This window comes from Bicyclus anynana, chromosome 2, assembly GCF_947172395.1.
Source record: "Bicyclus anynana chromosome 2, ilBicAnyn1.1, whole genome shotgun sequence".
NCBI classification, from domain to species: Eukaryota; Metazoa; Arthropoda; class Insecta; order Lepidoptera; family Nymphalidae; genus Bicyclus; species Bicyclus anynana.
Genome location: NC_069084.1, coordinates 11,012,821 through 11,156,999, shown reverse-complemented (window position 1 = coordinate 11,156,999; position 144,179 = coordinate 11,012,821). Strand labels below are relative to the sequence as shown.

Genomic DNA, 144,179 nt, shown 5'->3' with positions numbered 1-144,179 from the left:
ATATCCTTTATCTACTACTACTACTAATATTTTATAGAGAAAGGATTTGATCGTTTGTTTGTTTGTTTGCATTGAATTAATCTGAAACTACTCCCGAAGTTCACATCGGTACCGGGAAGCAAGGCCGGTGAATGTAGGTTTTAGTCCGTAAGGCATAGTGTATCGGTCGGAGTTCTGGGTTCGATCCCAGGCTAGGCCGTTTGACGTTTTCTTAATTAGTCCAAGTTTAGCTGGTGGATAGTTACCATCCTATCGGCAATGATGTTCCGCCAAGCGATTTAAGCCGGATTTATATTTGTCTGACGTGTCGTGTTGTGACATATCAGAAGAGAATCGGTTTCATACATTTTGTAGGCGACACATGAGTGTAAACGTTTTGCCATACAAAATATATGATACCGATTCGTTTCTGATGCGTCACGTCACGTCAGACAAATGTAAATCCGGCTTTAGCGTTCCAGTACGATGTCGTGTAGAAACCGAAAGGGGAGTGAATTTTCATTCTCCTTCTAACAAGTTAGCCCACTTCCATCTTAGATTGCATCATCACTTACCATCAGGTGAGATTGTAGTCAAGGGCTAACTTGTAAAAAATAAAATAACTAGTATGTTAATGTTTGACCATGTAACGATCATTTCATCACCCTACGGATTTTTTCAAAACTAACAAAATTAGTTTTAGATAATTAGGTTGTGTATCTCCCACTTCCGTTTTATTCATTAGTTACGGGACATAGTGTATAAGTTTGTTTTACTAATTAGAATTGTTTTATAGTAAAAGTATTATTTTTATAGTATGTCTGTGATAGACAAATTCTCACTAAATAAACGACAGATCCTAAACCGTGCACCGCGCCGCGTCTCTGCGTTGTCATAAAAAAATCACAGTTGAGGCCAACGACCCCAATCCCGAAACACTGCAAGGCCAACGCACTCTATGCACTACAATCACCCGTGGCTTGATAACATTTTTATGGTAAAATAGTTATATCAGTTATCGCTTTAGGCGGAAGCTATAAAAATGAGAGGAGTTTAATTTGTAAAGGAAAATTTAAATAGGTAGAGTTAAGTCTAGAAAACACCTCTAGGTATAAATTTGGATCCAATTACAACAGTTTTTAACCGACTTCCAAAAAGGAGGAGGTTCTACGTTCAGCTGTATGTATGTTTTAATTATTATTATTATAATATAATAAATAACAGGAAAATTCGTACATTTTCAAGGCAGCAAATTAATTTATATGATCCGCATGAAATTTTACTATATTTTTAGTTAAGGTTTATCTGCTAATTAAAAGACTTTTAACAAAAACCCGTTTAATTTGCCTCTGAAAACTCTTATGAAAATCAGTTTTGTAATTTCTGTAATAATTTAAATGAACTTGATTATAAGTACACAATACGTAAGTATTTATTATTTAAAACAGATTAAAAATATGTTAATGAACAAGAGATAAATTAAAATATATAAAATCAAATGTTTTATTAAATTAAGTAAAATAGATAATAAGAATGACATGAGCATTTGAAAGCTTTAATAAATAAAATGGTTTAAATTAGGGTAAACACCTGAATGAAAATAATGAATGTCAACGTTAACAAACAAACAAAAACTAGTGTTGTACCTATTAAACACAAACAAAACAACACTATAGCGGTCAAACTAACGTGTTACACATGTGACGTAACGAATCTTAAATGTGGGTTAAATTAATAAAAAAAAACATGGCCACGCCCGCGCACGCACACTAGCATGCAGTGAAAGTGCCTTCAATGATGTTATTGTCATTCAATGCTTGTCTGCCGGAACGAGCGGACGGGTGAAACGTGTAGAGAGCATGATACATGTTCAAAGATAATGCCGATTTATTAACCTAAGATGACCCGAGCGAGCTACGCACGGGTGGTTTCTTATTAGCTTTTGTCACGACGCGTCTTTATGGTCTATGGACGCCATTAACGGTCAACGTGTTTGACAAACTTACTTTTTTATTAAGCAAAGTTTGACAACCGCTTCAAACAGAACAGCCGACGACCAAATTGTTTGTCAAACGCATAGAGGAGTTAGAAAATGGAGATGCATAGCACTCAAATTCACGAACAGAATTGTCTGTCGTTTTTTGAGGTCCTGTTATTTAAATGGTCTAAGGACAAACGCGTTTGATTTGACGAAAAGTTTGTTCGTATACGAGGTCCCTAACTTCTATGTTTGTAACTGAACGCCACTACATATGGCACGGAGGATCATATCAATTTAGCGTTCGGCTTGTCTAGTCTATATATTACAGTTTTGAATCAATGGGGTTTTCAAGTCTGTTGAAACCTGCTTAAAAGCATCACCCACACTTAATTATTAACCTATTCTAAATGACCCATTTTAAGGTCAGGGCATATATCCAAATTAGTTACTCATCAGTTATTTTTCTACTATTCGCTTCGAAAACTAAGTATGAGATTGACATGCCTGATAGAAAGGTTGATCACGTGACATATCGATAACGAATGTCATCTTAGTTTTCGCGCGTTAAGTGTTTGCAGAAAGAGAATGGATGTGTAATTTGGTTTCAGGCCCAGGCATCTCTCGATAAGAAGGCTTAAACCCACAAAGCTGCATTAATACTAGTTGCCTGGTATAGGCTGCTTATGTTTGACAATATATCAAACACTATTAGTAATTATTATAATGAACGGGATCAACTTAATATGCTCTCCGAGGCACGGAAGCATAACACCACCAACTTCCAACTCCAGGCTGCTACTGATAGAAAAGCTCAATATTACAAAGCCTGATCCGAACTTTAGACCTCATGAGCCAAACCATAGGCAAAGCTGGACCACCAATGCAGTATGCTACTTCAAAAAATTCAAAATTCATTAATTTCAAGTAGGCTCAGTTTACAAGCACTCTTTATACGTCAGTTGACTATTTGTAAAGATTCTACCACCGGTTCCGAAGAAACCGGCAAGAAACTCAACAGTTGCTCTTTTAAAAAAATCATATTATAATTTACAATTGATGACAACATTACAACTTCTTACAGTTTTACTTACTGTGTGAAGGTGGAAGCTGATCCAACGACCTCCAAGTATCTTTATCATTAAGGAACTCATCAATGGTGTAGTAATCTCGACTAGGTAAATGTTTTTAACACATTGCTTAAAGCTATGCATTGGCATGTCCATCATAAAACTTAAACTTAAAGTAAGTATTCGTATAAAACCTGCAAAAACGTTACATAAGACATATTTTCTATCAGCTACGAAACGTAGCATTTTCGTAGTACAAAGTAAGCAACTATATCAACATTTATTTTAAATACTTATTTTAATGTTTTGAGCGCATAGGAAATCGTGGTGAGGTTTAATACCCTGTTTGTCTTTATTACTTGATCCGAAGCCCAAACAGACAGATCATGAGGATCTAAATGCTTTAAAGGTTACAGACAAATTGCTGTTTTTAATGTAATATTGTCTGTGACACTTTCAATATATTTTTTTCATTCTTCTTTCTTTGTAAAAGCCAACCTAATCAATCGATCAACTAGACAGTTTGAAGACATTACAATTTAAAAAATGTGATATACATGTCTTTAAATATAACCAAGTTTTCTCCTTTTCCTGCTAACAAAACGATAAGTATAACCTAGGAATGGGTATGACAATAGCAGGCAAGGATTGAACCATGTTTTTCAGGAGGAAAAAAATCCTTGTGCACATCTTGAACCGGCTAAAAAGCCCCTCCTGATCCCAACGCGTTGGTATTCCTGTCAATTCGGCCTTACACCGTTGGCTATGTATCACTGTGCTCTGTTTTTTCTCTTTGCACTTTATTATTCCATCCAAAAGTTATCTTATCTTAGGAATCGAACCTAAGACCTGAGATTTGACCAGAGAGCTATTGAGCCTAAAATATGCTGTATGGTTTTCCCACAACGCCTCGCGGTTTAGAAATCGCTTATCTCGGCTGCATTATCTCGAGTGTCGAGAAAATTATCTATTTTACAAAACACGTAATTTTTAACATAATATTCATGGTAAACTCTACAAATCCCTTCAAATTACGATTTAACTATGATAAAAAGTAGTAAAACAGTTGCACAATTACAAACGAATTGATAAGTTTATCTGCACTATCTACGAGACGTCTTGTATAATGCGTAATTTATAAATTAACTTGGCGTATTTAGGACACTAGGAGTGTTATTTAAACTTAATAATTGGTTATTTCATTCTATTAAATATCAGACAAAAGAAAATTCATTGTTTAACAAGCTCTTATCCAATTGATTGTTTTCAGAGCTGTTTAGTAGTTTTAAACAGACTATATTAACTTCTGTAATGGTTAAGTTAGATTGTTTGAGCCTATTTTACTCCGGCCATTTTTTTTTATTCTTCACAAGTTAGCCCTTGATTACAATCTCACCTGATGGTAAGTGATGATGCAATCTAAGATGGAAGCGGGCTAACTTGTTAGGAGGAGGATAAAAATCTTTCGGTTTCTACAAGACATCATACCGGACCGCTAAATCGCTTGGCGGTACGTCTTTATCGGTAGGGTGGTAACTAGCCACGGCCATAGCCTCCCACGAGCCAAGAAAGCCATTATAACGAATCGGTTGACACATTTCGTTCATAATAATCGGTATACATACATAAAAAAAAAAATACCGACCGAATTGAGAACCTCCTCCTTTTTGAAGTCGGTTAAAAATGGAATAATTATTTCAGGGGCTACAGACGGTTCATACCAAAGCATGATCGTACCTACATAGTAATTGATTATGAAGCACGGCTAAAACTCAACATATATCACATATGGTCGGAGTAAACTAAAAAGCGAAAAATAACATCATACTAAGTTCTAAATATCATATTATGTTCTAACTGATGATCAGTTTTAAGACTGTGCTGAACCGGTGTTGAGTTGATTTAAGCCGTTTCTGAAAGAACACTGTCTGAAAAACCTAAATCTTTATGATACCATCTTATCTTACATGGCATGAATTAATACATCATCGGGCTAGCACCGTTTTCAAACTGATCATCAGTTAGAATAAAATAAATAATATAATATATAGAACTTAATAAGATGTTATTTTTCGCTTTTTAGTTTAGTCAGTATGTCTTATGTTTTTGAAGTCGGTTGATTTTTTTTATTAAATATTTTTTAAAGTTATGAATTCCCGTTCCTCTCCAAAAAACGTATGTTAGGGGTGGGTATGACAGTATGTCCAACGTGTGGGGATCGAACTAATGTCCTGCTGAAGTTGAGTCCGCACTCTTACCGTGAAGCTACTGAACCCTCAGACTTGTTTTCTAGAACAATAAAAGCTGATGTAAGCAAGTAACACCAGGGAACCGTCTCGATGAGCTATCAATATATCAGGTATGTTTGTTTGTTTGTCAGATAACGCATTATGTGTGTCACTGCTATCGGCGTGCCCTAAATAGTGCCCACTCGACATTGTAGTTTTTAACTATTTACTAGTTGTAGTTAAAATAGTTGGATTACTATGCTTTTTTGCGCAATGCTTTTGATGTATGTCAGATAATTACTATTATTTTGATCTATCATATGTGTATCGTCGTTATCAACCCATATACGGCTCACTGCTGAGCTCGAGTCTCCTCTCAGAATGAGAGGGGTTAGGCCAATAGTCCACCACGATGGCCCAATGCGGATTGGCAGACTTCACACACGCAGGGAATTAAGAAATTCTCTGGCGTGCGTGTATATACGTGATAGCCCACAGGATACGACCTCTGCCTTCTATTCCGGAGGGTGTAGGTTCGAATCCGGTCCGGGGCATGCACCTCCAACTTTTCAGTTGTGGGCATTTTAAGAAATGAAATATCACATGTCTCAAACGGTGAAGGAAAACATAGCGAGGAAACATATTTGTGTAAATCGATTATGGTTCAGTAGTATTGATGATCGTTAAAACCACTAACTTCAGAACAATTTAAATATGTGCGGATTAACTTGACACCAGGCTCGCATGATGTACGCATGATACTATGTTGGTATGGATTGTGTTTGGTAGCCAGAAGTTAATGCGCATGACTTATAAAATATTGTCTACAATTTAGTTTTTTTATTATTACTCTTTACAAGTAAGCCCTTGACTACAATCTTACCTGATGGTAAGTCACCTCTTAAGTTATTTTTAATTTGACGGTAGATAAAATCCGTTCGATGCGGATCAGTGGACGCACTTGTATGACTATCTATACACAGAATACTAAAATCCTTTTAATGCGATGCGTCCGATACGTGCGGTGCGAGTCTGTGGTTGAGGTTATTTAATTTAGGTCTTTTTCTTTACAGGTACGAGATATTTATTCCCCTTTACAATCCTTATTTCTCTTAAAACAATGAAAGTTTAAAAATGTAAACATATTTATTATTTAAATTAAATTATTCCTTTGTTTCCTCCTAAATAGCTGGTAATGGCCTTGGCTTCGTGCAATTATAAAAGTTTTTCATAAAAGAAATGGGATTTTTTTATTAAAAATTAAAAATTCGTTTCGTAAAATTCAAACAATCGCCATACTGTATACAACGTGATCTGAAATTTCGCAACAAAGGAAAAGTTGGGAAATGTTACGCGAAGTACCGTCCGAGGAAACTCAAGAAATGCAGTAGTGATATTTTTCACGTCTCGTAATTTCGTAAACGGAAACAACTTTGGTTAAATTGTTTTTGTATGGTATTTTTTTTGTGAAAAACGACTTTTTGTAATAAAAGTTATTGTAAAGTAAGTTGTTTTGTTTAGTGTTGTGTTCTTTTAATTTATTTGCTATATTTTTTTTAATGAAATATTCTCATTCCTATAATTAGTCGTAAAGAGTGTTTATGTCAGCCACTGATGATCAAGTAGTCCCACATGCCTGCAGCGCTACCGGCTTGATGGCCTATAAAACGGATCGTGTGTTGGTTGCGATCGGCATGATGTCATTCACATCTAGTAGTGCAGGCATGTAAGATTACTTGATCGTCAGTGGCTGACATTAAAGGTTGGTTCAGTAATCCAGCGGGCGGTGTCGTCGGAACCGAAAATCCTAGAGCTATTGATCTACTATGGCTTACAAAGACCTACCAAAATAAAGGGTCTTGACAGACAGACAACAACTATAGTAGTAGATAAGTGACCTTACAAAGGTTCCGTTATTTTTCTTCTGAAATACTGAACCCTAAAAACATCAGAAATCAAACACAGATCTCAACAGGCATCAAACAATAAATTCCGAAACTTAACTCAATTAAAACATATGAACCATTATTCCAAGATCTTGTGACCTTTTGTATCATAAAAAAAACAAACTTTTGTTACTAATTACCATTAAAAAGTTCTTAAGTCTCAAAAAGTTTTAGCCTCGAATTAGCGAAATTACTTTTAGCAAAGTCAATTGTCTGCATGTAAAAACCTCTCGACAAACAATCGGATTAACATCTGTGAGGTGACTTTTTTTAGGAAAAACTTTTTTTAGAAAATTTTGATGGAAAAACTCATAGCAACACGGTAATTATCGCCAATTAAATTCACCGCTTTATTGAGGTGCGGTGCCGAGATCAACGTGGCTCAAATTTATGTTTTTGTAACGTGATTATGTTAACAATTATTTTTCCTGTTTTTCGTGACATTACCTACCGCAGAAGCCATAAAAATGAGCAGTGAATTTTTTGAAAAGATTTTAACAATTTGTTAAAAGTTTTTTACTCTTAATTAGCTGTAACTTCGCTTTTTCTCTCCTTGTGTATCGAAGTTACGAAAGGGTCGTCGTTATCAACCCATATACGGCTCACTGCTGAGCTCGAGTCTCCTCTCAGAATGAGAGGGGTTAGGCCAATAGTCCACCACGCTGGCCCAATGCGGATTGGCAGACTTCACACACGCAGAGAATTAAGAAATTCTCTGGTATGCAGGTGATATTTAATTTCTTAAAATGCACACAACTGAAAAGTTGGAGGTGCATGCCCCGGACCGGATTCGAACCCACACCCTCCGAAATCGGAGGCAGAGGTCATATCCACTGGGCTATCACGGCTCTTTTACGAAAGGGTATTGCAGTGAAAATCTCTCCAGTGAAAATTTTGCTTAATGGGTTCGAATCTGCGAAGATTTTAAATATTAGTGAGATAAGTCGAATAAAGATCTCTGCCTACTTTAAGAAAGTGTGCATTCCCGATAACACACAAATCGAGTGAGATCGCAATCAATGGTTTAGTTTTGGGTGAACAAAAAATAATTTAAACTTTAACATAAAAATGGAACCGTTTCATTTTAATTTCAGTTATTTTGTGTTTAACACAAAATTATTAGACTCATTTTCTAGAAAATTTTATAAAATTATATATACTCTTTCAAACAAAAAAATAATTTTCAAAATTGGTAAATAAATGACGAAGTAATGAGGTAACAAACATTAAAAACAAACATACGCGTCGAATTGAAAACAGCCTTTTTTTTGAAGTCGGTTAAAAATTCATTAAAAACAATGTTGTTTTCTTATTATTGAGTATTATTTAAGTGAATTCATATAAGGATGAGAAAAGTAGTAGTATACTACAAAACTATACACATTTTTAAACTCTTTACATCTAGCTCCAAACAGCATCGATACAGGATCGTATCCTTGAAGTCTCTATAGGTGCCGGTTAAATTACAAGCACAAGACGAACCGCGTAAGTAAGTGTAGTACTTTTTAACCCCCGACGCAAAAAGAATGGTGTTATAAGTTTGACGTGTCTGTCTGTGGTTCTATAGCTTCCGAATGGATGAAGCGATTGCAATTTAGTTTCTTTTTGTATGAAAAGTGACTTATGTGCGAGTGTTCTTAAACATGTTTGATGAAAATCGGTTGAGCCGTTTAAAATGGGGGAAAGTGGGGAAGAACTATAATGTCTATAATGCAAATATACTCGAGTGGGAGCATACTGAAAGAGAATATTGATGACTTGATCGAGAGTGTAATTAATAATTTTATAATTTTATATAGAAAATTTTTAAAAGCCCTCGAACTTCATAAAATTATTAATTACACTCTCGATAAAGTCTAGCTAACACCGCGCGGTTTCACTCGCGTGGTTCCCGTTCTTGTAGGAATACGGAGATAATATATAGCCTATAGCCTTCCTCGATAAATGAGCTATCTAACACTGAAAGAATTTTTGAAATCGGACCAGTGGTTCCTGAGATTAGCGCGTTCAATCAAACAAACAAACAAACTCTTCAGCTTTATAATATTAGTATAGATCAATACATATAAATAAGAATGAAGTGTCTGTCTGTGATTTCAAAATAACTGTATTTTCTCAAGTTTTATTTACATGATACTAAAATACAATCAAGCTTGTTTAAAAATTTTGTATATCTGTTTGTCCGGGCTGGAACGACTGAACGGTATGAAACGGGACTTTCATTGGTAGATAGAGGAGCTTATTGAGCTAGAGCAACACCAACAGCATAAGCTATACCAGAAAAATCCATGGCTTCCGCGAAAACTGAAAACTGGATAACGAAGTTGCGGGCGTCTGCTAGTGCGAAATAAATGACTCCTAAATGGGCGACCGGTCGTCCATTAAGGAGTCAAATGGTTATGGTGGTTGGTATCGTATCCGTTACGTGACATGTAAAAAAATATAAAGTAAACTAAGGGTAATAGGCGAGCACAGTATCATGCTCCGCGCGATAGAGGAATATAAAGATTTTTTAAATGGCTCACAACGGTAGATCAAAACCGCATTCCCTGACTGACGGCTTCTTAAACGCAGACGGGCTTTTCTCGCGGGCAGCGAATGGTTAAATGCAACTAGTAGTTTTCAATTACATAAATTATAGTGACTATCATGGACCTTATTTCTCAATCCAATCATTCTTGCTACATAATCGAGATCAGTCAATTATCAGTTGCATTTGATACCTCTTTTTGTTAGCACCGCGTTGTCTATGGGAATGTTGTCAATGTAGGCTCACACAGCGAGTGTTCAGACTCCACGTGACAGTTTTTTTATCAACCCATATTTGGCTCACTGCTGAGCTCGAGTCTCCTCTCAGAATGTGAGGGGTTAGCCCAATAGTCCATCACGCTGGCTCAATTGACACGTGATATTTAATTTCTTAAACTTACAAGTAATTCAGGTTCTTATATCAAATACGTATGTGATCCAGAGAAATCAGTGTTAACCGTGTGCCTAGTGGGAGTTTTCAATATTTTCATACTGTTACTATCCCGTTAACGTAAACGCGATTTTATATTGAAACAGTTGTGCAGTAGTGCCACTAGATGACGCTGTTTTAATTCCTTAGCAATTCGCGTTTACGTTAACGCGATAACAGTATCAAACTGCCACTATACCCTCTGATAGTGTGTTGGTCGCGATCGGAATGATGTCATGCACATCGCGACAAACACACGATCAGTTTTAAAGCTCTCAAGCCGTTGACGCTGCAGACCATGTGAGCTTACTTGATCGTCAGTGAACTTTATACACCCTTAGACCTGTTGTATCCAAATGCTCTGTAACCTACTCATCAATACCTTGTGGCGTATTTTCGATAGCTTCCTGGTACAACATATTATGTAAAGAGGGACGCTCTTTACATAATATGTTGTACCAGGACATTTATTTAATTCCGCCGCTTGAATCACAACTGATAAGGGCAGGAAGGGCTGATATTAACGCCACTGATGAGAACTATTTTACAACTGTAACACACTAAAATTGTACATTGTATAATCTTATCGTGATTTAATTGACCGAGAACTAAAACAAACTCATTATAATTGGCAGATATACTGTAATATGATACGCTTCATGATTGGTTGTAACGCTTGATGGTTAAAGGTCATAGCTCATTAATGCCAACCGACGCTTGATCAGCACCACCTCGCCCCGAGCGTATGCTTTTTAAGGAGTAAGAGTATACGCTCACTACGTCAACTCAAACAGCATGCCCACACCGGGTGCCGAATGGGTCGCGCGCTGTCTACGAGTTATTTCCGCGTGAGGATGATGCATCGATGCGATTTTTACTGGTTTACTGGTCCACTCGTGGATCACCTGATGTTCACTGGTTGACACGCAGCGTCCTCTGACAGACCACCTTTCGAAGTATGATAAACACCACCTCGGTGTCCAGTGGTAAGTGGAGTCCGAGGTGCTTGAACCGAGTTAGTCTGTATTTTCCAATAATTTCCCTCAACTGGTTTATGAAAACATTCCTTTACGCATCCATTTTCTCGTATCTTAAGACCAAGATCAAAAGTTTTAATATTCAAAACTAAAGGCAATACTTTATGAATTCAATTAATTGAAGTGTGATTTTGTAAACACATCTAGGAAACAATCTCAAGGAAATCCGTGTACATACGACAAAACTGAGTAACTCCTCCTTCAAATTAAATGTAAAAAGAATCCAAAAATAAATCTATAATATCTTTATTCAAAACAATGTTTCGGAAAAGTGTAGCATATTTATTATTACACGCAAGTTAGTGTAATCAACAAAAACAAAACAAAGCACTGCCTGACCGTTTCTCAACTTAAACTTGAAATTTAAATATAAAAGTTAAATTATGAAAATGTTCACAACAACCCTTACAAAGTGGAGAAACAAGGCGAAAGTTTAAAAAAAAACAGATGTACAGATAAAAGGTCGCAAGTTTTACAAAAGACAAGCAATACATAACGGATTTCTCCGATTTCCCTCCCAAAACGTCCAAATTCAACATTATGCAATAGTGCGCCTGATTTATCCTGATCTATCCAGCGATGATCACGGAAATGAAATACTTTTTAATAATAAATACTATTAGCCTAACTTTAGACAACGGAACTATCACTTAAATAATAAAAGGGCACATAAAATAAATACATTCATAAAAAATAAAGAGTATTTATTTCGTTTCCATAAATAAATGCTAGTATATTTTTTTCTCTTTTCTGTATTCTTATTACGTTTTAAAAGTAGCTGTTAATTGCAGTTATCCGCTTGTTATCTAAACTAAATAACTTAAAGCTAAATAGTTTGTTTGTTTGGTTGGTTGACCGCGCTAATCTCAGGAACTATTTTGAATTGAAAAAATATTTTGGTGTCAGATAGTGGGTACATTTATACAAAAAAAACTTTAGAGGGAGGCATACTACATTATGCTTCGACCAATAGGAAAGAAGCAAATGAAACATGTGGTAAAAACGAGAAAAAATATTTTTTTAAGATCTTTCGTTACGTGAGGAGCATACACCGTTAAAGTTACGCAAATATCATGTAGATATAATGACGGAGTTGTACTCCTTCAAAAGTTTTAAACAGGTACATAATAAAAACAATAATAAAGTCTGCTCAGACGTCTGACACACATCGCATTCATTCATGAAAATGCAAATTTAAATATGGTATGTGGAAATTTTTTAATATCTACAATATAATCTAAAAGAAAGACAATAGTTTTATCAAATCCACTCCATTACAGTGCATTATAGCATCAAAAGGAGTTCGAATTCCAAAATATATTAAGATAGCGTCTTATTTTAATCGTAGATGCTACTGAAATAATTATTATGTGTATGAACTATAATATAACGAAAATTCTCCAACGTATTTCCGTAAGTCCTAGTTGCATCTAATTCCGTCCAGTGACTTTTCATCCAAGCGTTCGTCGTTTGATTTTTTAGCTTAGCTTGATAGAAATAAGGCCGCTCATTGTGTATTTTTATATTTTTTGTATATTTTGCATCTTTTCTGTGTATTAGTGTGCAATACTATTTAAGTATTTTTTTTGTAAAAAAAATCCCATAATACCGGTCGTGCGGTAACAAGCTTTGCTGTAATTTTTTTTTTTAGTCTCTCACCGCGAGTGAACTCAAAACTAGTACCGCTATAGATTACGCATTGGTTACGCATACGGCACAAAAATATTACATAAATGCTTCTTAATTTAATATAAAACATAAAAGCTTAATTTTATGGGCAACATAAAATGAGGCTTTTAAAAGCGAAACGTTTTTGGATATCAGAAAAAATATTTTTTCATGAATATTCCTCGACTACGTAATTTTTTTTTTTTTTTATTTATTTATTATTCAACAAACAACACATTGAAATTAAGCCTAACCATAGTGCAACACAAACCACAGTTAGTTTTACTGTGCACTGGTTATTATTGCATAATATGTTTAAGTTATATGGATTTTACATCGAATTTACATAGAAAATAAAAATATATGTAGATATATGAGGAGAGAAAATTGCTTTCACAAATTCTGAAACACACAATTATTAAGATACACACACGTTCGTTCAGATACTACTCGTATTGTTTGTAATTCAAACAGCGTACAGTGACTTAACTATATCTCTCCCGCATAATGCCGTTCAAAAACACAAAAGGCATATATAAACGAAAAAAAGTGAAAGCTGGCACTCACCCACACGCACGCACACACACGCACGCACACATACGCAATAGCTTCGCCGCCACGTGTATACACATCCCCATGAGGACTTCTGAAGTCTGGGCACATTATGGGACTTAAGTTTACCATATTTTCCAAAAAGTCCAAGGTTGTTTGTTTGTTTTTGAAGGAAAACATATTTACGCATGTTTGACTTGTAAGCTGGTGAATACGTTACGAAAATTGTAATCGGGCGAGCGGACGTTGAGAAAGACAGCTAATATATAGAGTACTTTCGTTACAATTTGATCAATAAGTGTTGCAATATTCCCCTTTGAATGGGGAAAAGCCCAAGTTACGAGTAAGAATCTAAGCTATAGCTTGGCACATTCGTTCGTAACACTCCCAATGGTCCGCGCGGGCCGGGAGGGGGGTAGCGATGTCCCGCGCGCTCGACTTCACACCCGCGCAATTCTTCCCTTGCCCCGCGCCCACGACTTCACACCCCCGCAGTCCTTTCTCCCCGTCGCCCGCATATCATGGGAGTGTCATCAACGAACTTGCCAAGCTATAAGTTAGGATTGGGTAGACTGGACTTCAAAGACATAAGATCAGCTAAGATCACATAAGAATTACCTCAGCTCGTTGTCTTTAGTAAAATTCAAATTTCTTATCATGGAGTTTCAATTAACAACGATTGTTAAGTTTCTTCAATAAAAAAAAGAATACCTACATCCCACAGTAATCCTCTTACCTAATTGATAAAATAACCAAATCTGAAATAAATTCTTCAGTTTAATTGAGGTTTGACGTAGGAAAAAAATATCCATAAAATATGAGTTATCTAAGGACAAAGGCATGTTTAGTGAATGCATTCATCTAGATTTTTTAACGCAAGGCTACGAAGGAATTTTATATTTCTGAACAGAAATGACTGAACATATTTTTTTACAATTACTCAATGAACAAAAATTTTAACAAGATTAATTTATTTTCATTTATTGTAATTTTTTTTCGTATATCGATAAATAAGTAAATAGAAAATAAAATTATTTCAATTAAATAAGTCTTATCAATTTGATAGCCGCGTGGCGCAGTGGGTAGTGACCCTGCTTTCTGCATCCACGGCCGTGGGTTCGATTCCCACAACTGGAAAGTATTTGTGTGATGGGTGTTTTCCAGTGTCTGTGTGTATTTATACATTATATAAGTATTTATATGTAGTATATAATTGTATATTAATATTATAATATCAACTATCTTAGCACCCATAACACAAGCTACTCTGTATGCTTACTTTGGGGCTAGATAGTGATGTGTATAGTTTAAGTATATTTATTTATATTTATCAATATGTCCATTCTCACACTTAAATTTTCATCTTCCTAATGAACCGTGTTTATCTTTTTAATTCATTTTTAATTCAATCCCATGTTAATGAATAAATAGTCTGTCCGAATATGGGGCGAATTAGAATTTTTATTACACTGGACTTACTGGTTTTGGTTATCTTTTAAATGCCCATCGTTCTGTTAGGACTTTCTCTTTTAGGCTTATATGTATATCGGATTAGTTCATAGCATCATATACATATAATGCACATAATATATACTAGCTTGTAACATCCGTATCCAATCCGGATTCAACCTCAGCTTTTGAATGGTTGTCGATTATTTGTTTATTTAATTATATACTTTATTTATACCCTACATTTATAGTAGGATACAAAAAGACGGCCTTATCCCTCTAAAGCGATCTCTTTCAGGCAACCTTGAGCTTAGCAAAATATGTGTTTGAAATATTTCATAGGTATAAAAGAATTTAAAAGAAGATATAGTCACTAAAATCGAGAAAGATATGCTTAAATGGTTTGGGCACGTAGAGAGGATGAATGAAAGGAGTCTAACAAAAGGGATTTATAAGGCGAGAGTGAATGGAAATATTGAAAGGGGAAAGCCAATGCAAACTTACCTGGATCAAATTCAGGACTTTCTCAATAAAGACCTGGTCAAGAGTACCCTAAACTGACAAACTTGTATAAAATGATTTATGAAGATAAGAAGCAAGGGGGATATACAAGGATCGTAGGAAGAGCAAGGACGTGGCTTTGCCTACCCCTACTTATTACTTACCTGTCTTGTGTTCAAGAGATGACATAATTTCAGTAAGATCTGAAATCACACGACCTATCTGATATTCTATAAATTTTGTAGATATAAACCCTGCGGTTACATCCGCGTAGTTCCTGTTTTCATGGAAATCCGGGAATAAAATATAAGTTAAGCTTATATCAGTAAATATTTATGTGTAGCTTTCCATTTAATTTTTAAAATCAGTCTAGTAGTTTTGGAGTACGTAATAAACCAAGTAAAAATCAAATCTTACCTCTTTAAAATAATACTTTAGAATTTTAGATTGTTTTAACAGTTGCCATTCCTACGAGCAGATGTCAATTATTCCTATAATGTGACCCTGTGTCACAGTGATCTAGTTTAACAATTCCTGCTTTATATTCCTGGATCTCGAAGGACGAAAGAAAGAGACAGTCATGAAAACCTTATGTTATTGTTCCGTAAGCAAACGTAAAATAGTTAAAATCAACAATTCAATCGAAAGGTTGTAAGTAGGACATGAGGCGAAATTTCGTATCATAACTAGCGAAATAAAACCTTAATCATAGGCCGTTAAAGTTGATGTTTAAATGGTAAGTACTGAAGCGAAAATGAAAGTTATGAACCACGTTTTGCACAAACGATTTAAATACAAGTTCTCGATTCCGTTCGCGTTCTTTTTTCAAATATTGGTGTAGGTCCGTTTCGTAGCACGCTTATTTGCAATATTTTTCTCTCGTGAATTCTGATTAGTGCATTTTTAAATTGATGACAGATGGTTTAGTAACTTAAAATGTATAATTTTACATTAAAAAGTTGCGTAGATTAACAAAATTTGTTTTATTTGATCTTGAATGGATTAGCATGTTTCCCTAGAGAGATAGTCTTCAAAACTGGCTTACTAACTAGTTTTTAGGAAGAAAGAAAATATCTATAATATGTAGATCGACCCAGGACTTGAACTTAGGACATTTTTAGTCAGAGTCAAAGAAAGAATTTAGCGGATATTGAAGTTCTTTGGCCAATTAATTGAGCCGTCGGTGTTGCAGGACTAGGTCGAAGAGAAAAGATCCAGAGAGATCTCCAACCCGTTTGGACGATTTAGTCAAGGCAGCAATACAAGCATCCATTATGGAGAGTTCATAATGCAACCAAACGCCAAAAGAGGATCATTGCATATAAGGCGTTGCACATCGTAACCACGACCGATCTACCAAGAGTCAAGTATAAACGAATATTTGAAGTTAGCCTCAACAGGTGGTAAATAAAAGGCATATTAGCAACCCTTTACTTAAACGTTATTGAGAAAACAAATATTGTTTCATCAAGTTTTGATTTTGAAGCCCTTCAGACTAATATCCTCCAATTGTCCTAGAGTTCGAGTTTAAGGCCAGATACATTTTTAAGAATAAACACATTTCTCCCCTCATAGCTACAAATACTTTACTGACTATATTAAGATATGAATTCTACTGCCAAGGTTACGTTGTATTTGCAGTTACAACTCTTAAGATACAAAGGCTGACGTCCAAGTTTTCAGTTGTTATGTTTATATATAAGTCGTCCAAGTATTCAGTAGATAAGTTAATTTATAAATTTACTTCTAAAAAGAATTAAGTTCCTCTATGTTTCTATCTTCATCGATATCCTCGTCAATTGTGATTTAATATTCTTTTGTTGTTTGGAATCTTTTTGTGTTTGGAGATTGGCATCGCCTTTAAACGGATCAGTCACATCAGCAAATAGGTTATTTTTAATAGATTATTCAATATGTTATTTTTCACATAATGTAGTGAAGTACATCTTTGTGTTTAACATATTATCAGTTAGTTTTTTTTTGAGGTTAAAGTTCATTCCATGGCCTTGCTAAACTGCTCACATCCTATAAAATGTAGCAAATTTTATCAACGTTGATTGTGATTGGCAACTATGTTTCGATGATTTAATTTGTGACGTAATTCAATACGATAGTTAAACTGGAGTGCTGACCTTCCTGGTTGCAGCATCAGGTCAAGGTCATGATATTAAGGTGTTGTCAATAATGCTACGGACTAATGACATCCAAAGGTACTAGTATAAGAAATGCTGTTCCTGATTGCCTTTAGATGAAGTTCATGACACTATAGTAACATTAGGTCATCATCATCATCATCATCATTTTCATCATCATCAACATTATCCGTAGTACCAGGCTTCCCTCCTCATAGGAGAAGGGATAACCCAATCCTATCAAAGATCAAGCTGTTCCTATGCGGGTTGTAGGGTTATGTGTGAAGGGAGGCATATGTGTGAAGTCTTAAGCGCCTGAAATCCCACCAACAACCACGACCAATGACAGTAATGCTGTCAGCATAGCAGTTCTGTTACAAAAAACTCTAAAAACGTCTGTCGAATCCCCTACTTTAAACAGTAACAGCATATTTAATACAAAATGTTTAATAGGCTGAGTAACAGTGCAAGTTGTTTAATATTATTAACACGTGATTCTGAAACGTGATTAGAAGAAATATAACAATTGAAAAAAATAAAGGGCACATATGCAAGACTTGATGTAATATTGGAGGTAACGCATTTTCCAAGAACGAAACCTGATTCTAACATACTTGTAGATCTCTGTCTATTACACATTATCTTTGTTATTCCCTTCAGGTTCAGTTATGTTTCGTTGTTTTGTCGTGGTGTTTCGGTTGTTAGGTTCGAGTCCCGTGTCAGCAAATAAATTGACACAGATAAAATCAGTGTAGGTACTATTACAACCCGCAAAATCCAGGATACAGGACCCGCAATACATGCCTCATCCTCAAGCTCAACTCCATCTAAGCCTCAAAAGCTCAACGGTAAGGAGGCCCGACTTACACCAAGAGGTCATGGGTTCGATTCCCGCTCATTTGACTAATGTCGTACCCACTCCTAACCAGTCTTAGCGTCTAATAACGGGAACGAACGAGAATATTTGTCAGTTTTTTCCTCAGACCAATTATAGAAGGACCTGTATCGCACTCATTGCCACGAACAAAATTATCTGTCATTTTCTGAGGAAAACGGGCTTAGGTTTGGTATATATCTCATACTAAAGTAGAAGTTTTTGCCCGTTTTTTACACAATTCCACAAAAAGGTATTTTTACGGAGCTCTTTAACCGACGAACACGATTACAACTATTTTACGTCGATTCTATAGAGACAGTTTCTATAATCGCATTAGATCGTTGATCATATACTTTGACAGAAAAGTAACGTCTAGCGAGTCAGGTCCTATACAATAATTGGTCTGAGGTTTTTTCTATGAAAAGCATGTGATATATGTGCTGCATGAACGCGGTTGACTCTACAGGTAGATAACATTAAAACAATACTACTTTTTGCGCAGCGTAATCGGTCAGTGATAGCATTAGTCACCGAAGATGCAATTATGCAAACTATCCTTCTTTATGAGAAATACGTATTAATAATTAAATGTGCAGTCATTATTAATAGGTTGCAATTTATTAATAAGGTAATTAAGTTCATATACTATTAAATTTCTGGAACCATCATTATTATAAATGTATTATTTCCAGTAATTAATACCTAGGTATAATCACTTTTTCAAAAAATCTAATAAGACATTTTGTAGACAATAGATATCCACACCAACCCATATTCAGATTTTTTTCTTTATTACACTTGTGCTGGACTGCGATTCTAACAGCATTATACTGGGGTCAAGGAGTACTTCGTGTCCCCCAAAATTTTTCAGGATCAGAAAAAAGATCTGGGATCACTATCCATAAGCCTTTCGTAATGAATGTATTATGGGTATTAATTTCAATTGATAAATAAAGTGGTTAACTTGTAACTTTCCTTAAAATTAGGCTTGAACTAATTTAAAAGTCATATACCTAGGTCACTAGATGGAAATTGAACTAAAGACTTTTCGACTTTTCATAAAGCAACGCCATAACTGCACCAGAGCGGAGATTTAAAACAATCATGAAATTTAATGTGTTTTTATAATAATAATATTTTATTATCTACCTAATTTAATTTTAATAAAGTAATAAACCAATTTTTAGTTCAATATGTTGTCTCTATCCCATTACCTGTTCGTAAACAAAACACATAATAATAAAAGTGGTAACTTGCTTTTCCAACAAATATACAAGTGCAACAAAACAATTTAAAACGTCACATTCAATAAACACATTGCATAACGCACCATAAAAATAAAACCCTTTTCCATGCTTTATGACTTTCACACACATGCGTCCCACAAACACAGCCGCGCGTACACACACATGTGTCGATACACACACTTACCTACGGTCAAAGCGAATGATCCGGCCCATGAGGAGCTCCCAGTTGCAACATTGACCGGCACAGCTCCGTGATCTCCGGATGATTCAGATTAATAAGATGAACATACATCTGCTTATGTAAACTCAACTCCCCAGTCACAGCTTCGAGCCTCTTCAGCAAAGCCTCTTTCTCTCTTATCAAAGACTTCACTTTTTCCTCCACTTCCCTGGAACGCACTTTGGCCTTTTCGCGGGATTTTCGAACGGCTATATTATTGCGTTCCCGCCTCCTTCTATATTCGTCTGTGCCTTTATCTATTGCCTTTCCAGAGGATCGCCTCGATGGCGGCTGTTTGTGTTTAAGAAGTGGAGGTAACAGAGGAGCCCCCAGAGGAGGCAATGGAGTAAAACCGCCCCCGTAAGGACCGCTAACACCTACTGGGGGGTGCGGGTTATATTGACCTGTATATTGAGCACATGTCACCGCTCGACGAAAATCATGAGGCTCGGGAGGCTCTTCTTTGATAGGTGGAGCTTGTTCGTGAGAATTCGCCGGGACAGGCGCGACATAGGACGCCCCTGAATGCACCGGCTGTGGCATGTACGCGAGGGTAGTTCTCGCAAACGGCCTCTGTTGCGGAGACCGCCCGCCCGGCAATATTTCCTGGAACAACGCCATCGTCTCCTCGCCTCGGAACTGGTCCTCGATGAGGTGCTGTAAATCCAAACTGATTTCCTGTCCATTGAGCTCGTCCAAGTCCGGCGGTGGGAACGGGGTTCTTTTATCATCTCCGGCCTTCTTCAGGTCCGGCTGCGGCGGCGGTGGCGGAGCCGCGGTAGCGTCGTACATCTGAGGGGATTCCATGCCGCCAGGGCCGATCGGCCCAGCGGTCGCACTGCGAGTCTCCACTTCAGGGCACTAAGGGTCACTAGAGCACATGCACGGCGCGCGGCGGCACTCGCGAGGGACGCACACGTATTGTCACTCCGACGACCGGGCGCGGACTGGCGGAGCGCGCGCGCAAGGCTGTCCGGAAGGAAGCTGCACTGAAAGTTCGCGAGTAAAAGTTTAAAGGTGCGCGCACAATGATTAGCTCGCTTGTTAGCTTGAGCGGCCGCTATTTTTCGTTCGATTGTGTGAACAATATTTTTTGTTGAATTCGATTAAATAACTATTTTAGGTGGATACCTTTTTTGTCCACGACTCAATATGTATTGTATGTTCTGTTTGTTTATTTTTATTTCATTACTTGTGTGTGGACAAATAAAGAGATTCTACTCTACTCTATTTTACCGCACTAATACACTTTATGATCTTAAATTGTTATTATTAATCTATAATTATTTTAAATGGAGTAACTTTAAACTTTTATTTTAATTTTACGTTAGTTTAAAAAATAACTACTTCCGGTTAAAAATTAACTAATTAAGTAAGTATTTTAAAAGTTTGACAATATTAATAAATTCATTAATAAAGTATTTTTATTCTGTATAGTATTACTTTCGCAAATAAAAAAAACTGCAATATAACATATTTAACATTAAAAAGTAATAATAAAAAATACAAAAAATTAAATATTGAAATAAATTAAAATGAATAAAAAATAGCGTTATCAGACATTAAAACAAGTTTTAACATAAACAGAAACTCGATAGCTTATCGGAAGATATCTCGATTGCTATCGTCACGGAGGATCTACTACTATCGATATCGATTACAAATACCAAGATGTGGCACGACCCTACGTGGCTATCGATTACTGACAAAACTTACTATGATCACTATCAAAAACGAAAAATCATTCGATCTTATAATAATAACACCGAAAATAGGCTGCTACATTTTTTTTCTATGTTTTTAACATGTCTTCGTCACACACGTCATTATTTTACGAAGTTTTACCAAAATATTTATATTTATATTTTCATAGAATGTTACTATCAAAGCGTAAATTTACTATCAATATGCCGAAACTATTTCAACAATATTTAAATTAAATATTCACACACATCAATAATTATTCATCTTTATCAAATCATCTTTATGACAATCGTTATCATTATCATAATCGTAAACAACATCAACAACATTTTTCTTAAGGCCTGTAAGGCACAATCCTTATTGATTTTTGGAACTTGGGCTATAAGACATACTAACATCGGAGCATTAAGACTGCCCCAAAGCGGATTGTGGAAAGGTGATAATGTCTTTTTACCCGACTACGGCGAAGCCAAAAGGAAGGGATTTTGGCAGTCTATGTATGTATGTATGTTTGTTCCACCGTAGCGCCTAAACTACTGAACCGATTTTAATAAATGAGATGTCAAAAGATTCCTAATAATTCAATTTGAGACATAGGCTATATAAATTTTATAATAAAATTACATGACGGAATTTACCACGGATGAACCACGGCTCTACCGTGACCATTTTTGTTCCTATGCATTTCTCTATTTCAATCTGAAATATTTTCTTGTGTCGTTCTTTTTAGAATTTTAGACCCCTTTTTACGTAGTCGAGTTATAGTTTTTAAACTTTATTATTTATTCTATCATTAAGATTATATTAATGATTAAAAAAACCACCACTTTCCCAACTCTAGACTGAAAATGAAACTAAACTCTTGAAAGGAAGAAAACCCTTTATTTTCATTTGAAACCTCACTCATCTGTTTGACGTAGTTAGAAAGTCCTGAAGTAAACATGTGTCCTGAATACCTAATTGTTATTTTCCCTAATTTAATATGTTACGTTATTTATATTGAAACACGTGTTAATGACCTAATCTAATGCTTATGATGCGAATTTACACGAATCGCCAATTAAAATTTGCTTACGCAGCGTCATCCGATACTTCGTTAAAAGGTATTATATTTTTCTGTTTACATATTTCCAACAAACGACATATCGCTCGCTAAGGTTTCTTTAATACAACGAAAAGTTGAAGTGCATTTTGTCTTGATGATTATATTAAATAGTATATATACCTTATAAATATATTATATATCCTATTTAATATGATTATATTAAATAGGATATATAATATAATTCGATTTTGTTGTGGGCTCTTCTCGGACCAAGGCGCATTTGGAACCCTCGTAACTTTAATTTCAAATTTCGACTATTATTATCACCATTAGATTAAATTAAATTATGACATAATCCTGATTAAAGTCAAAAATTAAAATCAAAAGTGATTGAAAGTAACTAAGTAACTTAGCTTAATTGAAATAAATGAATTTTGAATTTTGATACTAACACATACATAGATATATGTATATATCTTGACTCTGACACTAATCTAATATTATAAAGAGGTAAAGTTTGTGGTGTTTCGATTTTGTTGTGGGCTCTTCTCGGACCAAGGCGCATTTGGAACCCTCGTAACTTTAATTTCAAATTTCGACTATTATTATCACCATTAGATTAAATTAAATTATGACATAATCCTGATTAAAGTCAAAAATTAAAATCAAAAGTGATTGTAAGTAACTAAGTAACTTAGCTTAATTGAAATAAATGAATTTTGATACTAACACATACATAGATATATGTATACAGGAAGAAATTTTTTTTAGTGCGGATATTTTTATATTTTGTACATAAACAAAATTTAATGATCACGTATTTTTTCTTTTTTTTTTTAACTCAAAAATAACAAAATTATCGTTAGCTAAAGTTATTTACTTTTGAACAGAATTTTAGGGTCACCCTATTGTGCGTTTATTTTATTTTCGTTTGATACCTAAAGGACGTCACCAGATCACTTTTAAGCTGAATATATCTTGTTTAGTAATAATATGTACATTATTTTGTTATTTTAGAGACATAAATTAAAAAAAAAAATTACATAAAATGTATCGAACTGTTTGTAGATTTATATTCTATTAATGATACAGAACCACGAAAAAAAATATCCGCACTAGAGACCGAATCACCCTGTATATCTTGACTCTGACACTAATCTAATATTATAAAGAGGTAAAGTTTGTGGTGTTGTAGGGGGTAATCTCTGGATCTACTAAACCGATTTTGAAAATTATTTTACAACTAGTAAGTGTCGATATTTGTTTGTGTCAGTTTGGCTACACATTATCCCTGTATTCTTAAAGGGGTGAAACCGCGGGACGTCAACTAATTCTAAAAATGCTGCGAAAACCTTTTAAAGTATTCAATCCATTACCCATAATGTTGTAAAAGTGAGATCTTATTTGAACGCTATTATTGTTATTGTTCAAACAATATTATGAAAAATTACGATACTTTTAATAAGGGAAAATACCCCTTACTTGGTTTTTCATTATAAAGATGAATAATAAGAGCACTCTATGGATTCATCACCTAACATAGTTCTATTTTTTTGGTGATTTGCTACAAATAATGTAAAAGTGCTTGTAAACAAAGTTTTGGAATAATTTTGAATATTTATTATTAGAATTCACAAAAATATCAAACCTCTCTAATGTAACTGACTCGTCACGTAATCATAAATTTTCCCAAAATTTTATTCAACCTCATGAATTTATAGATTATTGTTTTTTTATTACTAATTATTTAACCAAGTAATTATAATCTATACTAATATTATAAAGATGAAATATTTGATTTAACGGGAACTAATGAAAAACTAAAGAAATGGCGTTCTGTTATATGTATTATTTTGGTACTTCGCATATTATAGCGTTAAGGAATTAGAGATATTTGTAGCTTAGCTTAGTAGCTTGTAAATCGAGACAGAAATCATCGTGTAAACATTGTTACCTCCTCGTAAGACTATATTATGTACTAGTAGTTTCTTATTTTAAGAAATTAAATATCTCAAACGGTGAAGGCAAAACATCGTGAGGAAACCTGCATACCAGAGGATTTTCTTAATTCTCTGCGTGTGTGAAGTCTGCCAATCCGCATTGGGCCGGCGTGGCCTAAGCCCTCTCATTCTAAGAGGAGACTCGAACTCAGCAGTGAGCCGAATATGGGTTGAAATGATGATTTTTTTATATATTTTGAGTTTCTTTTGTTTTAATTTTAAGAAATTAAATATCACGTGTCTCAATCGGTGAAGGAAAACATCGTGAGGAAACCTGCATACCAGAGAATTACCTTAATTCTCTGCGTGTGTGAAGTCTGCCAATCCAGCGTGGTGGACTATTGGCCTAACCCCTCTCATTCTGAGAGGAGACTCGAGCTCAGCAGTGAGCCGAATATGGGTTGGTGACGAAATGGTTAGTCTCGAGAGAAGAATAGCTGCTGTGGACAGAATGGGGTCGGGAGGGCATTATTATTGCTATTTTGATGAACTTACTGCTGTATGTTTAATTGAAATAGTAGTACAATCAGTGTAGTGGTGGTACGGAGCACTGGCCCACTGGTGGGGCGCGGTGAGCGGCGTGTGATGCAACCGCGCCGGCGCAATGTACTGCGGCGACATAATGTTGGCCGTTGAGAGCTATATACAACTTATAGTGAAGTTTTGTATGTTTATTTTCAGCTACGGGTTTAATTTTTTTTGGAATATACTAGTAAAATAATGCCTTTGTTACTTACAGATAATGTAATTTTCTTTTGCTAGGATTTTTAAAATCAGTCCTATTCGTAAAAACAAACAAATAAAAATAATCTAATGGGCTAGTCTTAATAAAATGTCAGTCCCGCATTTTCCACAAGGCTGCTTGAGTCATTTTATATTATTAAGGTCGCCGAACTAGTATCATATTTTTTACAAGCTGAGGCCACGCGGTTTCACCCGCGTGGTTCCCGTTCCCGTAAGAATACGGGTATAATATATAGCCTTCCTCGATTAATGGGCTATCTAACACTGAAAGAATTTTTCAAATCGGACCAGTAGTTCCTGAGATAAGCGCGTTCAAATAAACAAACTCTTCAGCTTTATAATATTAGTATAGATACAATAAGGAAAGCTTTCTTAAAGGCTCAATTCATATTATATTTACCTAGTCCTTCTCCACGAATGACAGGAAAACTGAAATACACTGAAGAAGTTATATCGTAATTGGAAAATTAATATAAAGCAATTAATATAAAAAAATATGACGTTACATTAAAAACGCATTTGCACTGAATAAAACCGTACATTATATAGTCAATATTCCTTTATTTAAATTAGGCTTAGTTTACAAGCACTTTCGAAACGTCAGGCATTATTATTACAGGATAATGGTGATAATAATTAGTCGAAAACTTAAAATTAAATTAACGAAGGTTCCAAATGCGCCTAGCTTTCTAGAGTGCATATTATTATCTACCAAGTTAGCAGTGATAAGAAGGGAAATGCCCAGCCTAAACTGTACCTACTATCTTTTTGTTTCACACAATAGTTATTTGTGTCATATAATGATGGCCATTGCAGCACTAGTAATATCGCACAACATTTCGAGTACAACAATGGCTAATTACGTGCAGTGGCTTACTATATTTACAATTTTTCTACGACCATAATTAAGGAATTAACAAAACTAAATACTCATAGTACATAATCGGCATGGCTATGGGCCATGGCCTCCTAAATTTTTTTTCTTAAAAAGAAATGTTTCTAAATTTTTCTAGCCAATGCCATGGAACTATTTAAAATTAAAAAAAAACATTTTTCCATGTACATGTACATTGTTAGGATTACCATCTAGTAATGAATACTAATTATTACTAAACGACTTGTAGGAAAGAATAGCTTAGTGATCAGGTGAGTGATCATTATTAATCCTGAAAAATCCTTAAAAAAAACATAAATGACTTTTCATTTATTGTGCTTGATGATTTTCCAAGAATGATGAATGCGTTGATTTGAAACGCTCATTTGAACTCTTATGAGAATTACATGATTTTTTATATATATATAGCTATATAAATTATTGACGTTCCATAACTAATAGAATAAAGAATTTTAACATAACTAGTAGAATATGTTAAAATTAACTTTGATATATAATCAAACTTAAATTACATGTCGTGGATATAGGCTTAAGTAAATACTATATGTATTTTACTATTTTCAGATATAATTAAATCACACTAATAATAGAAAGGTGAAAATTTGTATGTATGTGTGTGTGTGTAAGTATGTTTGTTTGTTAACTCCTTTACGCTACGGCTGCTGAAGCGATTTGGCTGAAATTTGGATTGGAAATAGATTTTACTCTGGATTAACACATCGTCTACTTTTCATCACAGAAAAATCCATGGTTCCCGCAGGATTTGTGGAAAAAATGAATTCCACGCGGACTAAGTCGCAGGCGTCCGCTAGTACATAATAAATGTAAGAATAATATTAATATGGACTTTAAATAATTAAATTAAAATAACTAAAACTATGGCTTGCTAAAATATTTAATTATATGGTCCAAAATTGTATGGAGTCCAGGATCAGTCATTGTATCCTAGCGGAAATAAAGAAAATATTTTTTTACCTATTTTTGATTAAACAAATCTACGAATTTACTTTAATTCTTTCCAAATAATATTCATTATCTCCCAAGAAATGCAACACTACTAAGAGTAATAATGGCGGATTGATGACGGTTTCAATGCATTAATCGATTTGACGTTTGCTGTCAATTGTCATGTCATAGTTGCTTTATGGGCGCCATCTTGATATCAAAAACTTGGGTTTAAATTTTATTTATTTCTTTTTATTTAGTTACATTTATTCACTTTAATCAATTTTTATAAAATCCTTGTATTTTTAAAATTTTAATGATACGGGGTACAAGAGTGGACCTGAAATGGACCGTCTCCTTTATTTACAAGACATATACGACATTTTATATTATTATTTTTTATGTGTCCCTAATGTTGGTACTAAATAAATACTTATAAAAAAAATATTTAGCTTGTTATTTATTAAAACGGCCAATACACAGCAGCGTGAGGTCTCAGTGAGTGGGTAAGTAGGCGAGCGACAGCAGAAAGTGGTTGCCGGCGTGACGCAACCGCGCCGGTAACCCAGTGCCGTGCGACGGTTCGCGAGCTCCAGCGAGACGTGCTGGACTCTCGGTACACTCTCGCTTTGCCACCAATCATCATCATCTTCATAAACATCATGATCATAATCAACACCTTGATGGACGTGATGACTTACCTCAGACCAATAGGGATGAAGACAGTTTTTTAAATTGTATATAAATTAAGAGTATGCTAATAGTAAAGCAATTTTGTAAAAAGAACAGAGTATCTGCGATCATTACTTTCGGAGCTACAGGGATTTAAAGAGTCAGATTTGCGGCGCTGCCGCAGATCCCTGAAAAACGCCCCATACAAAATGGCAATGTAATGATCGTTAGATTTGTATGCGCGTTCAAACAAATTTACTAATATCTTTGTTATTTGTGGGTTTATGCTTATAGTTCATTTATTAAAAAATGTTAGATTTAATGTAAGGAAGCTAAAAGTGTATGAATTTTCATCTAATTACGATAAAATATTTTTAATAGGTTTTGAAATTTTATAATTTCATTTATTTTGCAAATATCCAGACAATCTTTGCTTTTTATGTATAAATTAGTTAACATTGATCTTATTTACCCGAATGTATCATAAAAATCAATATATTCAAACCTTGTCATCATCCCCATTATAGAAGGACCTGTATCGCACTCACAGTCACGAACAAAATTGTCTGTAATTTTCTGAAGAAAATGAGCTCAGATTTGGTATATCTTATACTAAACTAGAAGTTTTTGCCCGTTTTTTACACAATTCAATTACACGAAAAGGTAGTTTTACGAAGGTCTTTAATCGACGAACACGATTACAATTATTTAACATCGATTCTATAGAGACAGTTTTTAAAATCGCATTAGATCTTTGATCATATACTTTGACAGAAAAGTAACGTCTAGCGAGGCAGGTCCTCTACAATAATTGGTCTGAGTGACTTACGGATCTGAGACCTCAGTCACTCAGCGGACGATGGAGCGAGCTATGCTTTGAGTTTCTCTGCGTGATCGAATCCGCATAAGAACCAAAGTCACTGATATAGCTCAGTGAGTCGCAAAGTTGAAGTGGCAATGGGCAGGTCACGTTCGAAGAGATGATGGACGTTCGGGTTCCAAAGTGCTGGAATGGCAGCGCAGTGTTGGTCTCGCTCGGAACTTGTACTTGAAAATTCCATGCAAGAGGCCTTTGTCCAGCAGTGGACGTCCATCGGCTGGTAATGATGATCTATATAAATACAGTACGTACAGTTTAGTCGGGAGGTCTACGATAGTAAACCTACATGGAGCTGATTATTTGAGGTGTTCAGCTTTTTACTCGTCATTATCGTGATCATGATCAAAATCATTATCATTATCAAGATTTTTGTCATCAATATCACTATAATATCAGCCGAAGGATGTCCATATCAGGGCATAGGTAGGTCTTTTAGGGACTTTCAGTAGGAAGTCTCTATAGAACTACGGCCTCCGTGGCGCAGTGGTATGCGCGGTGGATTTACAAAATGAAAGTCCTGGGTTCGATCCCCGGCTGGGCCAATTGAGATTATCTTAATTGGTCCAGGTCTGGCCGCCGTGGCTAGTTACCACACTACCGGCAAAGACGCACCGCCAAGCGATTTAGCGTTCCGGTACGATGTCGTGTAGAAACCAAAAGGGGTGTGGATTTTCATCCTCCTCCTAACAAGTTAGCCCGCTTTCATCTTAGATTGCATCATCACTTACCATCAGGTGAGATTGTAGTCAATGGCTAACTTGTAAAGAATAAAAAAAAAAAGTTTGGCGACAAAACAAGTCGAAAGGAACAAAAGACTAACTTAGGTTTTTCTGACATTATTATCCTCAAGCGGTAGAATTACTTCAACCGACTTACACAAAATCTTGACAAATTATGTGTCTAAGCCCTCAAACTTTATCTATTGGTGAAAACAGCACGAAAATTCGTTCAATAGTTTTTAGTTATTCGTGAACAGAAAGACAGACATATGCAGCGGATGACTTTGTTTTATAAGAAGACGATATTTACATAAATAAATTCCATTATTAATCTTTTACATTGATTAATTATATATCAAACGTATCAGAATGCACAAAGGCCTTCAAAAGTCATCTGCTTCGTTAAATCCAGAAATTTATTAACACTTTATTTAGTCACAAAATATGACAGAAATGCATTTGTTCGTAAACATGAATTTATAGGTTGTAAGCTTTAGAGCGTTACCCCATTAGTGCGTTGCGCTGAGTTGCAACGACGCACTGTCGACGCTCCGTCGTTTTGCGTCGGTTTCACCCGCGTAGTTCTCGTGAATAAAATATAGCTTATGACTCTCACAAATAACTTGGCTTTCTAGTGGTAAAATAATTTCTAAAATCGGTTTGGTTAGTCCAGAGATTATCCTCTACTGTTGTAGGTGGTAATCTTTGAATCAACAAGCTTTACCTGTTTAAAATATTATCATAGATTATGACATGTAAAACGTTACAACAAAGCTCTGTTGCTACTATGCAGTGTTTCGCTTCTTTCGATCCATAGTTGACCGAGTTCGTGCGTCGTCCTTAAATACTGCGACATGGCAACGCCTTAAATAATGCGACGTCGTGCGACATCGCAACGCAGATGTGGCATACAATGCATTGTATCGTGTTACCGTGCGTTGCGTTGCGACGACGCACTAATGAGGCATCTCCTTTATACTTGCCGAATACCGCATCCCTACTACACAGCCGTGTGGGCTACGTGACACACTTTCGCTGGGCCGGTACGCTGTAGTACCATTTGAATACCTACCTTAAAGAAATTATATCAGTTTCATCGCAAGGATTTGCTGTTTGCATAGGCAAATAACTGTCTTGTATTTCTGCATTATATATCTGATAGATAGGCCTTTGTGTTCTAGATAGATCTAGAATAATATTTTAAATGCGACTGTTTGTTTGTTCGTTTAATTATACTTTCACACCTAAACTTCTCAAGTTATTTTAAAAATTCTTTCACCAATAGAAAGATGCTTTAATAGCAAGTAACATCACTCACATTTTATTCCTGTATTCTTGCTGGGACAGAAACTACGCGGAAGTAATCGCGTTTTTTAAAACTGCCAACCTTTTGTAACTGTTTTTTTAAATATTTATTTAGCAAAAATGTCCTACAATCACAATAGTAAAGTCAATGGCAAGTTATAAATATCGTTAAATCCTAAAATATGACAGAAATGCATTGAAATTCATTAAAAATGGGTTGTTCATTGTCGTTGTTGTATCGTAAAGACAGAAGATTTTTTAATCTGTCTTGTCTGTGTAATACCAAAAATTTTGTTAGGTTAGTAGATAGATTTTTAAATTACTGAATTCCAAAATTTTAAATGTTGTTTAAATTTTTTAAGAAAATGTCTTCCGTTTTTTCGTTAATTTCATTAAAAAATAACCGATTTTCAATTTCAATTTTGATATTTTTTTTATATTTCTTAATTTAAAATCATAATAGGTGAAGAGGAGGGTGAGTACTTAATCTAAAAAGCTTTATTAATTAAATTATTGATAGTTTTAATAAAAGTATTAGGATAACACACGTCCAGCGAAGTATAAAAGATGGCATTAGACCGCAAAGACCTCATTCGCGAAAGTGAGAGTGCTGTGTTGCGTAACTTGCACTAAGTCATGACGCCCTGGTACCGCGACCTCACGTTCCAGTATGCAAAATTGTATCGTATTACCTTAACAAAAAGGTTTATATTTACTTGTTTAAAGTGTAGCGGCTACATTATAATGTAGTATTAGTGATTCTGCTTGGTTAGGGTTATGTTTTTATGGTACCATCGCGTAGGACTTCGATGACTCGATGGTCCGTGGGTGGTATGAAGGTTTAACGACATTTAGGTGTTATAAACATCAATATTCCGTTAAACCCAATAGAATTATGGTCGAATCAATATTTCTTAGAAGATAATAACCAACAATGTGTTGAAATTTAATTTTGATAATTTAATACACAAGAAACCTCAATTATAAAATAACTGTCGTATAGTCTTAGTAGAATAATTCTATCAAACATAAACAGAATATTTAACATAGCAAACGTAGTGCAGGTACATAGGTATCTTCAAGAATGTGATTTAAATCACACCATGTCAACCATATAGGTACCATTAGCATTCTTAGACACCAATTCATGTTTTTTCAAGACTTGTTTGACAATTAATTCACGTTTCTTCAAGTTTGTTATCTCATATCGATTTGAAACCTTATAATATTAGGAATGTCTAATTAAAGATTGTTAATGATCTTTAAGCGCTTATGGTTACACCTGTTCTCCTGATACTCAGCAGCCAATAGAATTAAAAGAAGAAGAATAGAATTAAAAAGGAACGTATTTTCTCCATAATCTGTTCAGACTTGAGCTAAAACCTGAAATAGACAGAAGTAGTAGTAGCTATAGTATCAAAGAACGAACCCGAAAGGTTATTTATATCAAAATATGCTAGCAAGGCATGCGCCGGAAAGAATAAAGTCTTCATCTTCAGCTAAATTCATTTAGGTCTGTAATGCATAAAAAAGATGAAGAAGTAGCAATCCTTCTTGCACTCTTTACCAGTTTTAGTATTAAGAAAAAAACTAAACAAGCCCTTTGTCTGAGGATAGATAGATAGATATACTTTATTTGCACACCACAAAGACAAATACAAGTGAAATAAAAACATATTAAGAAGAGATCAGCATACAAAAGGCGGCCTTATCGCTAAGTAGTGATTTCTTCCAGGCAACCTTCGGTTTAGGAAAACTTAAGGACATCAGCAGGTGGCGTAAAACAAAAATAACCATAGTATTAGTAATACACATACATACAAATAATTTACATCCTAATACATAAACAATATCACACAAATACCTACAATAATGAATGAGGATAACGTAGGATAGAGAACAAGAGTAGAGCATATTTCTGGAAAATGTGCTTTATGACTTCAAGTTTTGTTAAAGACGAAGGCCTAAAACCTTGGTCTTTAGCAGACGTATTAAGAGCTCTTGCCTTGTACTTGTACCATTAAGTAGTTCCATCAACTACTATAAATGATCTTTTATCCTAGGACATTGGACACTAGACACACAATCCCACAGGATTGAGCTGCATAGGTTACCAACTCACCAACTCACCAGGAGTACATAACAGAGATGACAACGTTTAGTCACTGCGACTTAGCGATGAGACAGTGATTACCATACAATCATTATGGTAATACAAATTAGTTGGCCAATACAAGAACTAGTAACCTATGAACCGTATTGTGAGTAACCTTGGTGCTATTTGGGCTGTTGTCCTAGAATAAGGTAAAGCAGACACCTATTTTTTCTAAATCCAATCAAATTATAATACGATTACCTGATGGCTAATGAATTTAACTCAAAAATATAGTCATAGAATCGCTATAACGCTTCAACAATACAAACCTATTTATTAATAACTAGCGGACGCCCGCGACTTCGTCCGCGTAAATTTCGATGTCAACTTTACTACTACCCCTACCCTACCCTACCCCTACCCTACCCTACCCCTCCCCTACCCCTACCCTACCCTACCCCTACCCCCACCCTACCCTACCCCAAACCTACCTCTACCCTACCCCTACCTTACCTACACCCTAACCCCATCCTACCCCTACTCTCCCCGTACTCTATCCCTTTCCTAGCGTCAGGCGTCATATAGCGGAATTTCTGCGTCTTTTAAAAATTTTGTATTATCTCTGAAACTATTTAAGTAATTAACATACTGTAAAGGGCAAATCTTATCTCCATAATATCCTTGTGATTATTAAATAATTTATTTTAATAAGGATTAAAGTTTAGTTGTTTAAATAATGACGTAAACCTAAGTATATAAAATTAATAATTTTTAAAACACAAAAGGTACTATATCTGCTAATATATAGAAGATAGATATATGGCGTCGCGGACTTTTTTGTAGAACGTTTAAAGATACATAAAGCCTCCATACATTAATTTCAATTTTACACAATAGTTAAGGCAGCGCATGCGAATAAGTCTGTTTAAGAGGAGTTCAGTCCGACCTGTATGACAAAAACTGTGATAACTCGGCTAATATATATGATACCAATATAAAATATAGCCTATAGCACTCCCCGATAGTGTGGCATTCTACTGGTGAAAGAATTTTTAAAATCGGACCAGTAGTTCCGAAGATTACCCCATTTAAAAAATGTGACAAACTTACAAACTTACAAACTTTACCTCTTTATAATATTAGTATAGATTACAGATTTCCACGCGGCAAACTGCCTTAGAAGAATATATAGGTACATAAATTTTGAGGACATTAAAACTTGACATAACCTGTATTGACATGGACAGAGTTTCATTCTGTAACACATTAAGAAGAGAACTTAGGAAATTTCAATTTATGGGAATGCAGATGGAAGGTTTTACTTTGTAATAAAGACCGTTATTTGAAGTAATGTATGAAATAAAATATAATAAATGTATTTACTTACTATAACATTACAAATAACATTACAGAAAACATTTTCTTAAATGTACGTATTTCGGATACATTAGCAAAGAGCAGCAGCTAGTTAATGAAAATACAAAACAATCGCATAATAATTATTACATAAAACCATAATGAAGTTATCAAATAGCACGCACACATGAAAACTGTGACCCAAAACCGTAACTAAAAAGATGCAAACAATCTTCGAAGTTTGAAAACAGGGCCGCACTGATGGCTCACATGTCAATATATTATATAATATGGCAGACAGGTGTTTACTGACATAAGAGTTTAATTGAAACTATAAAAAAACAGGGGCTATAGAAATTAAATTATATAATTAAAGTTAAGTTTGTTTTAAACGTAACATTCGATTTTTTTCCTCTATTTAATCAATGAACTAAACATACTCGTATGCGCAGAAATATTCAGGAGCGTGTACATGTTATATAGCGTGCATATATTATATATTAGAGATGGGCCGAGTACTCGGTTGATACTCGGTACTCGGCATACTCGGCAGATTTTTTGATACTCGTACTCGGCCGAATAACTCGGTCGGTGAATGCCGAGTATACCTTGTTTAAGAAAAGCATTATTTAGGTACATATAATTAAAACAACAGCGTTAATCAAAAAGTATTTATTAGTAATTTAGGAAATCTTTGAAAATCTCAATTAAATTTAAATAAAATTAAAATGAAAGATTTAAAAGAGCAACTGTTGAGTTTTCCGTCGCTCTTCTCAACAGGAGACTGCGCCTTCTGAGCTGGTGGTAGAGTCACTACAAATAGTCAAACTTGACGTTTCAAAAGTGCTTGTAAACTAAGCCTACTTGAAAAAACAATTTTGGATTGAATTAATACTTGTTTACGCGCGCGAAATGGGAATTTGATTGAACCGAGTTACTCGGCCGAGTACTCGGTTGAAAAAAAATTGAACCGAGTAAAACTCGGTACTCGTTACTCGGCAAAAGTGTTACTCGGCGCATCTCTATTATATATTATATTTCGTATATAGGTATCGAAAACAAGCAAAATTAATTTTAGTAAGTATGTCTTATTCGTAGACACTTTACAAGCCTAGTGTGTAATATTGTTGCTATGTTAAACTAACTTAGGTACACTTTCTGTTTAGATATGAGGTTAGCTTTACGAAAGGACTTTAAAAATTGAAAACATCCTACTATTTTAACCACAGAAATCAGTTTCAGTGATCAAATTAATTTGACTGAAAGTTCAAGTTATATTCGTGCATAGCATTCAAACAGATCGAAAGTAAAAAGAAAACCCTTAATCATCGGCATAACACATATTTTATTATTTATTAATGATTTCTAAGAGACCTAGCAAGTGTAAAGCTAATGAATTGCATCTAACTCTCCATCTAACGCTAATATTCTATCAAAATCTGTTTGGAAAAATTAAGTCTGAAAAGAAAATTATATAACAAAAAAAGAAACTAAGCCTTTAAAAAACGAAAATAAATCATTTATCTCCTAAATAAAATATGCGCATACAAATAATGATTAGGTATAACAAATACATTTAAATTTTAAAAATATTTAAATTTATATAGATTACATCAGGCGCCGGCCCTTTCTATTTCTATTAGTAGCAGGGCCTGCCCTATTTTAGGGATTGCAACATACGGGCACACACTTGCCGTGGCGTATATATTATGTGGTACGTTCGTATGTGTGCGTAGATAATATTAGAGCGATGGGCTAGAACGTTTTTTATTGACTGTGCGGATCGGTAGACAAATTGTTAACAATAAAAAAATAATGCAGATTTCAGCTAATCAATTTTGACTGCCTCTGTGGAATAATTGAGGTTCCGATTTTGAGACCTGGCTTTAAAATATTGGGCATATTTTTGGAACATTTTTTTAGGTTTATAAGGAGCATAGCTTGCTCCGGACAGCACGTTAAACCGTCGGTCCCAGAATTTTTAACAAGCTCACTCGTATATTGAGCTTCACTTGTAACTATGTAAGAAAATTTTGGAATCTTAATTTGACCCACTTCCCGATCTTCGATTAGGATGAAATTTTGCACACGCTCTGAGTTCTGATGACAATACATGGCTAGCTGAAAACGTCATTACAAATCCAAGATGGCGTAGAACAATATTTGTACAACTGATTACTATCAAGTAAATTTTTCGTGAGTACCATGAGTGCATCTCGATGAGACGATCAACTTTTTTATTTAGGAAAATTCTCGATTCTGGTAGCTAAATGGAAAGTTACCAGGAAGCCTGCTGAAGCGACTCACGAAAAATTAACTTGATAGTGATCAGTTGAACAAATATTGTTCTACAGATCCCTGACCAATACTTTTACCTCTTCCAAGAAAGCGCATCGTCAGCGATCTCACCTGTCAAGGGCTAACTTGACAAAAAGTATATTTTGTATTTAACAGACGTATTTCTATAGATTTAATAAATCCCTTGGGAGTGTATGCAGTTTTTTACTTGTAAAGTAGTAGTATTCAAGAAAAACACTGAATAGAGCAATATAATCCGCTAACATGTCGGTAACAAGCTCGTGAGAAAATATCATTACAGAGTATAATCCCACCAGTGCGTGGCCCTTTTACATACCGACTACAATACTTTACACGTTAGCTGATATTATTAACAATACTTAATGTAAATAACGTAATTAATTATAAATAAACTATTGTTTTGAATTGTTGAGTTTGCTGGCGTCGAGAATACAAGTAATTGTGCGTATTTGTAATATTATTAAACCGAGAGAATGTTCTACGGATCCTGGACTAAATACCTACCTATTGAAAATTTTGAAAAACCCGCGGATGTCATGAAATTATTAATTACACTCTCGAAAAGTCTCTCTCAGTGCGCTTTCATTTGAGATTATTCTTCCCCACTTTCACCCCCACAACTTTTAAACAGCTCAACCGATTTTCAGCAAACATGTCTAAGAACACTCGCGCATAAGTACCTATCATACAAAAAAAAATCGCTTCATCCGTTCGGGAGTTATGGTGACCGACTGACAAACACACAAGTCAAACTTATAACACCTCTCATTCATTTCGAATCCGGTCCGGGGCATGCACCTCCAACTTTTTAGTTATGTACGTTTTAAGAAATTTAATACCACATCTCAAACGGTGAAGAAAAAACATCGTGAGGAAACTTGCATACCTGAGAATTTCCTTAATTCTCTACGTGTGTGAAGTCTGAATTTTTATTGGGCCAGCGTGGGCAGCGTGGTGGACTATTGGCCTAACTCCTCTGATTCTAAGAGGAGACTCTTGCTCAACAGTGAGCCGAAAAGTGATGAGTTGCAAAAAAGTTTCTTGTACATTGTATTCAGTTTGTAGGATATAAATAGGTATAGCTCAGGCTTTTGTTACGCTATATGGAAAATCGCCACTCTGCAATTACTGTCTACCTGCTTATGTGCGTATTTTATACATAATCTTGTATTATGTGACATAAAGTGCATATTATCAAACATTACTCGAGTGCTCTGCTCGCCTGGTGGTCTTGTTACACAATAATAATAACAATTTGTAATTATAATTGGTTTTTTTTTCCATAGTAACTAGAGTGGTGCTTTAACTAACTGATTAATGTAATTACACCGATTTAACGCAATTTATTAGTATAGACATGGCATCACATGCCTATTATAATAATAGAGACATACAACAAATTAGAGCCTTTAAGTGCATTTATTATAGAAGGAGGTGGTAGAACTGAATTTCTTAGAACTTTGCACTGTCCCTCAATTACTTAATTAGTACACATTAAACAGTTAAAAATCTCCATTTTTATTTTCTAAATAATAAATAAATAGATCTAAAAAAAATAAACATTTGCCCCCTTTAGCAAATCTCCAATCTGAAAATACCTATAGTACCTACTTAATAAGTCAAACTTACAAATTCTGTGCTAGCGCCATCTAGCTGTAAGTAGCAGAATTAAATGTACTTAGTCATGTTTAGAATTTATTTTATTATTTCTGATTGTGTAAGTGCCACAGGCTTATTAATGGGACCTCAGTGGCATCATCCGAGGGTTTGGGCAGAAGCATCGTTATTTATTACTTACTTATGTAAAGCGCCCTCTTGTAAAGAATAGGTTTTTTGTTTGTTTTATCGTGTTATGTTGGACGAGGAGAAAAGCTTGTTTCGAAGTAGTTACAGAAAATAATTATAGATGGCGCTATTACAACATAATTACAATCGTTTGAAAAATGATGGTAAAATGCGTGAGCATGCAACAGCAGCTGCTGTCGAGTAATGTGTTAGTAACATTTTTATTTTTTTCAGTAAGTCAGTTTAATTTTCAGAAAGTAAGGAAAATTAAAAGAAATAAAATAGTACTAATGCGCTTTTTGATTAACTTAAACTACACAGTAACTAACTCCTTGGAAGTCTCAGGTCTAGATAATTAGGTATTTACCAAAAATAATATATTGTAGTTTAATTAGAAGATGTGTGAGAAAAAAATATCAACAACTGAAATTAAAGAAATAAAGTAGAAAAAAAAGGTATGTTTCCGCCCGGGATCGAACCGGGGGCCTTCTGCGTGTTAGGCAGATGTGATAACCGCTACACCACGGAAACGATGGCAATAAGTGTGAAAATATTTATTACTACTTACATTTGTTTTATTGATGTTGTCCATGGATAAAAAATATAAAAATAGGGGGATTGCTGCTAACCTGTCATCTTTTAGGCCTAGTTCGGGCTACTTCAGTATTTTAGTCGAGTACGAAAAGTTTTTGGACCGCCCAAAAATTGTTCGTACTCGACTAAAATACTAAAGTAGTCTGTACGGCCTATTAGAGCAGACCCTTTGAGGTGTTGAGTGTGCATATTATCTGGACCGCATTATGTTAACAGTTTTGAACTCAAAAAAGCATGAAGAAACAAAAAGATATTAAAAAGGTTTTTTTTATATACACCACCACTGCATGAATAATTCAAATAGGTACTACCTACACAATGAGAGGCACGGTTTGAGTTCATTATACGAAAAATAACACAAATATCTATAATGAGTAATAAAATTAAAAATATTGTAGGAAAAGTAAAGTAGTCTGAGACGGATATGACGTCGCTCGACCTTGAGTTTCCGTAACAGTGGGAGTTAGACAGGGGGAGCGATCGGCGATATAAGGCACTCGCCCTACGATAGGCTTCAGCGGTCTCGTGGCGTTCGAGCCATCCTATACTCTTGATGTGTAATCCTTCATGGGTTATTTGGGAAAGGTTACTTGGGATAGCCGGGGAGAATAGCTTGAGCAGTGAAGGTGAGTGTAGGCTAGTCCTTTTAAGTCCCCTCCTTGTCTCAAACCTGCACCTGGAGTCACAAGCCGCTGGGCTTGATCAAGGTATTTTCTGCTATTCTAGGGTTCTGTTTTACATAGTGATTTGATTTGTTGTCCTGACAAAATATTGTAAATCATAACCTTTTTTCAACATTGGTTTTCTTATACTTAAAATCCACTTCTGAGTTGTTGCTAACTATATTTTATTAGGTACCTAGGTATCTATCTCTTATTTAACTGCAAAGCGGCCTCAAAAGAGGAATCAGGCGCGCATTACATGCCCTTCCTTCTCCTCACCTGGATACTCCTCTAGACTACTTCTCTTTGTGTGTGGCGATGTTTGTGAACCGCATCGATGCATTTGTGGCTCAGCCGTTGAGGCCAATAGTCATCATGCCTTATGTTGCGTTCGTTGTTCGGGGAGATTCCCACGTCACCACGCCCTGAATGACGTTATTCGCTAGGCCCTTATCTCCGCTAACGTCCCCTGCGTTGTGCCACCGGATGGAAGGCGCCCGGATGGGATTACCCTTGTTCTGTGGCGAGAGAGCAAATGCCTTTTATGGGACGCGACATGCGTAAGCACGTTTGCTCCTAGCCATCTTACCCGGACATCCCCCGAAGCAGGGGCTGCTGCGGATTTTTCCGATGCCAGGAAAAAAATCAAATACGCCCTACTATTGGACCGGTACCTCTTCGTGCCCGTATCGGTGGAGACTTCCGGTTGCTGGGGCAGGGACACGAGAGAGTTCTTGGTGGACATAGGTCGGCGCCTAAGGGACAGGGGCCAATATACGCGTGCTGGCGAGTACCTACCTGGCTCAAATGTCAATACCTACAAAGAGACAACGCCGCCAGCCTAATGGGCACCTTCGGGCCAGGTGCTTTTAGAGGCGGGCTTTTTGACGAGGCGAAAGCTGGTCTTTGACTCTGAATATTATATATTTAGCGATTTCATTAGAAATATTATATTAATTAACGGAATATTGCAATCTAGTATCGACCTATTATTAATAATGAAAATAATGAGAAAAACGTATCATTGATAAGTGTTTATTTTTAAAATAATATTACAAAAATAATACTGATTTTACCTATACATTTTGTTAAACAATTAACAAACATTATAATATCCACAATTATTTACCTAATTAAAAGAAAGTTTCCTATTCAACTACTATAGAAATTACTCACTCAAAAATCCATAAGTTCTCAATAACTCATATCACTAATTAAGTTTTGATAAAACCTTTCATACCCGCAAAATATGCACATCAAAATTTAATTAATTAATTTAGTGATAATGTAACCTTACTTTATCTAAAATAACGTTCAAATATCTTAATTTTTAGATGTATGTATTTTTAGATGAAAACTTAAGTATAGCGCCGAGTTTTTAATAAATGCCACATAATGATATTTATCTCATTACACATAAGCTTAATCCTTTGTCCTTTCTACACAGCTTAACAATTTGAAATTTCTTCCGAAAACCTCCCCGTCTTCGAGAGTTTGTGGTAACGGCTGGTTCAGGGTTTCGGGTAAGAAGAGTGACGTCACTCCTGACATCACGCTTAGCACTCCCATGATTATGAGAGGAAGATATTTAGATATGGATGCCTGGAAGTAACAAAAAAATAAGGTATAATTTAGCAGATAAAGAGTGGTTAGATCACTTAAAGAAGTTGTCAAGTTTGAGATGTACTTGTTGTTGGTTATTTTCTTCCTACGTCGCAAATAAAAACTTACGTTTTGTTTCAGTATTTTAAATAAATTTAATTTTCTATTTCAGTAGCTAGAAACTATGCCTTACCTACTTACATGTTTAAGCTTAATTTGAAGAAAAGTTATTAATATCACATTTAATGCTTACTTTCTGTAACATCTACTGACTCATCATCCATTTCAAATCGTTGTTTAAGTTACAAAATAACATCATCATCATCATCATCATCATCATCATCATCATCATCATCATCATCATCATCATCATCATCATCATCATCATTATCATCATCATCATCATCATCATCATCATATCAGCCGATGGACGTCCACTGCAGGACATAGGCCTTTTGTAGGACTTCCAAACATCACGATCCTGGGCCGCTTGCATCTAGCGAATCCCTGCAACTCGCTTGATGTTGTCAGTCCATCTGATGAGGAGTCGACCAACACTGCGCTTTCTAGTGCGGGGTCGCCATTCCAGCACCTTGGGACCCTAACCTCCATCAGCTCTTCGAACTATGTGCCCTACTCTGTGCACTTCAGCTTCTCGACTCGTATATACACAAAATAGCATAGTCAATGCTATTGATTCACAATGAAGAACTGTGTCAACTTACCAATGCTACTATATATGGCACAGTTAGCAAACCAATACCAGCTATGACGGAAGAAGCACCCATTGCTTGTGCTCTCACCACTGTTGGAAGCAATTCACCGATCTGTACGTAGAACACTGCAAAAGAGGCCGCAGCGCATAATCTTCCTAGCATAGCTAAGGAAACTACTACCCAAGGCCATGCTGAAATCAAAATACATTTTCCTTTAGATGTAACTGTAATAAAATATTGTATAGAGATTGGATTAGAAAATATAAAGTGAAATACGAAGATTACCTTCAGGGACTAATGCACAGCAAAGACACGCTAATCCTCCAATGTTCATGAATATACACAACACCCAACGTCTGCCATACCGTTCCATGCACTGCCATGCTATGAAATATGATGGAATTTCCACTGCACCACCTAAGGTTAAAATTGCATTTTTACTGACGACAAAGTACATGTATTTGAAGACCTGTCTATTATGTAGATAAATTATAAATCTTACCAATAAAGAAGGCTAAGAAATCATCAACTCCTAAATTCGGCGAATTATAACTTAAACTATTATAGACTACTCCTAATGCTACCCAGTTAAAGGTAAGTATAAAAAACTTCTTTCTTATATTTGGATATCTGAACATCTCGAATGGCGATGCTCTACAATCTTCTTCTGAGTTTTGATCATCTAATTTCCTTTCTTCTAGAATACCTTCGTTTTCTTTTAAACTCTTAATTTTATTGACTAATTGGATAGACTTTCTTTTAAGCGATTTCGGAAAGGAACATTCTGTTTGTGATTTTTTTGAATCTTTTTGATTTAATCTAATAACTTCCTCTTTGAGACTTTCTACATCTCCTGGGGATCTAGATTTTTTAACTAAATCCCCTATTTCTAACGCTCTTGGTTCAAAATTTTCTTTATTTTCAATATCATTTTCAGTATTTTGTCGTGATTCAGGTTTCGAGAAAGACGTATTATTAGGTATTATATCCACAACATCTTCTCTTTCTTGAAATGGTACTTGTCCGTTTTCTGCTGGCATTATTGCAAACTCCGCCTCAGCTTCTTCGTCTTTGATTTTTTTCTGTAAAATAATTTTGATTAATTATTATTAAGAATTCGAAAGTCATTCTTCTTCTTTGTCGTTACAGTCTTGACAGAGTGGTCGTGGTCGTTATTTGATTGTGGTGGCAAGCCTTCTCTATCCGTCGTTATTCTTCCCGTATCTCCTACCACATTTGTGGAGCGAGTCATGGAGAGCGGATTTTACTTGGTCAGTCCAGCGCATTGGCGACCACGCCCTCCTGTGCCTTCCATCTTTCCTTGGACCACAAGTAGCTCTATGGACATGTCATCTCGTGTGATATTTCCATAGCTTTAGAAATAACATTTTCTAATATGGATACTTACATGCAATTCTAAAAGAAATCCATGAGTTAAAATAATGCCGTTTTTCTTAGCGAGGTTCCGAAGAACTTTTTCAGCATCCGCTATATGTCCTCTTCCGACCAACCATCGAGGGGATTCTGGGATAAGCCAGTAATATCTGTAATGGTAAGCTTTTTATTTTATCAGAATACTAGCGGACCCGGTCAAGCTTCGTTTTGACTTTTGTGCACTTCTTCCCTATAGGGATAGGGAAGAAGTACCCTACCCCTATTCATAACCTTCCCCTATCCTACCCTACCCCTATTCGTACCCTACCCCTACCCTACCCGACCAATACTACCCTACCCCTACCTACCCCTACCCTACTCCTAACCTACCCCTAACCTACCCCTACCCTCACCCTACCCTCACCCTACCCTTACCCTACACCTACCCTACCCCTGAAATCATTTTTCTTTTTTTTTAAGATATATTATGCTATTCGGGGCGGAAACAAATCCATCGAATCAAAAACCATGAAATCGGTCCAGCAGATCTCGAGTTATAAGTGTTGTAACAAACCCGACTTTCTTTTATATATATAGATAATACATTCTTAGTAATAATTAAAAATTGTGAACCCAAAATGCACTGTTTGATATGTATACATACCCAAATAATGCAACAAAAGGAATACTGATAGCCATTGATAAGTAGACCCAGTCACGTATCAGGAAAGCTAGAAGGGCTAGCAAGCACATACCGCTTGCAAACAACATGCCCACGACGATACCTGCAATCAATGATGATTTCAATAAACTTCTCAAAATTGTGTTGAATTGTCAGTACAAATTCATACAAATCTAACCTAACCATAACCTCTGAATAGCTATTGTTCATGTTTACTTCTAGAGATTTTCATTTTAATATTCAACAATCACAAATAGGTTTACTTAATTACTCTTTTTGTTTTTATAATTCTCAAACCTAAAGCTTTACTCAATTTACTAGCTCTGAATAGGCAGGTACTGGTAGCATATACGTACAGGAAACATTTTAAAACAAATAATGTAGAAAGTTTAAAACACGTAACATGCACTTAGAATTTTGCTTAGAATTTGTAAACTATTAAATTATCATAATTACCTGTATGCGTTCTCGTAGCTGGGGGCATTAATTCTAACGCCAGTATAAAAGGCTGTTGGTAAAGTGCTGGGAAGAATAGCCCTCCCAAAATCCTCAAAGTAATGTAGCCCCAATAGTTTCCAGGGAATGATGCGAGAATACATAATGGTACCTCGAGAAAGATCATGAGCAATATAGTAGGCCGTCGACCATATCTGAAATTAAAACAAACAACATTGAATAATCGTACATTGTAATAAAGCTTGGATAACTACAATTAAATAAAACGATAGTAGCTTAATGATTAAACTATTAAAAAGTATTTAAAATACATCAACAGACACGAAACTCGACATTTAACATCATCGTCATCATCATATCAGCCGATGGACGTCCACTGCAGGACATAGGCCTTTTGTAGAGAGATCCAAACATCACGATACTGAGCCATCTGCATCCAACGAATCCCTGTGACTCGCTTGATGTCGTCAGTCCACCTGGTGGGGGTCGACCAACACTGCGCTTACTAGTGCGGGGTCGCTATTCCAGCACTTTGGGACCCCAACGTACACCGGCGCTTCGAACTATGTGCCCCGCTCAATGGTTTTGCCACTTCAGCTTCGCAACTCGTTGAGCTATGTCGGTGACTTTGCTTGACTTTGCAATGAAACACACAGAAGCATTAAATTTAAAATTCTCATACTGACCTGTCAGATATCCATCCAAAGAATAGATTACCAACGAGCGAGCCCACCCAGAAGAGAGTAGTGCCAGTTCTTGGCAACCACTCGTTATCACAAACCAAGGAGAACTGAAAGATGGCTGAAATTATTATATTAAAACTTTTTCCAGGATCACCAGTAATTAAATTTGATGACTAGTTTCAAATTATCATGGAATTTTTACATATAAAAAAAAATTAGACAGGTACGATAAACAAAAATAGCCTTTGTCTACAAAATACCATGACGAAAAAATAAGCATGTGGAAATATTAAAAATAATAGTTTTTAATAAATTTTTATCCTTCTTCTGTCATCATCATTGTGAACACACAAGGTTTCACCTGAAAACCAGCGTCACAGCTCGCTGTGACATCGTGCTGAGGTGGATACTTTTTATCCAGATTTTTGTATGTTCTGTTTGTTTATTTTATTTTATTACTTTTGTGTGTGGACAAATAAAGATATTCTATTCTATTTTATCATAATCATCATCATTAACAACCCATATACGGCTCACTATTGAGGACGAGTCTCCTCTCAGAATGAGAGGGGCCTTTGTCCACCACGCTAGCCCAATGCGGATTGCCAGACTCACACATAGAGACTTACTTCTGTAACCAAAGTACTTTTATAATGCTCCGTGCTAAATATCCAGTTTGTGCAAGCGGTAGGTTCTTGTCTGGCTGTCACAACTGCATCTTGAACTCGTTGTATCTGGAATTGTTTAAACATATAAATATCTTCGAACCATCAAAACATTTTGGTTAGCTAAAGTTTTTTACAGAACATTAACCTCTAATAATGGTTTTGAACATAGTGATGCAAACGATTCGATCTACCTAATATTTAAAAAAATCAGGTATATTTTAAAATAATAATGCTATTCAAACACAAATAATGCCATCCAAAACATACCTTTTCATATCTGCTCTCTGCATCGCTCGATAAGATTACGTCTTTAATTTTTAAAAATAACAGCGTACCATTATCCGCATTTGTAAAATTTCTGAAAATTATAAAAATTTCATTTATAACACGTTTGCTTGTTAAGTATCGCTTATTTTACCAATTTTAATATCGTAATGTATCTCATTACGCACATGTGTCGTAATGTAATATAAAACCTTCATCATCTGTCTAATAACGAACGGTACTTTTTTAAATCTTGGCAAAAAGTTTCTATGTTAGAAAAGTGCTCAACATTTCATGAATAAAAATAACAAATAAAATAAAATATAATAAAAAAAACATTTAATTCTTTAATTTTAATAATTTTGACAATAAATGACAACCATAAATGGTTGTCATTTATTTGACAATGACAACCATAAATGGTTGTCATTTATCAGAAACACAAAATATTAATTTACTTTATTAGTAATGCTGGCTGTTTTTGGTGCATTTGTCTAAAAAAACAAACGCTGGTGTACGCACTTCGTTAAGTGCAAAAATTACAAGCGTATCAAAATGTTATCATAAGGAAAACAGGCAAAGATGCAAATTTTTGCAAAGTTTCCTCGCAAATGTATTATAAAACGTCGTATGACATACGTGCGCTTTGATAATTACAGCCTCTGCCTTTTTACTATAACTCTCGCCAAGGCTCGAGCTGCGATATCGTCTCGGCTGTAGTTTTCAACTTACCGGACTTATATCATAAAGTACTATAATATTATTATCTTTAAACCACCTTAATCATTAACTAAATTAGATAAAATGATTGCAGTGGGAAATGTAAACGCAAACGGCCACAGGGAAGATCTCAAATCCAATGGTCGGATCTACATAAAGAAACAGATGCCTGCACCATCTACCGTGCCGTCCAAATGGGCAGGTACCGTACACTATGGAGGAGCATTGTACGTAAAAAGATTACTCAGCATCACTATCACGGTAATGACAATCCTCAGTCATAAGGAACCGACTAAGAAGAGAGAGAATCATTAACAAAAACACTTTCAAATGCTAAACTAAACGAAGCGAAAAATAATGGTTTTGTGTTAGTGTAGGTGTTATTGTATGAATTTGACTTGCGCGAACTTGGCATGTGAAATGTAATTTATTAACGGCATGGCATATTGAAATTCCATTTTCCGAGATCAACAATTTGCACAAAATCATCCTTAATGACTGTGTAACAAAGGCTTATAGCATAGCATTCGTTTGTATTCCATCAAACACCATTAAGTGTGAAGTGCTCTGGCCGTCCGCCAACACGATCGTGACTGTACAAAATCAAAATTCTAAAAGCACGTTCTTGACGGCTTAGTAAACATGTACCGTTCACAATTCTAATTTCGTCCTTGTTCAATTTGGGGCCACTTGAACAATAGATTAGTATTACGCTTCATTAAACGAAATAATAATATTCACATTTTTAAATTTCATTTGGTACTATTAATAACGACTAATAGAGCTAGTCTAGCAGATCTTCTTTTCATTGCTTTAGTTCTATCACTAAACTATTATTCATCATCATTATCATCATATATCAGCCGATGGACGTCCACTGCTGGACATAGGCCTCTTGCATGGACTTTCAAGCAGTCTTCCAACGATCTCGAGCTGACAGCATCCAGGAGGCTCCCTGCAACCTACTTTATGTGCTCGGTCCACTTAGTCAAGGTCCACCAACACTGCGCTTTCCGCTTCGGGGTCGCCATTTCAGCACCTTGGGACCAAAACGTCCATCGCCATTTCAGCTTCGTCACTATTATGCTCACTTAATGCTAAAATATGTATTAATACCAAAACTCTACAATTGCATGGTCGATACATCCATCAACGATTGAATAAACATGATCGAGGAACCATGCAGATAAGATACTTACTTAATACCAAAAAACTCTTTAAGATCAGCTCGCAACACTTGCATGTCTATAGAGTAACTTTTGCACTTTTCAAAGATACCATTTTCTTGTGGCACAGTCTAGTAAGTCTAGCAGATCTCCTTTTCATTGCTTTAGTTCTATCACTAAGCTATTATTCATCATCACCATCATCATCATCATCATCATCATCATCATCATCATCATTGTCAGCCGATGGACGTCCACTGCTGGACATAGGCCTCTTGCATGGACTTCCAAGCGGTCTTCCAACGGTCTCGAGCCGCCAGCATCCAGGAGGCTCCCTGCAACCTGCTTTATGTGCGCGGTCCACCTAGTCGAGGTCCACCAACACTGCGTTTTCCGCTTCGGGGTCGCCATTTCAGCACCTTGGGACCCCAACGTCCATTTGCCATTTCAGCTTAGCCACTCGCTGAGTCATTATTATGCTCACTTAATGCTAAAATATGCATTAATACCAAAACTCTACAATTGCAGGGTCGAGATCGATCAACGATTGAATAAACATGATCGAGGAACCATGCAGATAAGATACTTACTTAATAGCAAAAAACTCTTTAAGATCAGCTCGCAACACTTGCATGTCTAAAGAGTAACTTTTGCACTTTTCAAAGATACCATTATCTTGTGGCACAGTCATATTACGAAGCATGTCATCTGGAAAAGCTAGGCTTTCAAGTTCTATGGGAGGTGCACACCAATGGTCAGGCGTGGCGTTTGTGAAAACCTGGAATCATTGCAAACAAAGCCTTGAATACAAGAAATTATAAATAGACAAGTTTATTGGGTATTTCATCATCAACAACCCATATTCGGCATGAGCATGAGACTCCTCTTAGAATGAGAGGGGGCAGATTTCACACGCAAATAATTAAGAAAATTATCAGTTCCTCACGATGATATTCCTTCACCGTTGGAGACATGTGATATTTAATTTCTTTAAAATGTACATAACTGAAAAATTGGAGATGCATGCCTTAACCGGATTCGAACATATGCCCTCCAAATCGAAGGCAGAGGTCATATCCACTGGGCTGTCACAGCTCATTGGGTATTTATCTACATACAATTAAACAAATCATCGGGCTGAGAATTTTAATTGAAAATTTACTAAGAAGAAATAGAAGAGTAGGTACTCCATGAGCCCGACCCAGGATTCGAACCCAGGATCTCGTAATCTAAAGCCACATATCCACTGGACCAACGAGGGAGTTAAAAACTATATCATCACATATTCTAAAATGAATGGATACTCATAGTTAAATTGAAGCTTCAAGATGACACTCATAAAACGCTAAAGCAATTTCTACATCAAAAGTTCTTTCCGAATATCTTCCTAAGCTGTAACTAGTAAAGTATGAAAGAACCGATAATTTATCAATTCTACGTTTTTTAGTCATAAAATAATTGATCTCACTAAGTTCTGTTTATGAGTCCTGTCACTCGGTAGCATTCGTTTCTAATAATTTTAGCATTGATTAATCACTTAAATTAGTGTTATAATATCGTGGTGTTATCATTTTAATCCCAGCTTCGCTTACGCCTAAAATTTATTTATTCCTCTGGCAAGATTAAGAGATGTAAAGTTACAAACAAAGTACAAGTATTGCTACTTTGCTTATAGTTTGCAAACTCACATTAGTATTTATAACATTTAGATTTAGTATTAGAAAAAATATGATATTGTATTGCGATAAGAATAAACCAATACAACATCATGCGTACTAGCACCGTCAGTTCTTTTGAGTGTTTGTATAAAACCTGTTTGACTACTTTTTTGATAAAGTACTCATTTCGGTGCTCAACTAAATATTCAAACTCTTTATTTATAAGTGTCTTTATGAGCATGTACTTCTTCTAATATATGTATATGCTCCTTGCAAAAACCTCAGTAGGTACCCATCGTATTCATTATCTCATCATCATCATCAGCCGATGGACACTGTTGAACATAGACTTCTTGCGAGGTCTTCCTAATACTACTGTCTCGAGCCGCATGCAACAACTGATTCCTTGTTACTCGATTGATGTCACCTGTCCATCTAGTGAGGGGTCAAACAATATTGCGCTTTCCGTTACAGGTTTAGCATTCTAGCACCTTGTAACTCTATTTTTCATCGGCTCTTCAAACTATGTGCGGTTACTCTTTGCTTTTTATATAACCTTATCATAAGATCTGTTAATGTTTACATCAAATACTTGGGTATTTTATAAATTGTAGGTAAGTATTGATAATTACTATTATGTACTATTATTATGAATTCTATTATTATGCGCTATTACTAAAATAGCTCCGTGACGTTTCAAATGGTAATTTTCTGCATAAGTAGGTCGGAATAAATCGCGTTTGCGTCGGTTAAATAACTACTGTGAAATAATCCACTGTGCTATTACTTATTATGGTTAAAGTTATGCATGTCTAATCCACTAAGTAAGACGTTTCAGTGACTAATGACTGCTTAAGCAAATTGCTACATGACTGCAAACGTCTCGTTCGGAATGTAAAGGGAAATTTGAATCACAATCAGGTAGAGCCATCATTTAACATAACAATAGTTTGGGATTCAATGACAATGACAAATAAACGTGTTTTCCTGTTTATTCTGAAATATTTTTGAAAAATAATGTGGTCGCACAGCCAAGGCACATTGACGACGTCACTCAATGATAACCCCAATTATTAAGTAGCTTTAAATAGATGCTGCGTAAATATACCAAAGCATCGACAATAACAAAAGGCATTGGACAAGTTAATTTAAGTTTTTATATTGATGTTAGTCTGTAATCTAGTACTGATAACTTTCTTTCTCGTATTATTTAAACCTCAAGCAAGCAATTTGTTTTATTAGGAGTAAAAACAATAGCTGGAACTGTTTCATTTAGTTGAGCATTTGCTGACTGCAAGAAAGCTACACAGGGGTGAATAGGACTTAAAAATTTTCACGACCCTCAAGGTTTGATGACATCGAGCGAGTCGCAGGGATTTGCTGGATGCAGGCGGCTCATATTCGTGATGTTTGAAAGTCCCTACAAAAGGAATATGTCCTGCTGTGAACGTCCATCGGCTGATATGATGATGATGATGATTCAGCTTCATACATACGAGTATATACCGTTAATTATTTTGAATTGTAATTTTTATCAATATAGTTTTGAGGAGCATTAACATTTTTAATATTTAACTCCGATGTACCAAAATTTATTTAACGTTTCTTTCTATTCTGTGTATATAAATGTATCTGTGTCTGTAGAATCGTGGCTTCGATGGATATACTTAAAAGTCGTTATTTTAGATGACTTTTGGGGATTATTCAGTAATTTTAACTTGTTATATTGTCTTACCTGTGAGAATACTAAGAATGATGTCGGTATAGCTGCAAGACCACACAGTAGATAAAACAAAAGGATGTGCCAGCAGCCTTTCTTAGTAGCCAGGACGGCTGCCTCGTCCAGTTCTTTGGTCCAAGTCATCCTCACGCTTAGCCTCACCTCTGGGTTTCAATTGACATAGTCCACAAGAGCACAGACATTTCCGTACGTGTATTTTTTTTTAATTTTACGAGTTCATATTCATATTATAAACCACTTGATGAAATGATATTACTGTTCGTTATAGAGTTTTATATGTTAAACATTAATATTATTACTAAAGCACTTGTAGAATCCTTTTGCCATTCCATTCCATTTTTTGAACGATGTTATAACTTTTGTTTTCCTATTCAATAGTACCTACTTCTATAATATATAAGACGATTTAGGTATAGCTATTACTTTGTACAATCGAACAAAATACTCTACGTATGTGAAAAGTTTTCTTTAGGTATGCATCAAACCTTTTATTATTTTTTTCTTTTGAAGAAATATATTTTTACTTGACAGCTTTTTTAAAGCCTTATTCCTTGTTCTGCGCCATTCTTTTCGACACGGTTTTTACAGATCACTGATTCTAAAACGGCGTATTTCTCACTACATCTTAACTAAATGTTTAAACATTATTTATTTACGATTTTGGAGTAGTCGAGTTTAGGAGCAGTAGAGTAGTAATCTATTTGTCCGTCACTACACATTACAATTATCTATCGTCCTTTAACACTTTTACTTACTAACACCAATGCTAAACTAGAATTAATGTTCTGTGCTAAACTCAGATCTATATTTTTGCAGTTTGAACTATTGATACAGTTTTATCAAAATTTTAGCGTTATTTTCACTGTATCATCAATTGATCTACAAGTATTTCAAGCTTGTTGTTGATGGTATAATTATATTTTCCACTATTGTTTACGCGACGAACGTGTTACGGCTTGAAACTTTTCATCGTAAACACGGGCATCTGGTAGTATTTACCGCGTAGTACTAATTCGACCGGCGCAGGCGCGGCGTGTAGAAATAAATCGTGATTTGACGATCAATCTGTAGATAACACAAATGGATAGTGTGGGTTTCCTTACGTAATATGATATATGTTAATATTTATTACTGGGCCTTCATTGTCTTTCTTTGAAACGGCAACTGCATGAAAAGTTTTTGGTGACGTAGACGTTTTTGCAATTATTTCGTATATTTTAGTAGTATTAGAGCTTTTTGTGACAGATCTCGTCCAAATACCGCTGTTTAAATAGCATTGCTATGTTCCGGTTTAAAATACATGGTTGTTGGTGTAATTAAAGGCACATGCAGCTTAACACATGAGGTTGATGGACACAGTGCATTACTTTTTAGGATATGTTCCTTGTAAATTTTGCGAAGTTTTGCACTGCTTATAGAAGATGTTTTTCTTTGCTCGGTCATATGCTTGATCCATCAATTATTACCGTCAACAAAACTGTATATCTATTATAATATTAATACTGAGAACAATCAATTTGTCTAAACCTACAAATTACTCTAAGCCATATAATATTAATCATATTATGAGATTTAATGAGGAAACACTCCATGCCATTTATCTATGCTACAATTTCTGGCGACTTTCTCTGTAAGTAATTTTATTTTTATTTTGTAACTATATTTTTCCCTACGTCAGGTTTTCATTTAAAACATATATAATACAGGATAAAATAAATATACAACTTTATCGTATCATCTATACTTATAATAAATCTGTAGAGAGGTCAATTCTGTACATGAAATATATTTTCAAAATAACTATCAAGGGTTGATTAGTGATCGATACTGATGCCAAAAATGCAATTAGTAAATTTTTTGTCTGTCTGTATGTTCTTTATAGAAACAAAAACTGCTCGACGGATTTTAACAAAGCTTGGTACAATTGTTCTTCATACTCCTGGGCAGGTTATAGTATACTTTTTATCACGCCACGATCAAAAGGAGCAGAGCAGTGAAAAGCAGTTACTCTATTTCAAGTAATCATTTATGACGGGTAGGGGTAGGATAGGGTTAGGGTAGGGTAGGGGTAGGGTAAAACGGGAGAAGTTACTCCATTTTTACAGCGATACTTCTGTAAGGGCTGGATTAAAGAGGTCTAAGGGCGGACGAAGTCGCGGGCGTCCGCTAGTTAATAATATATCGGTCACTAATAGAAATAGGTGTTTCCAAACTTCTCAGAACATTACTACTCTATATAATAGAATAGAATAGAATATCTTTATTTCTCTAGCACCCTTTATGTTTACAGTCGTCTGTTCGTCGATGGGTAATTCAACTAAGACCCGAGTTCACCGACTTTCATATAAACGGCGTTTGCAGAACCGGCCCGTCAAATATTAAACGTAGTTTGAACAACGAGCGTTTTTTTCCTGTTCACCAGACTCTTTTTGACTCTGGTTTGTAAACCGAGCGGTGGAGAACTACGAGTGAACGATTTATGAACAATTTATTTATTATCTATAACAGCATTGCCAACTTGCGAGGAATTCCCCAAATAGCGGGAATTTTATGAGAAATTGCGGTATGTTATTTTCCAAATTTGGGGAGTTTCTGCTTCGATTTGTAGGCATTTAGAAAAATACGTATTGGCAACATCGATTTATTATGTACCATATCAAATTGACAAATGTTTGTCATTTTGTTATATTTTTTTGTTTGGAAAACGAAGCTGGCAGCATCCAGTGGTATAAAACCTCAAAGCTAGGAAGTGATTTATTTATGAGAGAAAATGAATTATTTCTGAAATGATAAATAAACTCTTTTATAATTTTACGGGTCCTTTGCATTTTGGTAGTTGAGAAAGTAATCTTCGCGAAACTTGCGAGCGTTACAAAAACATAACCTGCACTTATGTCTGTCAAAGACGTCTTAACCGGGGTATCCACGCTCGGTTAAGATAAACGCCCGATTTACGTCCTTAACCGGCATATGGGCTGTGGTGAACAGGAAATTTGGACTTAACGGCGTTTTGATTATTTAAACGGTTGATTATGTTTAAACGAATGTCGGTGATCTCGAACCTAAATCTATTAATTAATGTATCTAAATGTCAATAAGGTAAAAAAATAATTCCACAAAATGATAAACATTATCTAATCCATTCTATAAGTACTCTTAACAAAACTTGGATTTTTAATGAGTTCCTACCGAGCCTATTTATTACATTTAGGCATGATATAAGGATTGATATTATCGATACTAAATACATCCTACTAATATTATAAACGCGAAAGTTTGTATGGATGTTTGTTTGGATGTTTGTTATTCTTTAACGCCGCAACTACTGGACCGATTTGAATAAAATTTAAAACGTAGATAGATAATACCCTGACTAAACAAATATGTATATACCATACTCGGAAAAATCCATGGTTCCCGTAGGATTTGTGAAAAACCAAATTCCGCGGACCAAGTCACGGGCGTTCGCTAGTATTTACATTTATAATTAAAATTTAAGTGTCGGTCTGTGATTTAAGTATACACAATACAATCAAGCTTTTTAAAACTTTTGTCTATCTGTTTCTCCGGGCTAATCTCTGGAACTGCTGAACTGATTTAAACGGGACTTTCAATGGTAGATAGAGAAGCAACAAATGGGCTGCTTTTTATCCCGGAGAAATTCATGGTTCCCGTGGGTTTTATGAAAAACTCTAACAAACTTGCGGGCGTCTGCTAGTCTTTATTAATTGTCTTTGGTATCTATTTATTTGATAATTATGTACAAATTAAAAAAAACAAAATGATTTATCGGATGTACTTTTGATAAAGTATTGCACGAAATAAGTTACCCAGTATCGAATTCTCTTGTAGAGTCAGATTGTAGTGTAAAAAATAGTATCATATTCATGTAAGATGTTTAATCAAGCCCGCTCATCAGCTAAAACAGAAGGTCGAAGAACAGTAAAATTATTATTATTTGTCAAAAGACCTTCGACCTTAACAAGTTCGCTGCGGTACGAGGTCAATTGACCTCGTGCATCTAGCTTCATCAAAAGTTACGAGGTCGATGGACCTCGTACCGCACCACATAAAGTTTTAGTATGAGGTCAAAAAAACGTGCTGCAGCGATCGGGATAAGCTTATGTGAGTCTTGTGTAGAAATAGGTGATTATGTTGCTAATCAGTGGATGACACTAAAATTTGAAAAACAGCGTTGATTGGCAGTAGTACCTAATTCGTTAGGTGAGTTTCACGATAATTTATCATTTTATATGAAGGCAGTGGCTAGTTACCACCCTACAAAGAAGCTTCGCCAAAAGCCAGCTGAATGCCGGTTCGAAACCGTCAGACGTATGGGTGAAATATTGTACCTTTTCCAGCTAGCTTTCTTCAGACCTCATCGTCACTTAACATCAGGTCAACTCGCAGTCAAGAGCGTAACTTGTCATCAAATAATAATAAAAAAATATAAAACATCTTAGAACATCTTAATTTTGACTATTATTCCTCACTTTATCGATGCTGTGATAGAGCTTCAGAATCACAGCAGAGATTTGCAAGCATTGAGATCAACAATAACGTCTGCTTGATATTATGTCCCTCCAATATTATTTACTACTTGATAAGATTTCAATATTATTTATAAAATTATCTACTGACCGATATAGAACCGTTATCACGTCGAGTGAATCACTATTTGAGACGTTGTTTACTTTAAACTTCGATATTACTTACCTCTTTAATTTTTTATTTGTGTAACAGTATTATATCTTCATCAACAAGTGATAGCTTCCATTACCTCACACATGCAAATTATATTGTTATATGAGTCTATTGGCTTACTGTTTGTAGCAATTTCAGAAAATTCTAACTGCCTAAATCTAAATTAATACACGTCACAGTACAACAGTATCTCGCCCATAGACTTATTTTGGATTTTTTCAGATGTGATTGGCTTCTTTGCTCGTTTTAAAGAGAGAGACACGTTGAGACTGAAATCGAACGTCACGTCATCTTTTAGTGAATTAGAAATTGTTGACCATTTTTCATGCCATTGAACTACTTACTACACAAACCGGAATGATTAGGGAGTTTTTTCATTCGACGAAAACTATTACAACAATGAAACATCGATACAATCGAACAATCTAACGCGTTTGTAAGTTTTTATACACGCGTTTGATCGTTGATTGATTGACAGAGAGGTAACGTCTTGCGAGGCAGTTCCTTCTATAATTAGTCCGAGATAATTAATTAATTGTATGTGAATCCGGGCTCAAAACCCAGCCAACCCAGCGGCTAGAACCCAGAGCCGTAAAGCTTATTATTAAAAATAAAATGTACGTGAATCGAAACGAAAAGTGTCGCCTAAAAGAACCTTTTTGAGAAGTGATATTGTTGTGTAAAAAGCCTAAACTTGTGGACTATATAATAGGTAACATTCTCAATTAGTGACATCAATCCGGCCTGGCATTTTAATTAAGTAGATCCGTAAGTGATTTATTAAATACCGACGGGTATTAATATTGTAATTCGTTTACTGGTAATTATTTTCAATTGCATTCCGTCTTCATCGATCATGAATCATATTCACCGTAACAAATACCTATAATTTATATTCAGAAGCACATGTGTAAATGAGCCGTGATAGCCCAGTGGATATGACCACTGCCTCCGATTCCGGAGGGTGTGGGTTCGAATCCGGTCTGGGGCATGCACCTCCAACTTCTTTCAGTTGTGATGTGTGAATTTTAAGAAATTAAATATCACGTGTCTCCAATAGTGTAGGATGTTTTTCCTTGAGGAAACCTGCATACCAGAGAATGTTCTAAATTCTCTGCGTGTGTACAGTCTGCCAGTCCGTATTGGGCCAGTGTGGTGGACTATTGGACTAACCTCTCTCATTCTAAGAGGAGACTCGAGCTCAACAGACCGAATATGGGGTGATAATGATAAAAATGATGACATAAATACGAAAATAGAAATGTACATGAATAAAGCGTAAGTATTTTGATCTCATTTGATTTGATTCAGTATCTAGGACTTTAGGGAGAGGGTCCAGACACCTCAATTGTCTAGACAATAAATTATATCTAGACATCCGGATCCGTCTGATCCATTACATGCCAGGACGTCGTATGTCATTCACTTTAGTAACGTAACGCGGCTGTCTTTTCATTTTTGCTGGGCTCAACCAACCTTATCAACGTCCCTTTGCTTAACACATTTTGTGTTATAGATACCTCATATCCTCTTTTATAAACACTGAAAGTTCGTTAGACAATGCTCCTACCATAGATTAGTACGGTAGGTAGTCAATTGAGGAGTTTGGACTGTGGTGACTTTGGAATGTAGCAGGTTTCCAGGGTTCAGATTTCCAGAACTTTCTGTCATAAAATGCGGTATGAACTCATATTCGGCTCATTATTGAGCACGATTCTTCTCTCAAAATGAGAGGGGTTAGGCCGTAGTCCAACGCGTTGGCCAAATGCGAATTGGCAGACTATTCTCAGGTATGTAGGTTTAAATGGTTCTTAATATATCCTTCTTATAAATTTAACAATCTCGTTTGCTGTTTAATATAATTTTAATAGGACTCCTACTATCAATTAATTGCGGTAAATAATTCATCAGGATTAAAAATAAAGTATAGCACCTACGTATACCTATATACCTACTTGGTTTCTTAAATGCCATATTTAAATATTATCTAATTTTTGCCTTAAATTTTACAGCTCACACAGATGATTATATGTAATACTAGCGGCCGCCCGTAACTTCGTCTGCGTGGAATTAATATTTTCACAAATCCCGCGGGAACCATGGATTTTTCCGGGATGAAAAGTAGCCTATGTCTTAATCCAGAGTAAAATCTATTTTCATTCCAAATGACAACAAAATTCACAAAGTTTCATACAAACTTTCATCCCCTGTTTTATCCCCTTGGGGGTAGAGTTGATCAAAATCCTTTCTTAGCGGATGCCTACGTCATTATATTTACCAGCATGCCAAATTTCAGCCCGATCCGTCCAGTGGTTGGGGATGTGCGTCGATAGATCACTATGTCAGTCAGTCACCTTAGAGTTTTATATATTTAGACGGTTCAGCATTTTCACTAACACTCAACTAGGATATAAAAATATCCTAGTTGAGTGTTGAGTGTTAAAAATATCCAAAACATCTTTATCCTTGAGGATATTTTTACAAAACATTATCCATAGAGATATTTTTACAAAAGGAAGCTACTGGCGGTAGCAATTAATAGCAATCTAGATCTATTAGTTAATAAAAAGAGACGCGGAACAATTGTGACATCAAGTGGTGGACTTGAGGGGACAATGAAATGACAACAAATATTACTTACCGCCGCTCATTCGTTCAGTTTTTTATAAATCCCACGGGAACCATGAATGTTTCCGGGAAAAAATCTAAATCTATATATATAAAAATGAATTGCTGTTCGTTAGTCTCGCTAAAACTCCAGAACGGCTGAGCGGATTTATCTTATCTTGGTCTTGAAATGTTCGTGGAGGTATAGAGAAGGTCTAAAAGGTGAGAAAAACTAGAATAATTGCCGGGAAAACCATAAAAACAACCGTTTTCTATTTCTCATACAAATGTTTAAGAGTCAAGCAGAAGAAGTAGAGGTAGGGAGGGGTAGGGTAGGGTTAGAGTAGGGATAGGGAAGAAGTGCACATAAGTCAAAGCGAAGCTTGACCGGGTCCGCTAGTATTATATATAACCCAAAGGTGACTGACTGACAGAGATCTTTCAACGCACAGTCCAAACCACTGGACGAATCGGGCTGAAATTTGGCATACAGGTAGATGTTATGACGTAGGAAATATTTTGATCAATTCTATCCCCAAGGTGATAAGATAGGTAATGAAAGTTTGTATGAAACTTTGTCAATTTTGCGGCAATTTGGCTGAAATTTGGAATGAAAATAGATTTTACTCGAGATTAATACATTGGCGACCTTTCATCCCGGAAAAATCCATGTCTCCCGCGGGATTTATAAAAAACTGAATTCCATGTGGACAAAGTCGCGGACGCGGACGCCGCTGAAGTCCCATTAAATAGCTAGTCAAGGGCTAAATAAAAAACAAAAGATGTCAGGTTTCGGCTGGTGGGAAGCTTCGGCGTTGGCTAGTTTCCACTCTACCGGAAAAGATGTACCGCCAAGCGATTTAGTGTTCCGGTACGATATCGTGTAGAAACCGAAAGGGGTGCGGATTTTCATCCTCCTTCTAACAAGTTAGCCCGCTTCCATCTTAGATTGCATCATCACTTACCATCAGGTGAGATTGTAGTCAAGGGCTTACATGTAAAGAATAAAAAAAAGTTGATAGATGACTTGTATGCTTATATATTACTACTAGTAGACGCCGCACGGTTTCACCCGCGTGGCTCCCGTTTCTGTAGAAATACGGGGATAAAATATAACCTATAGCCTTCCTCGATAAATGGGCTACCTAACACTGAAATAATTTTTCAAATCGGACTAGTAGTCCTCGAGATTAGCGCGTTCAAACAAACTCTTCAGCTTTATAATATTAGTATAGATGAATTCTGAAATAATCTTGTAACAATATCCTCAATAATACGTTGTAACTCAGATGCTATCGATTCTACAGACGTCACGCAGCTCTTTAATTACCTTGTAACAACTACCGCACAACCACACTATGTGTGTGACCGTGACAGAATGTCCACAACAGACCTATAAATGCATTCAATAAAATAGAACTGTTTCTTCAATATTGCAGTCAATCTGCAATGTAATACGATCTGACCATGGTATTGACGAGTGTTCACTTACTGTACACTTGGTTATAGCACCGTTTTACAAAAGGACTTGATTGTGTAAAAATAAATCACCTATGTAGCAATGAGCATAAATAGTTCTTCTTCTTCTCAATCCCGGTCTTTTTCTTCACCAAAAGATCTGCAATGTTACCTTTCCCTATATAAGCTAATTATCTTATTATTGGTCCTTAACAACTACTTCTCTTTGGTTAATTAGTTTATTTATTGGATACGCCAAAAACTCTTCGAACTTCTTCGAATTAGATAGAACTAGAGATAAAGATAGAGCTCTATTGTGGAAGGACTACCGAGCTTATGCTCACCAAGCAGTATTACTTAATTTTGGTGTAGAAACTACTATTGCTGATAAAATTTTCTGAGACTTAATACTTATCTATGCTTCAAATAGACGTGCGGTAAGCAACGCATTGTAAGACACGTTCCTTTTTATCCTCTGCAAAGAGTTATTCTATTGTTTTTATTTTACAGCAAATGGACCATCTGTTTAATTCCTATCAACCACCTATTTCTGTTTTTCATAATAATACAAACATAATAAAAACATTCTTCTCTGTTATATATTTTGAAAAATGGATCATAAAAAAGAAAATAACATTTGCAAATGAATTTTATGTCCCAACTGTTTAATGAAAAGCAAACTGCAAAAGAACTACAATATAAACTGCCCATTGATCGAAAAACTTCAGAGGTAACGTTGCATCGATAGTTAGAACACCACAAGCAGTCATCTTACTGAACTTGGCTCGTTTGATTCTTATCACATTCTTGTATAACTTCTTTAATTCTGAAACCAATAAAAAAAAAAAGCTAGTTCAAATCAAAGTCGAAATTCATATTTTATTACAAGTAGGCTTACTTTATAAAGGCACTTTTGAAACATCCAGGTTGACTAGTTGTAATTCTACCAAAGGTTCGGAAGGTAAGTCCAGCTGAGAAGCACCAGCAAGAAACTCAACAGTTGCTCTCAGTAAAAATTTATTACAATTTCAAATTAGATAGATTTTTTCCAAAGTATGTGGTGATTCTGATTGCAATATGACTAAGAGCCCATTGGATCTAACCGAAATTTAAACTAACGATTTTGTTTTTTTTTCTCTCTAATGTAAAGTACCAATTTGGTACTTCATAAAATTACGATCTAGTCTACTTATGTGACTAATTAGAGATTTAACTTTAAGCTAAACTTATAATATATTATTATTATACTAAGATAATGTCCAATAACTTAATCTTAGTCTTTCACTATTATTTCTTTAGGTCACTTTGTTCACGTGACCTTCCATGTAGCACTTAACACTACTAACGATTTTGTAAGTTAAATAAATAAAAAAAACAAACCAGGAAACTTATAAGTTTCTAAATACATAGCACACATTTTTTCAGCTTCTATCAGGTGTATATAAAATTCTTCACAACCCTTGATACAGACACTGATAATTACAATGTTCTTTATTAGCCAGCAAAAAACAAAGGATTGCGCAATAATACCGGAGATCTGAAACGATAACAGAAATTCTAGTAAAATAATAATACTCTTAAAATTATTCGAATTAACTGACTGACTTTTCAAAGGGCGAAGAGAAAATTTAAATATCATTTCAATGTTAATTTTATCAGTTTAACAAATATGTAGGTAAGTGAGACGCACACATTTTCATTACTGAGTCATACTTGAACAAATTAACAGATGAAAAATGAGATCTGCACCATGTATATTTCACACTACATTTTAAAAACAAATATGCAAATTGTTCTCATTTACTATGAATTTATTTATCTCTATTAATGTTAGTCATATAAATATATAAAGTTTGTGGTTCTTTAACCTCTGGATTCATTGACCTGTTTTTTAATAATATTTTACTACTAGAAAGCCCTGTTATTTTTTTTTATTCTTTACATGTTAGCCCTTGACTACAAATCTCACCTGATGGTAAGTGATTATGTAATCTAAGATGGAAACGGGCTAACTTGTCAGGAGGAGGCTCAACATCTACACCCCTTTCGGTTTTTGCACGACATCGTACCGCAACGCAAAATCGCTTGGCGGTACGTGTTTGCCGATAGGGCCAGATCTGGACCATTTAAGAAAACCTCAATCGGCCTCAGTCGGGGACCGAAACCAGGACCTCAGTCTTGTAATTCCACCGCGCATACCACTGCGCCGCGGAAGCCGTCAATTCGTGAGTGTCATAGACTATATTTAATCCCCCTATTCTAAAGGGATTGAGAATTATGCGAGTGAAGCCGCGGGGCTAGAAGATATATAAATGCACAAATTTTACTTACTGCTGTGTTAACTAAAAGGTTAAATTTTCCCATTTCTATGAAAAGCTGCGCATAAATGAGCCCATGGAGAAAAGTATCAATTATTTGTAACAAAATCTGAAACAAGCAACACATAACCATTTAAAAAGTATAATCTTATAGCATTAAAACATTATTTTTTTTAGAAAAATATGAATCAAAAAAGTTACCGGTAATTGAGAAATGTTTTTAATCATATCAAATGAGTTTAAAATGTCTGAGTATGCGTTTAAAAGTCCATTAATGTAATATTTATTTATTTTTTTGCTTTCATTATCATCAATTTGATATCTTTTAGAATAGATTCGAACGTTTGCAATCCACAAAGTGAGACAGTCTTCACACAATTTCACATACCGAAAAGCGCAAATTATGTTAACGTCATAATACAGAAAGATAAAAACATAAGCAAAGCAGGATAAAATGGAATAAAACGTAGCACGAATAATAATTATATACAACAAGCCGATAATGAAATAGATGAAGTAGATTCCCCCTACGTAGATCCAGTTGCCACGTTTCCAAACTTTGAAGTTATTTTTGGAGACGAATCTAAAAGTATTAATAGTTTTCTGGATTTTCAACACAAACTCTACAGCATACTTACTGCTGTAGATGTGACTGACATACAACAAGATGCCATCGCAGGAATAGGATACGAAATTGAAAACCATTGCAAAATATATCGTATTAAAGTACATAGAACTTTCGAATAGCCAATCGAGCTTTGTATGCGCGAAATGAGCGTATATCAATATGCAAACAAAACAAAATGACATAGAAAAGTAAATGTATCCCTTAGGATGAATGAAATTATTCCGAATGGTAAACTTAGAAAGAAATGATATGTATTGCAGAAGATTTAACGGTAGCAGAGCAGTTTGAAAAGTTTTATCAACGTAATTATTTCCAAGATACGTGTTTGGAGTCATTTTTCTATGAGTATTGAAGTATTCTCAAATTCAGACTGACACCAATAACAGACGTTTTTCATTAACGAATGAAGGATGTATGTAATTGATATTAGTTGATTGTTCCATTAGTGAACTTTTATTAATGATATTTGTGAAACATGTGTAGATGTGTGTGTGATGGAGTGTTAGATCCATTATTTTTTCAAGTATGTTTTTATATTTTCTTTGGAATATAAAATGTACTTTTGACGTGAATAGGTCTTTAAAATTGCGTCAATAGTGGGGTGTCATTCCAAAAAAAACAAATATATCAAAATCGAGGGATACATTTTGCTGTTGCAGCAACGTAACTCTCATATTTATCCACAAGGTAGATGCACCATTTGATAGCTGAAGGAATCAAAGAAAAACTCTGATAAGTTACATACAGTGGAGAGGGAATCGCTGCTAATTGGAGGTAATTGTGTCAGTTTTCGAAATTTCCAGTTAGTATAACTTTTGATTAAGTGAAGCTACAACTATGATGTAGGTTTTTATCATTAGCTCGTTTTAAAATCTATCGATTGTATGTACAAAACATTACTGTACAATATATATATATATATATATATATATATATATATATATATATATATATATACTAGAAATTACGTAAAAGTAAAAAAAATATCGAAAAAATCCAAAATCGACCTAAATGCGTCAAAATGCCAAGCTCAAATGGCAGGCTCAAAGGGCAGCCTCATGTATAGTGTATAACATATCGTTAGAACTGCCCATCTAAGCAATAGTTAGTACAGTAGCCTCTGAAAAATCATATTATTAAAGAAGGTGTTTTCATTTAGGACAGCACGATAGGATTTCCGTGATGACAGATTGTTAAGATAATCATTTGATCGGTGAGCACGACAGACGTAAATCAGTAGAAATCGTATGCCTTTATTGCAAGTATCTGTCTTCAGGATACAATGGGAACAGCATGATACGATAATAGTTTAACGATAAAACATATCGAAAATGCCCCTAGGGCCTAGATGATGATAACAAATAATAATGGAAACAGATAGATAGAGGCGGCAGTCATCCAAAATAAATTAACCGTTACAAATTTCTTTTTGAGCTACGAAAGCCAAAAAGAAAAGCAAAATAAAGGAAAATCACTTACCGGACCAATTTAAGTTTTGAAATACACAAAAGGTTAAAAAAGGTACACAAAAATAAGTAATTCCGGTAAACTTAAATAAATGAGAATTATTAATATATTACTTTACTTAAACAATCATTGTGATTACAAATAGAAGAATAGTGTTGATTTTTAATTTCGAATGATCGAAGTTATCCAATTACGGTTCGTCAGTATAAACAATTCAGAGTGCATGCACTTTATTTAATTGATTGATTCGGATGCCACTCCTAAATACGACACAACGTAGCAACCACAAAATATTGTAACCAACAAACAAATATGCTTCAAGTTACTTTCCTGCGTATTGTTAAGCCCATTTATGTTATAAGTGTTCTTTTTTGCATGAGGAAATACAAACTGGATGGTAATAACATATCAAAAATTTCAAAAAGAGATATTCTCTTCGCAGTACTAGGAAATTTGGTTATGTACACATTATTTTACCTTACATTGGTGTCATTTCTAGACAGTTACGCAGACTCTATACTCTACATTTATGTTACAGTTTATGTATTATACGCAATAAATCATACAATTCACAGTGTTTCAAATATTGTCCGAAGCCAATTTTACGCAAATATTCTTCTGCAGCTTCAGGAAATAGACATTGTTTTATATGACGAAAATGACACCAAAGTCTTGAAAAAATTTGTTCGTCATTTCTTAATTGCAATTTCGGTTTTGTATGCTGCGTTATTGACTATGAAATTATGCGTAGATCCCCTATGGCTTTGGTCACGAGGAGCATTTTTATTTTTAACATTAATTTTCGACCTCGAGTTGTTTTATATTGCACTTATTATATATTTTTTGGCGAGGAAAATTGATAAGTGGATTAAGAAAATCGAAAACAAAGAAGGAAATATTTTTATAAGAAGAATGATAAGGGAAAATAATCATGAAGAGAAAGACATAAACACAGTTTTTGAATCTATTATAGATTCTTTAGCAAAATTGGATAAAACTTCACAATTAACGGTAAATTCATTTTCTAATCGATTTTATTACTTGGAAACAAATAGCAAAACTACTTCAACGTGATTTGTTAAAAACGCGCAGGCAATCTTAACACCTATAGTCCTACACTGTATACGATGTAATCAAAAGCGTTTCCTCTAATATGGCAATACGCCGAATACATACTTGTTAAGTCCTTATCCCATTTAAAACCGACCAGATATGTGATCTTTTTCCATTGTCCAATTCATCACAAACTCTATTTACATAGTCTTCTTAAGCACTCTCCAACTATCTCTTCTTTGTTCTCACCCTGTATCCTTCCACTTGTAGTTTCAAAATTTTTGTAATGTGTCTTTCACCCTTCCACATCTAACCATGCTAACCATTTTACAACAATTACTCTTTAACTTTTGTGTCACTAGCGCCGCTTTAGACTTCATATTATGTAGGTCCTCATTCTTAATTTTATCCATTCTTGTCACACCATACATCCGTCTCAATACACGCATTTCATTCGCATGCATCCTTCTACTATCCAACCCTTTTACTGCGCAACTTTGTGATCCAGTATTGCAAACATAAGCAAAATCACTTACGTACGTGTAATGTTAATGTTTCTTTTCAGATAATATCTCACTGGGTCATGCAATTCCTACAGTCAATGGGCTTTGTCCAGGTTTGGATAGAATGGTCTCGAAGCACGAATGTAATTTATTTATAAAATGTATTTTTAATTAGAATATATTTTAGTTCATTATGCAGTTAAAGTATGTAGTCAGCAGCACAGAACAGACAACGCTAAAAGCTAACGCTTTTAGCAATAGAAGTAGCAAGAGGACGTGGCCCGCGTACACCCGGATGTGCGGAACAACGCAAGCGTGTCAGCGCATGTACTAGCTGTCTTGTTTTGTTCTGTGACAAAAGGAATATATAATATTCAACTCTAAAGTAAGGGTGACATATTTAATTTTTCACTAAATATTAAACATCCATTTGGGCCACGCCCCTGGGTTCAATACAAAGAATTGGCACTTTATAAATCTAGTTACCTCTTATATCTGTGGTCAGCAGCTTGTCTATGTCTCAATTCATTAACATGTGAAAGTTGAATAATCTGTTCAATATTTTAAAATTTCTGTAAATACTGAAGAAACAAGATGATGGTCCACCAAAATACGCGTATAACTTACAGAATAGAATATCAAGTGATGCAGAGGGCTGGGAAATCCTCGAATATTACATATTCGTGCATCTCAAATTAGTTGTTAGGCCTCCTGTGCCCATCATTTTACATACATAACATAGCACTTAGAAGAAACAGCAAAGCTGCTTGGCAGTAGCAATAAGCATGATAGTCTATTAGATTACTTTATGAATAAAATATTTAACATTTTTATAACCATTTTTCAGCGGGACATAATTATATTTTCTTCTCACACAATCGGTATATTTGTTTGGATGTCTAAGAGTTTGTTTATAGAAATTATACTGTGCATCTGTTGCCAAACCTTGTACAGTAAAATAACGAAAGGGAAAATGGCGCTCATCTTGTATTTAAATAATCCATGTTCAAGTAAGTGTTCTTAATTTGAAAGTACTTTTTCTTTCGATCTTTGACATCTTTGACGTATGCTAGTTGACATAAATGAAATTGAGATTATATGTAACAAATGTTATCCGGTGCCTATTGGTGGATATCATACAGTAGGTAGATGACATTTCTCACTTGATTTGATGTTTATTTTAATAGGTTGATATTAAAAACCAAAATAGTGAATAGGTCAGCTGATGTTATGTGATGATGCAGTCTAAGATTGAAGTGGGCTTATTTAGAAGAGGTACAAGTTTATTCTTCCTGTACCTCCACGGTACACATCGTACCGGAACGCTAAATTGCTTGGCGGTACGTCTTTGCCGAAGAGCCGATGCACGTTGGGCAACCTCGCACTACAAAGCGCAGTGTTGGTAGACCTCCCAACTGGACTGACGACATCAAGCGACTCGCAGGGATTCGCTGGATGCAGGTGGCTCAGTATCGTGATGTTTGGTAGTCCCTACAAAAGGCCTATGTCCTGCAGTGGACGTCCATCGGCTGATATGATGACGATGATGATCGATCACTAATCTCCCCCTGATAGTTATTTTGGAAATATATTACATGTATATTATAGGACTCAAAGGTGATTACAAATATAAGAAAACTAATGTCGAACAAAGGTTATGATTCACAACACTTGTTAGGACAACTTAATTAACAAATCAAACTGTAACCAAAATAAGACCCTAGAATGGCAGAGAATGACCTTGAGTGGAGTCACGTACTTGCGAACGATGTGTGTAGGGTTAAAGGCGCCTTTTACTGATATCAAACACTCCCCTTTTCCACTCAAGTCACTCTCTCCGCCTATTAGAAGTAACCCATAAAGAATTACACAACAATAGATGTGGACGGCTCGAACGCCACGAGCACACTGAAGCCAACACGAGATTGAGCGGCGTCATATCCGTCACAGACTACTATTTCCAACACTAAACGGCGATAACATTCGGCCATCCTGGTGGCGCATCCGTCCCTGGATCGCGTTCGTGTCTGGTGCAGTTGCGTTTACACTGACAACTTGAGCGTGTACAAACCACTATTGAAGGTCGTGTATGACTCATTTTTAATCGAATGAGTGTGTATGGGCCTTGTGTATCTAGGGTTATGTATAGTCCAAGTCACCAAGGTATATGCAAGGTCATGTACGACTTATTTTTATCGAAAAATGGCAAGGGTTACTTAATCCGGTAATCAAAATTCACAAATTTCAAACAGTTATAAGTTGAATTATTAACACAAAATGTATACGGCAACATTTCGCGTCTTGTCATAATATTAAAACGCGAAATTCTATCGAGAACACCGTGAAACATAATTTCTAAATAATTTCTGTCTATACCGTCAATACTAAATTTATACCGTCAATACTTAAAACTTGAAATCACGATTTACACAATATTTACATTCGAATTTAACAATACCGTAATATAAAACTCATCAGTGTACTATACTAAATTAATTTGTTACCCTCTTTTTATAAAAAATGCTTTCATACCATATTAACAAAGAAATGGAAAACGATTGGCCTGATTTAGGGTAGTTTTAAATTACGTCGTTATCTTTATTCATTATGTGGGCACAAGTTCTTTATCCCACTTCTGATATTATAGGACTCAAAGGTGATTACAAATATAAGAAAACTAATGTCGAACAAAGGTTATGATTCACAACACTTGTTAGGACAACTTAATTAACAAATCAAACTGTAACCAAAATAAGACCCTAGAATGGCAGAGAATGACCTTGAGTGGAGTCACGTACTTGCGAACGATGTGTGTAGGGTTAAAGGCGCCTTTTACTGATATCAAACACTCCCCTTTTCCACTCAAGTCACTCTCTCCGCCTATTAGAAGTAACCCATAAAGAATTACACAACAATAGATGTGGACGGCTCGAACGCCACGAGCACACTGAAGCCAACACGAGATCGAGCGGCGTCATATCCGTCACAGACTACTATTTCCAACACTAAACGGCGATAACATTTACAGATTTATTATAAGTATAGATATATACTTAGAAAAGAAAGATATGTCGTATTCCGGATCTTGAACAATTCCATTATGTTATTGAATAATTGTTAATTATTTCAGATAAAGATCGAAGGATTGCAAAGAATATCGTTCGTGTAATCAAGGTTCACTTCAAAAGGTTTAGTGGTTACGGGTTATTCAACGTCGATGCCGTTTTGCCTTTGCACTTTGCAGCTCTGTTAGCGAATTATACAGTTGTCCTTTTACAATTTGCGTTTTAGATAATAGTAAATCTTTTTATGCACTACCTAGATTCTCGTAAAAAAATCAAACACAGGACCTCTCTGTTGAGACTACAACTGCGCCGAAGAGATTGTCAAATGAATATGTTATGAGAAATTCATATTTTCTGGTCTAAGATCCGGCATTAGAAATATATACCCTCATCTGTTATTTATTAGTGACTAGCGGACTCTGTTAGCGAATTATACAGTTGTCCTTTTACAATTACGTTTTAGATACTACCCTATAATGATTATTCTTGGTATTTTTTCTCTTTTGTTTGTTAATTATTTTTATTCTTAAATATTGTATTATGTAATAATAACCAGTGCACAGTTAAACCAACTGTGGTTTGTGTTGCACTGAGGTTAGGCTTAATTGAAATGTGTTTTTTGTTGAATAATAAATAAAAAAAAAAGATAATAGTAAATCTTTTTAAGCACTACCTAGATTCTCGTAACATTGACGTAACTACTAGGTACAAATATTGTAATTTTTTTATTGTTTAATAAATCATTTTTAATATTCAAAGAATTATTATTCATCACTGTTATTTTTATTGAAATTTTGAAGTTTTTATATTAGGTATCGTTCACCCCGACCAGTATTTGTTCTCTTTCTTCTCTAATTTTTATAAACCTATATATTTCATCTATACATATATATAAAGTTGAAGAGTTTGTTTGTTTGTTTGATTGAACACGCTAATCTCAGGAACTACTGGTCCGATTTGAAAAATTCTTTCAGTGTTAGATAGCCCATTTGTCGAGGAAGGCTATTGGCTATATATTATCCCTATACTCTAGCGGGAACGGGAACCATGCTGGTGTAATCGCGCGGCGTCAGCTAGTTTGTTTAATAAATTCCGTTTCTCGTAAACGACGCATTCTAAGAAAGATCATAAAGCTGAAGGGCCTGGAAGGCTTTAAAATGTTTATTTGAACCATTTAAAGAGGTTCCTACATGATTATGATTTGAGATTAGAATCTACGTCGAAAGGTAATAGTAACAAGTCGATAAAAATAAATTTAGGACTTTTTTGCCATAATAGATAAATTTCACTTTATTATTGCTTAATTATTCTACTAGTCAAATTAACGTAAATTACGAGACCATCATTTTTAATTAAAAAAACCAAATAAGTAATAAATTTAAAATAATTTAAATATTCAGTCATATGAATTGTTAATGTTATAATTAAAATAAACTATACATTTTATATTTACTTCAAACTTATTACATAATGATTTTAAACAGAAGTCCACCAGATTATTTTAGTAATATCACGAATTAAAACCCCTTAATAACACGATGTCTTTATAAAACTTTGGGAATTCTGTTTAATTCTCAATGCATGGTTGAATTGTGCAGTTTTTTTCTGATTTTGCTTAAGTCCTGTCCACTGTGGACTATCTTGATTTAGGTTCAGATTACCTAAGAATTTACAAATATATGAATCTTATATAAAACGTAATATAACAAATAGGTCCATTGACATCTTCATCATTATTTTACATCAAACTAAATATATTTTACAGAGGTACACTTAAATTACAAATCAGGGTACATTAGTCGTAGATGTGTGTTTCTCGATTTTCCTCTTCCCCTTTTTACTCTGCAGGTCGTCATAAATTTCCTCTAGCTTCCTGTTTTTGGTCTCTGGTACAATCAATAAAACGTACAAAGACGTCGCTAAGCACATCGCTCCGAAAAAGTAAAACGCCACGTATACTCCAATAGATTTTGCTAATGGCTTGAAAAACAGCAGTTGAAAGAAATCCGCGAATGAAGATATTGCCATCGTTGTAGCCAACACCGTTCCTCGGTACTAAAAACAAAAAGTTTATCATATCAACAAAGGGAATTCATAGACGTTGTGGGGGTGCTCCCAGGGGATCGTTTACCCACTGAGTGTCGAATTTAAGCTCCATGCGTTTGAGAATTCGACACTCAACGGGAGGTGCCACTGCAACGTATGTCAATTCCTCTGTTAATGTATCACTTAGGTATAGGTTCTTAGTTAGAAATATGGAAATACGTAATATAAAAATATTTATGGCTTATTAATAGAGTTCAATTTAGACATCTGTTTCGTAACAAAATCAATACTTTAAATCAAATTAGTGAAGTTCTCTTTTGTTTAAGCTTTAATTGTACTACTATCAACATAATCTAATAAGCTTGAATTTCTGTTTCGTTCTGTTATAAAGGTAAAAGACCTATTTTCTGTTGTAAAGTAAGCGGAATTGAAGTAAAATGAATTTTGAATTTGACTTTGACTTTACTGTAATAATATTTAATGTAATACATTATGATATAAGTGCGAGTGTGAAATTACAGCGTAGGCGATATTGCAGCTCGAGCCGAAGGCGAGAGCTATAGTAAGGAAGCAGAGGCTGTAATTATAAGAGCGCACGTATGTCATACGACGTTTTATAACACATTTGCGAGGAAACACACTTTGAACACACTTTCTGAAATGTGCGAAATGAGATACATTACAATATTGAAATTGGTGAGATAAGCGATACTTTACGAGCAAATGTGTTATAAAAATTATTACTATCTTACTATTAGTAACTTGTACGAGTAACTAGTTTCAATACCTTATAAGAGAACGTTTCGCCAGTGATGACAATGGAAATGGGCATCAGTCCTGAAGCATCACAGAAGATGCAAACGCACAACGTGACCACTGGCACCCACCCGGGAGGACTGACATTAAACTCGTAGAGTAGGAACCAAGTCGCCAATATGCACATACTGAGGCCAGAAGCTACGCACGTTAAAATCAGAAGTGGCTGAAAATAAATGTAAAAAAAGACATTATATATGCAATACGAGTATATGTATGAACAATTTTATAAAGACTATGAGGTAGATACCTACTTGTTGTCTAGTTAAAATCGGTTGTCTGTAAAGTCGGTTTACTGACGATAGTTGAACGTGACAACGTCAGACAATACTGATGGAATGGTTGCATTTTTCAAAAGAAAAAGCACGAGATATGCTTTATTACTTGTAAAAAAAGTTGGCAACCCTAGAGCGAGGGAACGACGCAATACGTCATCTTTTTTCGAGGTTGCATCTGTCAAAAAATTTCAATATGTCTGACTAATTGGTCCATGCATCAGGTGGCCCAAGAGCTGGCGCTTATTTGGCCCAAAGGTAAAGCCTTGCTATCCAGAGGGGTAATAGCGTATTGGGTACCTTGCCTCTGGGTGAACAATTAGATGGTGTGTATTTCTTATAATTATTTTATTTATTTTTTATTTAAATTTAATATACTGTTAATTCTTTGTTTTAATTTATTTTAATTAATATGTTGTTCTGTTCCCTAAAAAAAAAAGGTGGAAATCTATTTTTGCTTGTTTACAGAGACTTATAAAGAACCTCTACATCTTTATTTAAATGATTAATATGTTGTTCTGTTGAAGATATATTGTGCTTAAGCTTAAGCTTTATAGTTATAGTTAAACAGGTACACTCTAACTTAAAGCTATGAACAGAGTTTGTTTTCCATTTTGATTTGATGGATAATAAAAAAGTTTTATTTTCTAGGCAAGCACGTCCCACTCCTAACCTCAATATTTTCATTGCTTTCCATCTGCACGATTGTAGTGAAGTATAGTAATACTTTGAATCTATTCATTTATTAATACACAATAACACGAAGAATATATTTTCAAACTAACGAAAATTAGCTTTGATACCATAGAGTATTCTTAATTTTCTGTGTGAAGTCAGCCAGTTAGGCCAGCGTGGTGGAATATTAGCCTTACCGTTCTCATTCTGAGAAGAGACTCCAGCCTCAACAGTGAGCTGAATGTTGATAATGATGTTTTTTAGCAGACTTAGATGTGATTACAAAAATAAGAAAACTAATGTCGAATAAAGGTTATGATTCACAACATTTGTCAGAACAACTTTATTAACAAATCAAACTGTAACAAAATTGAGACCCTAGAATGGCAGAGAATGACCTTGAGTGAAGTCACGCACTTGTGAACGTTGTGTGTAGGGTTAAAAGATCCTTTGACTGTTAACAAACACTCCCCTTTTCCACTCAAGTCACTCTCCTCGCCTATCTCAAGTAACCCATAAAGAATTACACAACAAGAGATGTGGACGGCTCGAACGCCAGCACACTGAACCCGTCCGTACCGCAAGTCGTTGCAACGCGGCGATAACATGTTAGATACTAACCCGTCTACCACATCTCTCGACGATACCCGATGCCATGATCGCCCCACACAACTGTACGGACCCGAGCACCATGGCCTGCTGGTTGGGACTGAGCACCAAACCTGTGACCCCTGACGCGAGCCGGAATATATCCGCAGCGAAGTTCAATACTGGCACTGCACCACATAATTCCCGGGCCAAAGCTGCTACAAGAGCTATTTGGAAAGCCCGAAAGAGGATCTTATCTGTCACTGAAAAAAATAATCTTTATAACACACTAGCTGACGCCGCGCGGTTTTACCCGCGTAGTTCCCGTTCCCGTAAGAAAACAAGGATAATATATAACCTATAGATTTCCTCGATAAATGGGCTATCTAACACTGAAAGAATTTTTCAAATCGGTCCAGTAGTTCCTAAGATAAGCGCGTTCAATCAAACAAACAAACTCTTCTGCTTTATATTTAGTATAGAGTATAGATTTGCTCGTAAGATATCTCTTATTTCACCAATTTCAATATTGTAATGTATTTATCTATTTGGTTCAGTAGTCGTGGCGTGAAAGAGTAACAAACATTCATACCATCAAAATCATCATGATTTCGCAAATCTCGGGAATCCATGGATTTTTTCGGGATAAAAAGTAGCCTATGTGTTAATTCAGAATAAAATCTATTTCCATTCCAAATTTAAGCCAAATCCCTTTAGAGTAACAAACATCCAAACAGACATACATCCATACAAACTTTCGCGTTTATAATATTTCCTACTAATCTAAACGAATCTAAATATTATTTAAGATTATTACTAACTGGCCTCTTGGAGAGAGCTATCCCTATACTATAATTACAATTTTGTTGAAATCCTTGGATTAATAATTGATAAATGTTTATTTATATTTATAATTTAAGGGTAAGTAGTAATATTTAAGGACAAACCAAGTTAAAACGAACAAACCACCTTAAAAACGGAGTTTTTCTAATGCAACACGCATAAATAATTTCACCTATTGTATATCTAGAACGGCTGAACGAAACTGTATATTTAGAAAGGGGTCTGGCTACTATTTATTATGGTTGATTTAATAATTAAGTAATATTCCGTGGGGAATGGTATCTACGCGAATGTACAGGTTTTATCTAGTAACAATGAATAATCGATTGATTAATGATTACCTATACAATTCTTTAAGTAATTAACAATTATAACTAGATTAAAAACAGGTTTAAACCAATTACCTAGTGCTTAATTTATGTATTAAAACAAACAAAATGTCTTTAATCTTGTTATTGGTAGTTCAAAATTACATTTTGCCCAAACTCGAATTTTAATAATAAATTTCCACAATTTAATGAAGATATAGATGTTGTGCTAATTAGGAAAAAACGTACATTACATAATTTTAACTATTATCCTATCCTACTCATATTATACTGTTTGTATGGATGTTTGTTACTCTTTAACACCTCAACAATTGAACCGATTTGGCTGAAATTTTAAACGAAGATGGATAATATCCAGGATTAACACGAGATTATCTAGAGAAAATCTATGGTTTTTGCAAAATTTGCGAAAAACTTAATTCCACGCGGACGAAGTCGCGGGCGTCCGCTAGTTTTTTAATATTTTATTTCTTACCTAACTCATTATCATAGATCATTTTTAATTTTTTTTTATTTTTTTTTTTTTATAATATTATTTCATTATTTACTTACAAATAGTTTTCATTAAATTTTTCCCTTTCAGTTCGTCATTCCTTTGTTCTCTTTTCATAAAGTCAATTTCTCGTTGTATAGTCAGATCATATTGCCTTCTACAACGAAGCCAAACTAAAGCCTTCACTGCTTCCTGTAATTACTAATTTTACATTGTCTATTTTTATTTACTTAAATATTTTTCTTCTAATACTAAAAAAAATTACATAGAGCCGTGATATCCCGATGGATATGACCTCTGATTCCAATTCCAGAGGGTGTGGGTTCGAATCCGGTCTGGGGCATGCACCTCCAACGAATCAGTTGTGTGCATTAAAAAAAATTAAATATCACGTATCTCAAACGGTGAAGGAAAAACATCGTAATGAAACCTGCACACCAGAGAATTTTCTTAATTCTCTGCGTGTGTGAAGTCTGCCAATTTGCATTAGGCCAGCGTGGTGGAATATTGGCCTAACCCCTCTCATTCTTAGAGGAGACTCGAGCTCAGTGAGCCGAATATGGTTTATGATAATGATGATGATGACTAAAAAAATTAAAAAATCACATTACCTCCTCTTTTCCATACTTGATAAGGTATGAAGGTGATTCAGGCATCATAAGGAATACTAGAATGTTTATAATTGGTATAGCCAAGAACACCATGAGAATAGTTTGGTAACTCAATATATCTCCAACTATATACGCGAACAGACTCCCGGTGGTGAAAAACAGAGCTCCCTAGAAATCAATGTTAATTATTATTTTTAAAACCCACATTTTTTAAGTATAAGCAAACTAGAATCGTGTTTGAGTTACATTGTTCGATCAAATTGTAAAAAAAAAATCTCCTAATTCTAAATACCATCACTTCTACAGACAATGAAGAACATCACTCAGACCCCGAGGGAGGGTGGGGGGGCATTGCCCAGAGCGGGAAAAATGAAGTTTGGTAAAATTTATTTAATTGGTCCAGTAGAATCGGAGAAAAGGAGAAAATTAACTGTGACAGACAGACATTTGAGAGATCTTACAAGGGTTTCGTTTTTATACGTACATATACCTACGTTTGAAACCCTAAACATAAGTATGGAAAGGGCGGCAAAATTTATCTTTGCCCGTAGAGCCGAAATTGTTGGATCAGGCCCTGACATCACTGGCTTTCATGACTTTATGCAGCATTTTGGTACAATGATTTTTTGCTCATGCCGTAATAGGTACCTACTTCTGAGGACTTTTTAGCCAAGAGGTCCTTCGTACGTCAAGTTATCGGTTAACATGTGACCAACGAGATAATCTCGTCAAGAGATATTATAGACAAAATTTAACCAACGGCCGTGCAACCGGAAATACATCCTCCTTCTAATAAGTTAACCTGCTTCCATCTTGGATCACATCATCACTTACCATCAGGGCTAAAATGTAAGAAATCGAAAAAAAATACAAAAAACCACTGGCAGACAACCGGAAATACATCCTCCTGTTAACAAGTTAACCTGCTTCCATCTTAGATCGCATCATCACTTACCATCAGGGCTAACATGTAAGGAATCGAACAAAAAAACACTGGCAGACATGCACTTCAAACCGGAACTCAGCTCTTTGGTTTTAATAAGCATGAAGGAAAGTTACCAAAAAATTTAACCGTGGATAAGTATTTCTCAATTTCATAAATCTCTCAAAATCAATTTTGCAGGTAATACTTACCCAACATCCTAAAGCGCCTCTGATATTATCTTCGCAAATCTCTTTGATGTATGTCGGATAAGTAACGCAGCTGCCTGCCATCACTACGCCGGCTAAAATACGAGCGACGATGAACACCCAAATGTTCATAGATGAAAGTTTCAGTATCCAGATTGTCTATAAAACATAACTCAGCTTTAATTGTAACCAACCTTCAAGGTTTTTGACCAAATGGAACGTGTGCGAACCTTGAAGGTTGGATACAATTAATTTAGTATCGTGGAACCCTAGGGTATTCTTGTTATATAACTCAGCATAACAAAGTCACAAAAAAGTAGTTATACAGGGTGCTCGGGAGTATTTCCCATAACTTCAAGGTGACAAGTCCACTTATAGGACCCAAACTGCATTGCTAATTGTTTTTAACCTAAAAATAACTTTTTATGTTTTCCATTTACCATTATACCAAGTAATTCAAATAGTTCCGACTTAAAAGGATAGTCACCTTTATCTATCCTTGCATTTTAAAATACGTAATCGTAGTGGTAAGACTGTCGAAATCGACGATATATTGCAACTGGCACTCCGCAATTCACTAGTAAGCTACTTCATGATATCAATGAATAAGTTTGGCCAGGTATATAAGGATGCGATATAAGGGACACCATTTAAGATCTATTTTCAAAATAATTATGTTTTACTCCGAAAATATTCATTTTAACATACACACAGGAACACATGTTCCTTGGAAATTTTTAATTATTTTTCCGTAAAGAATAAAACCCAAGAGTTATGGGAAATACTCCCAAGCACCCTGTATAGAAGTTGATGATTGAATTGCTAAAAGACAAAACAACCAAAAATAAAAGTCATGCAATAAAGTTGCTAGACGTGTTGATAAATCTGTAAACGTAATCTGATATCATTTCTTTGAAAAATAAGTTATATGAATCATAAATACAGATATCAAAAGAGCTGTTTAATGTTTGTCTTTTTTCAAGCTGCACATATAAAGCAATAGGCTGATTTCTTTGATTTTAAGATAATTTTAATGCAAAATCTAAATTCCACCCGGCGTCGTAAGTATTTTACTTTTTGAATATTTCTGTTAAGATTTGATATAACTTATTTAGTCAAAGAGTAAAATAATATATAGAACTGTAATTTATAGTGACACTTACAGCACTGACAGCCGACATGAAGAGCAGAGCAAACTTCCGTCCGAACCTATCCCCCAGTGTTGCTACGAGGTATGTCGCCGGCACACATATTAGATATGGCAGCGAAGCCATCCATGATATCTGTCGGATATTAGGCTAATCTTAGAATCAAGTATGTATAAAATAAGCATAATATAAGCAATCTTGCTGAATTTTGCGGTTAAAATGCGATTTAATATATATTTTTTCTATTAACTTGGAAATATTTTGAGTAATTAGTGCGCAATATAGAGATATTTGTGAATCTTGGCTCACTATCCATTTTAATACTTAAGCTTACGTCATTTCGCTAATTTTTTTTTTTTTAATTTCATAATAGACTTGTGCTTGATCACAATCATGCCTGGTGGAAAGCAATGATGAGGTCTAGGTTGGAGCGCGCTTGCCTAGAAAATGCTTATTCACTCTTGTCTTGAAGGTGTTGTTTACATTTTTAAAATGTTAACTATTTGTTAACAACCAAAGTTGTTAATAAAACAAAGGCAATTCAGACTAAAGATTCAAAAAGTATATCAGCAAATATATATAAAAATCAAAAAGTGTAACCTCAACATCCGTAAGAGGAATGCTCGTAGGAGAGTTTTTCGACTGCAATAGGATAGTCATCGGGGACATCCATCCTATACAATTTCCGTAGGCGAACATTGGCATAGAAACTAGAATAAATAAAGAATACGAATGTATTACTTACATAATATGAACTCGTAAATTACATTCACTTTTACAAAACTTTTACAAGACTTAGTAACAAAAGCTGAAAAAGGACTTGCTGATTTATTTTCGAATTGAATCGAATTTCAACTTTGATGCACTTTCAGTGCCAAAAAATTTTACCGAATCATTTCACCGCGGCTAGTTGCCTCGACTGGTGACAGAAAGGCTGGCTCATTTTTTGCGCAAAGGATCAGCCTGGCTGTCCAACGCAGAAATGCAGCCAGTATTCTTGCCACCATTTCACGTGGGCATGATTTGTATAGTTATTAGGATAAGTTAGCTTAAGTTCCTTATTGTATTATTTCTCAATAAAAAAAAAAACTTTTATCGATAATAATAATAAAAACATTGATACTTACTCAAAACCGCACATAATATCTGATTCACTTGGCTCCCTTCGGAAATTATAGATAATGGCTTCATATCTGAAAGCAAACAATTCAAACAACTTGCGATTTCCCGAGCTCTGTAACAACTAAATTTTATAACAAATTCATGTTACACGTGTTTCACGAAGCATAAAAATGTTTGTGTTTAATTTTAATTTTTTACAATAATTATTATAATGGCGGACTGTTATTACATTAACACTGCGGTATCAAATTTTCAAGATTCGTAAAATGATACTCTTCTTACTTTACGTACTTTTCTAATCATAAAAGTTGATTCGTCCTATTTTAAATAGTGGGAATGTTGCAGTATAAAAAATAATATGTTATGTAAAAAGAAAACTAAATGTTATAAACGCGGGAGTCAAATCAGGAAAGCGTTATCAAATTTAGTATATTAAAATTGTCTATTGTGTACTGTAACTGCTATTTAATTATGTCATTAAAATCAAATAATAGATATAACGATTTAGAGAATAGTCAGTAGTGTATTGAATCTACGAGTAATAGAAAATTTGGAAGACGTTAAGGAGGACCAACTGCAAAAATAATAAACAAAAGTTTTTAAATTATTCACGGGAATAAATTATAAATTACAGGATCTAGGTTTTCATTCTATAAAACCACATTTTTTTAATTAAATTAAAATTTTACGAAACTTGTAGTAATACGAAAAGTGTTGGAATACATATGCTCTTCTGAACACAATAATATGCAGAGTTTACTACTTACTTACACTTCATTAGGTACTAAGTAGCAAGGTAAATACTCACTTTAATTATAGTTACGAAGACTTTAACACGTAGCAGTTACTTATCTGGTATTTAAAAATAAGTAACTAGTTTAATGATCACGTTGAAATTTTATTGCGCGAAAATAATTTCAAAGTTACAATGCATTTATATGCATACTTCTTTAAATAAACTAATTACATATTTAGCATATACAAAAATATATAAATCAGCATTATAAATCACCAAGCGTAGCTAGTTTTCTTACTAAAGTGTTCACTGAATCTGTATTTAATGTAATCGGAAGATGGTTTTTGGTCAATAAGATTAGGCATAAGATCGTAGATACTATTATCTTCGTCGCCCAAAATATGGTTGAATCTGTTATAGAACAGATTATAGTACTAGTAGATTATATCAAATGGACTATGAATGCTACAGCCAAATATTAATTTTATATTATCTTGTAAAAAGATGTTTGATGTCTTATTCAAATTTTCAGCCAAATATATACATCATCTTGTAAAAAGATGTTTAATGTTTTATTTAAATTTTTACCGTCTTCGGTTGTAATACACATCATGAAAAGTCAACGAATAAATACATGACCAACAAAAAACCTAATTTCTTTTCGTCATGTATTTAATTTGCCTAAAACACATATAAGCACATTTAAAAGTCGATGTCTTCAATGATTGCAATAATTTAACTAGGAATTCTGAAAACAGAGTGTACTGGGAAGAGTGTCTAGAAGAAGAATTAGTTAGTAGTTTAGTTAGTTGTAAAATTAGTTATTACTAGTTAATTAATTATTACTAGTTAAATTGTTAAAAATTTACTAGCACATTGCTATTTCAATGTATTTTCTGTTTGCAATAAAGCAGAGTGTACTGAGAGTCTTTAAAATAAGAGTTAATTAACATTCTCACGTTAGTCAGATATTTTTACCAAAAAGTCTTTACATTTGAAATTCAATGTCTTATCTGTTTACAATTTTTAATCTTACTACTGATTCTGGAAGCAGAGCGTACTGAGTCTTCAGAACAAGAATAAATTACCATTCTTGTTGTTGTTGATAAGAATAAATTAACAGTCTCAGCAGTTGTACTTTTAAAAAAAACCTCATTCACAATTATCATGATAATTGAAAACATCAAATCTCGTGTGAAGATAAAATTTCATGTTGTTCCTTCCATGCCTTTATGTTGCTCCATAATCTCCTCTATCCTCCAGTGGAAGTTCCGTTAAAATCAGTTCCGCCATTCCAAAGATTAGCACGAACAAACAGACAAGACAAGAATAAAAAAAATGTGGTTTGGTGTCGTGTAAAATAACTATAAGCACTTGAGAAGACACAGTTATCTTAAAATCACAGACAAACACTTCAATTTTATTTATATGTATAGATAACAAAATCAAACATACGATAGAACTTCTGGGGATACAAGAGCGGTTGTCGACAGTTAATTTCTTCATTATGAAAATGCATTTTGCATTAGAATCACTTGAAACACAGTCGATGTGATGAACATTTACACTCATTTGCTAGTGATGGGAATATTTTTTATGTTTAATAAGATATTTTTCTTTTATTTCCTTTATCTTTTTATCCATCTTAATAAAGGTAAACTATATAATTAAGTAAGCATAATGTATAGAATAAATTATTTCGTTTTAAATTCTGTTATCATTTTCACCTTTACCTTATCAAAAATAAGAAAGAACTGATTGCAAACAAAAGTAATATAAAAATAACTAATTAAGTAAAACAAAAAGGCTTAATATTACTAACCGTACATTTTGAAGTGTTAATGTGAATAAAATTTGTGTCCTTAACCATCTAGAACATGGTGAGAAATAACGTATTATTTATATTATTCAACACGTATGTCGAATGCGAGTTATTTCTTTTTATGTAACCAACAATGATGTAAACTATTATATTATTATAGGAATAACAATCTACTACAATGTGTTTGTTAGTTTTAATATTGTTTTGACGTTAATCATTACAATTTCAAAAGCCTAACGAAATCAACACATTTCCTATAAAACTAACATATAGTTATCAAAAAACCTTTATCCTGTAATAAAATCATCTACAAACCCTTTATAGATCTATGTAGAAACTCTACAGATCAAAACCAGGCAATTCTACTAGATAATCAAGATCGTAAAAATCACGTAGTCAGCTAAGCATTACAATTTATATTTGAACAATCACATGTTGTTATAATAAACGTTTCCGGCAATCAAGTTTCTTGGGTCGCATCAATATTTTATAGTTCTGCAATAAATAGCCTTAGAGAACCATTGGTGGTTTTTAGTTTTTATACCTCGTTTGAAAAATTAATTCAATTTTGCTAATAAATTTTGGATACAACATTATAAATGTGTAAGATAATAATCAGAAGAAGTACAGTCTGTTAGAAGTGATAAAGACGATTTTATTAGCTATGATGATTGTCATTTCTTTGAATGTTTACAACTCAGATTCCAATAAAAAATAAAATATTGAAAAGAAAACCAATTAAAAACACAAACGTACTTGCGAACCGCTACAATGGTATATACCAATTTGAAGTCGGTGCCTAACTAGTGTTATATTAATTTAAGTCATTTTTTAAAGAACCAGATGAAAGAAACCGAAAATCCGAGAAACCTAAATCTTTATCAGCTTTATTTATAAATATTCCAAAGTAAAGTAAAACTTGTTAACTCTAAACAGTAATGTTTGGAACCCTCGTAAATTTAGTTTACGGCTAATTATTATCACCATTATCATTTAATATGAAAATTCTTTGACTTTTCGAAAGTGCTTGTGCGAAATTTAGCCTAATTGAAATAAATGAATATTGACTATTGACTATATAGGTCCACTTTACTTTGCAGAAAATTTAGGCTTAAATCTCAATCCATGTTTATTAATATGAGGGTCATAATTTAAAGATTTAAATGAAATAAATGAACTTCTAATTCTGCGTTTTTTGAAGCTAAAGCCCCACACTAGACTCAGAAGCTTTATCTCATTTGAATATTTATACCAAGAGCAGAGGTCAACTCAGATTATTACATTGTTAATTATGTCAATGACCATAATTATTATGTTTCTTTCTCATAGTGTATTTAATATACTACCGATAAATGGCGGTACAACCATTTTAATTCGGTAGACTTCACAAGTATCATAGACCAGTGCAAGAACAGCCCTAGTCCCCAATGACCCCGCTATTCCCGTCTCTGGCAGTTGTGGTATCGGCGGGGCAAGGGGTGTCAAGAATCTCCGGGGGAGATTCCGCTGCTAACTCCGACGACTAGACTTGGCAACATTTAATGCACGCACTTTACGGACCGACGAAAAGATGATCGAGCTGGAAGAAGTAGTAAGCAAGTTGCGCTGGTATGTAACAGGTCTGTCTGAAATCCGAAGAAATTGGGAGGACTCGATAACCTTTGAATCTGACAACTTGTTCTACTACCGGGAGGGCGACCAACTGTCTCAGGGTGATAATGGGTTAATCGTCTGCAAGTCCCTCGTAAACAACGAATCGAGTGTGTTGAGTAAAGTAGCGTACCTCATTCACCGGATTACCGAACGGTATTCGATGATGGTTATACAGGTTTACGCGCCGACCTCGACACAAATCGACGAGGATGTAGAGGTATTGTATGAAGATATATCAAAAGCCATACATGCCTCGCACTCCTACTACAATATTGAGATGGGGGATTTCAATGCAAAGCTGGATGTGAGGAGCGGTTCAAAGGAGAGTTCAATTTGGTTAAGAGCAACGGAGCCACAGGGGCCTTCTTCAGGAAACCACCACAGAGGAAATGGACTTGGATGAATTTTCAAGATTCGTAATATCATATACTTTTCAAATAATAAAAATTGATTCGTCCTTTTTTAAGCAGTGGGACAGTTGCAGTATACGCATTTGCGTTTTATCCGTTAATTACGAAAATGAAATTCTTCGAACAGTACGTGTTGCCAGTGACCTACGGATCCGAGACTTGGTAGGGACTAAATGGAAACCGAGTTTATAATGGGTTTAGCCCCGCGTGTTACACTAAACTTTTCACTACGTTTGCGAGAAAATTAAATAATTTAGTGCAGTATTCAATTTAATTTTATTTTAATTTAAAAATTGAATGTACAAAAAAGCTACAATTTTGGATGTTAGGGAAGATGCTTATGCACTTATTAAAAGTAGTAAATTCGTTTCGACTTTGATGGCAACAGATTGAAAATTTCTAATTTTCTTTTACTATTTGTTCCATCTCCAAATTAGGGTCACCAATTTCATTAGATGAAGACAACAATTAATGTTGCAAAATATGTAAGGTACGGTCACAAATTCACAATGAATATCTTAAAAAAATCAAGTGTGAATTACTCACGCTAATTTTTTTTTAAATTCTCGCTGTTTAATTTTATTTTTCCTTTTTCTTTCCCATGTGGCAAAGGTATTACACCGTACAGCCATGTCTTCAAATCTCGCTCAAATTAAAATATTAAAATTAAATTCGCAAGTCAATAAATAGTAGATTGTTATACAAGGGGCTAAAGAGACCCATTATATACGAGGTATTTTTAGGGCCCGAGACGTAAGGCGAGGGCCGCCTAAATAGAAGCCGAGTTTATAATGGGTTTAGCCCCACGTGTTACACTCTGCTTTTCACTACAATTGCGAGAAAATAAAATAGTTTAGTACAATATTCAATGATTTATTTTAATTGAAAATTAAATGTACAAAGCCAACAATTTTGGATATTAAGGGAGATGCTTTTACCCGGTAACATAATGTGGGAGATAATAATTTAAAAAACTCTTTACTTTCGTAAGTGAATCCATTCGTTGTTGTTTTCTCCACTTATAAAATTTTTCGTAGGTATTCGTAGGTATCGTAGTTAAGTATTTAAGTAAATGCGTCTCGACTTTGATGGTAACAGATTGAAAATTTCATCCATCTCCAAATTAGGACCACCATTCTCACTAGATGAAGACAACAATAAGAATTATTGTTGAAAAATATGTAAGTTACGGTCACAAATTTTCAATGAATTTCTGAAAAAAATCAAGTGTGTATTATTCACGCCAATTGTTTTTTAAATTCTCGCTTTTTAAATTAATTTTTTTCACATGAGAAAAAGGCAAAGGTATTATATACCTTTAAAGGTATACCGTAAAGGATGTCCCATGTCTTCAAATGTCGCTCTATTCGCAACTCAATAAATATTAAATGAAAAAATAAACGCATTCCACAGATAAGAACGCTGCATTTCATTCCAATTTAAAGTTTTTTATTTTTTTTCCAAAACAATCAGGGCCTTACCTATAATGATTCTATTTTCGAATAAAACCTCCTCCGTTTTATAGTAGTTACTTGGCTAGTACTCGTAACAGACAATAATTAAAAAAACAAAATTACTTTAGCCCCTAGAGGCTAATATGCTTGTTTAGCCCCGCTGTGGAGTGGTAATATGACAGTGTTTTTGAGCAAGAGTAGTGAAAATAAATTTAAAAAATGGACCTACTTCACAGACAAGAACGCTGCATTTCATTCCAAATTTAAGTTTTCATCAAACAATCAGGGCCTTATACTATTTACGTACGTACCAATGATGATTCTATTTATGAGTAAAACCTTCGATTTATAGTAGGCTAGTACTTGGCTCATAGATTTAAGAGTCGGTATGTAGACTAATGACTTAGTACTCGTAACAGACAAAAATTTAAAAAACAAAATTTACTTAGCCCCTAGAGGCTGAAATGCTAGCCGCGCTGTGGAGTGGTAATCTAACAGTGTCTTTTGAGCAAGAGTATGGAAAGGTAATTAATTAATAATAGTGTAACAATCAAAAAACAAATCTTACTTTTCATTTATAATTCAGGTATTTTTTACAGTAAAATAAAAGTATGGACATTTTGATCATTTAATTACGTATTACGTATAAGCATTTGTAGATACACCTATCGAATTTAGCACTTCTTCGATCCACGTCTTAGAACGTAAGATACCACCAAGTAAAACATTTTGTTCAGTACATACGCCGCGAGATACACCCCGTAGAACTAGACCTCCATTCTGAAACGAAATTAAATTAAAAAATTCATTAAAAAAATAGAACCGACTTCCAAATCAGAAAATGAACTAAAATGCGAAAAATAACATCGTATGTGCTACCTTTTGATTATTACTTTGAAGGCGGTGCCAACACATCTTAAAGTTTTACGATTTTCAGACAGTTCTTTCCCGTGGTTATTTCAGTTATCAATATGTCACTGGTTTGGCACCGCATTCAATAAAATTATATTAATAAATAAAATATCTTAATTAAAATATCCTATTAAAGGCTCTTGCAAAAATTACCATCTCTAAACATCTACTTGGTAAAATTATATCTGAAGAATGAAACAACGAAATATAATTAGTGATTAAATGAACTTACCTGTAAGTGAAGTTCTATCATAATTATGCTAGTTGCTTCATTCGAAGATTAACAGTGGAATTCATAGACGTTGCAGGGGCACCCCCAGGGGATCATTCACCCACTGAGTGTTAAATTCTCAAACAAATAGAGGTTAAATTTGACACTCAGCGGTTGAATGATCCCCTGGGGGTGCCCCAGCAACGTCTATGAATTCCACTGTTAGATACTCATAACATCTTTACCCACCCTTGTCGAGACAGATTTTTACAAGAACATACTCGTATATACAATACATATATCTTTTAACAAAATGAGGCAAACGCAACCAACACATTAGGCAGGAGACCTAGTGGGGATACTCATACTAACCTCAGCCGGGCATATTATAGGTGCTCCATATGCCACTCCGCATACAAGGTCATTATTTTTACCGCATGCTGCATCCACAGAGCTGCCAGATTGACCGCAGCTTTTATCTCTCACTTGTAATAATGTCTGCAATTATCATATATGAATAAACATTCATCATCATCTAAGCCAAAGAAAGTCCAATGTTTGTTTGTTTCAATGAACGCGCTAATCTTAGGATCTACTGGTACGATTTGAAAAATTCTTTCAGTGTTAGATAGCCCATTTATCGAGGAAGGCTATAGGCTATATATTATCCCCGTATTCCTACGGGATCGGGAACCACGCAGGTGAAACCACGCGGCGTCAGCTAGTCTATAGTATAAAATGGCCGTTGGTTTCACCTACAAAACAAGACCTGTTGCCAAGTTACACATCAATTCTCTTTCTACAAACGCTAACGCTTCGAAAACTTATAGATGTACATGGATTTCGTTATCGATAGGCCATGTGATCAACCATTAATGGGATATTGTGTCATTCCTATATATTTCTTTTTAGTTTTTGAAGCGATAGCGATTGTAGAAAGAGAATTAATGTGGAACATAGCTACAGACCCTGAGCCATGTCCAGCCACTATACGACCGTTTGATTTCATGGATTCAACTTGTGGGGAGTCGCTAATAATGGACTATTCAGAGCGAGGTACCAGGTCATTCCAACACTTTGAGACCCCAACTTCCAGTTGTCCATCGAGCTTCCTGATCTACCACCTTAACAGCCAGTTTCTTCATGTAAAGCTAAAGTAACAGTAAAAGTAGTAATTAGTAAAAAAGATTTTATTGTTCAGAGAATAAGACCGTCACTTTTGATGTATGACGTTACTTTGACTGTTACTTGCGATGAAGTAACTGGCCGTAAGTCGTCAATTGAATAAGCTTGATATTATTGATTGATTATGATAATATGAGTCAGACGATCGGTCACTTTGCCGTGCAATACGAATAAGACAGTGATTCTTGAGACGACGCGTATTGTGAGGAGGTCTCTCACTCAGGAGCCCTGACTAACGGTTGCTTGGGCACTCAAATGTCCCGGAACGGAAGGGAAGATTTTTTTTAATAAATTTTTATTAGTTATAAAATAAAAATAAATGTTAATAATAACATTGTTAAAAAATAAAGAACAATTGCATTAAATAGGCCCCGAAACTACTGAACCGATTTGAAAAATTCTTTCACTGTTGGGAAGCTACACTATCCTTAGGTGATCTATGCTATATTTTATTACCATATTACTACGGGGACGGGAACTACACGGGTGAAACCGCGTGGCGTCTGCTAGTACCTACTAATGGTGTTGCTACATTAGCCTATATAAAATAATTCTAGTATCATATTTACCGATAAAATTCTTCCATTTACATCAAAGCCATATCCATAACATTCACCTTCAAACGGTACAAGAAAATCTAGACAGGCACCTGAAGCCTTCTGGGTAGCTGCATCTTCTACTATAACCAATACACCAAAATCGTACTCATGTGATCCTGTAGTAGGAAAAAATAGTACATTATTGTCTGTTTAATGGATCTGCATCCTGGGAAGATTTAAAATAGAATTAAATTAGGATAGCATTTAAAAAAGATAGAATTAAACAAGGATAGAAATAAATAGATAAAAGATCTTCTAGGGGCAACGTCGATTGAGGGTTAATGTTTTGAATGATCTATTGACAAAAACGTCCTACGTAAATCTTACTCGTATAGCCTAATTTTAAAAAGAAAAAGTCTATCTTTACAGTTTTTTTTTCCCATATCCTTTTTTTTCAATATAAATAGTCCTGCGATGATACTGGATGAGGAGCGAACCACCACATCTCGTTGATAAGCCCCTGTGCTGTGCAACTGAGCTATTGGGGCTACATTGGCATTTTTAATATACACTAACGCCATATATAAGTTTCCAATAATGTAAACAAATACAGCTTAACAAAGTTTGAAATTTTTAACACATTTCCCTATAATGGAAGACGTTATCTATACTATATTATAAAGAGGTTGTAAAGGTTATGGTATTGTAGGAGGTATTCTCTGGATCTAAAGAACCGATTTTAAAAATAGTCAATTCGTGAGTGTCATAGGCTATATTTTATCCTTGTACGCAAGGAGACGCATGAAACCAGAACTATACGCGGGTGAAACCGTGGGGCGTCGATTAAAATTCCACGACCCCTTCCTGGACCCCCCTGGACGCCCACGACTTCTTCCTTCCAAGTTACATTTGAAAAATAGTACCTGCCATTTTTTACAAATGTAACTTGAAAAATAAAGGTCATTCGACGACGTTCTCCGTCTCCACACTAAACAATTTATGTTATACCATTACAACATTTAACATTATTGCACAAAATCACTAACGCAACTGGCAGCGTGACAGTGTCTACGCTGCCTAACAAACAAGCTCAAGTCATCAAATACCCTCTTATTTATAGTAACACTGATACCTCCCCTCTACAATAACATAAATAAATTATGTTAATATCACCTGTAATCGAAACTTGTAACAATATGACAACGATGAAGACGATAATGTTCAAAATCTCACCGGTATTATAATTTGGATGTAAATTACGTTCCATCACTGGATACCTCTTATACGGGTCTGCTGAATTTGGAAGTTGAGCATACAGGTCCCTTGTTTTAGTTCCCACTATGCAAGTGGAAGCGGTTATGATCGCTTTGCTGCCAACTAAAGCGCCCATACAAAATAGTCTATCCGACTGCTTCTCCGGAATTGAGCTGATATACGAAAAAAAAACAGTCAAAATCGAATAAAAGAAGAAGTCCAGAGGTTAACATATTATGTGATCGGATCATAAGGTCCGGGGTTCGAATCCTGGGTCGGGCTAATTTGTTTGGAATTTGGTGGTGTTACCGTCCGTTGTAGAGTCTCGGTCCATTCATCATTAACATCTGATAGTGGGTGTTAATGAATTTAACATTATACCTACCTTAAATTTTCGGGTATGCAGGTTACCTCACACAACTGAAAAGTCGGAGGTGCATGCCCCGGACTGGATTCGAACCTACACCCTCCGGAATCGAAGGCAGAGGCCACTAGGCTATCACAGCTCATAGACCTATAATGAGGGTTATTTATATGATGTCGTGTAGAAACCGAAATGGGTGTGCTCCGCCTGACAAGTTAGCCCGCTTCCATCTTAGATAGCATCATCGCTTACCGTCAGGTGAGATCTTAAAAAATAAACAAATCAATAATTAAAGAAAAAACTCGACTGCCCAACCTGCTCGCACCTAGTCATCCGCCTCGCGTATTTTGTATAGCGATTAATAAATAACGTTTTTGTAATTCAAGGTTTTTCTTAATATAGCCATGATATACCATTTTGAAATTATCTTGATATGTCCTTGAATTTGATACACATATCACAATATTTCACCTCGAATCTATAGCGTCCCACAGTCGTCGTGTTGCTTTTTTTTTTTAACTTCAACTATCTACTGGGTTATTAAGACAAATCTAACGATATCTTAATTACGTAAACTTATTCAGCGGTTCGGAAGATATGACGTAATAAAGAATATTACATACATACGAAATACGCGCAAAAACATAACCCTTCTTGCAGTCGGGTAAACAAAAAATTACAGAAAATAAATAGCCACATGAAATGGATACTCACTAGTATAGTAGAACACACCATGGGCAATGATCGTTTTGCGGTGCTACGCAAGCCTTTGCGTCACTTGCAGTTGGAGCTGATGTCGGCTGCTTCGTTAATATCTCTGTAATAAGTATTTCAAACACATATTCGGCTCACTGTTGGGCACGAGTCTCCTCTCAGAATGATAAAGGTTAGGCATGGTAGCAGTCTACCGCGCTGGCCCAATGCGGATTGGCAGACTTCTCACAAAAAAACAAAAATAGATGACGTGAAAACTCAGAATATAGAAAACACCAGAGACCACGTTCGGTCGTCTTTATAAAGCACGCATTGTGTCCAAAAATTGTACCTATATCACACAACACACAATACGGCATACACAGTGACTAACCGCTTGTTCGTGAAATTACACCAAAAATTATATTTATATATTTCAACGGCGTCTGGAGTTTTCTGTATTCTGAGCGTGAAAAATTATAACTTAAGGTAGACCGACTATTTTTCATACATTGCTGGGCCCGGATTTTAATCCGTTACAACGTCCACATTAGTGTCATTTATTAAATAACTAGCAGACGGCCGCGACTTCGTCCGCGTGAAACTCGATAATTACTTTCAACCCCTATTTCACCCCCTTCTATTAATATTTTGGCATGTTTTATAAACTTATAATAAATAGTGTACTAATCATTTGTTTAGCTCAAAACATGACAGTGAACTCCAACAATTTGAAAAATATTGAATAATACTACATGTACTTTTCTGGTATTTTTTTTACAAATATGTAACTTGAATAATACTTTCCATACAAACTTTCAACCTCTGTTTTAATTTTCAACTTCTGATTTAATTTTTGCGACAAAAAGTATCTTATAACCTTCTAATAACCATATAACTTATCATATAAAAACTGAAAAGATAAAATAAGCTTCCATGTAAAAAGTTTCACAGCACTTTTCAATCTTAAAAAACGCTACAAATAAAACAACCACGCAGTTTTTCTCCGTGGCGCAGTGGTCTCCGTGGCGCAGTGGATTTACAAGTCGGAGGTCCTGGGTTCGGACCCCGGCTGGGCGGATTGAAGTTTTCTTAATTGATCCAGGTCTGGCTGGTGGCGGGCTTCGGCCGTGGCTAGTTACCACCCTACCGCCAAGCGATTTAGCGTTCCGGTACGAAGCCGTGTAGAAACCGAAAGGGTGTGGATTTTCATCCTACTCCTAACAAGTTAGCCCGTTTACATCTTAGATTGCATCATCATTTACCATCAGGTGAGATTGTAGTCAAGGGCTAACTTGTAAAGAATAAAAAAAACACATAACCAAAGAATGCCTCCACATAACCCCCATTTGTCTGCGGATAAAAACAACTAACCAGTAACACCATCAATCACATCAGGAGTCTTTGATTGAGTTGCAATGAGTGTCTCAATACTCTCCTCAGAACAGCACCACAAATTAGCTGGACACGAGCCTTTAACCTTAGACCTGTTAAAAAATAACACAAGGAGCTGTATTATTTACTGTGTGATGTACAAATTCATAGACTCAAGGCACATAAACAATAGGGTAGTTCAGAGACGTCTTTACCTTATAGTACAGGGTGTGCGTTGCACTCAGCGCCACAATCTCAGGGGCACCAGAGCGCCACTCGCCGCGCGGATTATATAAGTAACTATAGTAGCGGACACCCGCGACATCGTCCGCCCTTAAACCTCTTTAATCCGACTAACCGCAAAATCCTATGCTTAGTGGATACCTACTAACTCTAATTACCTCCCTGCCAAACGAGATGGTCCATTTCTGGTCCACTCTTGTACCCTGTATCATTAAAATTTAAAAAATACAAGGATCTTATTAAAATTTATTAAAGTGAATAAATGTAACTAAATAACTATGTAACTAAGTAACTAAATAAAAAGAAATAAATAAAATTAAAACTTAAATTTTTGAGTTATATCAAGATGGCGCCCTTAAAGCAACTATGACATGACAATTGACAGCGTTTGACAACTATGACATGACAATTGAGAAAAGTCAAATCGATTACTACATTGAAAACGTCATCAATCCGCCATTATTACCCTCAATAGTGTTGCATTTCTTGGGAGATAATGAATATTATTTCGAAAGAATTAAAGTAAATTCGTAGATTTGTATATCTGTGTATTATTGATTAATCTGTGATAGACAATGAACAATTTAAGGCCATTAAAAAAAAGTGTCAACTAGCCTATTCTGTTTTCCACTTAATAACAGCCCCTGCATTACGAGGTGTGATTCCACAATTCTTAACTCGTCTATGTAATATTCTCCTTTAACAAGTTTTATGACAATTTGAACTTTATTTCTATGGGATGCCAAAAATAAAATATCACTAACAACGAAGTTGCCATGGTAATAAGCGATGTCACATCGCTGTAACTTTACAGAATGTAAGTCAAGTGTAGGGGCTGTACAGTTGTTACAGCAATGTGACATCACTAATTTCCATGGCAACTTCGTCGTTCATCATCATCATTATCATCACATCAGCCAATGGACATCCACTGCAGGACATAGGCGTTTTGAAGGGACTTCCAAACATCACGATACTGAGCCCTGCGACTCGCTTGATATCGTCAATCCTGCGCTTACTAGTGCGGGGTCGCCATACCAGCACTTTGGGACTCCAACGTCCATCGGCTCTTCGAACTATGTGCCTTGTCCATTGCCACTTCAGCTTCACAACTCGATGAACTATGTCGGTGACTTTGGTTCTTCTGCGGATCTACTCATTTCTAATTCGATCACGCAGAGATACTCCTAACATAGCTTGTTACATCGCCCGCTGTGTGACTCTGAGCCTTCTTATGAGGCCCAGTTACCGACCAAGTCTCGGAACCATAGCTCATCACTGGCAACACGCACTGTTCGAAGACTTTTGTCTTCAGGCACTGAGGAATTTCGAAGACTTCGCCGTTAGTGACATTTTATTTTTGGCATCCCATAGAAATAAAATTTTAATCCTATTAAAACTTGTTATAGGCGAATATTACATCGACGAGTTTAAAAAAATAGAGGAATCACGCCCCAGACCATCGTTTTTTTGTAAACTTTTTTTGTATTAAACTGAATGTTTTCTCACCTCATCTCGCTTGAATCTAGCGCACCAGTTGCAATAATTCGATGATTTTCGTCACAGGCCTGTTCATGAACACAAATACCGTTTCTATTATCTATAGTACACATTATTGGTGTTTTATCAGTTGCACCTGAAACGGAATATAGGTTTAATCAGCACATTTTGCATTAAGAACATCGATATCACAGAACATAGAACGTTAAACATCGACATAATGGTATTAGATTGTTGATAACTCGATAGCGGCGCTTACTATGACATATAAAGTAATCGTGCAATATCCGAGCAATTTCCAGTCAGTTCAAAATCCGACCTGCTTCGGGGTTAGGCCAATAATCCACCACGCTAGCCCAATGCAAATTGGCAGACTTCATACACAATTAAGAAAATTCTCAGTTTCTCAGTTTCCTTGCGATGACAAACGCTAGTGTGCGCAGTTCGTTAACTGTGCAAAAATGACAAGCGTATCAAAATATATCATAAGGAAAACAGGCAAAGATGCAAATACATTTTCAGAAAGAATGTTCAAAGTGTGTTTCCTCCCAAATGTGTTATAAAACGTCGTATGACATACGTGCGCTTTGATATTTACAGCCTCTGCTTTCTTACTTCCCACCGACCACCCGGGCGTACACGTCGCCCAGTTTGCGGACGACACCGCACTGTACGCGACGGCAGTAAACCGGGTCCACATAGAGCCCGCCTCCAGAAGGCGGTAAACATTATAGGTAAATGGTTCCGCCTTTGGCGTATAGAAGTCAACCCAGAGAAAAGCGCAGCCGTGCTTTTCTCTGGGTTGACTTCTATGTTGACACCGGCAAAGCGGTCTCCCGTCTCAAGTCCGGACTCAAAGAAGTCTCCCTTTACGGAGCACCCATCCCCTGGCAACGTACTGCCAAGTACCTAGGCGTTACCTTCGATAACCGCATGAGCTTCTCCATGCACGTTAACAAAGCGAGAAAAAAGGCCGCATACGTAATGCACCGCCTTTACGCTATGATAAATAAGAAAAGTAAATTGTCCCTCCGCTCAAAGCTAACGCTTTATAAAACTACGATCCGTCCGATCTTAACCTACGCTAGTGTAGTGTTTGCCCACCGTCCCAAAGCGACCCTAAGGCCGCTTCAAACCCTACAGAATCGTTTTCTGCGTCAAATCACGGGCGCGCCGTGGTTTTTACGCAATAATGACCTCCATAGAGATCTAGAATTACCGACAATAGCTAAGTACATGAAACAGCTCTCTCAAAACTATTTTGACAGAGCTGCCATCCATCCCAACCAACTAGTGGTTGAGGCCTGCAATTACACTCCCAACCTAAACGCTAACTGCAAGCAGAGGCGTCCCAAGAACGTCCTTTACGATCCAGACGATGACATAACAACCGACAATGCTTCCCAGGTAACACAATCACAAGCTACACAGCGTCTTCGCCGGCGAAGACGAGGTCCCCGATATCTAACGTCACCCGGACGTGGGTTTTCTAACTCACGATTTTGGGGGCGTCCGGACTGATTCACTCAGGTCACGGTTACCTCCTCCAGAATGGCCTTCTAAGCCGAGGTCCGAGTCTCATAGGAGACGCCCTTAGAGAGCCGTTCCGTCCTCTATCTTTCTTTCAGCCTTCGGGTCACATCAGGCGATGCTTCTGCGCTCGCCCAACCCCCCCGGTGACGCCGTAGTGGTTCCGCAGGGAGCTATCGGCACCTACTCAGACAGAAAAAAAAAAAAAAAAAGCTTTCTTACTATAGCTCTCGCCTTTGGCTCGAGCTGCAATATCGCCTCGGTTATAATTTTTAACTTACCGCACTTATATCAAACTATTATCACTATAAAATCACATTATTTGTAAAACATACGGGAACGGGAACTACGCGAGTGAATTTGGTGTACAAATAAATGGTATAAATAATTTATTTACCTATGTTAAACCTTTTGCCCTGCATCAAGCTCAACGTCGCCGTTGCAGTTAAACATATCACCAGGAGTTGAATGAGGCTATCCATCTGTAAAAACATTTTTTTGTAATAAGTTCTGTCTACAGTCTACGCTATAATATTATAAAGATACTAGCGGATCCGCTCAAGCTTTGCTTTGACTTACTAATTTATTTATTTGCACTTCTTCCCTATCCCTACCTTACACTAGCCTACTCCTACCCCTACCCCTACCCTACCGCTACCCTACCTCTACTCTACCCATACCCTACCATACCCTACAACTACCCTACCCCTACCCTATCCCTATACCATAAACCTACCCTACCACTACCCTACCCTACCCTACCCCTACCCTACCCCTACCCTACCCTACCGCTACCCTACCCCTACCCCATCCCTATACCATAACCCTACCCTACCACTACCCTACCCTAGGATTTAAGGGTTTGAAAAATAGATGTTGGCCGATTCTCAGACCTACAGAATATGCACAAAAAATTTTATCAAAATCGGTCCAGCCGTTTCGGAGGAGTATGGCAACGAAAACTGTGACACGAGAATTTTATATAGTAGATATTTTATTTTTGTATGTATCGAATAAACTCAAAAACTACTGGCTCTGTTAAACAAATCTTTCACCAAAAGACAGCTAGGTATATTTTATCATTTATCAGCGAGTAAAATCGGCCATTTTTTATCCCCGCATTCCCACGGGAATAGGAATTTTATTATTTATTTATTCTTTACAAGTTTGTATTTGTATTAGTAGCGGCATTAAAGAGTAACAAACATCCAAACAAACTTTCGCGTTTATAATATTAGTAGGATTCAGCCTTCTCGAATCACTTCATCAGAAAATCACCCGCATACTTGTACATATGTTTTCTGTGGTCTTTTTATCTACTGAGGTACTTGTTAACCCCGATAACCTATTCCTCAGTGGCAATTCGTATTCAAAATTACCCAATAGATTTTTTTTATTAGGTTTTTCATTGGAGACAATAAAACAAAAAGAAGTACCTACTTATTCAAATGGGTTAAACCTTTTTCAGTTTAGCGAAATCAACGATCAACTATCCTATCCTAATATTATAAACCACAGATCACTATAGACTAGAAATATAAACGCGAAAATTTGTATGGATGTTTGGATGTTTGGATGTTTGTTACTCTTTAACGCCGCTACTACTAAAGCGATTTGGCTAAAATTTGGAATGGAAATGGATTTTGCTCTGGATACTTTTTATCCCGAAAAAATCATGGTTTCCCGAGATTTTAACGATATGAATGTTTGTTACTCTTTCACGCCTCGACTACTTAACCGAATTAGCTGAAATTTGGTGTTGAGATATATTATAGCATGGATTAACACATAGGTTACTTTTTATCCTGGATAAATCCATGGTTCCCGAGGGATTTGTGAAAAACTAAATTCCACGCGGATTAAGTCGCGGGCGTCCGCTAGTTTTTTATATAAGTAATTAGCTGGATCTTTCCAAAATTCAGTATGAAACATGAAACATTTAATTATGTATTATTTATTGGACAGTTACTAAAGAAATATAATTCTTAAATTTTTTTTAGCATACATAGCAGAAATTAAAGGATTATAATATAATTACAAATTTTAAACCTCAATTTCAACCTCTTTTACTTTTATTTTCGCAACAAAAAGTAGCTTTTTTTTATTCTTTACAAGTTAGCCCTTCACTACAATCTCACCTGATGGTAAGTGATGATGCAGTCTAAGATGGAAACGGGCTAACTTGTTAGGCGGAGGATGAAAATCCACACCCCTTTCGGTTTCTACACGGCACCGTACCGGAACGCTAAATCGCTTGGCGGTACGTCTTTGCCGGTAGGGTGGTAACTAGCCACGGCCGAAGCCTCCCACCAGCCAGACCTGGACAAATTAAGAAAATCTCAATCTGCCCAGCCGGGGATCGAACCCAGGACCTCCGTTTTGTAAATCCACTGCGCCACGGAGGCCGTCATCATTCGTCGTGCCTGTTCTATTTATGTAATAATCAGTCATCAAAATCAGTTAAATCTTTTAGAGAAAAAAAAGGTTCCTAGTTGACTACGGCACCCAAAAAATACTTTCTTGTCTTTTTATTACTTTCTATTAAATTGATGATACTCGTATATGATTCAATTAGCTGACGCCTCGCGGTTTCACCCGCGTAGTTCCCGTTCCCGTAAGAATACGGGGATAATATATAGCCTATAGCCTTCTTCGATAAATGGGCTATCTAATACTGAAATAATTTTTCAAATCGGACCAGTAGTCCTGAGATTAGCGCGTTCAATCAAACAAACAAACTCTTCAGTTTTGTAATATTAGTATAGATATAAATTCATTTGTTATTTAAGTGACAGGAACAAATTTTAACAAGTACTTAACAATTTTTACTTGAACTCCTTTCAGAGCGAAAACAGCAATTGTGACAAAATTTATTTTTTTTTGTATTTCTGGCTCATACAAAGACGAAATTTATTAGCAGGGTAGTTTATTAGTTAAGAACGAATTAGTTCGCTAGGAACGGATTTTGTGATAGGGTCGGATTACTATACCTTTCCCGCTTTAACTTGTATGACGTATACTGAAAAGAACAATTATGGCATATAGTCACTTATTACTTCTATAAAACATGTATACGTCTACTGATACTTTTAAAATCTGTGCTCTAACGTTGCTGCGCCGCGCTGTCACATTTAAGGATTTTAAGGATTTTGTCATATTTTGTAAAAAAAAAACTAGAAATAATGGTATTTTATTTAAATTAAGTACAGAGAGTTGTGATATAGTCGGAAATCCATCGCTGGTTCTTATTTCAAATTTCAATTAATCATACGTTATTTCGCAAAACCAATTACATTTATTTTTTTAAAGTTAGCTTGTTTAATAATGATTCCAACCAATATGTTTATATATAGCTCATATACAAAACTTTAAAGAAATCGTCATTTTAATACACATAAAGAGGCCTGACAGATGCCACCTATGACACTATATAGTGACAGTACGTCGCCACTAAGAAAAGGGTATACTATACTTCATCATCATCATTATCAACTCATATTTGGTTCACTGCTGAGCTCGAGTCTCCTTTCACAATGACAGGGGTTAGGCCAAATAAGTCAGCCAGCGCATTCGGCCAGCGTGTCCATGATGCCATCATGGACACGCTGGATGGTGTGTGAAGTCCGCCAATGCGGATTGGCAGACTTCACACACGCAGAGAATTAAGAAAATTCTCAGGTATGCACAACATTCCTCACGATGTTTTTCCTTCACCGTTTGAGACACGAGATATTTATTTCTTAAAATGCACATAACTAAAAAGTTGGAGGTGCATGCCCGGACCGGATACGAACCTACATAATACTAGGTTGGTACCTACCTACGTACCAAGGTACTTAGGTTGATCTAATACAGGGGTTGTTTGGTTTGGTTTAGGTTTTTTTTTTATTCTTTACAAGTTAGCCCTTGACTACAGTCTCACCTGATTGTAAGTGATGATGCAGTCTAAGATGGAAGCGGGCTAACTTGTTAGGAGGAGGATGAAAATCCACACCCCTTTCGGTTTCTACACGGCATCGTACCGGAACGCTAAATCGCTTTGGCGGTACGTCTTTGCCGGTAGGGTGGTAACTAGCCACGGCCGAAGCCTCCCACCAGCCAGACCTGGACAAATTAAGAAAATCTCAATCTGCCCAGCGGGGGATCGAACCCAGGACCTCCGTCTTGTAAATCCACCGCGCATACCACTGCGCCACGGAGGCCGTCAAAAAAAAATGTCCAGAAACTCAGTCACACTCTACCGAACGTTAGTTATCACATCACAGTAAACAAAGAGAAAAATATACGTTCATCTTACCTTGGAATAAAATTTTTATTCTTAATATTATTTCACTGGACAAGTGAACAGTAGGTTGTCACACTTCCAATTAACAAGCTACACTTATATTATTACGTAGTTATACTGATTTCTTTAGGTACTGGAAAACCAACTCCAAAAACTGATAACGAGATAGGTATAATAACATATATCACAGAGTTTTATTCCCCAGCAGTGCATCACGTTTCAAGTCCGCTCTACATTCGCGCGCGAATTCACGCTACAATTTTCCCCTTGAACTCTAGACGAGGATGACTTCTCTATGGCCATAATATGTTGTCTGTGATATTGCTTATGCGGGCTATAAACCTGCAGTTTTAACTTAAAAGTATTATCTAATTGTAATTTCTTCAATAAAAACCGTACAGTTCTCAATTTTGCCTACATACGGACGTTTTAACAAAACACTTCGACTGTACAGTTATACTGCAACAATAGGCTACTCGCCTGCTGTACAAAACTAAGAAGATTTTTTGCATATAGGCAGTTTAGATGCCTAGAAACTCTAATCCCATTTTTATTTGTTAAAATAATCTCGTAATTGTAATATTTTTTTAAAACAAAATTGGATTTTTATCACGTCATCGCAAACGCCAATCTACGTCGTGACGTGACGTCATTCGCTTCAAGGCATCGGTTTGTGCGCTTGCGGTGACGTGATATATCACATCACTGCAAACGCCAATCACGCTGTTATCTCTATGAATGACGTCACTTGCTAATGTATTGTGTTTCGGCGGCAAAAATTTTACGTAGATATTTTTTCATTTACATTGAATTTTTACTGGTTATTATTGACAGGACAAAATAAAATATAGCTTATAATACTTCCATAATTCAGTTTAAACACTGTTTACAAAAGAGGCAAGTAGCCTATTGAATGTCTGTAGCTCGCATTAGACATGCATTCACTATGGCTACTAATATGGTTGTAGACGGATTTATATTTTGAAGTTATTAGTTATAATTATTAATACCAATCTATGTATCGGGAAAATCTTTGTATGGACCGAACAAATAAAACACAACCCCTATTTTTCCAAGCAGCCCCGCTATATCTGGCTCTGGCAGCGGTTACAATAGGCAAGAGGTTTTAAGAATCTCCGACAGAAGCAGAAAGGCTTATTTGGAAAGCCTATGTCCTGCAGTGGACGTCCATCGGCTGATGCTGATGATGATAATGACTATTATAATAATTCAAATAATACTCTCTTACGATACAGATTACAGGCCATGGATTCGACTGATATTTAACTCCTTCAGAGGTGCAATTCCATACTCATCTTGGAACACATATCACATTCACCTGAAAGTCTAAGTCTTAAAGAATCAAATGAAATGATTAAATATTTTTTTAGATTTTCTCTCTGAGGCACAGGGATGTAGCACCGCCTAATTTCCAATAAGAAGAAAAAAAAGTAAATCGGTTCAGTAGTTTCCGAGCCTATTCAATGCAAACAAACAAATGAATGATCAAATCTTTCCTCTTTATAATAGGTATTACCTACTCTAAAAGTATAGATAAAAATAATATGCGCTAGAAAGTGTGCCTGCCCAAGGGTTGTCTTTGCTGATCTCCGTGAGGAGTGTCAGGAGAGTATGTACACTACCCCATGGACCTAGTGTCTAGACTACCTTCATTAAACCCATATTCGGCTCACTGCTGTGCTCGAGTCTCCTCTCAGAATGAGAGGGGTTAGGCCAATAGTCCACCACGCTGGCCCAATTCGGATTGGCAGACTTCAACCTGCATACCAGAGAATTAAGAAAATTCTCTGGTATGCAGGTTCCCTCACATTGTTTTCCTTCACCGTTTGAAAAACGTGATATTTAATGTCATAAAATGCACACAACTGAAAAATTGCAGGTGCATCCTCACCTTCCGGAATCGGAGGCAGAGGTCATATCCACTGGGCTATCACGGCTTCGACTACCTACTAGATGTTATTACTAAGATTCTGGATTAATTAGTGTGCTAGTATTGAGCGAAGCATATGGATAGAGTAGAGGCCTGACTTATTATATTTATCAGTACCTACGACCTCAATGATAACATTAGTCGATTATTGTGTTGTGTTATTGTCAACTTTGAATACCGTGGCTAGGTAAGTAATAATGACGTATACCTACTGTATTTATAATGTAATAAATAACTAAAGTAAAAAGATCGTGGTAAAGGTCACGACCCTCAATAAAGAAAAATAAGGAAAATATAATAAGGAAAAAGGAATCGCTTCTGCCTTCTAAATTTTCTCTTCAGTTGTAAGTTGTTGTATTGTAAAAAAAACTTTTTAATTATAATTTGCTATAAAGCTAGTGTCTTTTTGTAGCAACGAAGATGGACGTCCACTGCGGGACATTTTATAGGGACTTCCAAACATCCTGATTCTGAGCGGCCTGCATCCAGCGAATCCCTGCGACTCGTCGTATGTCGTCAGTCCACCTGGTGGGGGGTGGGGCCGCCATTCCAGCACCTTGGGACCCCAACTTTCAAACGGCTATTCGAGCTATATGATGATATAACTTTGTATTGGCATTAACATAATTATTACGATAATAATTGTCGTTAAAGAATCAAAACTATTACACCAAGCCAGGGGCGTAGCTTAATAATAAAGTAATTAAAAAGCGAGAATTTAAAAAAATAATTGTCGTGAATAGTTCACACTTGATTTTTTATGAAATTCATTGTGAATTTGTGACCGTAACATAAATATTTTGCAACATTAATTATTGTTATTGTTGTCTTCATCTAGTGAGAATGGTGAGCCTAATTTGGAGAGATATCAATCTGTTACCATCAAAGTCACTTTACTTAAATACCTACCAACGAAAAATTTTATAAGTGGAAAAAAACAACGAATGGTTCACTTCCGAAAGGGAGTTTTTTAAAGTATTTACTCCCACGTTGATCTTACATACACATTATTCATCTTCACAGCAGTCTGAAATTATGTTACGGGGTAGGGGTAGGGGCATCTTCCTTAATATCCAAAATTGCAGACTTTTGTACATTTAATTTTTAATTAAAATAAATCATTGAATACTGTACTGAATTATTGTATTTTCTCGCAATGGTAGTGAAAGGCAGAGTATAACACGTGGGGCTAAACCCATTTTATAGCATAGCATATTTAGCGGTCCTCGCCTTACGGCTCGTGCCTGTAGATGCTGTAGATTGTTATCGCTTGTATAACAATCTACTATTATTAAGTAGTGAATTATTGAGATTATGACTGTTGAATAGTTTTTAAAATCATTATTAAATGTTTTATGTATTGTATGTATGGTATTATTAAAAGTATTAATATATATAAATACTAGCTGTCGCCGCGCGATTTCACCCGCGTGGATCCCGTTTCCGTAAGAATATTGGGATAATATATAACCTATAGCCTTCCTCGATAAATGGGCTATCTAACACTGAAAGAATTTTTCAAATCGGACCAGTTATCCTGAGATTAGCGAGTTCAATCAAACAAACAAACAAACTCTTCAGCTTTATAATATTAGTATAGATTATGTTATTAGTATAGATTATGGTACATTTCGGTGTCATACAGTTTTTACAAGATATTGTTTTTTATAGCCAAAGAGAGAGCGAGTTGACGCCTGATGGCCTGATGTCCAGCAGCGGATGCATAATGGCTGATGATGATGATGATATTGTCTTCTAAATTGTTTTCTAATGAAAGCAAAAAAATATTGCACTAAATGTTTTTTGTACAACACAAATACGAGTAATACATTATTTAGAAGAATGTCACAATTATTTTCATGTATTCTGTAGACAAGCCGTGACAGCCCTCGTGTATTGGATATGACCTCTGCCTCCGATTCCGGAGGGTATGGGTTCGAATCCGGTCCGACATGCACCTCCAACTTTTCAGTTATGTGCATTTTAAGAAATTAAATATCACGTGTCTCAAACGGTGAAGTAAAACTTCGTGAGGAAACCTGCATACCAGAGAATTTTCTTAACTTCTGCGTGTGTGAAGTCTGCCAATCCGCATTGGGCCAGCGTGGTGACTATTGGCCTAACCACTCTCATTCTGAGAGGAGACTCGAGCTCAGTAGTGCGCCGAATATGGGTTGATAATGATGTAGTATGTAGGTAAACGTACGAGTATATGATAAATCAGCTGTCTAAGTACCCATAACACAGGCTACACATTAAGCTTACTTTGGGGCTAGATAGTGATGTGTTTATTGTTTCAGTATATATATTTTTTTATTAAATTCCTAATTTCCTACGATTTTCCTCCCAAACTGCCAAATTTTTATTTTATAATTTTTTTTTTGGTAGCGTTAGCGTGAAGAAAGAGAATCGACGTGTAACTTGGTTAGTGCTGCTGAATTCGCAATTTATTTACACATCCTATGTAAAGACGTCCTTAGAGATATTCATTAACGCGAGCTCGTCTTCTATCCATTTCTGTGAGAGTGAGACACCGCCAAGCGTCACTTGGTCATTCCTGTCGCACATACTGCGCGATAGTCCCATCAGGTAAAGGCCGCCTTTATTCTGAAAAGAAGGGATGATGACAGTTTTTTAAATTGTATATAAATTAAGAATTTGTTAATAGTAAAGCAATTTTGTAAAAGTAACAGGGTATCTGCGATCATTACTTTCGGAGCTACAGGTATTTAAAGGGTCAGATTTGCGGCGCTGCTGCGGATCCCTGAAAAACGCCCCATACAAAATGGCGTGAACTAATGACGTCGTAGGTAATGTAATGATCGTTAGATTTGTATGTGCATTCAAACAAAATTACTAATATCTTTGTTATTTGTGCGTTTATGTTTATAGTACATGTATTAAAAAATGTCACATTCAATGTAAGGAAGCTAAAACTGTATGAATTTTCATCTATTGATGATAAAAGATTTTTTAATAGATTTTGAAATTTTATAATCTCATTTTTTTTTAAAAAATCAATATATTGAAACCTAGTCATCATCCCCATTATATTGAGTTTCGTAAGTGTCCATTCCTACCTTACTAACAACTTTACGAGTATTTAATTATTAACAACGGATTTTTTATGAAATTTTCTTACTTCAAGACATAATTATGTATTTTGTGGTTCAAGTATGTTTTATAAGTTCGTCGACTACTGTATAGCAATCGTTTCTTAGCTGTTATAGTTTTCCTTATAATTTCATTATTGTATAATTATGCGGGGTGTAAGGGGGAGGCTAATACCAGTCAGTCTCCCCAACTGCCACCCTCACCTGCTCGTGGTGCACCCTGCAGATGGACTGACGTAACTGGATGGCGGTATAACCATTCACAATGGCTAGATTTTTAAATGGCACAGGCCAGCAGTGACACCAGTGCGAGAAATCTGGGCCTGCGCTGACCAACCGGCAGGCCCAGCATAGTCAGTATCGGGCAATTCTTTGTAGGTGGAACAACAAAATAAAACACAGCCCCTAGTCCCCGGCTATTCCTGGCTCTGTTAGTGGTTACGGTAACGGCGGGGCAAGGGATGTTTTTTATTTTTGTATATTTATAAAAATTAAATACAGCACTGCTTTGCCTTATAAATGTAGCGCATATGACAGCCATTTTGGTTCAACTTACTTGCCGGGGTCTATACTTACATTTTTTTGGCACAACACAGGTCCGCCGCTAGCCACGATACAGACTCCATCAGTGCTTACGCCGCACGCAGCATCCGCTACGTTACCATTATTCGCACAACTATTTTTCTTCACTGTCATGAATGTCTGTGAAAATATGAAACAATTTTATGGACCGAGAGTCTGGGTTTTCAGCCTATATACCTAATTTTATGTAGGCTGAAAATTTGTCAGCCTATGCTCCTATCATAGGTAAATACGGTAGCTAACTATAGAGTTCCGACATTTCGACTAACAAGCCTTGGAAAAAAAATACCTGTGAAATGAACCAACTTGAATAAGGCTGTTACTATATCAGAAAACAACTCTGAGCACTACGCCGTCATTTCTGAGCGGTACAGGTGAACAAAAATTTAAGTTGGTTGAAATTAATTTTTGTCTGCACAATTTTACTTTTTGTCATCCAATTAAATAATTAACTAAGTAATCAACTCTCACTTTTTTTTTAACACTGTTAATTCGTGGAGGCTGTTGATTCAGCTGCAATACCAATTTTCATAAATCTAATCACATTTTTTGTCAAGAATTTTGTTTTGGATAGAAATTTAGCAGGGGGTACACCGGAACCAGTTAAATTTGAAAGTGGTCTATGAGAAAAAAATGTTCCTTATCCTCTGATCTAAAGTTTAGACGATTAATTTTCTACCAACCAATCTATGAACAGTTTAGATTCTAATCTTCGTAGAATGGTTTATGTAATACAGCTCCATCTGTCGAGCGTACAGGAAACTGCGGATAGCTTAATATAATAATAAATTCATTTATATCTAAAGATCATGAGCCGTTATAGCCCAGTGGATACGACCTCTGCATCCGATTCCGGAGGGTGTGGGTTCGAATCCGGTCCGGGGCATGCACCTCCAACTTTTCAGTCGTGTGCATTTTGAGAAATTAAACATCACGTGTCTCAAACGGTGAAGAAAAAACATAACATAGACTTCTGAAAGCAAAAGAATTTTCAAAACCGGTTTAGTAGATCCAGATATTACCTCCTAAATCACAAACTTAAAGATTAGGTTAGTGCTGACCCTCGTATTAAAAAATAGGGGTTGATGTTATGAGGGTCATAATTAAAAAATAACATATTTACCGATATAATTGTGCCATAATAATCGAATCCGTATCCCACACAGTCGCCTTCAAATGGTCCCTGAAAATCAATACAGGCTCCTCGGGCTTTCCCCTTATCGAAGGTTACGTCGCTTTCCATAACCACTATCCCAAAATCGTATGCGTGTGTACCTACAATTAAAGAAAGAGAAAATATCAGTTCATTTTGTTCCTAATTATCAAATTTTTTATATATACATTATACAGGGTCACTGGAAGTACGCAGCGATCCCTTTAAAGGGAGATAGTGGGGATCAATGGCTATCAAATTGCATCTATACTAATATTATAAAGCTAAAGAGTTTGTTTGATTGAACGCGCTAATCTCAGGAACTATTGGTCCGATTTGAAAAATTCTTTCAGCCTATTTATCGAGTAAGGCTATAGGCTATATTTTATCCCTATATTCATACAGTGAAGCTAATATGGGTCGTTCGTGATGAAATAATTTTATTATTTTTACTTATAAAAAAGTTTGTAAAATCGATTGGGGAAATTTAATATATTAATAGTGAAAGTGGACTTGAAACGTTCGCCAATGATCCCTTCGTGAAGTAACGTTAAGTTTTATATTATTACGTTTATTTTGCAGAAAATATTTATCTTGATTTATCTCATAGTTAAGCAGACAGAAATCGATTTAAAAATAAATGAAAACGACTTTAAAAACAGCAAAATGTTAAAAAAAGAAGCGAAAATAAAATAATTAGCCTTCTTCCTTTTTACCCGACTGCAAGAAGGGTTATTAGCAGTACCTAACGAAGTTTTCGAAACTATTTTTATTACCATCAATCCTTAATTTTACCTGTATTATAATCAGGATGAAATTGCCGTCGTACTATTGTATAGTTCTTCTCAGGTGTAGCCGAGAACGGTATCTGAGCGTAGAGCATTTTCTTCTGCGCCGCCTTCAGGCAGGTGGACGTGGTGAGTATGACTCTTGAACCTATCAAAGCGCCCACACAGAAGGGACGAATCGCTGTCGGCTTGACATCTACAACACTGTCGAACAAAAAAGTCTATCTTCAATATAACATTAACATTTTTAAGAGGATATAGAGACGTCTTATTTAACTAGCTGACGCCGCGCGGTTCACCCGCGTTGTTCCCGTTCCCGTAGGAATACGGGGATAATATATAGCCTATAGCTTTCCTCGATAAATAGGCTAACACTGAAAGAATTTTCAAGTCGGACCCGTAGTTCCTAAGATTAGCGCGTTCAATCAAACAAACAAACTCTTCAGCTTTATAATATTAGTATAGATAGGCCATGATAGCCCAGTGGATATGACCTCTGCCTCCGATTCGAAGTATGGGTTCGAATCCGTTCAGTTGTGTGCATTTAAAATAAATAAATATCACGTATATCAAACGGTGAAGGAAAAACATCGTGAGGAAACCTGCATACCACAGAATTTTCTTAATTCTCTGCGTGTGTGAAGTCTGCCAATCCGCATTGGGCCAGCGTGGTGGACCATTGGCCTAACCTCTCTCATTCTGAAAGAAGACTCAAGCTCAGCAGTGAGCCGAATATGGGCAGTGAACCGAATATCGGTGTTCCTTAAACACTTAGCTTCGTGGCGCCTTTCGCTATAGACACATGAAGTTTGATCTTCCAATTTTAAAAAATAATTATGTAAATTAATAAATTTATTTTTACTTACCTGTAGAGTAAAACACACCACGGACACACATCATCGGTAAGTGCAAGACATTTTTCTGTAATAGATGAAAAATAATTATTTATTACTCAGAAGGTACCTGCATTCATAGACGTTATAAAGGCACCCCCAGGGGATAGTTCACCCGCTGAGTGTCTAATTCTCAAACAAATAGAGGTTAAATTCAACACTCGGCTGAATGATCCCCTGGGGGTGCCCCTACAACGTCTATGAATTCCACTGTTAGATAAACGTGGTTTACCTGTCCATAACCTATATAATACGTATACAAAGTCGCTTCTCGCCGTCCCTCTGTATTTACGGTGAGATCTCTTAAACTAGGCAACGGATTTTCATGTAGTTCTCATGAATATATACGGTGATTCAAAACGGTTATGCATAGGTATAGGTCTATATAATTTCCACACAGATGAATTCATTTTTTCACTTATTACGCGGGAACCATTCCCTATCCTGAAGGAGTTCCATGAAAGTACCTTATATTGCTCAATAAATAACCTGAGGAGGTATATAACTTTTACTGAAAGATAATATCAGTTATATATATATATATATATATCGGTGAATAGATTATATCGGTTCAGGTCTTTCCAGAGATTAACCCTGGCAAACAGACTGACAGACGGCCAGATATTTTTTAATAATGTTTGTATTATTTTTTTGTGTTTTATAACTGAGCACTATCGTGTAATGTACATGAGAAAACACAGTTATTTCTAAATCGCAGACAGACATTTCAATTTTATATATGTACTAGTGGACCCGGTCAAGCTTCGCTTTGACTTATGTGCACTTCTTCCCTATCCCTACTCTACACTACTCTGCCCCTACCATACCCTAATCCTTGACTTAAACGTTTGTATGGGAAATAGAAAAGGGTTGTTTTTATGGTTTTCCCGGCAATTATTCTAATTTTTCTCACCTTTTAAACCTTCCCTATACCTCCACGAACATTTGAAAACTAAGATAAGATAAATCCGTTCAGCCGTTCTCGAGTTTTAGCGAGACTAACGAACAGCAATTAATTTTTATATATATAGAAGATTGATAATTACCACTCTGAGTAGCACCGATCTGAGGATGAGGGATTACGTCTGTTACAGTGCAGCACCAGTCGCCTTGTGTTGGGCATGGTTTTTTATCTCTGGAGTAAAAATAATACAAATACATATACGAAAACAAAATAATACATTTATATATAACAATCTGCCAAACTCCATGAAGGAGTTTGAAAACATAAAAGCATTCAAGAAATCGATTAAATCCTACATCCTCACAAACTTGGACAAAATATTGAAAAAACAATGTAATTAAAATTTTTGTTACAATAATGCATGCTGTCTGCTAAATTGACGATATGTTAACTCTAAGTTAAGTGAACAGTACGTTCTTTTTTGGAGAAATAAATATCTTTAAACCGAAACAATACATTTACGTAGAAATAATCCTTGCCTCAGTCAGGTAATTATTGTCATGTTATACTATAATATTATTACTATTACTATAATATTATAAAGCTGAAGAGTTTGTTTGTTTGTTTGATTGAACGCGCTAATCTCAGGAACTACTGATCCGATTTGAAAAATTCTTTCATTGTTAGATAGCCCATTTATCGAGGAAGGCTATAGGCTATATATTATCCCTGTATTCCTACGCAAACGGGAACCACGCGGGTGAAACCGCGCGGCGGCGGCTAGTTGTAACATAAATGCCAGTTCGCCCTGCTGCATGGCAGCGACAACATTGCAGTCCGCACAGCGATATGCCCCGAGCGGACTGTAACGGACTGGACTAAACACTGGATTAAGCAGTCCCGGTGCAGGATGGCGACCAAGACCGACCAGCGCGGGACTTAACACAACCCCCGCGCAGGGGCCGACCTATAGGCAAGAATGATTCAGCCCCGAAAGTAGCTGGGAGAAAACACCGGGTAAGCAAGTTGCCCCACGTCCTTCCGGGCAAAGAGGCAAATTGTCAAGGTCACACCTTACCCTCCACCCGGGTCACTCGGAGGTGAAGACCCATCGCTGTTGTTATATTTGCCATTGTAACATGAGTGCAAGTTTGGCAGAATAATCATGAGTCATCATCATGAGTTTTACAATGGCTGAATATTGCACGCACAAGATATTGTGGCATTAACGAAATTCTACGGCCATAAAAAAATAAAGAAAATGAAAGTAAGACTTCGGTATTTCTTTATATTGCACAATTTCCTTCAAAATCAAATTCTGTTAAAAAGAAATAAAATCTGGCAATAAGAAATTTCAAATTGGCGTCCTTTTCTTAAGTTATGTTTTTGTGTTCATCACAATTCTGAACCTATCTATCAATTTTGAACAAGCAATAATTATAAATTTCAAAATGGCGCCTACTTCTGTTTTAGCCATTGTTTTTTCGACGCACAGGTGTTATTGGCCGTTATGCTTTAAGGAATCTATTTATATTATTTTTTTTTCTTACCTAAAATCAATGTCATCTAAAACACCGCCAGGCAGAATTGTATGATCTTCATTACAAGCCGACTCATGTACACAGATACCGGTCTGGTTATTTTTCGTTTTACATGGCGTTGTGCCACCTGAAAGAAAATTGTTTTAATTTTAATCAAAACTATTAATAAGTGATGACCTATGGTTCCGAGACTTGGTCGCTAACAATGGGCCTGATAAGAGGGCTCAGAGTCACACAGCGGGCGATGGAACGAGCTATGTTAGGAGTATCTCTGCGTGATCGAACCAGAAATGAGGAGATCCGCAGAAGAACCAAAGTCACCGACATAGCTCAACGAATTGCGAAGCTTAAGTGGCAATCGGCAAAAAGAGCATCTTCAAGACGAGTGAATCAGCATTTTTCAGGCAAGCGCGTTCCATGGGTTACATCTTCGCTTACCATCAGAAGTGATCAAGCTAGCTTATATACTTATACTAATATTATAAAGCTGAAGAGTTTGTTTGTTTGAACACGCTAATCTCAGCAACTCCTGGTCCGATTTGAAAAATTCTTTCAGTGTTAGATATGCCCATTTATCGAGGGAGGCTATATATTATCCCTGTATTATAACGGGAACGGAAACCACGCGGCGTCAGCTAGTTATTAAAGAAAATCATACAGGTAATGTCTAATTTGAGTAATATTTACCAACTCTATTGGGAGTGAGATCCAAACGAGGTCGCATACTCTTCTGTTCCATTGTCGACGTGACCAAACATGTTGCCAGTATGACTAACTGCGTCACAGCTACCATCTAAAAACAAACTATTTTTAACACTATGCATTAGAAGTACCTACCATATAAATACTATATAATAATAAAAGCCTTCATTCAGAGTTCTTATATTCTGTTTGTCCCCTAGGACAAAGGCCTCCTCCAAACTTTTCCCCAACTCCCGATCCATTGAAAGTTTTGCCCAGTTGCCCCCTGCCACCTGTCTTATTTCGTCCGCCCATCTCTGTTTTGGTCTTCCTCTTCTCCTTTGCATATGTCCTGTATACCATTGCATGAACCTTTTGGTCCATTTTTCTTTGCCTCTGATTGTGTGGCCTGCCCACTTCCATTTAAGTTTTTTGATTGCGATAGCTACTTCCTTTGTTTTTGTATGTTTTCTTATTTTGGATAATTTTACTTTATCTGAGAGTTATATATACATGAACAAAAAATAAAGAACTCATATTGTCTTCCTTCATGCAGAAGAAACTGAGTTTTAGACACCTACAAAGAGGAGCTGAAGAGTTCGTTTCTTGGAAGGAAAGTTAATGGGCAAGAGAGCACCCCGTCGTCAAAGACTAAAATGGTTGGACGACATTAAAGAGTGTCTGTTCCTTCATTACTGAAAATCGTGGTCCTGGTAAGATCCCAGCCTCCTGCGGGTCCACGCCTTCAATCGGCTTCTGTTGGTGGCCATAGCTGCTATAGTGTAGAACTTCGTCCCTTTATCCTCCTTCAGCTGGTCAGCCCATCGTGTTGGTGAGCGGCGGCGGCCCCTCGGTCTTTTCCCGTCAGTGATGCCTGTTATTATTAATTTCTCCAAGCTGCAGTCACCACGCCGTATAATGTGCCCGAAATACCCCAGTATGTGTTGGTAACATAAGGAGGAAAGCCTAAACCTTGATTCCGTGCTGCGATAGAATAGACACGTTTGTGCGCTTGGCTAAGTTAAAGAGTGTACTACCACGCAAAGTCACGCAATCTTTGACGTATGCTAGGTGACTTATACGAAATTGATATTCTATGAAACAAATGTCATCCGATGCTTACTAGTGGATATCTTACAGAAGGTAGATGGCATATCTCAGGGCCATGTGGCTTCCCTTTCTACAAACGCTACAGTTTCGAAAACTAGTAAACAATTATGGGAGATGTATGGAGAAGTACTACCGCCATGTTAATGTTCCAGTCTGCTGGATATGAACCTTTTTGTATATGTTTTCCTGGTAGGTATGTTATAAGAAATTAAATATCACGTGTCCACAAACTGTGAAGGAAAAACATCGTGAGAAAACCTGCATACCTGAGAATTTTCTTAATATTCTACGTGCGTGAAGTCTGCCAATCCGCAGACGCAGTTAATAAACAAAGAATCTTTCTGACGAACGATTCTTTGTTTATTAACATAAAATTTAAAATTATGAAAAGCCCCAGAATATCATAAAATTGTTAATTACACTCTCAATCAAGTCTCTTTCAGTGCGCTTTCATTTGAAACCCCACTCGATTATATTTGCAGACATTCGGTTTTAAACGGCTCAACCGATTTTCATCAAACATATCTAAGAACACTCGCGCATAAGTCACCTTTAATAAAAAAAAAAAAACCAAATTAAATACACTTCATCCGTTCGGGAGTTATGGTGCCACAGGCAGACAGACACGTCAAACTTATAACACCCCTCTTTTTGCGTCAGGGGTTAATAAACGGTTATTTTCTTTGTCAATTAAATTAACATCGCTGTATTGATTATTTATTTATAAGATTTAAACGGTTTTATTGCGATATTACTTCTAAGCTTTTGAGTCTTACCTTATTGTATCAAAATATGACTATATTTTTATTATTAAGTAATTTTTGTAAACTCTAGATAAATACAAACGACTTATGAGGATCTTTTATCATTGTTCACTGGCTAGACTTTATAATTTAAAAAAAAACTCCTGGAAAGTATTATGTAGAAGAACACCAACTCAAATGAGAGCAATTAATATTATACTTTACCTACTTCTAAATATACTTGGCGAATGATGAAGCAGTCTTATTCATAATTTATGTGTATATCACCACTAAACAATAATAATTTGTTACGTCACGTAATTCACGGTAACAAAGCAGAGGTAAAACCAATTACTTACCACTTTACTTCAATTTGTATCTTACTCTTAATAGTTTGTCAGGCTCATTTGGGTATATTTTCTTTACTTTTCTATAAACTTATATTCATCTATGGAGACTATATATACAATTACCAAGTTGACACGGTTTAAATTTGACCTAACCTGGACCTGGGTTCATCATCATTGCTTCACCAATTTGATAGGCCTTCCTCCTTTTAGGAGTGGGAATTTACATCTGACGAGTCGTTAGTAATTATGAGTCGAAACGTACTTATGTTAACAGTGAAAGTTTGCAAACGATATGAAAACGTAAGCCATTTTTAATAATGACGTATGCAAGAAAAATTAAATAAAATTAAGAATTTATTATCATTACAAAAAGTGGTTAGAAAGTCAGCCTTCAAAGGTAAATATTTAAACATAGGTTATGTTTACCATAGTAGTTCGGTGCAAAGTTAAACTATTTATGTATTAATTCAATCAGTATCATCTAACATTGTATAGTGTTAGACTCACCGTTATGCATAAAAACGACCATGACAGTATTTATCAGAGTGACCCAAACATGACCCATGCATTCATTCAAGCATGCAAGATAAATGAGACAAACAAATCCAGTTAATGATAATATATAAAATTCAAGATAAGTGGTTTTTTCTTTGCGTGTCCACAGGACTCGTTTTATACTAAAGTAAAGCCAAACTTGAAATAAATCGCAAAAATGCACCTACATGGCAAATTTCTGCTAAATTATGCCCGCTTCTGTATTAGTAAGAGAGTTATTACCTTTGTTAAACATTTAAATCCATCTTTGTTTATAAAATCCGACACAAAATACGTAATTCAACTTTTAAATATTAACTTTGTCTATCCACATTTTGCTTGTGATGCTATGTAGCACACTTATACGATATTCAAAATTTCACATTATTAAATGTATATTTCAATTTTCTACACATAAACACTTTATAATCTCGTATTACTATCAATTAAAACACAAACCACGCGTATGTAGCGCAGCAATTCATAAAATAATATGTAGCCCGAGAGACCATAGCATTTTAATCAATATCATTTCTGCTAAAATACTTGCCTTTTTCTGTATGATTTTTTTATTAATTACAAAGATATATTACTAAAAATGTCTACACTGGATTCAAAAGAAAATCCAAAAAAGAGTAGGTAGATATACATAATAAATGTGTTACTTTACTCATCGACATTTTAGTACTAAATTGTCATAAGTGCACTATATAAGGTATAACCTACCATATTCATTTAATTATGGTTTAGTCATCCTTACAATTACATTAGCGGCCTTTATTATTACATTGCGATGACTTACGGGATGTTGTTATGGGGAAATACTGCTGATACATCTACTAATATTATAAAGCGGAAGAGTTTGTTTAAACGTGCTATAATTTCTGCAACTATAGGAGAAGGAGGGAATAGGCGGGTAAACTATGTAGGAAAGTCCGTTTTTTATTACTTCTATAATATATATTAGGTCTATAATATCTATACTAATGTTATAAAGATTTGATTGTTTGTTTGAAATGAACAGGCTCTGAAACTACATATCAGGGAGTAACTTATGTTATAATATTTACCCCGTATTCCCACATATTGCTAGCATTGCTGCACATATTATATTCTTACTTAAAAAAACAATTAAAAGGATAATAATAATAATTATGTTATACAGTCAAAGCTAGACTATTCAACACTTATCTGATGGTGAAACCGGCCTTTAATGTTGTTTTGGACATGCAAGATTTTATACGGCGATCTCATGGACTATACGCTCTGTGATTGTTATTTACTTATGACCTTCATGTTCAGTCCCAAGAAACCAGTTCGCCGCTGCGATGATGTTTGATATGTGATTTTTAATTCAATGTTAACTTGTGTATTCTCTGTAGCTTTATACATTACTAGCAGACGCCACGCGGTTTCGCCCGCGTACTTCCTATTTCCGTAGAAATATTGAGATAAAATATAGCCTATTTTCATCATATAGTAATGTATATTTCTATGGTGAAAGAATTTTACAAAACGGTCTAGTAGTGTCAGAGCCTATATTCAATGCAAAAAAAACAATCCAATCTTTCCTCATTACTATATGCACAACTATGGGCCGTTAATGGGCTAGTGATGATGGTGATGACATTAATGACAAACTCACAACTTAAAATCAAAATTTTTATTTTTTTTAATACACATATAAATTATTTAAACAATTACAAAAAACGATGGACGTAAAAATAACGCTACAAAGTTACGATACTAACATAACATTTTCTCCATCGATCTCCTATTAAAAAGAGGATGCAAAATCAGCAACCAGAAAACGTCCCCACTCCATGAATGCCAAACACAACTTCATGGCACTCAATTCAAGTAGTCGCATTTGCAAATTCAACCTTAAACTCAATTAATAAGGCTGAATTTACTCTGAATTTGAAAAAAAAATTACTGAATATTGGACTATATTTAAAGGATTTTCTTCACCAATAATTCTAAAACTGTCAAAGCAAAATTTAAAAGTTTTTAAGTGAAATTTTCTACATGATTGTGCGTCCTTTTATTATAAGAGGAGGAGGTCAATGATTTTTTCAATTAAAATCTAGTAATTTCATCTTTAATTTCTATCGGTGTCTTGTCCTCGTTGGTCTTATTTTTCTTAAGGTCTTCGTAAATATCTTCGAGACATCTTGTTTTGGTCTCTGGGATGACTACTATGACGTATAACGATGTCAGCAAACAGACGATACCGAAAAAGAAGAACGATACGTGTATGCCCACAGTTTTTGCTAAAGGCTTAAAGAATAGCAGTTGAAGGAAATCTGACACTGAGGCCAAGGCCATCGCTACTCCCATAACAATTCCACGGTACTGAAAAAAAAGATTTCATTAGTATTTTATTAATAAATAAATACTTGAGAATATAGCTACTAAGATATTTTCTACTCATCCTGAGAAAAAAGCTAGGAATGCTTGTAAGTATGATAATATTATCTACTAAAGCTAGTAGATAATTATCACTCGTATCTACTTTTTGTACAATATCAACTACCTGTACTATTTTCTTCCTATTTCTTAAATTCCTATTTCATAAGTTTTGCTTTTCAAGAATTTTAATTACTGTAAACTTCCACAGGATTGTCATTGAGTTTAAATACGTGAGTGAAGTTTGCAAAATTATACAAAAAACCCACTATAACAATGCTGATTTGGAATACCTACACGTAAGTAAGTTCTTATATGGCATGCTGATAATTGAAACAAAACAGTCCTTGGAATTCGCAGATTCAAATTATTATGTTACATACAAAGTTTACGTCGAAAAGTACGCATTTAACATGTCTTGTCAAAATGCGACTTCCTCAAACTATGGTGTTTTAAGGATATCTTGTAAATTGATGAGATATAAGAAAAGTTTACAGATAATAATTTAAGACCTTTGCGTAATATTGTTCCCTAAAATAGAAATAATGAGTTTTAGACACGAACGCAAACCCGAGCAAATTACTCAAAATTGCTTGAACGGATTTAAATAAAACTTGGCATTGTACATCAGTTTAGAACAGTATGTATACTTTGGCTTTGTTTCGTAAGATTTCAATTAGATAATTTATAAGACAAGCCTACCTGTAGAACATGTATGTAAGTATTTATGTGACACGAACGCCATCGTTTATTAAAGAGCATGGTGAGTAATTGTATCGAATATCGATCAATAAGCGTTACACAATAGCCTTCCAATTGTCGCTGTAATCATTTTGTTTACCTTGTAAGAAAATATTTCTCCTGTTAGCACAATTGAAATGGGCTGAAGTCCTGACGCGTCGCAAAATATACAAATACATAGCGTCATCAGCGGTAACCACGAAGGGGCATGGATTTCATAATCACGTAGCAGGAACCAAGAACCGAGCAAACACATACTCAGCCCAGAGATCAACGAAGTTACGAACAGTAGTGGCTGAAATTTAAAAAAGTATATTAATTGATTTGAAGCAGAAACTATTTAATATGGAAAAATCAAAACGAAATTTGTGGTAGGGTAATTTTATATAGATTCAATCAATTAATATATACAATATACAACCAGCGAGACCATCGCATAAGTTGATAATTAGTTACTATATTGAGATTTAATCACAATTTGAAGGAAGCTGGTTCCTTTCAAAGAACAAGAAAAAGGTTAAGAAAAAAAATAAGAAATTTACGAAATGTGTAGCAACTTTAGTAAATGTTGAGAAATTACAATAGCCAATAGTTTAGCCATACAATAAAAAATCCGTTGCTAGTTTGATAAAAGTATGTAGGTGAGCACCGAATAGTACAGCTAAATGGTTAAAATAGTATTATATATTCTAATTTAACATTTAGAATTATTTATTTTTTAAGAAGACCAGTTTATATGCAATATGTATATTAAATTAGATATTTTTATCAACTGTTTTTACTATTTGTTATTTGTTTAAAACTAATTAGTAGTATTATGCTTTATTTTCGCTATATTCATAATCTTTAGAATGTAATACGTGTATTAAACTTCTTTTTTACCATTTGTCATTTGTCTAATTTTAGCGATACTGCAAATATTAGCTTTATTTATAAAGTTTAAGTACCTATGTTTGGTAAAAATTAAATATTTATTTGCATGGCATGCAGTTTGCATATTTTAAGTTTGTTTCACACGTGTTTGTATGTATGTTTGTCCACTATTACAATGCTTAATATTCTCATTCGTCTTTTAAATCTATATTGCATATAAACTGACCTCTAACAGGACTGTTATTAACAAAAATTTTATTTTTACATTTAACATTTACCTTTCTACCACTCCTCTCTACCACACTAGATGCTAGTATGGATCCGATAACTTGAACTGCTCCAAGAAGCATGGCTTGCTGATTTGGACTAAGGACCAATCCTCCATCCTTGGAGGCCAAGGTGAAAATGTCTCCAGCGAAGTTGAGGACTGGTATAGCACCGCACACCTCTCTAGCCAGAGTTACTACCATAGCAATTTGGAAAGCCTTCAAAAGAATTTGATCGGTGACTGTAAACAAGAAATACGAAGTTTTATTAAAATGTTTAATAGGTTTGTTATCAACTCTAATTTATGCAATATTAATTTTGTATATAGTAGTTACTAGGAATGATAATCCGAAATATATCAATTTAAATAAAAAATAGTAAAATGTTATTTCAGAAAGTTTTAAATAGACACCCGTTAACCGTAGAGATAGTAAGTACCATACTTTCGGTGTGCATTTTTAAAAAATGCGCAATGCAGTAAACAGAACAAAATATAACGTAATGTCACAGATAATTTTTAGACCATCACTAGCGGATGCCCGCGACTTCGTTCGCGTGAAACTCGATGTAAACTTTCAAATACCTCTACCCTACCCTACCCCTACCCTACCCCTACCCTACCCTACCCCCACCCTACCCCTACCCTACTCTACCCCTACCCTACCCTACCCTACCCTACCCTACCCCTACCCTACCCCTACCCTACCCCTACCCTACCTCTACCCTACACCTACCCTACCCGTACCCTACCCTACCTCTACCTTACGTTCGTATCTGTTCGTGCGTTCTGGAGTTATAGCGTCAGGAAGGAAAACCCGACTTATTTTTATATAGTAGAGAGAAGAGAAGAGATGACGGACAGCGTTTTCGCCCTTTACGTCGAAATTTAATTTTAAAATTTTAATCTGGGAGCATTTAAAACTCGAAAAAATAGTATTTTAGTCGATATATTTTAACAATTGATTTAATAAAACCTTTTATGAGTGACAACTAGCATATTGTTTGATATAATAATATGGATTAATGTACAAATAAAATGCATCGATGGTACTCGGTACCGAGCTTAGAAAATGCTTAGGGAATTCTGGGTTCGATTAGACTAAGATACAGAGAGCTTTTGGTAGAAATTTTCAATTGCAGCCTAGTGGGTTACCCTAGTTGTGTCTACAGCCCCGTGTCTCGATAGTAAGTACGTTAAATCATCTTTCTTGGTTACTTGGAATCATTAACATCTGCTGGCCTATTCACTAATTTGGTATTTTATATCAACCTTAAAATAAACATCAAATTAACTGAGAACTATCATCTAAGTACCTATTGTATGATACCCACTAACTAGTAGGCACCGGATGACATTTGTTACATTACAATCTTAATTTCGTCAAATTATGTCAACTAACATACGTCAAAGTTAGTAAATTAACCTGCTGGTGACTTTTTCAAAGTCAAATAATATTTCGTCAACAAAACTGAAGCTACACGAGGACTTTTTCAAGGATGGTTAATGGAAGATAATTCAAAGAATTTATCTGTCAATATTAGCAAAAACTTGATGTGTGATGCTAATAGGCGTTAGTTACTTTTGAGCCCATTCAAATATTGTGTTAATAAATTATTCGAAATCTGCCATTGCGCGCTCGTTAGCAACTATTTAGTAGGCAAACGACATTATGATGCAATATAATGTTCTAAGAAGCTTATTTTTTTTCATTTTAACACTTCCACTTGGTCCAGTGGTCAGCAAATCAGGCGACGAACATTTATTTTTTCTAAGAAATTTTCAGTAAAAGTCAACCTGAGGGTAATTCACTATCTTTGACGTATGCTAATTGACATAATATACGAAATTGAGATTGTATGTCATGTCATCCAGTGCCAACTGGTGAATACACAGTGCCGGTACTGTGGTGGTGGATGGCATTTCTCAATTAATTTGACATAGGTTGATAATAAAGACCAATATAGTGAATAGGCTGGGCGTTCGTGAGCATCGGAGAGCACGTTAATTCCTTTGTCCTGCAGGCTAATTCACTCCGAGGTCTACGGCACCTCGGAGTGAATTAGCCTGCAGGACGCGCGTGTGCGCGGTGGATTTACAAGACGGAGGTTCTGGGTTCGATCCCCGGGTGGGCGATTGAGGTTTTCTTAAATGTTAGACCATTTCAGAAAACCTCAATCGCCCACCCGGGGATGACTGGTGGGAGGGTTCGGACGTGGCTAGTTTGGTAACTATTGCAATACCAGCAAAGGCGTATCGCCAAGCAATTTAGCGTTCCAGTACGATGTCGTGAAGAAACCGAAAGTTGAGTGGGTTTTCATCTTCCTCCAGTTAGCCCGCTTCCACCATAGATTGCATCATCACTAACCATCAGGTGAGATTGTAGTCTAGAGCTAATTTGTAAAGAATAAAAAAAATGTTTGTTGACATGTACGAAATTACTACTATACTGACAACCCGTCGGGAATATCATACAGTAGGTAGATGACATTTCTCAGTTGATTTGATGTTTATTTAATAGGTTTTTAATAGAGACCAAATTAGTGAATAGGCCGCTGGTCATTATCAATAATATCAGCAACATTAGTGATCGATAAACCGTTAAACATTAACACCCTAATTCCGCCAACCAGCTTTAGAACAGCGTGGTGGAAACTCCATATCCTAGAGAAAGGCCTAGCTTAAATACAGCGGGCTTTAAAATGTGATAATCACGATAGAATTTCGATTTTTGTTTCAATATATTAAAGCTATTAATATAACAGCGATTCCCCCCCCCCCCACTTCCCCCGTCCTCCTTCCTAACCCCCCACTTCCCCAAAATGGAGGTGGAAGTTTGTAAGAAGCATTCCGCAATTTTAGGGCAGGGGTAGGTTAGGGGAAGGGTGGGGGTAGGGTAGGGGTAGGGTAGGGGTAGGGTAGGGGCAGGGTAGGGGTGAGGTAGGATAGGGTAGGTGTAGTGTAGGGTAGGGGTAGGGTATGGGTAAGGAAGAAGTGCATATAAATCAAACCGAGTCCGCTAGTAACACGTAAAAAGCAATGTTTAGGTAGTTTAATAAGCTTATATAAACATGAGTAAACATTACTGTTTCACATTCATGGATTACGTTAGTTTGATAATAATTATTTGCATAACGAATAGGGGGCATATTAATATAAAGACACGGTACAAGAGTAATATTTGCTTATTTGTATTAGTATTTCTTTGATTGCGTGTGCGTTTTCATTAGAGCCATAACACGAATTTCGCCATGTGGATGTTTTACTGTGACCACAACGCATTGTGTGTTATTTTTCCGCTCACTGAGCGTTTTCAATGTTTGAGCATAACATATATATCTGTGTCTGTTTGTAGCATTATAGCTTCTAAACTAGTAGATCTTTTTTTTATTCTTTACAAGTTAGCCCTTGACTACACTCTCATGGTGATAAGTGATTAGGAGGAGGATGAAAATCCACACCCCTTTATATCGATTATACTGCGATTGTTTGGATGACTAGGTGTTGTCTGACGTGATCTAGATGTTTCATATAGCTATATTCGTTGTAGATCTGATAGACCAATCGGTGTTTTTTGTAATGATAAATAGAATTGAAGAATGAGACATTAAATGGAGTAGTTAAGGCGTAAAAGCGAACAAACATGCAAACACACTCACATTAAATAGGTATTTGCATTATAGGTTTGTACGAGTATATTATTGTACCTGTTAGGTTACTTACATAAAGCACTGATCAGTACTTTCATGCATTGTTAGACAATGGGTAAGTATAATAGATAATTTAGCTGTGCATTCACTTTTTTGCGCTACACTTGAGAATGAGAAAGTATCTATACTTTTTTTATTGTTCAATAGGTTCAGGCGCAACTTCTACAACAGAATATCAAAACATCAATACATAATAATATATACAAGACACGGTACAAGAGTAATATTTGCTTATTTGCAAATGTTTACTGTCGCAAAATCCGTTCTTAGCAGACGTCTATGACGTTGACGTTTCTATAAAATGAGAAAAAGAAAAATAACAATAGTAATAATAGTTAGTTAGTTGCAAGGAACAGATCATGACTAAGGGCTCAAAACTAGTCCATACTCCGACGTTGTAACACGTGAGGTTTAGCCGTATTTCATAATAAATTAATACTTACAAATATTTTTAAGGAAAAATTTGTTGACACTTTTGTCGTTATTCTGCTCTTTCATTATGAGTTGTATTTCTTCTTGAACTTTCATATCTGACGCAGATCTGCAACGAAGCCATGCCAAGGCTTTGGTGGCTTCCTGAAATAGAAAGAGCAATATTTTTTTTTTTTTATTTTAAATAAATATACTTAAACAATACACATCACTATCTCAATGTAAGCATAAAGAGTAGCTTGTGTTCTGGGTACTAAGATAGTTGATATTATAATATTAATATACAATTATATACTACATATAAATACTTATATAATGTATAAATACACACAGACACTGGAAAACACCCATGCTCATCACACAATTATTTTTCCAGTTGTGGGAATCGAACCCACGGCCGTGGATGCAGAAAGCAGGGTCACTACCCACTGCGCCACGCGGCCGTCAGATTTAATAAATTTTAACCTATTAGATATTATGATGTACCTATACTTTTTAAGAAATAAATAATAATCCTAATTAAACGTAATCCCTAAGACACTCGTATTGTTTTCTCTCGTATATCTCGTAGGTATATACTTGTATACCTACTCGTATAAGCCGTGGATATAACCTCTGCCCCCGATTCCGGAGGGTATGGTTTCGAATCCGGTCCGGGGCATGCACCTCCAACTTTTCAGTTGTGTGCATTTTAAGAAATTAAATATCTCGTGTCTCAAACGGTGAAGGAAAACATCGTGAGGAAATCTGCATACTAGAGAATTTTCTTAATTCTCTGCGTGTGTGAAGTCTGCCAATCCGCACTGGACCTGCGTGGTGGCTTTCTACGATCGCTAACGCTTCGAAAACTAGAAAAATGTATGGGAATGACAGATCTTGATCACGTGACCTATCGATAGCAAATGTCATTCCCATGCATTATTCTAGTTTTCGAAGCGTTTGCGATCGTAGAAAGAGGGGTCGTACTGCTGAGAGATTTTGAACCTCTTTCTTGAGATGGTACTACAGTGATGATGAAAAATTCATAGAAATACTTACTTCAATTCTACCCTTTTTCACAAGGTAAGATGGTGACTCTGGCATGAACACGAAAACTACCATGTGAATTGTAGGTAGGGCCAAACAGATCCATAGTGTTGTTCTATAGCTTAGTAAATCGCCTATAATATAGAGGAAAAGGTTTCCTGTGGTTTGAAATAAAACTACCTGAAAACAAATTAAATTATAAGAGGTAAAACTGTGTAGTGTTTGTATAGTAGATATTAGTGTTTTTAGTAATTGGCATCATCTATAGAATATTAAGAGTAAATAATTAAGAGTTTGTCAAAAAAACAGAAATCCATTTGATGTAATTTAGCAACGGCAGGCTAATAAATAGACAGGGGTAGGTTCCTAACTACTGAGGAACTATACCTCTTTTAAATCTAATTTAAAAGAATTAAAGTTTGTGAGTATGTAAGATAGTTTATGTAGGGGGTAATTTCTAGGTCTACTGAACCGATTACAAAAATATATTTTACCAATAAAAAGCTACATCTTCACCGAACAATTTAAGCTATATTTTATCGCCGTATTCCCACTGGAACCGGAACTACTCAGGTGAAATCACAGGGCAAAGAGACGAAATAGCTTGGAAATGGAATGAAATGGCTGGCTACTTAAATACCTATAAATGGTAATAAACTAAAAAAATAAAACCTTGCTGAATTTGTTGTGGACTGTTCGGACCAAGACGCCTTTGAAGCCCTTGTAACTTTAATATTAAGTTTTCGACTAATTATTATCACCATTATCTTTTAATTTTAATACAGCTGACATTTCGAAATCGAAAGTGCTTGTAAACTAAGCCTAATTGAAATAAATGAATATTGCCTATTGACTATTGGGCGTCTGCTAATTTATAATAGTTTGAGCGAATGATGAATAATATTTTACATTATAGACATACCAAACATCCCAGGGCTCCCCGGATAGTGGCATCGCTGATCTCCTTCGTATAGACGGGACAGTTGACGAAGCATCCCGCCATCGTGACGCCGACCAGTGATCTAGCGAAGATGAGGGCCCACGTTTCGAACGAACACAACAATATTATCCAGCTTGTCTGTAGATAAATTACATCATCTTTAATGGAGAACCTTTAGCCATGTTACACATAGATTTTCTTTCTACAAACGCTAAGTCCTCATTCACACGAGAGTTTTTTTTTTTACAAGTTAGCCCTTGACCTTAATCTCACCTGATGGTAAGTGATGATGTAATCTAAGATGGACGCGGGCTAACTTGTCAGGAGGAGGATGAAAATCCACACTCCTTTCGGTTTCTACACGACATCGTACCGGAAGGCTAAATCACTTGGCGGCACGTCTTTGTTGGTAGGGTGGTAACTAGCCACGGCCGAAGCCTCCCACCAGCTAGACCTGGACCAATTAAGAAAACCTCAATCGGCCCAGGCGGGGATCGAACCCAGGACCTCCGTCATTAAATCCACCGCGCATACCACTGCGCCACGGAAGCCGAGAGTTAAAGAAGCGATACGTTAAATCGCAGCGTCGGCACTTTTATTGGCGTACTTAATTTAATTCATGGTCTATTTCTAACGCCCAAAATTTAAAATGCAATTCTGCTTTATAAAAAAGCATCGTGTTTTAAAACGCTGTCGAGTGAACATATACTTGGGAATGCATTTATTGTATTTGAACGCTTTTTTAACGTCTGTTAAAAAACTCTCGCGCGAATGAGGACTAACCCTTCGAAAACTAAAAAAAAGATGACATACGATCGACAAGTTCATCACGTGGCTTATTGATAACGAATATCATACCCATACATTTTTTTTTTTTAAATTAGTCTTCGATGCGTTAGCGTTTGTAGAAAGGACATTGATGTGTAACTTGGCTATAACCCCAGAACATTTAAACGACAAAATTTTTAAAAATTGCATTAAGCTTATATTATTTTATTAGTATAAGCTAACTTATAGCTTATACTAATAGCTATATAAATCATTCCCACGTGGAATTGTTGTTGGTTATCCAATATTTTGTTAATCCAAAATGGTTTAGGCCCGTTTTCAGATAGGTATAGAAGAAAGGTTGCATCATTCATTTTATCAAGCTAAAAGAATTATTATACTAATGTTCTTCAGTTATTAAATAAGAATTAACAACCCATTAGAATCAAATTTTATATTTATTTACAAAGCAATTTCCGCTTAGCGCTAATTCGATTTTTATTATCCTTTGTATCATAATATCCCGAAACTCGTGCCCAGCTGAGTCGTAAAAGTAATATAATTTTGATTGATACAAACATTAGTACGTACCAACATTGTCTTTCGACCTACATAGAGAAATCGTTATTAATTGTAACGACAGAAAGATATGCCAATTGTAAACGGCCTCAGTATAGTATAGAACCAAATAGGCGTAAGTTCTTTGGTTCAAAATTTAAATAGGCTAGTTGACACTTGTTTTTTAACTAGTCTTACATTGTACATTATCGTTCTACTAGATTGAAAAAAATATATTTTTTAATCATTTTCATATTTTTTAAGACATGAACATGTACAAGAACATTTTAATTAAAAAAAAAATATTTTTTTTAACAATACGAGCCGAATATGGGTTGATAATGATCAGTGGTGTGCACTTCATACATGCATCAAAGAACTGCATACCCTAAGAGTTGTCTTCTTAGTAATTATTATTAAATACAGATTTTTCTAGTCTGCTTTATTTTATCACTAGTGCATACCCTGATCGACAACCTTATACACGCCACTGATAATGATGTAGGTACATATAAAATATTCATAATAAATATATATTTTATTATACTTACCGCGAGTGCCATAGAGAGTAACATGAGAGCCAATTTTCTCCCAACTTTATCTCCAACGTAGGCCATAACCAAGTCGAACACTATACATACTAAATATGGAGCGGACGCCATGTAAGACACCTAAAAATTACGTAAGTATAATTATTATTTGTTTATCCCTATTTACTATTGTAATAACAGCTTTTTTAAGAAGGTCCATGTCGCTATAGCTTGGCAATTTCGTTCGTAATATTCCCAATAGTCCGCGCGGGCCGGGGAAATGAAAAACCCACGACTGATGCTCCTCACTTCCCCGCACGCACGATTTCACACCCGCACAGTCTTTCCCCCGTCGCCGGCATATCATGGGAGTGTCATCAACGAACTTGCCAGACTCATACAGAACATAGAATACGCTTAAGCTAATAGACACTGGGTCTGTATCCACATGGCACGTCCATTCTCTTTCTACAAACGCTAACGCTTCGAAAATTAGATAATGTGTAACATTCATGATTCCACAAGTCAAGTGATCGAGTTGTCGATCGGAGCTGTCATTCTCATACGTTTTGTTAGTTTTCGAAGCGAGCGTTTGTAGAAAGAGAATAGACGTGCCACATGACTAGAGTACCAGGCGCTGTGAGGTATTGAGTGTACATAATACGAGAAGCGCATTCTGTTTACAGTTTTGAACTCGGAAAAACATGCAGATTACGATTCTGCATGTTGCGAGGAGGTTTGTTGGTCCATTTTTTCGTTATACACTACCCCTTCGCTAGTGAGAAAATAGATAAGTTACCTCTGCATCAGTAAGGGGAATTCCTTTTGGCGAGTGGTCAGACTGTAGGAGTAGAGACATAGGGGACATCCATCCTATGCTGGCTCCATACGCCAAGACCGGCAGATTTACTAAAAAAGAATGAACACAAAATCATCATTATCATATCAGCCATTAACGTCCACTGCAGGACACAGGCCTTTTGTAGGGACTTCCAAACATCCCGGTCCTGAGACGCCTGCATCCAGGGAATCCCTGTGACTCGCTTGATGTCATCAGTCCACCCGGTGTGGGGGTCGACCTGCATTTTCTAGTGCGGAATTGTCATTTCAGTACTACCACTTTCCAGTAGTAATTTTAGGCAAAGTTTTTTTTAAAGGACTAAGATTATTCAGATAAAGTTTAACTCGCATTTAACTTTTTATTAACCGATTTGAAAAAAAAAGGAGGAGGTTCTCATTTAGACGAGTATGTTTTTTTATGTCTGTTACCTCGTAACTTCGTTATATCTTAACCAATTTTCAAATTTATTTGTTTTGTTTGAAAGAGAAAATACTTCTAGATTTTCATATAATTTTCATGAAAAACGGTTCAGTAATTTTGTGTTAAATGAAAAAAAAGAAAATGCCCCTACTTTGGCGCTTTCGATACTTATGCTAGGATCACACTAAAAACAGAAAAATAAAATGAAAAATTCAACCGACTTCAAAATCACAAAAATAAACTAAAAAGCGAAAAATAACATCGTATGTACTACCATCTGATCATTTTGAAGGCGGTGCCAACACAAGTGATGCATAAACTCAAGCCGTTTAAAAATCGTGAAGTTTTAGGATTATCTGACAGTTCTTTACCGTAGTTCTTTCAGAAAAGATAAAGATGCTTGGAGGCCGTTGGATCAGCTTCCACCTTCACACAGGAAGTAAAACTATAAGAAATTGTAATGTTGACATCAATTCTAAATTACAATGTTGTATAATTTTTTAAAAAGAGCAACTATTGAGTTTCTTGCCGGTTTCTTCTCAGCAGAACCTGCCTTCCAAATCGGTGGTAGAATCTTTACAAATAGTCAACTGACGAATCAAACGTGCTTGTAAACTGAGCCTACTTGAAATAAATGATTTTTGATTTTGATTTGATTTTGAACGGCTTTAACGTCACTGGCTTAACACCGCCTTGAAAGTGATCAGAAGGTAGCACATAAGATGTTATTTTTCGCTTTTTAGTTTATTTTTGTGATTTTGAAGTCGGTTGATTTTTTTTGTAAAAAGGATTTTATTTATGACACAATAATTAAAATATCTTCAATAATTTGATTATTATTATTTTTTTTATTTAAATTGAACACTGACCATGTTTTGTTATTCTATTTATTTACGGGAATAAAAAATATTAAAACTTACTTAAAACGGCACATATCACTTGGTTGACTTTGCTGCCTTCTCGGAAAATACCGTAAAATTTCATTTTGGATTTTTATCACAATTGTTCACAACCACTTGCACTAAATAGGTACTATTAATCACCAATTTTAGTAATTAATTACCCCCATTTTGGCACTCTTTTTAATGGTTTTAATTCAATTTTACAAAATTGTCGTGTATCTTGATCTTCATACAAGACACTAAAGACCGTTTGCACCTCATCACCTATTTCTGATGACGTCTGATTTTAAGCAATTAATATTAACGACCAATATGAATAAATAAACCTCACGCTTTACACAAAAATGTACGTAATGTGATTTTCGATTAATTCAAGAAGATTTTATAGTCATTAATATTAAATTAAAGTCATTACATTTAACATTAAATAATAATTATCGAAAATCAAAATGAAGTATAGTAGTAAACAGTGTCTACTTTAACACCTCACTCGCCAAGGAACGTTTTACACGAACTTATTGCTATGCGTAGACACAAACGTCTGAGAACCACCAAAACAGTTAATCGAGTATGAATATCTATACGAATCTTCAATCTATACTTACGGTACCTATTCGTAGACACTAGACAGGTATTTACAATACACATATTTGCTCAAAACGGATGATATAAACGCTATTACAATTTGTGAAACGTTTTATCTATTGTACAAAGTAAAAATTATGACTGAAAATAATTTCACATTCGTTGAGATAGTCTGAATTTAGATCGGTCACGGTAGGGATTATCATTATCAACCCATATTCGGCTTACTGCTGAGCTCGAGTCTCCTCTCAGAATGAGAGGGGTTAGGGCCAATAGTCCACCACGCTGGCCCAATGCGGATTGGCAGACTTCACATACGCAGAAAATTAAGAAAGGTCTCTGGTATGCAGGTTTCCTCACGATATTTTTCCTTCACCGTTTGAGACACGTGATGTTTAAAATGCACACAACTGAAAAGTTGGAGGTTCATGCCCCGGACCGGATTCGAACCCACACCCTCCGGAATCGGAAGCAGAGGTCATATCCACTGGGCTTTCACGGCTACACACTAGGGATGCAAAATGCAAATACAGCCTATATTATCTACTATCATACTAGGACGGTATCCATACTATAATAATAAAAATACCTACTCATAGTTTTATCATCAGTATTGACTGAATTATCCTCCTCTGTAATGGACTCTTCAGTCCATTTCAATGGGGTTGATCAACACTGCGCTTTCCGGTGCAGTCATCAATCCATGACCTCCCCTTGGAGTCCCAAACGTCCGTCAATCTTTGAACTTCGTACCCCGCCCAAGCCCATTTCACTTCAGCTTCGCGACTCTTTGAGCTACGTTTTTTTTTCAGATGGATTAATATCAGTATTATTAAATCATTCTATAAAAGGGTTCTCATATGCCCAATAGATTTTACCAATTGTAGATTAACTTGAAGGTAAATGATGAACAGGAAAACAACTATTATATTGATAACTATAAAATTATGTCATTAAATATTTTAACTACTTGATAGGTACGTACCCAAAATGCGGAAAAAGGACCAGTCTAACGTCGCTAGCCTTGTTAAAATATTTTAGAAAATTATTTCCGTAGGTACGTGTAAGTAATAATTATTATTAAGTTATTTATTACTGGCGGACGCCCGCGACTTAGTCCGCGTGAAAGTCGATGTAAACTTTCAATTACCCCTATCCTACCCTACCCTACCCTACTCTACCCTACCCCCTATTAAGGCTGCACACGCGACGGAAGCTTGAAAAATGGATTAACTTCTCCCGTTTTCCCAACATTTCCCTTCACTGATCTGCTCCTACTGATTGTAGCGTGATGAAAAGTATACTATAACCTGCCCATGAGTATGAAGAACAATTGTACTAAGTTTGTTAAAATCCGTCGAGTAGTTTATGTTTCTTCAACGAACCTATAGACAGACAGGCAAAAATTTTACTGATTGCATTTTTGGTATCAGTATCGATCACTAATCACTCCCTGATAGTTATTTTGGAAATATATTTCATGTACAGAATTGACCTATTTTATTATGATGATCGATTTACTAGAACAACTTCTTTACGAAATCGACACCTTGGCGCTTATCGACTGCAGCAAAAGCTTCGTTTTGTACGTAGGGTGGCTGTAAGTGACTCTACAATTAGAAGAAGGTTGAAGGAACGTAGACTAACAGTGGAATTCATAGACATTGTAGGACACCCCCAGGGGATCATTCACCCGCTGAGCATCAAATTCTCAAACAAATAGAGACTAAATTCGACACTCAGCAGCTGAATGATCCCCTGGGGGTGCCCCTACTATGTCTATGAATTCCACTGATAGACAGGTACCCCAAAGCCAGCAAATGGGCCGAAATAAACTGCAGACCATCGTAGTGCGCGCCTTAACTTTGCATGTAAGCAACTGAGCACCTAAATTGGTCATACCTCCTCAAATTATGCTTTATAGTAACGAAGGAAGGAATAAGGTCTACAGAAGAGATGGACAACGGTTTGCCCAATGCTGCATTGAAGAAAAGGGCAGTTAGTGGTGACGGTTCGTTGACGGTTTGGATAGGAATCAGCGCCAACGGTAAAGGCTTTTCTTCGTGTCTAGGACACATCTGCCGGCACTAAACACAAACAGTCATCGGTACATCGAACAGTGTCTTTAACATCACGTGATGACGTCGGTAAAAGCTTGTCTTCGTGTCTGGGCCACGTCTGCCTGCACTAAACAGTCATCGGTACATCGAACAGTGTCTTCAACTTCACGTGATGACTTAAGCATATTTTATTGGGAACGGTTTCTTATTCATGTAAGTACGACAAATGACAATGCTCATTGCTCACACTGCGATCGAAGAGAAATGGAATGGAATGCCACAACATTTGATCGTGGCTCTCATCCGATAAATGAAGGACACCCTTCGTCTGTTGATCGCCTTCCCGAACGGCCCTCTAAGCCGAGGTCCTAGTCTCAGAGGAGACACCCTTAGAGAGTCGTTCCGCCCATCTATTCTGCTTCTGCCTTCGGGCCCCATCAGGCGATGCTTCTGAGCTCGCTCAAACCACCCGGTGACGTCGCGCCGCTAAGGTCCCTAAGGAGCACGGCACTTACACGATCAGAAAAAAACTGTTGATCAATCTCTAGGAGCGGCGGAAGCAGTAAGAAGAGCTTTTGGAGGAAATACAATACAAGTTTTTAAATTAACGTTTATTAGCTTCTTTTTTTATAACGTGTGTTGTTTTATCAATCAAAATCAATTTAAACAATAACATTATGATTTGAAAACCTCTTATTCATTATTAGACGACAGTAGGCGATTTTTCTGTTGACAAGTGTACTTACTTATTTCATTAAAATATTTTGCATAGTTCAGAATTTGGGTGCCATCAAAACCTGTTTACTTAATTATAGTCAAGCGTACTTGTGACGTTATTGATTTTGATTTATTGGTAATAACGAACACGAATTATTATGTATTTTGAGTGCTAACGACCGCCCGTGACTCTGTTTGATGAAACAAGAAATTCTGTATTTTTTTTAATCCCGCGGGGCCCGTAGACTTCCAGGACACAAATTAGCATAGGTTCTGCTTCAAGTTTCAACTTATCTCTATGCCAAATTTTATCCAATTGGGTTCATTTACTCATGAAAAGATAACACAGGCAGACAGAAAGTCTGGCTTTCGTATTTATATTGTGAGAATTGACATTAAATTAACATGAATTTCTGTTATAGGATTTCGTATAGTCTGGCAAGTTCGTTGATGACTCTCCCATGATATGCGGGCGACGGGGGGAAAGACTGAGCGAGTGTGTAATCTTGCGTGCGGGGAAGTGAGGTACATCAGTCGTGGGTTTTTCATTCATCGCTACACGCCCCCCGGCCCGCGCGGACCATCGGAAGTGTTACGAACAAAGTTGCCAGGCTATAGTCAGTGCCTTGCTCACACATATTAATAGATAGGTACATAGATACCTCGCTTTAATGTTTTGTCATGGTTTAGTCACAGAAAACTAATTATGTAAAAGGTTTAGTCAAGAATCCGTGAGGAATGACCTCGGAATGACAAGTGGCCAGAGCCCATTATTTTATATTAGATCACTTTCTGCCGCTTGCTCAGTCCAATTATTTTAAATTGGTCTGAATCCGCAATCCACATGCGATTTGTTACTGCGATTTCCATGAAAAAATACGCAAATTATGTTACCTACTATACTAGTTTTAGTCTTATTACTATAATAACATATTTTATTGTAAATAATTATAGTCAATTTAATTAACACATTCACTTCATTAGCTATGTTTTTCATAATTTATCAAAAAATGAGACCAATATCTTAATTGTTTCTGAACGTTTCATTGATGTCAAAGTCAAAATGTAAAAGTCATAATATGTCAAAGTCATAATCAGCCAGCGGTCTGTCACTGTCAAATTAAAAAAGGGGGTTATGTTTGATTATGATAAATTTAAGTTTACCTACGGATTTAAATAAAATTTGCGTACGATTTTGTAATAAATGCCACCCTACTATCAATTACTCCTTATGTTAAAACTAGAGTTATTAAATGTATTTTAATGTGGATGCAGTAGCAATGACGTTCTATTTTAAGACTAAAGTATTTGGGATGGATTGTGGCCAAAGGTTAAACTTTGATTGAGTTTGGATATGAATTAGTAACTGTGCATTTGATTTAGGCCGAACCTGCCCTTCTTGTGCTTTGTAATGGATGAATTAAAGTTAAGAGCAGGAGAGAAAATAGAGGCATTCCATGTGAGTACCTCTTATTGTGTTATGTTATCCTAGTCACTTATTGAGTTTCCCTCCTAACTTTTGTTTGTTTGGATGTTTTATATGTAGTGTTACAATGATTTATATGTATGTTTGGCAAACTGATTGACCTATATATATCTGACCCTGAACTTACATAACAATTATAGGTATTTTTAATTGAAGTTGTTACAAGTTTTATAACATTAAGGCTCATTACAGGTTATCCTTTGTAACAGACTATTATGAAATTAAAGTTAATGTTAGCCTAAATAAAACAAAATTAATGTACAATATTATAACTTTAAAAAAGAAGATCCTGTAAAATTCTTTTTGCACAATAATGAAAAAAAATCACTACAAACAGGATAAAACCTGTATTCTATACAAACTGGCATAAATAACAAACTTAAAATTAGTCAACAACAAATATCTATTTGAAAATGGCCATTAACTGACTAGTTTTGGAATTGTTTTCAGGATGCAGCAGTTGTTGCAGCCAACAGTAGCAAAAGCAGGTTTTATAATGTGCTTCAACAGACTGGGGATGCCATTGCTAGGGTAAGATTCTATAATATCCTGGAACATGCTGTTGGAAACCAAAAACAAACTGATCTAGTTTGGCAAAACATTCAGATAAGAATAGACATAATGTGTGACATTGGTCATTGGCATAGATTTTGTGCGAGTCGACTGGATGTCATTGACATCCAATCAAAATGTTTCACATAGTAGTAGCACTTCAAAACAAGAGTGACCTTCTAGGCAAGAGTGGGACATCTTAGACTGTATCTACACTTACCAACAGGTTAGATAATGGTCAAATAATAGACATAATATATGACCTATTTGCATAAAAAAAAAATATATACTAAAGCCAAACTCAGTGTGGAATGTGGAACAAATAAATTATAAATTATGGTATAAATTGCTATTGTATTTTTCAGCCATTATTAGGTTGAATAATAAAATTAATTTAATTGTTGAGAATGAGAAAGTTCGTCTGAGATGTACTCGGGCAAGAAGGCAATTCACTGATGCCTTTACCCCCACCCAAACTCATTAGGAGGAGATCACCCAAACATCATCATCAAATGGATTTAGCTAATATATTTTGAATAATGTTTTATACAAAAACAATACATAATTTTTTAATAATTCAGATATGAAATGGTGTTTTCTACCTCCTTCTCACCTGCAAGTGCTTTCATATGTAGACCTCCTTGTTGCTTTTCATCATACATAATGTAAATTATAAATTGCATTAATTGATTATGAAACACGGCTAAAACTCACCCCCTCTCCGCGCGCGCAATGCGTGCAGCAGCGCGTCGCGCCGCCGCTTCGCAGTTTGGATCGTGCCGCGATGCAAGAACCAGCTCATGACTAAGGGCCCCGTATGGGTTCGAAACTAGTCGGGCATACTCCGACGTAATATCACGTGAGTTTTAGCCGTGTTTCATAATCAATTAATATGAATAACACTCACGATAGTTTAAATTATAAATTGCAGTGTATAGTTAACCTATTTTAGGATTACATATATATATACAATACATACACACTAATATAACACTGCAGAACTGTCTGTCTGTCAATCGCTTGTTGTATACCTTACCAAAAGTCACACAGTCATAGAAAAATAGACTAGAATAGATAGAAATTATATTTTATTGTAAACTATTGCCTGCTTATTTAATATATGAAATAAATAAACACTTCAGCTCCGGGAGGCGTTCAATGAGATGTGGCACAATGACCTCGTGACAGAAGGCAGGGCTCGCGCCGCCGCTTGGGCCCGGGAGGCGACGCGACGCATACAAGAGGGCGCTCCGCCACTCTCACCCATGATACTATACCAGGAACTAGTTACACTTTTCAAAGATCATGGTAAGAGTTTACTATACTCTGAATACTTATTATATTTCGTCACTTCATTCTCAGATATAATTTTACCAAGTAGTTTCCTTCCCAATAAGCGATCCCCACTATGCCACCTGTTTGCGAGTTGGTCGCGTTTTCCTCATTCTGTTTAGATATAAAAATATGTTCTTGTTAAAATCCATTTAGGGATGGGTGGGTAGGTTGCGTGCTGGTCGCGTTTTCCTTATTCTGTTTAGAGATAAAAATATGTTCTTGCCAAAATCCATTTTGGGATGGGTGGGTAGGGTGTTATATCCTTGACTGAAGCGACTCTCATAATTATGATAGAACTTCACTTACAGGTTCGTTTAATCATTAATTATGCATGTCTACTAGTTTAACAAACAGGATCAAACCTGGAGAACAGAAAGAAGTCCAGACATTTCTGACTTAAGTCAGACCCCTTAATTGTGAAACTGTAGACACAAAAATAGGCTGAAATACTCATAGTTACTTGTACTAGATACTTTGGTAATCATACCAAATTTAGCTAGGCAGGGAGAACGACACGAGTGGAGAAAGGAGAGTTAACTAACTTAAAAGAAATTCCTTAACCCTACATCTATTGATCACAAGTCCCAGGCTCTGCAGAGAGATTTTCTCTCTGCCACATGTTGAACCTGGCACCCATATGTGGAATATAATATGGAGTGCTAAGATTTTATCCGTATCCGTGAAAATGACTAAATGTTTTATGGCAGACATCCTAAGAAGAATTAAAGAATATCATGCACTAGCAAAGACGTCCTGCCAACTGATTTAGCATTCCAGTATGATGTTGTGTAGAAACCGAAAGGTATGGATTTTCATCCTACCCTAACAAGTTGGCCGGCTTCCATCTTAGATTGCATCATCACTTACCATCAGGTGAGATTGTAGAGAATAATAAAAAAACATTTCCAAAGTGTAGTGATGAGGAGACCACTTGTAACTTATAGCTGAGTGTCCCATGTACATTTTCAGGATGTTAGTGAGTCTATCTCATACCACGCGAATTGAATATATTATTCCTGACTAAGGATTGGTCACGCATTAATAGACATTCTTCGACAGACGTCCCATCTAAAAATGCTTTATATTTAACTAGCGGACGCCCGCGACTTCGTCCGCCCTTTGACCTTCTTCATTCGGCCCTATCGCGAAATTAGTTCTTAGCATACACCTACTAATTATAAGTTATCTTTTTACGTGAAACGGTTTCGGGTTTTGGAGATTTCGTGATAAATGACCTTTGGCATTTATATATTAAGATTTTGTTTTTTTTATTCCAGTGTGGCGACGTAGCTTAATAATATTCCTGTGCGGCGCTGCGTTCGGCGGCAGCGCCGGGCTGGTGATCGGCTTCCGAGTGGGCACGCGCGCGCCGAGCGGCCCGCACGCGCGCGCGCTTCACACGCAGATAGATCAGACTGTCATACTCGTGGAGGACGCTGTATCACCGGGTAACGTTTAAATGACTTGAATTCCATAGCAGTGACATCGCTACTGTGACGGTTGGGGAGATAGTAACTTATAGGTTAATAAAAAATACATGTTTTATCCAGGTGCGGGAGTCGGCGAAGTGCTGGTCCGAGTGCAAGCGTTCAGCGTCTCGAGCGCAGACCGCGGCGTGCTCCGCGGCCGAGCTTCTGCGCTGCGCTCCCTGCTCACCAGCTCTCCCGTCACTGTGGGCAGGGGATTCGCTGGTAAGCTTGTGTGCTCCAGGCGAGGTATGGTCCGAGTGCAAGCGTTCAGCGTCTCGAGCGAGTCTACGCTACATTCTCTGCGATATGTCGAAAAATAATCTAACTGATGGGGATTAAATCCAAAACCTTCTGTATTTGGCTTACATGTATATCTACCCTACATTCTTCTAGCTCTTTGAGATTGATTCTCGCAGAGCTTCTGCATTCGCCCAAACTACTTCTGTTAAGAAGCACAACATAAATTGTAATTAAAATTGTCAATTTTGTCCACAGGGGTAGTTTTGGACGTGGGAGCTGGCGTGAGTGACCTGGAGATGGGGGATGAAGTTTGGGGATGTGTGAGCGAATGGAGCGGAGGAGCTGCGAATGAATTACTAGCCATTAGAAGGTAATTAAACGCTTTGTACAAAATTGTATGCAGATTCTTCCAGAAAGGAGAGAAAACACTTGGCAAAGTAAGTTCGTAAAATGTGCGCACATTTTTTTTATAGCCTAGCTCTTTATTATTGGAATAATCTAGGGTAGTTTATTATGTAATATTGCTGCTGTTCTAAGCTGCAAAGTGATACAGGTTTTACATGAAGTTTTGCAAAGTGGACTGTTTGTAGTAGTCATGTTGAGGTCAAGCGAGTATGATATACTATTGCCAATTATCCAAAAAGAAGTAGAACATTATAGAAAGACGACTAGACCACAGATCTTATTCGATAAACGAACTGCTTCCCAAAGAATAATAACTTTGTATATATAAGGTTCTTAAACAAATATATTTATTGAAAAGTGTATTTTTTAATACGACACACACACATACACAACAATTTCATAAGGTGACATTATTATATCATAGCAAAAATAGCAAACTTGATAGTTTTTCTAAGCATGATTCCTGTTACTGGTTTGCTATTTTAGCACATCTGGATCCCAACATCCATTGCCTCTTCAAACTGTGTTCGCAATTCTAGAAAGTTCAACAAATACAGATACAGTTCAATGAGTCTCAGCTTTGAGACTCATTGAACTATATCTGTAGTTTGATTTTGTTTTTCCTTCTCATTTTTTTCATCATTTAATGGTATATTTTTATCTATGCCAGTAATTCACTTGCCATTTTTAAATTTCGTTTGAAACAACATTATTTGTCATTGAATTATAATTTTATTTTTCAAAGTATTTATTTATATATTTTTTTATTGCTATACATATATAAGTATATATTGTATATTTATTTAGTGTAATTTATTTATGTAATACATATGTAAATTTAGTAATAATGTTAAATTATTTATATACAGTGTGTTTTAAAAATACCATCCGATCCAAAATGTGCGTGTAAGCATTATAATATTATAAACAGAAAAAATATTATTCATTAATTAAGCATTTTTATCGTGAGAATAAAGTTTCTAATTTTAAACATAAATTGTCCCAAAACTTGGAAAATTTAAAAAGTGACATCACTGTACTATCAATTATGGTACGTAATCTAGATTATTACCTCCTACCTACACACCTGTGGCACAAAAGTCGGCAAAATAAAAAGCCTTTTGACAATGCCGCGCCGCATATCGTAAAGGGTAGGTAGTAGGTACCATCGTTTTCGGCGCCCACTGTCTTTAAAACACCGCGCCGCCGCCGACACGTGCAATGTCTGTAATGCTGTGTTTAGTTTGCTTGCGCCACTCGCCCAAGTAGATCTATTTGCGACAGAGCTATTACTGTTTTCCAGAGTAAAAGGGATAGTTTCTGGTGTAATGTATGTTCAAGGAGTGGAAAATGTGGAAAATGATCCACTAACCATTAATTCATCTGCCATCGTCCATCTGCGTAAATTAACTTTTCGTGTTTACACACATCACAACACGCCAGTTATGCAAGCACGCATGTATGCTTGTACATAGCACAAAATGATAAAGCACCTTGTTGTGTGTACTTGTGTGTTTACTTGCCCATTTAATACCGCTTTGAATAGAAACGTGTAAACGCAGCACAAAACATAGATGGCGGCGTTTTTATTTTGTAGTAATGCCTACTAATAATTAACCTATCTCAACTTTTGTGTTGCCATGTAAGATTTTATAATTTTGTATATTTTTATGTTAATTTCGTGCAGGGAAAAAAATGTATTTCTTTAAAAATAAGGACTGCATAAAAATAATGTATACACGATACCTAAGTACACCCTTAAGGGCCGGACGGTATTTCCTATAACACACTGTATATATAATTATAATGTATTGCACCTTCTCGCTCTTTCTTTGCAATTTCTCTCGTCAGGGGTTGCCTGGTAGAGATTACTTATAGTAATAAGGCCACCTTTGCATGCTAAGTTTAAATTATCATATATAATGGTTTTATTTATAATTGTATTTTTGTGTGCAATAAATCTTCTTCTATATTTTTTTCCAGTACACGAGTGAGCAAACGACCACGCCACCTAGCGGCCGACACCGCCGCGTCGCTCCCGTGGGCGGGGACCCTAGCGCTGTCGGTCATACACAAAATACAATATAATTTAAATAATTGTAAAGGAAAACGGTAAGTATAGTGTGACATAAAAGAGTAGAAGTTAAAAAAAAAAAACTAACTAGCCGACGCCCGCGAACTTTATGTAAACTTTCAACTACCCCTATCCTACCCCTACCTCCTACCCCTAGCCTACCCCTAAGTGTGAAAGAATTTTTAAAATCGGTCCAGTAGTTTTTAAACCTATTCATTACAATCAAACAAACAAACAAACAAACAAACAAACAAACAAACATACATACAAACAAAGTTTTCCTCTTTATAATATTAGTATAGATAAAAAAACATACGCGTCGGTTATAAATCTCTGTGTGGCAACACCACATTTACTGTCATTATAACAAAGATCTGTCATTATAGAGCAACCTATTATTATTGATAGTTTTATCAGATTATTAAAATCATAGTGGAAATTCAGATAATTACCAGACCAATTACAATAAAATATATCATTTATTTAGATAATATTTACTTTCTTTTTATTTAAAAAAATGTAAATCATATTGTATCTTAGTAGCCATTATTTTACAACTATATTTGTTAATTTATTTAGATATAATATTTTTTTTTACAGATCATCAAGGCATGTCTAGTTTTTTGCTTCTCTCAATCTTGTTATTTCATTTATATTACTGGTTTACGTGACGTCATGACACAGTTAAACTATATAGACCATCATGGCGGACAAGCGTTTCCGGACGTTTAATCCAAAACTCATTTTAAAATTTTTGGGAGTATTTAAGTTTCAAAAATATTCAATATTATATCACGATATAACAACAGAACGATAATGAACAATTTAAGACACTTAAAAAACGAGTCAACTAGCCCAGCGGTTCCCAAAACGAGTTCCGCGGAACCCTGAGGTTCCATGAAAGGCCCTCAGGGGTTTTGTACTATTTTAATACTTATTATCTTTGGGTTTGAGTAAGGTATGTCGTGTCGTAAGATAAATAATAGTAGGCTCCACAGATAAAACACTTATATTGACTATCAGTTACAACGGTTAGGTAACGACTGGCGACAAACCGCCCGTATCGACTTCGTCATAATTACGAAAATGCTTAAGTAGCATTTTCATTTACAATCTATGTGTGTGTGACCACCACAAAGAATTTTCCGCGAAAATTCAAGATTTCCATATTCATTTCACTTGTGATAATATTAATTGACGTAATTTATTATTCGTTTTCAATTAACTTGTTTTAAAATATTGCATTCCAAAATTCCATTTTAGGCACCATGTAGGTAACCGATATTCTTCTGGCGCGCTACCACATGATACGAGACTTGTGTATTTCCGTCTTTAGTTTACTTCTTTCTCAAGCTAGGGTTCTAGAAACAAAAAGGGTTCCAAAGTCAAAAGAATTCGGGAACCGCTTTACTAGCCTATTAGCTGTCGTCGTCGTCATCAACCCATATTCGGCTCACTGCTGAGCTCGAGTCTCCTCTCATAATGAGAGGGATTAGGCCAATAGTCCACCACGCTGGCCCAATGCGGATTGGCAGACTTCACACACTCAGAGAATTGAGATAATTCTCTGGTATGCAGGTTTCCTCACGATGTTTACCTTCACCGTTTGAGACACGTGATATTTAATTTCTTAAAATGCACACAACTGAAAAGTTGGAGGTGCATGCCCCGGACCGGATTCGAACCCACACCCTCCGGAATCGGAGGCAGAGGTCATATCCACTGGGCTATCACGGCTCTTACGACACGCTATTAGCAGTACTACTATATAATGTCGTGTGTACGTCCAGCGTGTGCGTGGTGGGCGCGGGCAGCGGCGAGGGCTGCGCGCTAGTGCAGCTGCTGAGCTACTGGGGCGCGCGCCTCACCGTCGCCGCGCCCAAGAAAGTGCATCTCTCACTCAAAAACCTCGGTATGCCTATATCTTATTAGTAGAAATTTAATAGGGGACTACAATTTTGAAAAAATACAACCCAAACGCCAAACTATCATAGAAATAAAGCGTCCAAGTGCGAGTTCGACGGCCTCCGTGGCGCAGTAGTATGCGCGGTGGATTTACAAAACTGAGGTCCTGGGTTCGATCCCCGGCTGGGCAGATTGAGATTTTCTTAATTGGTCCAGGTCTGGCTGGTGGGAGGCTTCGGCCGTGGCTAGTTACCACCCTACCGGCAAAGACGTACCGCCAAGCGATTTAGCGTTCCGGTACGATGCCGTGTAGAAACCGAAAGGGGTGTGGATTTTCATCCTCCTCCTCCTCCATAAAAAAAAGAGTCGGACTCGTCCATGAAGGGTTCCGTAGCAGCAAGATACATAAACTTCTTGCTCACAAATGAATTACATCTACTCACCAAATTTCAACAGTATAGCTCTTATAGTTTCAAAATAAAGTGGCTGTGACAGACGGACGGACAGACAGACAAACAGACGTGACGAATCTATTAGGGATTCCGTTTTTTGCCATTGGACTACGGGACCCTAAAAACGAGGCCAACTTGCGTACGCAATGGCGTGCACGGTAGCGATAATAGCGCTAATCTGACTATGTTTTTATAACTCAAAAGTGCGAGTTTCAAATCAATCCCATATCTGTCTATCTAACACGATACTATAAAAAGCTAAAGATAAAGGGTGAATTTAAAACTTAATTACCTTACTTACTAACTTAATCGACTCGAGTTATAAAAACGTAGTCACAGAATAGCAGTACAGGGCCACCATCAAGGCTCCAAAACGCGCCCTTTCGGCCGAGGGATAAAGTTCATACACCAGGATACCAAATACCGAATACAGATTACTACTCACTAACGTTGAGAAAAAGGGGAACATCCAGTGGCTCTCGTACTCTTTGCCTCCAGAACTCAGGATAAAGATTGCCATCCGACCAGTCCCGGTGAAGACATCACCGTAGACCTGCAGCAAGTAAACTTCAACCCAGAGACCATTAGAGCCACAAGCAGCAAACCAGGCTGCATCTTTTTGGCAATACTTGGCCGTACGCCGAACTCCTTTTATTTATTTACGAGGATTTACGAGGTCGAATAAATCCTGAACATGCCTGGCATTTGCATCGAATCCTGGAGAGAGAGGAAAGGTACAGCTCAGTGTCACAGTTGCCAAGGCTTCCGCCACAGTTCCTATTGTTGTAAACGCAAGCAAGCTTGTGTTCGCTGCGGAGGAAAGAAGAAATTTGAAAGAACTTCTTATAACTAGCAAAGTGGACTGGAAAGAAACCTTAAGGACTACCTCCTTGAGGTTTCTTTCCAGTCCCAAAGCATTGATCAGAACAAATCCGCTCTATTCTCGAAACAAAGTAAACGAATTTCTGCAAGTCGTAAGAAGCCAAGCCACGCTGACGATGTCGCGACATAGTCAATATTCAAGTTAATGTAATGTAGTGGTAGTTATGTTAGGGGTCACAAGCGCGATTCTCAGTAATGAGAAATATGACACAAGAAGAGTTTAGGTAAAGTTAGATTAGGTTAAATAATTTTATGGGCAATCTGGTCTAGAGCGATAGCGCTTTGCAGACTGGCGATTGATCCTCAGCTGATGTGCACCTGACCAAATGAAGAAGGAGCGGTCTTGCCCAATACATGTACTGCTATGTCTACAGGTGCCCACGAGTTCATCGACACGGACGGCAACGAGCTGGTGGCGCCGTCCTGGCTGCTGCTGGAACAGCACGCGAGCCGCACGGGCCCGTGGGACTGCGCCGTGTGCTGCGCCGGTGCGGGCGCGCCGCCCTTCCCGTTGCCAGGACCCAGCACGCTACTCAAGTATTACTTTGTCTCTCTCCCCTCCCTCTGTTTCTCTTGCCATACGTCTCTCTCCCTCTCCCTTCCTCTTCCCCTCCCTCCCTCTATATATCCCTCCCCTCCCCCTCCCTCTCTGTCTCTACATATCTATCCATCATCTATCTATATATATCATAAGACACTTGTCATCGTCCTTACGAGTATTATTATATTCCAGAGCCACTGCGCCTCGCAGAGCTATGGTGGAGCTGCGACCGCAGTCGCTGCTCACAGACCGCCTGCCCATGCCCTTCTGGATCTTGTTCACCGCCTCCTTCTATACCATAAGGATTTGTAGGGTGAGCATGGGAAAGTTAATTTATAGTAATAGAAAATGCTATGGCTCCCTGTGACCCGCTTGATGTCATCTGTCCATCTAGTGGGTGTTGATTAATACTGCGCTTTTCGTCAACTCATTCGTCAGCTCATCATCCACTTCATTTACATACATATCTTCTTTCACACACTCCAAGCATCTCTTTGACCTTTCTCTCCTTTTGTGTCCTTCCACTTTTAATTTCAACCTTCTTCTGGTAATATGAATTTCATCCTTCCGCATTGTATCAATTTAACCTTTTACCAATCAATTTTTCTGTCACTTGACTTTCAGACTTTTTCTTTTATACTCATTCCTTATTTTATCCATTCTTCATCACACATCCATCACCGATGGGCGGGTTTATAAAAATTCTTGTAATATTTTGGTTTGCTGCTGTTTATAAAGACTTAGTACGGTTAATAGAGTCTCTACTGTATTTTCCAGTGGCTGGTGGGATGCGGTACTCACACAGACTGGCTGGAAGACAGGCATCACCTGCACCCGGGCCTGGAAACATTGCGACAGTTGGTGGAATCCGGACAGTTGTCACCAGTTTTGGACAAAGTGAGTTTATTAAATGGTAGTTTCTGCTGTCATCATCATAATCTTCTTCATTATCACCAATGGATTTCCAAACACCATGGTCACGAGCTGCTGACCAGTGCTATCATCCAACTAGTCCCTGTGACCTCAGTTAGTCGCTGGCATGGTCGCTGGTTCATATCTGGCTCGAAGGACCATATAGTGGGGTCAGCTCCTTGTGTCGTATAGAGAAGGAGTTTTGACCTTAATATTTTAATAATTGAAGCAAGCGTAAACCTGTACGGCAAGTTTATTTAATACTAGCGGTCGCCCGCGTCTTCGTCCGCGTGGATATCAATGTAAACTTTCAAGCCCTATTTCACCACTTTAGGGGTAGAATTTTAAAAATTCTTGTATCACATTATATTTTGTATATTTTTATAATTTATGAACAAATTTTTAAAACTGTAACTCTAAAAATAATAGACTTTCTATACAAACCCCTTGAACTAGAACCCCTATTTC

The 144,179-nt window shown here is 36.0% G+C and overlaps 9 protein-coding genes and 1 non-coding gene across 16 annotated transcripts in view; 2 read left to right on the top strand and 8 right to left on the bottom strand.

The window, feature by feature from the left end:
- LOC112043233 (CCAAT/enhancer-binding protein) overlaps positions 1–20,804 on the bottom strand; it is a 26,319-nt gene extending 5,515 nt beyond the window's left edge. The window contains exon 1 of the mRNA XM_024078554.2: positions 19,808–20,804. Coding sequence (XP_023934322.1) covers positions 19,814–20,650 — 837 coding nt within the window. The 5' untranslated portion in view covers positions 20,651–20,804 and the 3' untranslated portion in view covers positions 19,808–19,813. The remainder of the gene's footprint in view (positions 1–19,807) is intronic.
- A 17,961-nt stretch (positions 20,805–38,765) lies between these two features.
- On the bottom strand, positions 38,766–38,838 carry Trnav-aac (transfer RNA valine (anticodon AAC)). The gene has a single exon. It is a non-coding gene; the product is annotated as a tRNA-Val (tRNA).
- Positions 38,839–40,584: 1,746 nt separating this feature from the next.
- LOC112043232 (organic cation transporter 1) lies at positions 40,585–52,307 on the bottom strand. Of its 2 annotated transcripts, XM_024078552.2 has the most exons (12): positions 51,288–52,307; positions 48,485–48,672; positions 46,012–46,102; positions 45,706–45,810; positions 45,080–45,183; positions 44,394–44,587; positions 43,920–44,040; positions 43,290–43,425; positions 42,384–42,963; positions 42,167–42,298; positions 41,891–42,072; positions 40,585–41,165 (listed from the first exon to the last, which is right to left on the bottom strand). In XM_024078552.2, exons 1-12 carry the CDS (start codon positions 51,414–51,416, stop codon positions 40,986–40,988), a joined length of 2,142 nt encoding a protein of 713 aa, XP_023934320.1. In that variant the 5' UTR covers positions 51,417–52,307; the 3' UTR covers positions 40,585–40,985. The 2 variants fall into 2 exon arrangements, with proteins under 2 accessions (XP_023934320.1, XP_023934321.1); XM_024078553.2 differs by lacking the exons at positions 48,485–48,672; positions 51,288–52,307 and adding an exon at positions 47,928–48,414.
- An 8,526-nt stretch (positions 52,308–60,833) lies between these two features.
- Positions 60,834–63,523, bottom strand: LOC112043190 (uncharacterized). Its single transcript, XM_052885344.1, has 2 exons — positions 62,871–63,523; positions 60,834–60,888 (listed from the first exon to the last, which is right to left on the bottom strand). The coding sequence occupies exons 1-2, from the start codon at positions 63,341–63,343 to the stop codon at positions 60,834–60,836; spliced, it is 528 nt and encodes a 175-aa protein (XP_052741304.1). The 5' UTR covers positions 63,344–63,523.
- A 6,747-nt stretch (positions 63,524–70,270) lies between these two features.
- LOC112043231 (facilitated trehalose transporter Tret1-like) lies at positions 70,271–81,481 on the bottom strand. Of its 3 annotated transcripts, none has more exons than XM_024078548.2 (10): positions 81,365–81,481; positions 79,179–79,244; positions 78,652–78,761; positions 78,067–78,186; positions 76,907–77,062; positions 75,773–75,940; positions 75,221–75,353; positions 73,530–73,759; positions 71,930–72,124; positions 70,271–71,151 (listed from the first exon to the last, which is right to left on the bottom strand). In XM_024078548.2, the coding sequence occupies exons 1-10, from the start codon at positions 81,426–81,428 to the stop codon at positions 70,882–70,884; spliced, it is 1,512 nt and encodes a 503-aa protein (XP_023934316.1). In that variant the 5' UTR covers positions 81,429–81,481; the 3' UTR covers positions 70,271–70,881. The 3 variants fall into 3 exon arrangements, with proteins under 3 accessions (XP_023934316.1, XP_052744332.1, XP_052744338.1); XM_052888372.1 differs by lacking the exon at positions 81,365–81,481 and adding an exon at positions 79,465–79,600 and having other exon boundaries at positions 70,273–71,151; XM_052888378.1 differs by lacking the exon at positions 81,365–81,481 and adding an exon at positions 79,456–79,544 and having other exon boundaries at positions 70,273–71,151.
- Positions 81,482–83,301: 1,820 nt separating this feature from the next.
- Positions 83,302–83,787, top strand: LOC112043258 (uncharacterized). The gene has a single exon (XM_024078582.2). It carries the CDS (start codon positions 83,302–83,304, stop codon positions 83,785–83,787), a length of 486 nt encoding a protein of 161 aa, XP_023934350.1.
- Positions 83,788–85,862: 2,075 nt separating this feature from the next.
- On the bottom strand, positions 85,863–103,563 carry LOC112043229 (uncharacterized). Of its 4 annotated transcripts, none has more exons than XM_052886546.1 (9): positions 98,044–103,563; positions 95,451–95,535; positions 93,533–93,659; positions 91,781–91,893; positions 90,428–90,530; positions 89,329–89,522; positions 88,126–88,271; positions 86,744–86,869; positions 85,863–86,028 (listed from the first exon to the last, which is right to left on the bottom strand). In XM_052886546.1, the coding sequence occupies exons 2-9, from the start codon at positions 95,533–95,535 to the stop codon at positions 85,888–85,890; spliced, it is 1,035 nt and encodes a 344-aa protein (XP_052742506.1). In that variant the 5' UTR covers positions 98,044–103,563; the 3' UTR covers positions 85,863–85,887. The 4 variants fall into 4 exon arrangements, with proteins under 4 accessions (XP_052742506.1, XP_052742508.1, XP_052742501.1 ...); XM_052886548.1 differs by having other exon boundaries at positions 99,351–103,563; XM_052886541.1 differs by lacking the exon at positions 98,044–103,563 and having other exon boundaries at positions 95,451–95,699.
- A 143-nt stretch (positions 103,564–103,706) lies between these two features.
- Positions 103,707–114,170, bottom strand: LOC112043228 (uncharacterized). The gene is made up of 9 exons (XM_024078544.2): positions 113,925–114,170; positions 110,951–111,056; positions 110,273–110,390; positions 108,865–108,953; positions 107,792–107,846; positions 106,933–107,129; positions 106,108–106,259; positions 104,979–105,104; positions 103,707–103,896 (listed from the first exon to the last, which is right to left on the bottom strand). Exons 2-9 carry the CDS (start codon positions 111,054–111,056, stop codon positions 103,750–103,752), a joined length of 990 nt encoding a protein of 329 aa, XP_023934312.1. The 5' UTR covers positions 113,925–114,170; the 3' UTR covers positions 103,707–103,749.
- Positions 114,171–115,329: 1,159 nt separating this feature from the next.
- On the bottom strand, positions 115,330–128,428 carry LOC112043198 (facilitated trehalose transporter Tret1-like). Its single transcript, XM_024078503.2, has 9 exons — positions 128,115–128,428; positions 126,733–126,842; positions 125,955–126,074; positions 124,060–124,215; positions 123,150–123,317; positions 122,123–122,255; positions 117,983–118,212; positions 116,932–117,126; positions 115,330–116,036 (listed from the first exon to the last, which is right to left on the bottom strand). Exons 1-9 carry the CDS (start codon positions 128,176–128,178, stop codon positions 115,761–115,763), a joined length of 1,452 nt encoding a protein of 483 aa, XP_023934271.1. The 5' UTR covers positions 128,179–128,428; the 3' UTR covers positions 115,330–115,760.
- Positions 128,429–132,561: 4,133 nt separating this feature from the next.
- Positions 132,562–144,179, top strand: part of LOC112043227 (reticulon-4-interacting protein 1, mitochondrial) — a 16,144-nt gene continuing 4,526 nt past the window's right edge. Inside the window, exons 1-11 of the mRNA XM_024078543.2 lie at positions 132,562–132,917; positions 133,395–133,475; positions 134,639–134,804; positions 136,109–136,279; positions 136,382–136,522; positions 136,796–136,910; positions 138,929–139,057; positions 140,810–140,931; positions 142,633–142,795; positions 142,992–143,112; positions 143,577–143,696. Coding sequence (XP_023934311.1) covers positions 132,870–132,917; positions 133,395–133,475; positions 134,639–134,804; positions 136,109–136,279; positions 136,382–136,522; positions 136,796–136,910; positions 138,929–139,057; positions 140,810–140,931; positions 142,633–142,795; positions 142,992–143,112; positions 143,577–143,696 — 1,377 coding nt within the window. The 5' untranslated portion in view covers positions 132,562–132,869. The remainder of the gene's footprint in view (positions 132,918–133,394; positions 133,476–134,638; positions 134,805–136,108; positions 136,280–136,381; positions 136,523–136,795; positions 136,911–138,928; positions 139,058–140,809; positions 140,932–142,632; positions 142,796–142,991; positions 143,113–143,576; positions 143,697–144,179) is intronic.

Excerpts from the sequence above, each read along its gene's own strand:
- LOC112043258 (XM_024078582.2), top strand. The coding sequence starts at position 83,302 with ATGATCGAGCTGGAAGAAGTAGTAAGCAAGTTGCGCTGGTATGTAACA.
- LOC112043228 (XM_024078544.2), bottom strand. The coding sequence starts at position 111,056 with ATGGTAGCTGTGACGCAGTTAGTCATACTGGCAACATGTTTGGTCACG. Across the intron at positions 107,847-108,864 it reads GATCGGTGCTACTCAGAGTG|AAAAATGTCTTGCACTTACC; the intron begins GTAATTATCAAT and ends CATCTATTACAG. Across the intron at positions 107,130-107,791 it reads TGGTGTGTTTTACTCTACAG|TGTTGTAGATGTCAAGCCGA; the intron begins GTAAGTAAAAAT and ends TTTGTTCGACAG.
- LOC112043198 (XM_024078503.2), bottom strand. The coding sequence starts at position 128,178 with ATGAAATTTTACGGTATTTTCCGAGAAGGCAGCAAAGTCAACCAAGTG. Across the intron at positions 126,843-128,114 it reads AGTGATATGTGCCGTTTTAA|TAAATCTGCCGGTCTTGGCG; the intron begins GTAAGTTTTAAT and ends ATTCTTTTTTAG. Across the intron at positions 118,213-122,122 it reads ATTTTTCCTTAAAAATATTT|TCACCGATCAAATTCTTTTG; the intron begins GTAAGTATTAAT and ends TCTTGTTTACAG.
- LOC112043229 (XM_052886541.1), bottom strand. The coding sequence starts at position 95,547 with ATGTTTTTACAGATGGATAGCCTCATTCAACTCCTGGTGATATGTTTA. Across the intron at positions 91,894-93,532 it reads CTAGATTCAAGCGAGATGAG|GTCTAAGGTTAAAGGCTCGT; the intron begins GTGAGAAAACAT and ends ATTTTTTAACAG. Across the intron at positions 89,523-90,427 it reads TGGTGTGTTCTACTATACTA|CTCAATTCCGGAGAAGCAGT; the intron begins GTGAGTATCCAT and ends TTCGTATATCAG.
- LOC112043190 (XM_052885344.1), bottom strand. The coding sequence starts at position 63,343 with ATGACTCCAAACACGTATCTTGGAAATAATTACGTTGATAAAACTTTT. Across the intron at positions 60,889-62,870 it reads TATTTCATTATCGGCTTGTT|AATTAAAGAAGTTATACAAG; the intron begins GTATATAATTAT and ends TATTGGTTTCAG.
- LOC112043231 (XM_024078548.2), bottom strand. The coding sequence starts at position 81,428 with ATGCATTTTCATAATGAAGAAATTAACTGTCGACAACCGCTCTTGTAT. Across the intron at positions 78,187-78,651 it reads TTCCTCTTACGGATGTTGAG|ATATCATGGATGGCTTCGCT; the intron begins GTTACACTTTTT and ends AATATCCGACAG. Across the intron at positions 72,125-73,529 it reads TCGAGAGATGTGGTAGACGG|CCACTTCTGATTTTAACGTG; the intron begins GTTAGTATCTAA and ends ATTTATTTTCAG.
- LOC112043232 (XM_024078552.2), bottom strand. The coding sequence starts at position 51,416 with ATGACTTGGACCAAAGAACTGGACGAGGCAGCCGTCCTGGCTACTAAG. Across the intron at positions 46,103-48,484 it reads AAAGAGTTTTTTGCTATTAA|AAATTTTACAAATGCGGATA; the intron begins GTAAGTATCTTA and ends TATAATTTTCAG. Across the intron at positions 42,073-42,166 it reads CTGTGCATTAGTCCCTGAAG|CATGGCCTTGGGTAGTAGTT; the intron begins GTAATCTTCGTA and ends TTTTGATTTCAG.